General features: G+C 44.2%; 1 protein-coding gene and 1 long non-coding RNA gene across 3 annotated transcripts; one reads left to right on the forward strand and one right to left on the reverse strand.

The window, feature by feature from the left end:
• Positions 1–51,060: 51,060 nt before the first annotated feature.
• Positions 51,061–60,069, reverse strand: LOC109146170. The gene is made up of 3 exons (XR_005604119.1): positions 60,035–60,069; positions 57,999–58,114; positions 51,061–57,791 (listed from the first exon to the last, which is right to left on the reverse strand). It is a non-coding gene; the product is annotated as an uncharacterized LOC109146170 (long non-coding RNA).
• On the forward strand, positions 59,890–119,788 carry SPRED2 (sprouty related EVH1 domain containing 2). 2 transcript variants are annotated; one of them, XM_039568720.1, is made up of 6 exons: positions 59,890–60,042; positions 92,939–93,116; positions 94,438–94,606; positions 97,341–97,405; positions 115,744–115,893; positions 116,300–119,788. In XM_039568720.1, exons 1-6 carry the CDS (start codon positions 59,996–59,998, stop codon positions 116,948–116,950), a joined length of 1,260 nt encoding a protein of 419 aa, XP_039424654.1. In that variant the 5' UTR covers positions 59,890–59,995; the 3' UTR covers positions 116,951–119,788. The 2 variants fall into 2 exon arrangements, with proteins under 2 accessions (XP_039424654.1, XP_010409270.1); XM_010410968.4 differs by lacking the exon at positions 59,890–60,042 and adding an exon at positions 85,025–85,143.
• Positions 119,789–121,896: the final 2,108 nt, after the last annotated feature.

A 121,896-nucleotide genomic window follows, 5' to 3' on the forward strand; every position in this document is an offset into this window, starting at 1 on the left:
TTGGCCACTCGCGCTCTCTCGTGGCCACTGGGGAGAATAACCTGAGCCGTCAGCAGCATGTACAAGGCTTCAAATGTTTCTCAAGGAGAAGCAGCTCCAGCAAAGAAACGCAAACTACTAGCTTTAAACAGAGAGCATTAAACACTTGATCTTCCACTCAGCCCTTTGTCATCTCACGATCACGCTGGGGAAGATGTAGGAAATAGGCCTGATTTTCTTCTAACAAACCTCCTTGAACTGCTCACTGAACTATCTGCTTCAGTTTCTGACATGGTCAAGGTGTCCTTGAGACGCACTGCTAACGCACATGCAAAGAAAGAATGACTTTCAATGGGAGAGAGGTGTGATTCACACAGGGGAGATCCCAGTTGTGGTGAGCTTTTACATGGAATCTTAGAATACAGAATAGAATCTGCTTGAAGTCCAAGAGCAGCAAAAATGTTGCTCCTAGAAATTAAATTGCTATGGGCTATGCAAAAATGTTCTTTTTTCTTTTTTTCTTTTTTTTCTTTTTCTTTCTTCCTTTTTTGGGTTTTTTTTTTTTTTTTTTTAAGGTAAAGGCAATTATTATAATCCAACACAATCTTTTCAGCCAGGCTTTCTGATACAAAGTATCTTCTTCCTCTTCCACTACAGCTTCTGCTCTTACAAACTTCAGATTGCTCAGCAGCACTGTAAGTCCACTTCTAACATTTCCCAAGGAAGGGCTGTTGGCCCTTCGGATTATATTCCTCCAAAACTGGAGAAGAAGACATTTAAAATGCAAAGAAAAAACAGAATTTATAGATTAGAGTTTAAAACAAGCGGGAAAATAGATGCAAATTAAATGATTTACTGCATAGGAGTAATGGAAAAGACAGTGCCAAGGCTTTGGTTTTAAATGGAATACTTTCATTCCATGTAATTTTCTTAATCCAGAGATTGAAGTTACAAGGCACTACCTCAGTCTATTGTTTAATGACATTTATAACTCTATAATAGTATTTTGCAAAAATAACTGCTCAGGCTTAACATTTCTGACTATGGAATAGACAATACAGTGATGTCATGAATACAAAGTTAGTAAATTATAATCTGTCATTTGGCTTTAAATGTGTATTTCTTCAGACAATAGGTATGATGAACATAAGAACAAATGAACCATGAATCTCTTCAATTACTCTTATTTAGATTCATTTTCCTGTGAGTTTTCATTTAATTCCTATCACAATCTCTTTACCATAAATCAAAGGCAGGTTGGTCTTGTGGCAACATTTCTACTTAGTATAATGAAGAAACACCTACAGACATTAAAAATAGCATTTCCGTGATCCAAGGTTCTTTTATAGCAGCAGAGTCTTGTGTTTCAGGCTATATTCTGGAGTTTGCAATAACGTCCCTTCTTCTCTACCATTAGATTGTTACTATCAACCACAGAAACTACATTTAAAGCCTTTTACCTTTAATACTAAACTCAGGTGACCTGGAGTAATAAGGATATGATTCTCCTAGTGCTAGAACCTCAGCTGATCTACCTATCAGCACCCACCTCTTGCCCTGACAGGGCAATACATGAGTGGTATTATCAAAAGAGCCCATTCTGACTCTTGGAATCAAGCCTAAGGCCTATGAGATTCCAGATCCCGGTTTTCAGTTTAGGCAGATCCTCAGGGGACAACTCGAGCCTTTAACTGCATCAGTACTAATAAAGTTACTTAGTTTTTAGCTGTCCTACTCGAGTCCACAGTCCCCCTGAACCTGACAAGCAGCTGGTCTGAAGTTTCCCAGCCAGAATCCTTGTGCTCCATCTGGCTCGTGCTGTCCTTTGAGTAGCAAACTGCACATTTGCAGCAGGATTCCCATGCTGCTCATGACACCCTAGAAACCTACTTCTGGATGTCATGATCTCAGCTGAGTTCATGACCAATTGTGAGAGTAAGTAAATGCATCCAAAAGACTCCTGTCATGCCCTCTGTTGGGAACCACTGATTTAAAGTCCCACACAAAGCCCCAGGGTCACACGGTGCAAAAACTGTGCCACAGTTCCTTTATGTTGCTTCTCCCTCACCTGTTTGCCTCCTAGTACCATATCAGGTTTTAATCTTCTGTTTTCCTAACCTTTGTAACACACAGTTGATCAGCTTCAGCCCACTTCCCAAGGTGATCCTGTTCATCCATGGAGCCTCCTGAGCCTCTCTCCTGACACTCTCCTATTGTAAGCCAGCAGAATAGGCAGAAGGCAAGGAGATAATCAGGCAGCCAATTTGGTCTGAATACGAGTCTCGTTATCTCTTTATGCATTCTCTCCTCAAATTGTATGACCTGCATTTCAGGCACCCTTGGGCTTGGGATTTACATTTTTAATATCAGGGGCTTGTGACGCTGTCCTCTTGTTGGTTAATTGGTATCAGAGAGCAAGTGTTTTCCCTTCCACTGAAATAAATCTCCCCTAAAGCTGCAATTGCTCATTCTTTTGTTCCGTCCTCATTTGAAATGGGTTCTGCAAAGCCTCCATACCATGCTAAATAATCTTCAACTCTCACTTTTTAAAATCTGTTGGTTTATGCCTTAATGGCTTTGATGGGCTTTGCTATTCAGTCTTGCTACTTAAACCACTTTCCTCATATTCCTAAACTCTGTGTTTTCATTCATCCTTACCACAGTGGACTCTTTGAAGCTGAAAGGATTTATTTATTATCCAGAATACTTTTCCCCCTTGATTTTGGAAACATACCTTTTTAAAAGACAATGTGACATAGTTCAGGGTATTTTCTAGTTCTAGAATATTGAGTCTAAAACAAATGTATTTTGTGTTCCGATTTGCTGAAAAATCCATCCATACCTCTCAGGGAATAATTTTTCCACTGGATCTGTGTCAGCTCCAAACAATAGAAATGTTGCACTCACCATCAGTTTAATGTGATCTGAAATAACATTCTGTCTGAATTCAGTAGTTGGTGGCGTTAATAAAAGCTAATCAGTAGCAATGGTGAATTTCTGGAAGATTACTGCACATGAGCTGTAATTCTCTGTCTTCAGTATGCATTGCAACTTTAAATTAAACCAATTTGGACACACATAGGAAATGTCAGTCTGGGTAACACTGTGTAAACAGACTGAAGTATCACAGAGGAGGATCAGGAACAAATAAAATTGTCTGTGTGACTTTGTTCTTAAATCAATGTTGACACTTTTGCTGCTCCTACAATGATAGTGTAACTTTCAGCTCTTTCTTCGTGTGCTGTCCTTATTGTGCAACCATGGAAATATTGAAAAGAGTAATCATCATTTTGTCAGTCATTTATTTTAATATTGTTCTCCAAATATTTGAAAATATCTAAAAACAAGGGCAGAATTTCCAAAGCTCATCTATCAGTCGGAGGCAGTCTGCTCTCCTTCCAACCCACACACAGCTTCTTCGAAAACTGGAAAGACATCCATGTATTTGAAAAACCGCCAGTTGCTTCCAGGCCAGACAGCTGATGTGCCCAGATTCCTCCACTCTCTGGGGGGAAAAAAATTAATCGGGAGCCGAAGTTGTTTTGTTTTCTCTTATATTTTACACTGATTACAGAAAGAAATGGTGTCACTGAAACATTTCAGTCAAAAACAGTTTTTCTAATGACTGAAACCATGATTCAGCCCCAAAAGACATAGACATTGAGCCAGCCTGAAACCAGAGCTGTCACTTCATCTGGCTTCTATGGGAAAAGAACTGAATCCACACTGAGCCCAAATTTCTGGGCCAATATGTAATAGCATTTGCCTAATTAGAGTCCAGCTGGAGGCTCATTATATAGCAGGATATAGTAGGCTTTTACTTCTTCAAATCAGTCATGGATACAGGCTTGGCTGAAGAACTTTCTTTCCTGTGATCTAACCAGGACATGATGGTATTTAATAGGACTGTGACTTTTTATTACAAGCTGGCCCCTGCAGAACTTTGACTTTCCCTGCAGCCGTGGTCTCTCACCTGCAGTCCTGAAATGCTTCAAGCTTCAGGCTGAAATACCAGTTTTAAGGGTGTGGTTAAACAGAAAGGCAAGAATCAAGGTTTGTATCTGCATTGGGTGGCCTGGAGTTAACCCACTTAACTACATGAAGGTCATCTTCCTAGTTTTACATGTAGAATTATACCACCTACTTTAGTATCTCATAGCAGGAGGGGGCACTTCCAGGTTTAGCTGGTGCTTGCAAAGTGCTCTTGAGGTTGTAAAGAATTTTAAGTGCCATTTTGTAAAGTTGTGTGCAGAACGTGACAGCACAGGCCACTCTTTGCCTGGTCCAAGATGGATTTCTACAGCATCATATTTCCAAGTGATAAAGTTCCCTGCTCATACTGTGGCTTAGGTTTCACCACTGAAGAAATTGAAGGGATTCTGCTCGTGGGCAAATAGGAAATTTAAAATCCCATGAGAGAAACTCTTCCAGAAGTCCTTCCAGATTAGAAACAGGTTTATGCATTATTGGTTAGGCAGGGGAGAGTTGTCACTAGGACTTGTGTCCTTGCACGGTGAAATGTTCCACAAGGATGAGAAGTATACCCTTGCTCTGCAAAATGCACCAGGGACTAGATGGTTTTGATGGCCATGGATCTCTGTGCTTCCAGGAGAACAATAACTGGAATTCCAAAGTGCTGGCTCCATCCTCCAGTGATACCAACCAGTATCCATTAGGACTGAGGACTTAAGATTTGCTATTAAGTACAGCAAAAAGACAGCTTGCCTGCCACAGATTTTTCCCAATTTTTGTATGATGAGTGAGTCTCGGACATCAAAAACATTTTCAAGACCTTGAGCATCAGCTCAGCAGTGCTAATTACCCACGCACAGATACAGAGTCTGAGGCAGGACTTCAACTCCTCTGAATTAGATTCATTATCAACAACAGAAATTAGCTATGTTCCAAGTACAGCTCAGGGACTAAGTGCTTGTGTACACACATATTTACCACAGGTCAGACAACATGATTAAATGTATTATTCTCAAACCTGGTTGACACACTTTGTCTTAATTTCTTTAGATGTGGGATTTATTTCATAACCTAACAAAAGTAAAATCTACACACACCGTTAATGCTGGCTCTTTATAGAAGAGCAATGGGTACAACTGCTACTGTTTTCCTATACCCTCTTCTGATCACAGAAGGCCTACCTCAGTTACTGCCCACCCTTCTACCTCTCATAGAAGACAGTAAGAGTGTAGGTCACGCCACATTAAGTTCCATTTTAAACAAGTCAGGCTAAATAATCCAACAGCAAACCCTAGTAAAAAATGACCCAAGTTAGAGGGACGAGCCTTGTTAACAATTGCTTAACTGAACAGTGAAGACTAAATCTAAGTGGGCTTGCTTGGACTTACACCAGTTCAGGCCGTGACCACACATACACTTCAGGCAGGAGATGGGATGGAAAAGGAAAAGGAAAAGGAAAAGGAAAAGGAAAAGGAAAAGGAAAAGGAAAAGGAAAAGGAAAAGGAAAAGGAAAAGGGAGAGGGAGAGGGAGAGGGAGAAGGAGAGGGAGAGGGAGAGGGAGTTAGACCCCTGTCATTGTGCCCACAGGTATCAAACTGATGGGAAGCTGAGAGAGGAGACTCCTTCAGGCAGCACAACTGTGTACCTTGCAAAGGGACACCTGGCACAGCGCATTTCTTAACTGGGAGTCTCAGCAGCTCTACCTGGAATCTGCACAGGTCACACACCTCACTCCACAATTCCTGCAGCCATGGCCTTCCCGTGTTTAGAGGCCAGGTACAGGGAGCTGACTCTCAGCTATGACACTTCAGCTGCTGACTGTTCCTTGCACACCTCCTCTGCCCCAGCACCATAAGTCCAGCATTCAACTCAGGAAGTCTGAATCCAGAAAGAAAACAAGTCTATACCACCTAGGAGAGACAACATCTCTCTCCCTTTACTCACTGATTAGTACTTTTTAGCTGCTTCTATTCCCCCTTAAAACTTGCAATTCAAGAAGTGGAGAAAATAACTCTTCTAATTAGCAATAACAGGCATGTGAAAAGAAAAAACAACTTGTCTCACTAATTATGGGCATTGTGTTCGCAGTCCATTTGCTCTTGGTCACTTCTTTTCAGTTACTCCTTGTACTCTGCTTCATCTTGCTCAGTGAGTAGGACAGCAGCACAAGAATATAGTAGCTCTTTCTGCTCAGCTTCTTCATTTTTGCAAACCGGAGGGAGGCCTTTTCAGCTCTCTTTCAGAAGATAATTAGGTATAGTGAGGGTTAATATCAGAAGTTCAGTAACAGCAAGTCCTGTATAATATTATTCTTTACAGCCATAGCATATCCTAAAACAGGCGAGCCAGCAGTACTTTTCCTAGTACTACAGTCCACTCCACTTCCCAGGGAGTTTTCTCTGTCCCAAAATAAAAAGAAACCAATAACCTAAATCTAACAAGTCCCTTAAACAGATATTATTTCCCTGGTCATCCAAAGGAATGAGTGAAGACAAGATACCTCTGTGCTTAAGAAATTAAGTTAGAATAAGAGATGAGCTCAGCATCCCAAACTGGATAGGCAAAAAAAAAAAAAAAGGACAATTCCAAACTGCTTTCTGTTCGTGTTGTTTGCAGCCAGACAAACCTCATTAGAGCTGAATTTCTGCAGAGCATCATAGTGACATTCAATGGACCACTTGCAAAGTATGCATTTCCTTCAAGTGTCCAGAACAAACTATCTGAGTCTGGAGCTGGGGCCAGACGTTTGTTAAAAAGCCAAGCTCTGGGCAAAACAACCATCCAAGCTTCCACACTTGCTCCAATTTGCCAATTAAACATACAAAACAAATAATGGGAAAGGGGAAGAAGGAGGAGCAACACCCTGTTGCTTTGCCAGAAAATGTCAAAATAAGCCGGAGATAAGAGCCAGTAGAGCTACTTACACCGCATTATAACATGCAGAGCATTGCCTGCCTCCTGATCCCAATAGTAATTTGTCATTGTACTGAAGTCTCACTGTGTTTGTTTCCTTTAAGAGAGACAGAAGTCTCATATGCCATCTTTGAGGGAGTGTGGTCAGGCTGCCCAGCAAGACATTTCAAGGGAAGGCTGTTATCCCCACCTTGGAAAACCTACACTGTCTCTGTCTGTGTGAAAACCTAACCAACACACCATAGCATGGAACAGTCTGTCCCAGCAAAGGGCTCAACTACTAATCCTCTCTGGTACTCACTCAAAGCAGCAAATGCTCCTGCTCTGGAAGCACAGCGAGGAATAGCTCTCAGCCAGGTCTCACAAGGAGTAAACACTGCAAAGAATGCCTTGCAATGCCTCTCCAAGTTTCAGTATCCGCCTTCTTCCTGCACCCAGAGGCAGGTAGCCACACATAGACTAAAGACAGGCTTGCGTAACACCTTCTATATTACACTCCTCTTGAGCTCCAATTTTGTTAGTGCGCCAAGAACACAGCAGCTGGACACCACTTACAAAAGAGCAACCCTGAAATCCTCTCATTTTGTCCATCTTTCTGGCACTCTCTGGGTTGTTTCTGGCTGGGAACTGTCACCTGCACAGATTCACTGGACATAAACACAAAAGGAGGGAAACATCATTGGGTCTCTGAAACCTGATGAGATTTGTTCAAGTCCTGAATGAATTGACTGGTGTAGTTGCCAAGCCACTCTCCATAATATTTGAAAAGCCATGGCAGACAGGTGAAATCCCTGGTGATTGGCAAAGGGGAAGATTGTACCTATCTTTAAAAAGGGTAGACTGGAGGACCCTGAGAATTACCAACCTGTCAGCCTCACCTTTGTGCCTGGGAAGATCATGGAACAGATCCTCTGAGAAACTCTGCTAAGGCACATGAAGAACAGGGAGGTGATTCAGAACAGCCAGAACAGCTTCACCAAGGGCAAGTCTTGCCCAACCAACTCAGTGGCCTTCCATGATGAAGTGACTACATCAATGGACAAGGGAAGGATTACAGGTGTCATTTATGTGGACTTCTGTAAAGCCTTTGAATTGGTCTCCCACAGCATCCTTCTCTCTAAATTGGAGAGAGACGGATTTGATGAGTGGACTGGTGGATGCATAAGAAAGTGGTTGGATGTTTGCATCCAGAGGGTAGTGGTCAATGGCTCAGAGTTGTGACAGACATCAGTGATGAGTGGTGTCTCTCAGGGGTCCATATTGGGATCAGTGTGATTTAATATCTTCATTAATGACATAGACAAAGGGTTCAAGTGCACTCTCAGCAGATGACACCAAGCTGAGTGGTGCGGCCCAGAGGGACCTGGACAAGCTTGAGAACTGGGACCACTGGAATCTCATGAGATTCAGTAAGACCAAGTGCAAGGTGCTGTACCTTGGTCAGGGCAAGCCCCGGTGTCAATCCAGGCTGGGGGCTGGATGGATGGAAAGCAGCCTTGGGAAGAAGGACTTGGGGGTGCTGGTGGATAAGAGGCTTGACATGATCCAGCCGTGTGCATTGGCAGCTCAGAAAGCCAAATCTGCTGTGGGCTGAATCCAAGGCAGTGTGGGTGGCAGATGAGGAGGGATTCTGCTGCTCTGCTTCACTCTGGTGAGATCCCACCTGCAGTGCTGCATCCAGACCTGGGGTTCCCAGAACAGGAAGGACATCAACCTGTTGGAACCAGTCCAGAGCAGGCCACCAAGATGATTATAGCATGGAGAACCTTTGCTATGAGAGAACTGGAATTAGGACTGGGGTTGGGATTTGAGATTGTACAGCCTGGAAAACAAAAGGCTTTGGAGTGACTTAAGTGTGGCCTTCCAATACCTGAAGGGCGTCCACAAAAAAGATGGAGAGAGACTATTTAAAAGAGCATGTAGTGACAAGGCAAAATGGCATAAAACTGAGAGTAGGTTTAGATATTAGGAAGAAATTCTTTACTATGGGGGTGGTGAGGCACTGGAACAAGTTCCCCAAAGAAGTTGTGGATGATCCCTCCCTGGACATGTTCAAGGTCAGGCTGGATGGAGCTCTGAGCAACCTGGTCTGGTGGAAGGTGTCCCTGTCCATAGCAGTTGGGTTGGAATGAGATGATCTTTAGGGTCCCTCCCAAATCTTACCATTCCATGATTATGATTCTATAATTCTATGATTTTTTTCCACGGGGAAGATGCAACAAAGCAGTATGGACCTAGTACAGTAGAGCAGACCCCAGAGGCAGTGGCCAGGTGAGAAGTGAACCTGATACTTGCTAAGCCCAGGAAGTATAACTGTGTCAGGTGGTGGGTCACAGCTTAACAAGATGGGGGATGGACAGAAGGGAGGAGAGTCCCAGGGTGACTCCAGCAAGCCGTGTGTACCTAAGGCCAGCTCTCAGCTCTGCACTACACTGCAGTTCTGCAGTACAGACATACATATTCCCTGATCTCAGAGATGACAAGAAAAACCATCAGTGACTGTGATTCATCTGTAATTTCCCTTTCTAGCTCCAAATGTGAAACTGCTTGGGAGTCTTTCTGTGTATGAATTAAGAATTGTACATACTTTGCTTCATTCATATATTTCTTTAATTATCAGGTGCCCAGCTTGTTCTAAGAAAGCATCCAATTGTCCTTAAAATATAGTTCATACCCATCCTTTATCAGAAGAAAAGCTGCAACCCTTACAAAAGACAAATTATTCCAACCCACCATCCTGTCACTGAAAAAATGTCATTGATAACTTGCCAATCAGTTCATTTTGTACACTAAAAGGGAAATCAGATAATTGCTTTGGCAAGACTGTACACTGCTTATTGCACGTGGCTATTGCACAACCTTCAGCAAAAATGTATTTTAAAAAAAAGTTTTCAGAGACTCTTAAGCCTATCCTCTTGAGACCAGCACCCTCTTTTTCCTGCTCCAAAATCTCACAGCTTTACTTTATCCTTGACCGCAAAATCAGCATAAAAAGTGAAACTTGACGTGAATTGGGGGAGCAGTTTTTAAGTAAAGATGAAACAAATCTTAGAAGTATTTTAGTCATTTTTAAATATTTAAAGACTGCAACCACAAAATCTAAGTTTTGTGTTTCAGATACTTTTATGCACTGGTCTAACTAAAACCAGCTTCACATAAAATCACAGTTTTGCAAGTCAGCTCACTTCCATAAAGAGAACCATTCCCTTAAGCTACTGCTAAAAGGTCATTTGGTCTGCAGAGTCTTGCCCCCTTCTCTAGTACACTCCTCTTAGCAGAATGGGAATGACCCAGCATCCCATAAACCTCTAAGCCCTTGAAATACCAGAGGCACCCAAGTCAAAGAGTAAGAAAAACCATTAATTTGGCATTCATTCCCTTTTTAGATGCTTGGTGTAAGTCATTTCTGGACCTGGATCCTGCAAAGGTTCAAACACAGGTTTAAACTTTACACACTGCATGGGGTTCCATTTACTTCAACAATTGCAAACACTGGGAAGCTTAGGGAATTATAAACTGAAAACTGGGCTTCACTATCTCTTTAAAAAGGATCCCACCTATCTGGAAAGCCCATTTGTGGGGGGAGGGGGGCATGGGGAGAGGGGGTGGGTGTTGGGGTTGTTAACTTATTACAGTTACATTACACCACGCATTACACCATGATTAGTCCACTGAAAGAAAACAGCAGGAAGGAAAAAAAAAATAGCTCCTACTTCCTCTCCACTCCCAAGTTAGTTTATTATGTGTATTTGATGGCCCTTCATGAAGACGCAGTAAGAACCTGAACCTGCAATGACCCCTGTTTCCACACAGAACATATGGACTTCAGTGCAGGGGTTTGCCTGGACAGGGCTCATTGTCAACTGAGACTCAAACATCCCTGAGCAAGCAGAAAAACTAAAGCATATTTTAATATTCCTCTTAAAAAAAAAAAAAAGTCCAGCAGGGTTTTATTCTTCTGCTTCCATGAGACACTTCCTATCGTGTTGTTTTACAACTGAACACATCCCTATAGGAGTCGGATGCTCGGCAGAGACTGCACTATTTATACGTAAGGCACCATTCTGCAGCACCTTGAGCTGTGTTATTCAGTACCTTCAACTCTTTCTGAACTCTGATTGAGATGGGGGCACTCAGCCCCTCTCTGCATGGCACACAAAACTAGCCTACTTTGATCTTAAGTGCTGGAATTGTTTGTGATTAAATCTAATTTCATTAAATCCTCAAATTTACTCATTCCCCTAATATTTGCAACTTCACTGAAAACAATACATGTACAAATCACTAGCATGACACATCCTAGTGAAGATGAAGTTAATTTACAGGATCTAGCCTTTAAAATACAGGGATTTCACAACAAATCTGTTGCTATAGAAACAGAGTAAGCTTATGTGAACTTCAGGCATTCATATTCATAGAAACTCCTGAAGCAAGACTGACTGTTGGCCATAACATCCCTACTCTTGCCAAGTTTCAAATAGTGCATGAATTATGCCAAAAATAAATGGGTGTGACTAATACAAGCACACAGAACACCAAGGGAAAAAGAAACACCCAAGCTTTTGCCTCTAAGGCAACATTTGTTGATAGAAAAAATGGGCATTTGGAGAGTATGCCTTTTGCTTTGCTGTATCTTTTTTCTTTACTTGCACATCATAAAAGCCCTACATGCACATTTGCCTGCCATAAATTGTACGACTGCTAGTAATCGCACATCTTTGCAGTCTATAGAACAAATCTTTTTTTAAAGACTTGCTCCCTTTGTACTCCCCTGGTATTTAAGGAGCACGTGTGTGCTGGAGGAGGAAAGTCAATCTGTTTTAACTCATACCTTTCTCTGTCACATAGCTGCAAGCAATTCTTTTTGCAGCCTCTGAAAAAAGCATGTCCAGCCTTAGCCTGTGACAAGCTCTGTGACATTAAATTCATCTCTCTCACATCCTCTCCTGCCCATCTCATCTCTGCACCCCAACCCAGCCTGCCCACTCTCATTTAGCAAGGTCAGATTTTTCCAAGGGCCAGACTGCATTTAATGTGCTGTATCCAGATCCAGAGACTTCCTGCTAATTACTGTGGTCACACTTCCTAATCCAACAAGCATCAAACTGCACAGCAGTCTCTGAAGTGGAATAGGTCACCTGGTGATGTGCTGCAGGTCATTCAGTTGGCAGATTTTTCTTGATGAAAGACAGTTGTGTAAGGTAGCTGTCCCAACATGAACAGCTATGTAGACTAATTACATGTGATACACCCACTCTGACTCATGAGATAGCACAGAAGTAAGGGACAGAGGAAGGGGAAGAAGATGAAGAGAAAAAGGAAGAGGAACCACAGTAAGTTCTTAACTCACCCAAAGAAAAAATGAAACTTTCACACTTACCATTCTTCCCTAAGGCACAGAAAAGTTCTGCAAATTTGGATTCCAAGATCTTGTTCAAACCAAGATGCAACCTCTCTTTTTCTGTCCCAGCTCCTCTGCTGTACAGCAGCTCCATTTCCCATTGCAATTCAGTCCAAATCACACTTCCTTCTCAGAACTCAGTAACTTCTTTTGGGTCTGATGGACTCTAAAAAGGCTGAGCACATTGAAAACAAACAAGAAAGCAGTAGAGGCATCTCTCTGGCTTTCATTTCAGCCCATGCTCCCACAGATGACTTTACAGCCTTTCATTTTGCCCAAATCCTGATTTTTGCTTAATGATGGAATTAGCCCAAACATATGTTGAGAGAAGAATGTGTAGACATGGGAAGGCTCAGGAGACTAAGGCAGACCACCACGGACCAGGGGTTTTGCAGTAGGAAAACATAAATCCCTCTAAAAACTGATCTTGAAATTCAGAGTGGGGGATACAGAATAAGGGTTTCTTCTTTGCATGCATCATCTCAACAGTTAGTCCACCTTTTCAGATCAAGTGTTAGGCCCTGAACCCACGATCTTTCCCAGCATGTTTTTGACAGAATGGTGACCTCCAACATGCCTCCTGTTAGGCATGTCAACGTGTTTTCCCTCTTTTCAGGTGTGATGACATCCCCAAAACTTCAACTCAGCAACAGAATTTTAGCCAGGCCTCAGGATGATCCCCTCACCTTCCCTGTGAGTTTATTAGCATAGTTATTTTCATTTATCTTGACAGTTAGTTAAGTTCAATTTGTGTGAATAGTGTTCATTAGAGAATCTCAAGATAAACTATTTGATAAAAGTTAGCCAGGTCAACAACTGAAAGCAAGGACATGCCATCTCCTCAGAACAAAAGAGTTGGCCCAATGGAGTAGATTAAGTAAGACACAACTTGTTGCAACAAGGTTGCTTCAGGAATGATGACACTTGGCTGGGTTTCCGTGCATGTGACCTGTTCTTGGGGGAGGTTTTACTGATCTAGTTACTAAGTTGCAAATGAAACAACTTAAGTGTTGCTTACTAGTTATAGTATCTTCTGTTAGCATGGAAGGAATTCTCGAGAATGGAAAGCTGAGAAATACGGTACATCGGTATGAGTAAGGATGAGGAGAACACAACTTGCTGATCCATTTTGACAGTCCACTTGTGCATGATAAAGAAGGCTGCTTTCAGTTTCCAGGATTTAGGCCTGGAAGCTGGGAGACCTTGTATGAACACAACAGAAAAACAAGGGGGAGGGGAAGAAGGTGAGAAATCACAAAAGCTACTCATGGTCCATGGATTATTTAATAATACCTGTGTTACCTGAATGCTTGACCTTGCTTTGCCCTGGATTATTCATAATGCTGGCATCAAGTCACCACTTGCCAGGAAAATCGTACTGGGTTACTCACCATCACATGAGACGGGCCTGCCTCCAAACAGAGCAGATTCAACCAACACTAAAAATTGCACGTATCCATAACCCTTTGCCAGTTGACTGCCTATTTCCCAGCCATAAGGGTTTTGGTAGTTTGGCCTCCAGCCCTGTTGCTAACAGCACTCAACTGAACAAAACAACATCTCTTCTGAGCATGCTGGGGCACTAGCAGACACCACAAAGCCAAGTATGCCCCTGAGGACTTGCTCAGAGCTCCCAGAAAGGCTTACTTTGGCTAAAATATGCCTTGGGTCAAACTCTGCTGCCTTATATCAGGATACAACGGCCAGGAGAGGAACCAAGAAGTGGAATCACCCACTAGATTTTACACCACCAGAAGCCATTGACTTACACTAAATTTGTGTTAGAAGTCGCTCAAATCTAACTCAGTCCTCCCTGTCATCTCATTCTGAAATGCTGGCTATGGATTTTGTCTTCTTGTTTCATAACTACATTTCAGACTCATTTGATGGCTTCTTGAACTCTCCTGCAGCACTTTGACTCTGACTTGGTCACAGCATAGTACGGTATCCCATGAATACAATTTCCTCTTGGAGTTTTTAGTGAAGGACTTCTGGAGCACGCAAGCCTGCCCTCACTCAGGCTCTAAACCATCCATCCTTTCAGGACTATAATGCCAGCACCCTGGGGCAGTAGAGACAGTCCCTGGAAAGGACTAGCAAGAAGATCTGAAACTTGCTTTCAGTTCTACCCATTACACATTTTTGATGACCAACACCCTTTGGGAGAAACACTAACTACTGGAAAGCAGAAGCAAATTCCTACAGCTTCACTCTAACAGTAGCCAAGGCTGTGTTGGTGGGCCAAGTAGTGGCCATTCCCTTTAAATGTATTAATTCTGCTTTTTAGAGAAACATGAGTCTTGGCAGAACAGGTGGTAAGATTTCAGAACAGTTATGTTATAATTCTATAAGCTTAGCTTATAGAATTACAGCTGTTCCAGATGTGGGTCACTATGTTCAAAGTGGTATTCTTAATACCAGTTCCCAGAACTGCTCAGGACTTGGAGCTTAATTTTCTTCAAGTTGAAATTAGTTGACTCCAGTGGAAACCTTAGTTTTTGTCCCAGTCAAGCTCTCATTTCCATTTCTGTCCTCTAGAACAGCTAAATTTATCTCAACCTGTTTGAACCTATTGCACTTCTTACTCTTTTCTTCCAGAAAGATGTTGGTTGTTTATAGCCTGCAGTTTTTTGGAGGGAAAGAGGTTTCAGGCCAAAAAAAAGCATGTAAGTGAGATGGTGGCATTTATAGCCAGGAAGACATTGTTCTGTGAACAATGAAAGGGCAGCCTCTGCAAAAGAGCAGGATCCTGGGCACCCCTACCAAACTGCCCACCATCTACACAGCCATGTCAGAGACTGCCTATATAAGCCAGCCAGGAGCACCAGCAGGCCTAACTACCTCTAGAAGAGGGAGGTTTGCTCTTAAGTGCCTCAAGGCTGCCCTTTCCTAGACATACAGGCAATATCCAAAGGTCCTTTGATACTTTGCTCCCAGGCAAATGCCTAAATTCTTCTGGGAATTGAGAAGTCCTCTGCTAATTTACAGTGTCAGAAGTTTGAGTGACACAGGCCATGCTATGTCTTAAGGCTTCCTGTTTTCCAGCTCAGGGGATTAAAAAGGCCACGTACTAAAATTTAGTAAAGACCACACTGACTTCAAGATGAACTATTAAGGGGCCAATGGAACAGACTGCCACAAATACTCCTAGATGTGAAATGGAGCCACTGATAAGGTTTTGTTGATGAGTTCTATTACTCGCCATAAAGGACCTTAACTACATCTAGAAGACAGGAAAGAAACTGCATTCCTAAGCACCGTTTTTAAAAACTCCAATGCTTTAAGTAAGAGCACTAAATATATATTGAAGTGTCAAATTCAGAATGACTCTGCTCTTGGTAAATGAAGGCTTTGGTTTTCCTGGTAGCAAGATGGAGATCTGGTACATAGAGATGAGAAACATTTCCCTCATTAATCTCTATGGGTCTGCCTGGAGACCCAAACCTTAAGCACATGCTTATATACTTGATTGAACACAGAAAAAACTTAAGCACACGTTTGAGTATTTTGATGAGTGTTGCCATATGAATTTCAACATGGCTTTACAGATCTATAGTTTGACTGACAGACTCAACCCTTTCAAACATATATTATCTAATTAGTGCCTGAAGGGAAAGGCCTAGATATAGAACATTTGTCTTTTAGCACACAACTCACACAGCATTTCATGATGTCTTGACAATTATTAATTGCATTCAGTTTGAATATAAACACTGTCACATGATTCTTAATCGAGCATTGGCTGAAATACCATAAACAAAGGATTACAAGCATAGAGCAGGGAGGATGTGTCTCAGGGGATGCCATGGAGAATTTTGGTTGTGTCCAGTCTTGTTCTCACACAATAAGGAAAACAGAATTATAAACAAGCCAAAATTTGCAGATGGTAGAAAACAGACATGAGAACAGCCAGAAAAACAGGCAACCTGGAAATGTTTGAAATTTGGTGGATAGAGAGAAAGAAAGAAAGAGTTGTAATGGAAAGGAAGTAAGAAATTTCTATCTTCTTCTCAGCTGGAACAAAGAAAATATTTTCAACACTTTCTGTCCAAAGAGTTAAAAAAACCTCCAAGGATTATCCAAAGTATGCACAGGACTCTAGTAGAGACAGTATCCCAGTATCATACAGATCAATAAGACTGGGTTACTCTCTCCAGGAAGAAAGGCAGAAGTAGAAAGGTTCTGTAAAACTACCATGTCTTCTAAAAATCTCTAGCAGCAGGAATGGCATCAGCATAAACCCCCTTCCTGCCTCCCCTCCATCTGCCAAGATTCTTCCCTGAGGCTGCTCCAGCTTTGCCATCTCCAAGACTATGGACTACAGACTTCAGTCATCCCAGCTCCCGTTACAGGATGGGACTTGTTACAGAGGCAAGACAAACTTATTTTCCTGGCTTGGTCATGATATCTGGGAAATTCCTTCCTTGCTCAAGCAATCAGAGCCTGGGACCCCAGGATGTGACTGCCACCAACAGGCACTGGAAGAAGTGGATGATACAAAAGCACTCCAGGGTCTGAGACTCTCCTACAAGTGTGTATGACTTTGAAGGTGTTCACAAGAACATGGAAGGTCCTGTGGGATTGAAGGACAAGAGCCTAAACTTGCAATGAAAACTAAAAGGACCACAAACTTTGGCAACCTCTTTCTGAATAAAATACACTCTACCCTTCAGCTAAGACGAAGCCAAGTGCTGGAGCCTCCATTGTGTGTTTGTAGAGCTGCAAGAAGCTAGTCTAAACACATTTTTCACATTAGTTTGGCATTTGCTAAAAGCCACTACAGCTGCATTTATAGCAATACATTTTTTCAGATGACCAGAAGACTTATTTTCATCTGCCTATCAATTAATTCATTTATCATTTCGACCTTTCCTTTAAGTAAAAGTGTTCTCTCATAACTTTCATACCATTGTGAATTTTTACCATGAGGGGGAATCAAGTAAAATTCACCAGAGCTTTCAATCAGTGTGAGAGAGAAAGAGATGAAGAAAAGTGCAGCAACAGTGTATTTCAGAGCAAAATAATTTATTCTGCCTAACAATAAAGCTCCTATCTAGAAACAAGACTGATTATTCATAATGCTACCCACTGCTATTACCAGAACTCTCAACAGCCCCGACAAGCTTCTATCCATGTTTAACAAGTCAAAGTCAATTTGCCTTTCCACGTGTGTATTTCATAGCATTACTTCAGCATACAACCAGCCACCCAAGTAACAAATCGAGTACACATTTGTTTGTATGTATTTAGTATTACCCTAGCTCCTGACAGCTTTAAAAGAACACACAGATTAGAAATAACTGAGCTTTCTTTAGGAAAAGATCTGCCATGAAAAGTTCATTTTTCTCTAAGCAGCCTAATGGTAGAGGGTTACTATTTTAAAGTACAGATTGTGTAATTGTATATCTTTACAGTTACATATTGCAATAAACAGCATGATTTATAGCAAGAGTAACAAAGGACAGGGATATCTCCCCTAACAAACACCCTGCAATGGCAAACTCCAGATAACAGGAAAAATAAGGGATACACCAAAGAGCACACAGCAAGCAAACTGACCATACAGATTCAGCTCAGATCCATCAGGCCTCCTAACCCTTGCAACATCACCCACCCCAAGCCAGCTACTGGAATCATTGATAGCTCAAGTAAAGCAACAGTACATAGACATAGATCAGGTCCATACAGTCAGAATCAGAATTTTCAGCCCCAGTGACACAGGACCAGGCTGTCTCTGCCTGTACTCCCACTTCTAGGGGCACCAGCTCTTTCAGCTAACTGCTCAAGAGCTGTTTAACAGCAATGCCACCACTTCTGGCATCAAGCTACTCTTGAAAGATACGTAACTATTCTTGCTCCTGCATCTCAGCCAACACCCACCATATCTCTGCTCAGTTTGCCCCACGTCCGGACAGCCACTCACAGAAGTCTGACAACATCCTGCAAACAGTTTCATCTGCCCAAGAAGCACCCCAGCTTCAGCTGGAGTACCTGAGGGTATAAAATCCACCATGTCCTCCTCAGCCCCATGACTGCCCCCCAGCAAGCACATCCCCATCAGCTCCCACACAAGCAGGGGAATTAACAAGGGTTCACTCACCCTTCAGAGAACAGCTTCTGCTGCCTGGTAGCCTCAGGATCCTGCTGCACCTCAAACACAGGGCCCAGTCTCCAGAACCCTCACAGCTCTCCCATTCCACTCCAACTGAGTATCTTTTTATAGCCCAGCCTCCTCACACTGCATAAGACTCCTAGGCTGACTGAGAGCCTCTAATGCTCCTCTGCCTGGTAGAGGGTGGGAATGTGCCTCCCCACATGGCTTTACAAATACTGAACAACTTCACATAGTCTCTGCAAAGACAGAGAAATTGTCGTGTCCCCAGTCAGGGAAACCAAGGCAGCAGTTTCAGCATCACCCCTGCTGCCTGTCAGCACCAAACCTGTGCCTTTCTTACATGAGCACAGGCAGCCAGGAACAGCTGTGCAGGCCATAAGCAGATCAGCTCCTCACGCACTGAAAAGCTTGTCTGAAGTGCCCAGTGCCAATGAGCTCTGAAGCCGATTTCCACACAGTACTAGCAGGGCTCCCTTTTGGATGAATCACCTTCACAGCCAAAAAATGAAAGCCTCAGGAAAGCTTATTATCCATGAAATGCAGACTTGCCAAAAAATACAAAGCCCCCAGCATTGTGAATTTAGCTTACCTTGGAGCATCCCTGCTATTTTAATGGAAAGACACCTAAGCATGCAAACACTGAAGTACAGGTTAAGAAAAGCTAGCTGAAATCTCTGGCCCAATTTTCTTCCTGCTCACATTTCTGAAACAAGCCCATTTGGGTCTGGGATATTCCTCTGCTTTCATATAACCAAAATCAGGACAATCTAAACTATCCCTGGACATTCAGCTTTAAAATACATGTATCCCTCCTTCACACTGCACACTGCATGTACCTGCTACCACAAGAGAATAACAAAAATCAATGGTTTTGTGTGCTCACTTGTGTTCTTCTGAATAAATACACAAAATACTGAAGATTTTCCTCTAAGTTACTTTGGGAGAGCTCCTGCAGTCATTCTTTTTGTCTCGTGAGCATTTCCTCTAATAAACGCAACACCCAGAAATATTGAGTTTGTGTCACAGAGACACTTCCTTACAGCTGAGAATCATCAGGCTTTGAATCCAGCTAAAAAGAGATGAATTAGCAAATACGGATGACATGTTACTATTTCCTTTAAGAGAAGGCCTCACCAGCACACATGATGAATTCTGAGACCCATACATGATATAAATAAATAGCAATGATTTTTTTTTAATTATTATTTGGAGCATCAGGCAAGCTTTCTCCATTTGAGATTTGAACAAAAGGTATCACATTTTTTTCCATTTACAGCATATACCTTGGACAGCGCTGACAACAATTAAAATGAGGTAAAAAAGCTTCCCAAATACTTTGGCATTGTCTGGATGACCACTGAATTTTAATAACAATTTCAATTAATTAAGACAGGAAAACACCAGAATCATAACAACAGTGCTATTTTATTGGCAGGCTGTTGTGGGAAAGAGTATTCATCTGTTGGCCAGCAATAAAAATCAAAATAACTGCAAGTAGCCCTGGGGCTAGAATCTGCTCTTATTTACACCATCCAGGTAATTCCATTTATTGCAGTGGGACTTCTCCAGACAGATATTGTGGTTGTGCAGCTGTTTAACACCTCGTGCAAAATAGAGCCCTCCAAGGAAAATCTGGCTCTGTACATTTATGCTTTCTATCAGGCATATACTCATATGGGGCTGTAATGAAATGTTAAAAAATAAAGTAAAATAAAATTGGGAACTTCTGAATCAGGTTTTAACTCTTCCCTCCTGCACAAGGTTCCAACTGAATTACCAAGTTCATATTGTGCCTGGGAGGCACAAGAAAGTATAAGGGGTAAAGAGCTCATTTCTCCATTACTAATTCCAATTATTGTTAACTGGAGTGAAAAATAAGGTGGATCAGAGTGAAGATGTCAGAAGAAAAAAAAGATCAAAAAACTAGAACAGGCAATAATAGTACATTGACTAGCTATAGCAGCTGGATTACAGGTGTTAGTTTTTCCTCCCAAAGAACGGCTGGCATAGGAAACAATTTCTAAGGTGAAACAGAGGACACTAGTCACGAGAGCAAGAGAACTACAGTCTTTCAATGAACCCACCACTGCAGCAACACGGAAGTAAGACATCCTTCTGGAAGGAGGAAGGTAGACTTGGCATTCTCACGTGCCCTTATGTTTCCTCCTGCTCCCTTGTGTTTCTCAGGAGCTGTGGCAGAAGTGCCAGATCAAATGCATCACTGGAAGCGAGTGAGTGAGATGGCTGGGGGGTCCGTCCCCTGCAAAGGGCCTTGCTATCAGGCTACACATGAAGATGATGACTTTGGTTGAGGACAATGCACCAGGAAATACTGCCTTACAAGATTTCTCACATACCTGGAATAATGTACCTGCTTAAGTTTGAAAGCAGTAACTGTTTTGTACCTACACTACCCACTGAAGACCAGGCAGACAAGCTTGTCTTTTGTGGACATGAAGGTGCAGAAAAGTCTCAGGTAAACAGCTTAGCAGAGAGAAAACAGTGTGTTCTTTGCACAATAAAGATGACATTTTTCTTCACAAAACACTTCAGATTGGTGGCAGGGTATTGGTACAGAGAAGTTATCTGTACTTGGTGACTAATTCACCTTTGCAAGATACAGCTTCTACAGCTGATAACAGACTCAGACAGGAGTCCTGCCCCTGAAATCATTTCCCATTAATTTCAATCACTCTGAAAGGTTCAGCCACCAAAAGTTTCCAAGTCAGCTGGCATGCAAATGTCTAGGCCCTGCCAATATTTTGTGATCCACTTACTGTAAACACATAGCTAATGAATGTTCATTCCCTTGATGATTATTTTGGAAAGTGGAGACATGTCTAAGAGTATTTACAAGGTATGTGGTCCTCCAAAAAAATTGGTAAATAATCTGACACATCTTAAAACAGAGGCACCAATGCCTTCAGCCAAAGAAATAATGCTAATCATGTATAAAGACATGAGTTATCTCAGGAGCCTCAATATATTAATTTCATTACCTCTGAATATTGCAGTTGTTGAATATGCTGACCCCATAACTTGGAAAAGGACAGGAACAAGATTAATGCAGACGAAAATTGTTAGCTGTTGTGGAAACCTTTGCATAATTGTGATGGCAGTTTTGCGTCAGTCTGTGGATTACATACTTCCACCATCAGCAATGGCCATTGCTAACTCATAATGTCCACTTAGCAGGACCTGAGACTGCAGCTCTTCCAGCACACAGGATGCTCCAGCTCTGGGAGAAAAGCAGACCTGCAAGTCAAAATGAGATGTGCCAGGGCTCTTGTCCCCCTTTCCACAGAGGTAAGCTAGAATTTGGCAATGCACTAGCAATAGCCTACAAGAAAACTTGAATCCTTGATGCCCAGAGGGGCTGATCTTCTAAATATCTAGGCACAAGATAAAAATTGTTTTATAAATGCACTCCTGTGCAAACAGACATGCATACCCTTAAACAGAAAGTTGAAAAATATGTTTTAACAATATTGTGTTAAGAACCACCAAGAAAAATAAAATTGAGGGTTTTTTTCACTACAACTCTCTAAAGGCAGATGATGAGACCCTCTGAAGACACTGAGAATTTAGCAATATGAAGTAACTTGCAGATGTTGTGTCTGACATAGCACATCTCCTGTAAGGCTGTACTCACTGACTGCCATCTTAAAAAGCTTCGAGGCGTCCAGGAAGTTGAATGCAATCTTCCGGTCCTCGGTCCTTCCACAAGATCTTGTGTTTTCCAAGGAAGGGAACAGGAAACGTGCCTCTGTGTGTGATCATGTTGCCATCTAGTGACCACAGCCCAAAGACCGCTCAAGCCCTGACACTCTTCCACAAGCACAGACAATGCCGTGTGTGAAGCAACTGGGTCTTGTATAACTGAGACCTCGGGGGAAATCGGAGCTGTTGCCAAGATATACAGGATTATTCCTCCTAAAGTTGCAAGTCTCACTTAGGCAGAAACAGCAAGTTCCTTGAGTAGGGCGATAAGGAGCTAAAAGCTCATAGAGGTTGCAGCTCTTGCAGTATCATTTTCGTGCCACCCTTGAGCTCCAGAGCCAACAGGGGAGTTCCCTTTCCTGAATTCACATGGAGAGTTGGCAAGACCAGCCGCAACAATCAGTCGTGGCCAGCTGGTCTCTGCCATTCCTGTGAGATTCACTCAACTTGCCCTGTTAAGCACAAAGAAGAACAAAACATTCCAGCCTGGGTATTAAGAGTGCAAGGCCTCTTCTACTGCTCTTGCACCTGGATTCAATGGCAGATTTTCTGGGACAGGGGAAAATACAGTTATTTTCTACAGCCCAAAGGATGTAGGTACCCAGCATTCTTTTGCATTACCAAAATATGTAGGCAAATAAAATATCAGTATTACACATGCAGGCACTTCTGAAATCCAACTCTCACATGCTCTTTAGGCACTTTTTACCAATCCTGGCCCACAACACTCAGTTTCCATCAATTATGATGGAAAACTTCTTTTTTGGCAGTTTGAGAAGGCCAACTTTCTTTCATAAACATGTCCATTCATGTTAGTAAGTATACATATGTGTGTGTGCATTTGTGTGTTTATAAATATATGTACACACAGAGCACCTTCCCCAGGGCCCAGTCTTTTTATTCTTTTCCTTATATACACATTGCTACAAAATAAGCTGTAAAAAGCTGAAAAAATATGTTGAGATGCCCTTATATGTGACTTCCTGAAGTATCTTTTGAGAGTTTTTCACCCTGCCTAATCACTACACATTAGCACCCCAAAGTCTCTGGATCCTGAAAATTTCTTCTCCCCACAGTATCAGGGCTTGTGGCATTTATCCTTGTTTTTCCCCTCATTGAAAGAAGACCTTCTGTTTCCACCTTAACAGAGTCACACATCAATATGGATCAGTATCATCTGGATGGTTCTCACTATAAACACACACACACACAAAAATAGCTCAAGTGTCTTATTCCTATTACTATCAGTATTATCTCTTGCTTTTTCTTTAGGATCTGAAAAGCCACCAATTTGTTTTGTTAAAATATAAATAAATTTTAGGTCATGTATTTCCTGATCAAATACAGACAGTGAAAGACTAATTTCAGCATACTTTTCTCCTTAAACTGTTATAGAAGTTTCAGTGTGGTTTCCTGAGAGATATGATACATACAAGAATTGCTAGCAGATATTATTTACTGGCTCAAATTTATTAGAGATCAAAGAATGGGGAAAATAAGCCTCATCTTTCTTGTTCTTCTTGGCAGTGGAACTTTCGTACCACTGAGAAAACCAAAAGGCAAGAGGAAAAGAAAAAACATGAGGATATACAATTGCACTGGGGAGAAAAACATGATCACACTGAAATACCTAAGGGATCTAAGGACAGCTTCCAAAAGCTATCATAATAATTAAATGAATAAACCAAGTCAGATGCTGATTACCAAGCACAGTGGCCCCTATCGCCAACAGGCATAAAAGAATCTTGATGTAGCAATGCCATTGTGAAACAGCTGAAGATCTTCCTGCACTGTGGCAGTGCTCTAGGATTTTGGATGGGATAGTTTCTACAGGAAATGGAGGACAGAATGCAGCCCCATACATCCCTCTCTGGGAATTAAAGGAATCACATTTCTTAAAATGAACTCAGTGATGAAGCTAAGCTCTGCCACTCCTGTTAAGTCTGCTCAGGATTTCCTGTTAAGCACTAAGAAAAAAAAAAAAACATAAAGAAGAATGAAGAATAGCCATGTGCAGGATTCCTATTTTTGCGCTATTAGGCTATATATGATTCATGTAGCCAGTTAATTTTCCCCAGAATAACTTACTAGCTGAGACTAGAGACTGAAATTTTGTTCTATTCTTTCCTATGGGAACTTATATTCCTCAGGCAATCCCTTAAAATCAGGTTTTCTTTTAGTCTCTAGCAAAGTGTTTCCTTTCCAGAGAGAGACCACCCAGAAGAAAACAGGAAGTCCCATAGTTTCATATTCTTCAAGGAGCAGAATGTTGAGTTCCAGCCCCATATTTACCCAGTCACCAAGGAGTTAATGTGTTGAGCAGCTACTTCATGTTCTGCAGATATGTATGCACTGATTAGCAGTGGTTGGAATAAAAGACTACAGCCCAAGGAAGGCAGAGCATTCTCAGAAACAGCAGTCTGGCAAGAAGCTGTCAAGGGAATAGATCCAGAACCCCCAAGAAGAATGAGACGGACTGACTGGGAACAATTAAGGAAAATAATTTCGTTCTCTATAAAGGAGAGAACAGAGCATCCTTCTGAATTTTTGGAGTCCCTGGAAATTCCCATTAACATGGGATGCAGAAGGGAGTAAAAGACCAACAGACTGGACCACTCATAACCTATCGGATGATACCAGTAAAACCTCTCACGAGGGGAGTGGAAAGTCTTCCTTGGCATTACCTTCCTATCAAACATGCTAATGATGGCAACACTGCTTTTAGAGCAGTTTTCATCCCAGTGCAAACCATGCAGCTGCTGGCTGCTTGTTCTGGGGGTCAGTCACACATTACTACCTGGCTACACAACATTTTGCAGAGCAAAGCAGAATGCTCCACTTTCTCCATGCAAACCCTTATCTGACCAGAAGCTGCACAATGCTGCTAGAGAAAGCCATTCAAAAGGCAAAAGAGTCCATCCCCAAGCCCATTAGTTCTTTGATTACTGACAGTGTTAATGATTAGCAGTGTTAATGATTATTGAGAGATTTAGGATTGAATTGGCTGATTGACTGACAATACCAGCTCCTTTTATGCAGACATTGGAACAACCAAACCCCAGACCAACCTAATAATTTTATTACCAAATCTTACCTAATTCCAGCTAGGGAAGCAGACAATAGTAGTCATTTTGGAGAAAGATACAGAATTCTAGAAATAAACAATACTCTGTCCCCCATCCTTGTATTTGGACCCCACCTTCATTCCATCAGGTTTTGTATCTTATTCAAAAAAACATGTTATGCATAATGTATTATGAAACTGGTTATCCTAAACAAGCAGAAAAAGAGGTTTTCTTCTCTCTGTCTCTTGCAAAGTTTTGGTCCCAATGTAACCTAGCAGCAATGAGTTTCATAGACTAATTCCACAGTATGTGGAGGTCCCGGGGGCAGGTGCAATCCTTTCTACAAATCAGCCAGTTTGAATTTTTTTTGTTACAGTGAGCATCACCTCTGTGGTTCCCTCTGCTTCTTTCTTCCTTCTGTGTGACCTCAGAGGGCATGGGCATGTTCCTGGCTGGACCTTTTAGTCACAGGGTGACAATCATGACACAAAAATAGCCCCCTTGCAAATCTATGTATTAAAACTAATAAATGATCCAGAAGGAAAAGTCCCCTTAAAGATCAGAGACCCAACTGGACCCACATTTCCAGCTGGAATGATGGGAGGTTTACAGACCCAGCTGATCAGCACTCTCTCTCACAAAACAGGGGTGAATGGGGGCCTGAGTCATGGAAGTCAGAGGCAGAGATATGTGAAAGGAGAGTGCAATGTGCATGGACTCAAAGGTAGGAGTCCCACTGCTGATGCAAAAGATGTGCCAGCAGGATGTATTCCACAGATGATGGATCAAGGAGAAAATTCCTTTCACCATTCCTACACTATTCCTTCTTTGGGGAACTTTATCGCATGCCTTCTCCTTGATCCTCGTAAGGCAAAGTAATCCATTTTATAGCAGTGACTCCCTTCTGGTCCATGGGGCCTGCACAAGATGAACGCCTTACATGACCCCAGCACTTTTGTCAAGTCCCTGTGGGCCCCTGTGGCTCTCTGAGGATGAGACAGGAGCAAAGCTTGTGACTTGCATCTTGTCAGTCACAGGTATTCTCAAATTCCCCTGGGAGTAGCATGCCTGGGGAGAGCACAAAGATAGTCCGGTTTTCCCAGACTAACACTCTCAGCCCCAGAGTGGAAAAGGCAAGCAAATCCATGGCCTGACTGTCAGAGGTGTCACAGAATCACATAATGGTTGAGGTGGCAAGGGACCTACAGAGGTGAACTTGTCCAACCCCTCTGTTCAAGTAGGGTCACCTAGAGCAGGCTGCCCACAACCATTAGCCTTGCTGTCATTGTTTTTGGTGGGAAGCACCTTGCAGGACAGTTCTCTTGCCTTAGGCATTCATTTTATTATGTAACAATATATAGACACGAAAAGCAACTGAAAATATTTCACAGGAAGCAGTGCTGTGTGGAATGGTGATGGACTCTGATACAAAAGACTGTTTGCAAAGCAACTATTTCTACATACACAAAAAAAAAAAAACCAGAAATGTTTAAAATATTTCTGTTCAGGATTAATTCATAGCCAATAAAACTCTGCCTGCAATCATATATCAGAATAAGCCATCTTCCTATTTATTCATCTTAGTAAACTGGAAATATACAAAATAGCAAGCCACTCCCTCCCTTGAAAGAAAATAGGTGTTACTATCTCAGCATTGGAACAGAAAGAAAAGCAATCATCTTTGCAAATTAATTATTTAATTGAAATTCTTAAAGAACCAGTAGGAAACAGTTGTCTTAAAATAAGGCTTCGTAGGCCATGGAACAATTTAGTAAAGAGAAATCCTATTATTCTCTTTGAAAGGCCTTGAAGTGCTTTGTAAGGGAGTGCTATTAACATTACAGATGGGAAAGCCAAGGCCTTATAAGGTGGTAGGATTTATCCAAGGTCATTTTACAACCAAACAGTAGAAAGAGGAATATAAACTAAATTTCTTAATTCCCAGACCACTGCCAGTTTCCCTTAGCCTTAAGTCTATCACATGCATGACTGGAACAGCAGCTGATAAATAATCTGTTTACTCATGGGCCCTCACATTGAGGTTTTGTGAGAATCCATGTGGAAACCTGGTGGGATGCAACAACACTTAATGACGCTCAACCACAAATCACTCTCCCTTATGCAACTACAGGCAGCAAGATGCAACAGGGGCCCACTTCTGAAAAGTGAGGGCGATTTCATCCTAGACTCGAGTGAGATGACTCGCAGGACTCAGTATTGCTGCTCCCTAGTGCTCAGTATTGCAGATGGTCCTGTTTAACATCTTTGTCGATGATTTGGGTTGAGTGCATCCTCAGTAAGTTTGCAGAGGACACATGTTGGGCAGGAGTGCTGATCTGCTAGAGGGCAGGAAGGCTCTGCAGAGGCTGGATCAATGGGCTGAGAACGGCTGGATAAGCTTCAACAAGGCCAAGTGCCCTGCCCTGCATTTGGGTCACAACAACCCCACCCAGCGAGACAGGCTGGGGGAAGAGCGGCTTGAGAGCTCCTCAGGAGAAAGGGACTTGGGGGTGCTGGTTGACAGGTGGCTGAATATGAGCCAGAAGTGTACTCAGGTGGCCAAAAAGGCCAATAGCATCCTGGCCTGTATCAGGAAGAGTGTGACCAGCAGGACCAGGGCAGTGATTGCCCTGCTGTACTTTGCACTGGTGAGGCCACACTTAGAGCTCTGTGTCCAGTTCTAGGCCCCTCAATTCAGGAAGGACATTGAGGTGCTGGAAGGAAATCAGAAAAGGGCAAAGGACCTGGTAAAGGTTCTGAAAAAAACCCTAAGTCCTAAGAGGAGCAGCTGAGGGAACAGGGTTTGTTTAGAAAACGAGGTTCAGGGGTGACCTTATTCCTCTATACAGCTCCCTGAAGGGAGGCTGTAGTGAGGTGATGGTTCATCTCTTTTGCCATGTCTCAAGTGAGAGGGTGAGAGGAAAAGGCCTTAAATTAAGCAAGGGGAGAGTCAGATTAGATATTAGAAAAAAAAAAAACCCACTGAAAGAGTGATTTGGCATTGGAATAAGTTGCCTGGGGAGGTGGTGGACTCACCCTCTCTGGAAATGTTCAAGAGGCATCTAGATATGGCACTTGGGGATACAGTTTAGAGGTGATTATGGTGGTGCTACATTGACTGTTAGACTTGACGATCTTGAAGGTCTCTTCCAACCTTGTGACTCTGTGATTTCCACCAGCGGCTCAGAGTTACCTGTGGGGAGCCACGGCAGAAAACCCCGAGGCAGAGGCGGGAGCCGCAATGGCGGCCGCACCCTCAGCCCGACCCGGGGCTGCCCCGACGGCCGCGCCACGCGCCACAAGATGTCGCCCTCCCCTCAGGCAGGGCCGGGCCGGGCCCGCCGGAGACCCCCAGGGGGCCGGGGCCGGGGCCGGGGCCGGGGCTGCCAGCGCGCCCGCGGCGAGAGCCAAGAGAACCGGGAGCAGAGAGTCGAGAGCGGCGAGAGCCGAGAGCGGCGGGGCGCAGCTCTCCGAGGCCGCCCGGGAGCTGCTGGGTCCCGCCTGCCGGCGGCTGGCGCGGGAAGGCGCCGCAGGGCCGCGGCCGCCATGTCGCGGAGCAGCTCGAGGGCCGCGGCCGGCCGTGGCCGAGGGGGAGGCGGCGGCCGCTTCTCCGCCCCGCAGATCCACGACCTCATGGAATCATAGAGTCGTTTAGGTTGGAAAAGACCTCTAAGGTCATCAAGTCGAACCATTAATACTGTCAAGTCCACCACTAAACCATGTCCCCAAGTGTCACATCTACAGTACTCACAGGGATGGTGACTGCCACTTCCTTGGACAGTCTGTACAAGTGATGGACAACCTTTTTGGTGAAGAAATTTTTCCTAATATCCAATCTAAACCTCCCCTGGTGCAACTTCAGGCCCTTTCCTCTCATCCTGTTACTTGTTACCTGGGAGAAGAGACCAACCCCCACCTTGCTGGAGCCTCCTATCAGGTTGTCAATAAAGATACTAACTAAACAGGAATGGCCCCAGAACTAACCCGTGAAGAACACCTCACCACCTCCACAGCTGGTTCATTCTGGTCTATTCCTGTGACACCAATGTCCTTAAGCCCAACTTATTTTGCACTGTATCTTCTGTACAGTGAAAAACTCCCAAATCCAGCAGTCTAAGAGGATTCCTGGTATTTCCTGTTGCTAGGAGAGTGCAGCAGCATCTTGTGGTGACTAGGTGAATACCCTATCTCTACTGAATACCCCATATGGGCCAAGCAAGCAACCCTCCAAAAGTGACTAAATCACAGAAATCACAAAATATTTTGAGTTGGAAAGGACCCAGAAGGATCACCAAGTCCAACTCTTAAGTGAATGGTCCACATAGACATAAAACCCATGACCTTGGCATTGTTGGCACCATGCTCTAACCAACTGAGAATGCAAAGATTTACTCCTAAAACGGGTCTCTTGCAACGCTCAGCAGACCCTGCTCCTTTTCACTTGACCCTTGGATGACAGTTGCAAGTTAGGAGTAAAAGACCTGGCTGGGAAGGCAACAGCTGCTCTGCTGGGAGATGTGTCCACCTCCCACTTACTTGTCAGCTCCCATCTGCTAGAGGGTTATCAGCTTCCCGACTTTATAGGTGGGATCACCTTATGTAAGTGCTGCCTACTCCACTTCAGGCACAGACAGCCTGGCCCAAGCAGTCTGAATTAGTGGGCTGAGCTCATTCAGTGGATGTTCCTTGAAGCCCTTTAATGGACAACTCCATTAAATTAATAGCAATGTTATCTTTCTGTAGATCCAACAGGGTGGAGAAAAGAATGAGTGTCCTTCTAGGCTGTCACTCTCCAGTGGCTTCCCAAACTGAATGACCCTTTTCAAATGTACCACTACCCTTTCTCTAAAGATGTTTTTGTGATCCTGGAGGACATCTCCTGTCCCAGCCACACATGACATCTAGATCCAGCCCAGCCCACATACACTGGTGTTCAGGTTCTGAGACTGAGAGCTACGCAAATGTGACCATAAGTGTGCAGGAGATGGGAAGAAAGAGATCACCCACAGCAGCCTCTGAGCAATCCTGAAATGATGGTATGTATGTAAATGACATAGGAGGGTTCAGAGCAGGAATCTGCTCTCACAAAAATATTTGCCCTCTGTGACATGAGGAGTCCTGCTGATGTCAATGAAACAGGAGTGGCAAGCCCTGGTCCTCAGTAAGGAGTCAGATTTCCCTATTTTTTTATACTCACAGGATTATTATGAACATCTGGTAAACAAATTCTTTCCTAATGGTTGACAAGATTTTGACCATTTCCTTTTAGACAGCTGGCTTAGAGTAGGAAGACACAGACTCTAGGGTTTAGATTCACTCTTTTTTTCATAAGTAGCTTCTTCCACACAAGATCCAAGCAAAGATTCTGCTTACACATGATTGTATTCACCACCAAAACATAACTGCGGAGGGGGAAAGTTTTCCCTAAGGATCTATTTAAATCCATGAATCCCCCTTCCTTTACAAGACAGACGCAATGATACTAGCTTTGTATGTTCCAATGTTTGTTTGATACCTCTGGAAAATAAGATTTAACAATCCCAAAATCTGTGCAGGAAGTTAAAGAGTAGAGTTACATAGTGATTCAATGCACAACAACGAGATAATTAAACCTGGCACACAGGAGGATTCTTTCTAATTGACTTCCTGGATCAGATTTTGCTGGCAAACATTGGAAGTGGAGATTAAAAGAGTTTAACAGCTTCCATCTTCAAAAGGTGATTTTTAAGAGGAAAATATCATACTTCATTAAGAATTTCATTGGAGCTGCCATGAATTGTGTTCTAAACAAAACATACTTCAATACTATCTTTGCTTACATTGGTTCTGTAGGTCCAAGTGCATTCTAGGGGAGCTTATGTTTTGTTACCATGGTGAAAATTATTTTAACTGTATGTGATCACCATTGCCCCCTCTGTTTGCTCATAATCTCTTCTACTCCTCCACTTTCCCCTTCCAAATATATAAGAATCAAGATTTTTTCCTTCTTCCTTTCACTCACACAGGTAACAGAAAAATGTTCTCTCAAGCAGTCATGACAGCTGTTTATTTACTTGTTTGGATAAAAACCAGCTCTCTTTGTATTCCAGTATTGAAGACAAATCAAAGAAATGTAATAACTAGATGCTAAACTCTCTTTTTTTTTTTTAGCCCGCTGAGATGAGGCTTATGTGATCCTTCTGTCTGTTTTCCTGTCCTTTCCCACCCTCCTCCTCCATTCAAATGCTTTTAAACCTGTTGGCCAATTCCAGCTAAATTTGGCAGAGAAGTAGAAAAATAATATCTTTGCAGTCTCACCAAGCCTAATGAGAATCAGAAGTGAGCTGAGAAGAGATGACTGCCTTGGTTTAGGAAAGACACTGTAACTCCAGAGTCACCCATTTGGCTGATAGGGTGACCCAGCAGCAAGCACACACTAGCCAGCCTCCACACTGGTTACTGGAGCTTTCCCATTACCAGTGTCTGCTGCCTGGCCAGCTGGCACTGTCGCATAGGAAAGCAGGTGGGACTCATATGATGGAGGAACAGAAGGTGCTGTGGGACTGTGCAAGTCACTGCATGAAGCTGTATTTAAAGGGTTGTGTGTACAGAGGCATGGGATAAAGATGCATAGGAAGCAGCTTTCACTGCATCATCTGCTCCCAGAACAACTACTCACAGTGACTGATACTACCCACTTGGTAATAGCCACCTTCAAATAGCACAGCAATCCAAACAGGCACGATTCTTTCCCCATGATACATTTTGCTGTTCTACATAAGCAATTTGGGTAGGATACATACAAGAAGGTTTCCTGTACAAAATGATAAACAGAATATTCCTTATCATTCATAGCCACTGCCTACAAACAACCTATATTATGCCCTTTGCATCCTGGGTGGGAGCCAGGACTGCTAGAGTGATGAATCAATAGCATCCATAAGGAAAATGAAATGGAGGAAGCTCTTATTCAGTAGATTTTGCTTTTGTTAATTGTTGCTATATTTCATTCCAGCCCCACATCCTTTCAAATGGCTGGGACTGTGACTCAGCTTCAGCGACTTACATCCCCAGAAGAGAGAGGAGTCACCCTCCTGGGGCTGATTTTACTATTGCTTCATAGCTCCATTGCTTGGCAGGCTTGTCCATCACACAGATCCCTTTGCAGATCTCACATATCCCACATCCCACATCCCTGTCTTGTCTGAGGCAGCTGACTACAATGAGCAAGGACAGGGACAGCCACAGCATCAGGAGCCAGTAAGATAATCCTGCTAGCAAGACAGCTGCATAGGGAAATGCTGGCTTTGCTCACTTGGTATCATTGTCCTACCCTCAGCAGATACATCGTCTAAATGACAGAGCTTGAACTTGGCCTAGAGACAGAGGAGCAAGACCAACTCTCCAACCCTGCCAGCACCTGGTAGACAGGCAATCCAAATTAACAAGGGCAATTATGTCTTTGGCTGTGGCACTTCAATCCAGTAGATTTGGTTTGTCAGTCCATGAGTCAGCTCTGAAGTAAGCTTGTGCCTTCAAGGTATGGTATAGATGCTTCCGAGTTGACACCTCATAAGTCTCTCTGCATGTATAGAAAGCTTAACATTGCTGCTCCTAGGTAGCAATTACACTAGACAGCAGGTTGGGAGGAGGGGTTCACATAACTGGCAACCAGAAAGAAGGAGTCAAAATAAAGCTAATGAGATTTCTTTTTACAATAACTGCTGTGTCCTCTTTAAAATAGATCAAGGCCCCTTAGTTGAAAACTGAGGGAAAAGCATAATGAAAGCAAACCGAAAAAGCAATTAATAGCAGCAGGAAAATAAACTAGAAACATACGTAAAACAAAGACAGAGGCAAAACCAACAGGCCTTTCCAAGTCTCACCCTTTAAGCCCCAGGTCCTGGAACCAGGAGATTGCATATGGTGCCCAGTGTCATTAAAGAAAGTTATTTTCTTCTTCTTGCCATCCTCTCCAAAGAAGACTTCAAAAACCTGACATAGATGTGCTTTAAAGAAAATCCAGACAATGCACCCAGATTTGGCCAGCAAGTACGGGGTCTTTAAAACCAGATCAATCTCATAATTCTTTGAGATTTGCCCCACAGTTTTTAAACAGCAAGGAAGTGTTCAAAATGCTGATAATACTTCATGGATTGGATTAATTAATAATAGTTTGGGCCCTGGCAACACTATACAATTATGCTGGTTTCTAGACATAATGAGACCATTTTAATTTTTTTTTTAAGTGCTTATAAAAGGTGTTTATGTGCAAACTTGTAACTTTCAGGTCAAGTTGAAGTCCAGTACCAGAAGGTAAACCACAAGGACTCAGATGTGGACAGACACACTGAAACCTGTAAGCTCCGTATTGTAAGCCCAATGTTTCCCAGTGCTTCTGGAGACTGTACATTTATGTTGCTAAAAGCCCCAGCTCACACCACAATGACAATGGGACACTATAATGAGATTGGTGGGACACAATAATGATATTGGCAGCTGCCTGCAAGTCTTCTACTCCTAATGTTTTAGAATAGGTCAGACACCACAACCCATATTTAGAGCATGCTTTTCAGAGACCTTGGCCACCCACAATTCCTACAGCGCTGGGCACAGACACCAAGCCAGCAGCTGTAAAGTTCTTATTTCAAATGTTGTGTTTCCAGTCAACACACAAAGCTTAGGTAGGGAACATATTGTTAGGAATGCCTTCTGGGTTTGTCTTTTTTTCTTTTTTCAGCCTGTTTCCCACATAGTTTTACTGAGGAACAAGAAAATCAAATGACTTGCATGGAGGTCACAGACTGAGTCATCAGCTCAGCCCAGTGACGGTCAAATAATGCTTATTTGTAAGACTATAATTTTATAGTGCTCTACTGCATAGCTTTAAAAATGAATGTATGGGAAAAATACACCCACGTATGACAAATGTACTTATACTTTCTCTGCTTTGGGTGGACATTCTGTTAGTCACAGGGAAGCATCTGTGTAAAGCTTTTTTTGTTGCTGCTTTTTGCTTTTCTAGACATTTCATCAAATGGTCCCTGAGTCAGAAGAAGTGGGTTTTGCTATTAAAGTCTGTGTGGAGGCTGCATTCCAAAGCTGTTGGAGGATTCAAAGATAAATATTCCTACTTTGGGGAAAAATTAAAAAAAAAAAAAACCCTAACATCTTTGATTTAAACACAACAACAACAACAATCCAAAGTGAATGTAATGTTTATAAAGACAGCAGAAAACCAATGATCCTTCCTGATAGTCTCTGGAACCAAAACCCAAGAGGAGTTTCATTAAAGCACAAGTTCCTTTAAAATTGCTTTCAATTGTATAGCATATGCGCCTACTGCGCTAAAAAAATGGTATTGATTCATATTGAAACTAATTCCAACAGCAACAAAATATTAGCCAGCAACCTCACACAGCCACTGTGCAATGAACAAAGCTCCTTGGAGCAGGAGCCATCTCTGTTCAGTGGTTTGTATTTTGTGTGGTGAGGGTGGAATGCAAGCCTGTAATAATCTGTCTCAAGAAAATATTTGGGGGTGAGCATATATGCTATGGCTCCTTTGGCTGGCAATTTTGGAACCCTCATGTATCCATCCTTGCAGATACACATCGAGAAAGTGAGGGAGAGCTGAGCAGTGGAAGACAGTGGAATCACCCCATCCTGTTGAAAGTGTTTCCCATATACATATGCTGCACAGCACACTGGAGGTGTAACACAAGGAGGTCAGACTTCAACTTAAATCTAGGTATGTTGCTCACAGTAGCACCCCCCCTTAGTTCAGGGCAGCTGCTGAGCAGTACCTTCAGACCCACAGTTCTCCCTGCTCTGGTCTCCCATGAGCAGCAGAAATGACAAGGAAAGTCTGTGCTCTCTGTACATAGTATCTGTTATCATCCCTTCCATGTGGCACCTAAGTCTAGATGAGCTTGGAAAGATTTTTCCCTCCCACCTGAGCACATAGAAGGTGTTTTCTCTTTTGCCCGGGGTGTGCTGATGTGCAGGATGGAGGGACTGATTTGTTCAAGGACAGAGAAGCCCACAGCAAAGCTAGGCACAGAGGCTGAGTGCAGATTTGTCTTCTTACCCCATCCAAATTTGCCCATGTCCAGCAGTATCCCAATATCTGTTTTACAGTAAATTAATGTTCTGGATGATGGGAGGGAGTTTAAGGAATTCATCCAGCCTCCCCCACTCCTGTAGCTTTAACTCTTTCTTGCCTGGCTCAGCAGTGACTGACTGCAGAGCTTTGCCTCACCAGCTGCTCAGGGTGGAGCCGGACACAAGGGGAGGAGGTCTTTAAAAGTGGAGCTTTGCATAAGAAAAGATGTTGAGTGAGACTGCACAGGAAAAGGGGACAATTTTGTTTGAGCTGGCCTGTCCCAGCCTCATATTGCCACTGTGATCACGGTCTAGGGAAAAACAGTCCTAAAGCCACAGCGATCACAAAATCACAGAATCACAGAATATCCTGAGCTGGAAGGGACCCACAAGAATCAAATTTCAGCTCTTTGGCTTGCACAGGACAGTCCCAAGAATGACACCACATGCCTGAGAGAATCATCCAAATGCTTCTTGAACACAGACAGGGTCAGTGCTGTGACCACTTCCCCAGGGAGCCTGTTCCAATGCTCAACCCTTTGGGTGAAGAACCTTTTTCTCTAATATCCAACTTAAACTTTGCCCAACTCAGCTTCATGCTGTTCCCTGGGATTCTGTCATTGGCACTGTCCATCTGCTGCCCCTTACAAGGAACTTGTAGATTTCAATGAGCTCTCCCCTCAGTCTCTTCTCCAGGCTGAACAGACCAAGTGACCTCAGCCACTCCTTATATGGCTTCCCCTCCAGACCCTTCACCATTTTGGTAGCCCTCCTTTGGACACTCTTTCTTATATTGTGGTGCCCAAAACTGTCCCCAGGATTCAAGGTGAGGTTGCCCCAGGGCAGAGCAGAGCGGGACAATCCCCTCCCTTGCCCCCCAGGACAGGGGTGGCCCTCCTGACTTCCAGGGCACTGCTGACCCATATCCAACTTGCCATGGACCAGGACCCCCAGGTCCCTTTCCATGGCACTGCTCCCCAGCCTCTCATTCCCCAGTCTGTACATCCAGGGCTGCACCATCCCAGGTGCAGAATCTGGCATTTGCCCTTTATAAATTTCATATGGTTAGTGATTGCCCAGTTCTCTCTGCAGGGTCTCCTTGCCTTGGAGGGAGTCAACAGCGCATTCCAATTTTGTGTCATCTACAGACTTGCTCAGTATCCCTCCCAGTCCTGCATCCAAGTCATTTATGGAGATGTTGAAGAGCACAGGGGCGAGAATGGAGCCCTGCAGAGCCCTGCTAGTGACAGGTCCCCAGTCTGATGTCACCCTGCTCACTGTAACCCTTTTTGCCCCACCCATGAGCTCACCCATCAGAGGACGTGTTTGTCCAGCTGGGGGATGGACATTTTGTCCAGAAGGATCTTGTGAGAGACAGTTTCAAAAGCTTTACTGAAATCCAAAAGGGTGACATCAACTGGCTTCCCTTGATCAGCTGGGTGGGCTACCCTGTCATAAAATGAAATCAGGTTTGATAAGCAGGACGTTCCTGTCATGAAGCTCTGCTGGCTGTGACCAAGGAGTGAATTGTCCTTCAGGTGTTCTTCAGTTTCCCCCTCAATAATCTTCTCCATAGTTTGCCAGGCAGTGAAGTGAGACTGACAGGCCTGCAGGTTCCAGGGTCATCTTTCTTGCACTTTTTGAAAATTGGGACAATATTAGCCAGCTTCCAGTCAAGCAGGACCTCTCTAGCCTGGTGCATCTCATCTCCAATAGCCAGACCACCAAGGCAATTATAGCTCACATCCAAGAAAAACTAAGAAGATGAATGAATGAATAAAAATGTTGAAATATTAGATCATCATCAGAACAATGAAAACCCCAAACAGATACAAACAATGTTATTGCCTTTTTTCTTTTTTTTTTTCAACTTCAAGCTGAAAACCTGTTTGGGCCAGAATTCTTTGGAATCGTGCTACTCAATGTGCCTATAGTTAGGAGATAAAAAAAAGAGGCGTTAAAGCTGTTAGGAGATGTGATCATCACAATGAGGGACTGGTTGCAGCCTGCAGGAACCTGAAAAGAAACTGGTGAGTGCAGGAGTTAGAAGGCATTGCTATGACAACAAAGCAAACCACCTCTGAAGAGAATAGAAAATATGTACAGCCATGCCAAGATCATAAGCAAAGAAAAGTATATTCTAAGAGGAGGCAAATGAAACATTGGCTTGGAAAACAAAATTATGCCTTTAGCATGATTTCTTCTTTATGCATGGCACCTCTTCAGGAAAAGCATGCTTTTAGCAGAGGGAAAGAAACTTTCACTAAACCACCTTTTTGCCCAGTCCTTATGCTTTGAGGAGGTAGCAGAAAGATCTGTGCTCTGTTTGCACTCTCAGATTTTGGTTATCTGTGGTTAAGTTATCCATAAGACGGTCTCTATGCTTTTTTCCAACCAATACTTACTGTACTTTTGAATAAATTTAACTTTCTTACCTTTTCCCTCCTAATAAAATTAATCACATTTACCAGAAGACGCCTTTTTATTCACTTTCAAAGCTCAGAATACTCCATGGAGGGTTAAACCCAGAAATTCCTCTAGCATTCTGGCAGAGAAGGTTTCCATGTTCTTCTACAGCTGCACATAAGTCATTAGCAAGATCGGTCCAAGGAGTTTTCTGGACCATACCTAACAGAAAGCTCCCTGGTGACACTGATGCTTGATGACAGTCAACTCTTGAAATCAGAGCCAGCATGGATGTTGACAAAATGGTCCACACGTTGTGTGCTCAGCCAGGAGGGAGAAAATCCTCCGTTCCCCAAAGTGAAGGAGCAAATGAGCAAGCCAGAGGAATACACTATAGCAAGAGCCTGCTGAAGAGGTGATGAGCAGCATCCAGGGTTTGTGGCAGAGAGCAGAGCTGGGCAGCTTTGTGCGCAGGATTGTTCTGCAGAAGGGATGTCCTATACTGGGGAATTGAACAGATACTGCTTGAAACAGAGCAGTATCAGGCCCTACCTAGACAGTCTTATGGTGACTTTTGAGACTTATCTTCTAATTTAGCTCTGGAGTGATAGGACAGAGAGTGTCTTATACACCGGCTCAAGTGAGCTGCCCTCTGTCTCTACAAGAGCCTCATGATGCAGCCCCCTGCCCCCCTCCTGAGCAGTTCTGCATTACTTTCTGGCATAAATACTTTCCTGCTTCAGCCTCAGAGCCTTCATTCCCTAGCCAGAGCCTGAAACACAGAGCTCTACTGTTAAAAACATGTGCTGTACCCCGTAATACATCTAGAACATCAGCAAACCAATGCATGAAAAACATTGTCCTGGGCTAGGAGGTATCTTGCACTAACAACAGCAACAACAACATAAGTGAAACTGTCCTTGCCTGTACTACTGCTGTGGAGGGCCGTGGGTTGAATTCCCTAATAGAGACCCAGCCTGTGCCACCAAAGGGAATTTCAGCCTACGGCAACGCCACCAACGTACCCAGACATGCTAAACTGTCAGAAACACTCATCTGTCAGCACAGCTCTGTCTACACCAGCACCTTGCCAGCAGTGGGGGAGTTCATTTCTTTCCACACCCTAGAATTACACTGGCAAACTCTGTAGGTTACACTAAGCCAGAGAGTGCAGGCCACGTGTGTGTGCACTTTATTGGCCTTCATTTGATCCTGTGCATTAAAGGCAGCTGGGCTTCCTCTCTTTCCAACTAAATAATAATTACACCCATTGTTCCCAGTGGGCAAAGAGACCCTGTTCACACATATCCAGAAAGACAAGACATATAATTAACACCTTGCTGGGATAGAGAGCTTTTGTTCAGATTAGTCATTATGTGTCTTGCAGCCCGAAAACAGTGCTTCTTACATTCATTTCAACTCACTTCCTCTGTGCCTCAGAGCTTAACTCCTTGCCTCTTCCCAGGTCACTGTACATGCATGTGTCCAGCAGCACTACTTAGTAATCTGAAGCCAACAGCTTCATCCCAACATCCAGAGCAGGGGGTCCTGAGCTGCCATGTGCATCCTATGTTCTGCACATTGGCGGGTGCCATGGCTGTTGCTGCTGCTACCAAACCCATTTGCAAAAAAATGGCAAAGGTTTCTGCCAAAGACATAAGGCAGGGGACAAGTCTCCTGCCTTGAGACTTGGGCTACAGGAAGAAAGTGAGGTTGCATGCAGTGGATGGGCTTAAATAACAGTTCATTGTTCTCCTCTTCCTCCTTCCTCTTGATTTGTTTTTCCTTATCCCATTTCCATTCTCACTGAACATCCCATTTTCACTCTGCATTCTGTCCCATCCCTTGTGCTGGACTCCACTCTCTTCTGATCAGTGTGGTCCAAAAATCTTCTTTTTGTGAGTGTGTGGATTTAGTTTTTTCTTTTTCACTTCAGGTTTCATTTTTATCAAGCCCTTGGTTCAATGCTTTCAACTGAAGGATCCCAAACAGGCTAAAAGAATGGCACAAAAGGGGAGCAGAATAGTCACAGTTTAGGGCAGAAGGGGGGTGCACAGAGAAAGAGGGGTTGCACTCCCCTCTTCTAGCAGCAATGTGCCATTAGATCAGCTCAAGCTCTCTTCAGTAACTTTGACATTTGTTTTGCCAACACAGCGATTTGGGTGGCAGTGCTATGAGCATGTAGGGAAGGCTGAACTACAACATTTTGTCAGTAATAATGGTGCATAGGTACAATTACTGCAGCAAAGAATCACTTTGTTTTGGGGCCAAAATTGCATAGCTAAAAGCCAGAGCAGGGTCTGTCTTTATGACATGAGCTTCCCAGGAAGAGAGCAGGAGCTGAAGAGCAGAAGCTGCATTGAGGAACCAGAGCAAGTTTGTCACAATCAATACAAGTTTGGGCCACTGACTGTCAAAGGAGCAGCTGTGGCTACTGCCTTCCAGCAATAGGTCCTGGCAAGCAGCAGGGCTACCAACACCCAACCCACAGGCATTTGCATGTAGCCAGCATGTCATCATTTCACTTCAAGCTCGGTCCAGCTGGTACTACTTGATTTGGCAAGGTCTTTGCAAGCCCACGGTGAGGTTTTGCCCAATGACAGCTTTAACCATAAATACCCAAAGCACCATACCAGTACAACCTGAGTGAGAAGGAGCACTTACATCAGCTTAAAGACACCTAAATACCAAGTTCCTTTGAGGATGCCAGTGTCTGCTGCCTGTCATCAACACGAAGCTAGAGGTCAGCTCTGCATAAGAGCACTAACAAATCAGTTGGATTAACTTAAAACCCCTTTGTCAGCTCCATAAACTAACATGGTGCACAGCTGGGTTGGTAGCATATAATATTTTCACTGCCTCAACACAGATAAAGCAGCACTGCTTCTTTGAGGAGTAAATGTCTAAAAGAGACCATTTCACATCTGTACTAACTTAATAAAAAGAAAAATAGCTTTGTTTTGTAAAAGGAAAGTGCAGCCACACTCATGCAAGCCTGGCAAACTAAAAACTCCTGTAGCACACTGTTCTGTCTTCTTTTGCAGCCTCTAAATCCAATGGTGTCTAATTGCCTTGGGGTTTCAGCCCTTCCAATTAACTAAAGAGTTTTATCTGCCACTGGTGCAACTGAAAGGTGATTCTGTGATCACAAGAAGCATTGATTGCTCTTTTGCCCCCCTTGCCCTAATTTAAATAACATCCAGTCCCACCCTACCAAAGAGCCAGGTGTCAGGAGCTTTACGGAGGTCTGTACTTAGCACAAGGAGATTGCAGCAGACAGGTAAGCAATCGGGCAAAATAAGCCCCAAGTTCTTCTGATACAACAGCCATGCAAAGGTACTGTTTGCTTTATTTGACAGCTGCAGTATCTAGATGATGTAAGATGTTTAAATGGATTTGACATGTAACATTTTGTTAATGATCCCTGGTTTCAGGCGTCAGGTGCTATGGAGTAACATGAAGGCCCTTTGTGTACATACCCCACCAAAACTGGTAGGACCTAGACAAGCATCTAAAACCACCATGACATCAATATCCCTAAAACACGTAGTGGTGTTATTGAACTATGATTTGAAATGTTATTGTTAGAACTAACAGCTTAAAGCCTGATGTAGCAAAAACCCCAAACCATAACAAACCAAAACAAACAAACAAACAAAAAAAAAACCCAGCTTCAGTTCTCCTTGTTTTCCAGTGCTATGCTCAACAATATTTCAGCAGCTGCCTCTGGAGAGGCTAAAATATCTCTGCAGGAGTCAGGCACTGCCAGGAGAAGGACACAGAGTACTGAAGATGCACACTTCTTCATTTCATGAAGAGAGCCAGGGCAGCAGCCAAAAGAGTGTTATTTTGGATCCTTCTGTAGCAGCAAGTAAAGAAAGTTCAGCAATGCCCAATGGGACAAGCAGAGGCAGAAAATATTTGTCCCAACTGCTCTGGACACTCCTTTCCTACTTTCTGAGGAAAGCATGGGAGGTCCCTAATCGGCTTTTGCTGCTAGTGGCTGGAGATAACAGTAGCTGTACTGCCTGAGGCATTTTTCTCCAAGATCTCATCTGCTCCTTTGAGTGAGGGCAGCAGATGCACTTCTCTAGGTCCTCTGTCCATTCCCTGGATGAAAAGTTACCTACCTTCCCAGTTATCTCAAAAGGACAGCTCTGGGAAGCATGGATTAACCCTGGAAAAGGCCCCGCTGTGAGGAGACAGGGAAAGTATGATTAAAGACAAAAGCAGCAGCAAAGCTGGACTACAAAATCTGATTGAAATCTCAGGTTTTACTCACAGTTTACTGAAACTTTCCCCCACTTCCGAATTTTCTCATGACAGAATGAATTGCTCTATCAACAAGTGTAAAAGGAAATGATTAATTTACCCCTCCCATCCAAACTGATTAGCAAGACTTCCATATCTTCAGGACCTGCGTAATGAATGAGCTTCCTGTGATTATAACCAGGCACACCGAGAGGACTTTGGTGTTGGCGTTAACGCCACTGGATCAAAAGCTGAGGACCACACAGCATATCTGTGCTCATCAGAGACAGCAGCAACTTCTTAGCATGGCGAATGGTAACCCCTGTAGTCTTTGACCTTGTAGACATTAGTAATCTGGACTAAAAAACAATTTAAAGAATCCCTGTTTCACACCACAAGATGCACTAGATTAATGGGAAAATGCTGGAGTCCTGGATTCTCTCATGCAGACCAGAGCAAGGGGAGCAATGCCAGCTAGGTCTTTCTTTACAAAATGTGAGGCACAGCTTACTGGGAGAAACACAAGAGGAATCAGAAGCTTCTATCTCTCAGAAAGACAAAATGCTGCCAGCAATTAATGGATGGTATCTTGCTTTCTTACACAACAAGCCTCACTCCCAGTGAGACGGGAATTCAGCGTGAGCTGGAAGCTGCAATTTCTGACAGCTCCTTCTCTTGTGGTGGCATGGTTCCCAGTTGCTGATCTTACCATGTGCCAGGCAAAAATCTGTCCTCCTGCTATCTTTGGCCTCCATGCTATCAAATGCTGACCTTGATTCAGAGCTGCTCTGGTCTGAGTTAAGTGGCATCACAGCCAGACAGTAGGGCTTCTGTGCATTAATGTATTCCCTGTTGCTAACAGGGATGGGAAAACCAGGCTGGAGATCCAAGCAGGGACGTGATGGTCACCCTCCTCTGTTTTGTCCTTCAAATCAGATGTTGAGCCAAAGCCTCTTCTCCAGCTGCTTTAAAGGTAGAAAATACAAGCTGTCACTGTCACTCTCAAAAGAATAAAAAACGAAGCTCAGCCTTAGCACACAGGCCAGCATCCCCCCTTCCCCCTGGAGGAAAATGGTTTCTGTGTTAAACTTTCACAACTAAACCCGAAACCCAGAGATGTTTGTTTTAGGTTTTGTTACAAAGCTAGAACACAGGCCAAGTTTGGGAAAAAGAAAAAAAAGAAAAAAAATCCGGGCAAAGTTTCAAGCATATCAAGACCGATTTATGGTTTTGAGTGGAAACCCTACTCAATTCACTACTTTCACAGAGGTTTGATCTGAAACCAGGCACAGTCTGGCAGTCTCAAGCTGACTTTTGCTTCAGGTTACACTGAAAATCAAACCCAGCACATCTTCCCAAGTATCCAAGCCTGTAGGGTCCTTGTAAGAAGGAATCACCAGTGCTCTAGAGATCCCATAATTGCACAGCAGTACCAACAGACTGGTGTCACTCCAGTCTCACATGAGCAATGGATCTGCCATCAAAACAATACTGGAATATACAGTGAGAGTTTTTAGTATAGCAAGTGTTATACAATTCAAATTCTAGTCTGTAATTTTTCATTTGTTGGAGTTTTCCCCCCTCCATTTCCTTTAATTGTTTGTTTTGCTTTTAATCTCTGCTGCTTCGGTATAGTTGGCTTTTTATCAGATTGCAGACCAAAATTCTGGTGGTCTTGTGTCAAAGGTGGTAAGTTGTTTCAGTAATTGAGAACACTGTTTTGGCACTGATAGTAATTCACCAATTTTACTGAGCGATAAAGTGCATACCTTACTATGTGCACATACTACATTATCTCCGAGCTTTCTCTCCCTCTGCCTAACACTGATACTTGTGGATATGTCAAGCCTGCTTTCAAAATATTAAAGGAAAAGGTCCATTTGGAAAAAGTGATGGCAACTGTGCCGTTTCTAGATGGACAGCGCAGGAGTCAGCATTTCACAGAGGCAGAAGGAAGGCTAAAGTAAATAATGAACAACCAAAGCCATTATTTAATGATCCTGTGCCTGGCTTCTACCATTATTTCACATCATTAAATGTAACTTCTTGCTTCTCCGTTTCAGCCCTCCATTTTCCAAGTCCCACTTAACACCTTGTAGATCCAGACAGTGAGGGTTCAGGCATCCCTGAGTCTGAGGATACACTCCAGACATGGGAACATTCACAGCTGACAGCTCTAAGTCAGCACATCAGTGTTAGGGCCGTGCAGTCCGTGCCTTATACAGATGTATGTGTGTGCTTGAATACACACTGGGAGTAGACTTTCATGGGATTAGCCACTGGGAACACTAAATGCATGCTTAAGATTTTGTGGGACTGGCAGGCCTATCTATTAACAAAAGAAACAGATACATAAATATTACTTTGCACATATCCAGTCCCCCATCCTAATTCTTTGTATTTTAATCAGATTAGACTTTGCAGAAACATATTATTTCATGACAAAAACACCATAAGGAACAATCCTTTGTACAAGGTATCAAAGAACCATCTTGAGACATGGCTCCAGTTGAGTTGGCATGGAAGAGGTAAAGCATCCCAGCCACGAATCCTCCCCAAGCCGGCAGGAAGCCACAAGGAAGTTTGCTTGCTGAAGCCAGGCTCCTGGAAATGTGCTGCTCTCTGTAGTGGTTTTGACAACAAAAAAACAACAAAAAATATGACAGCAAGTATGATGGGCTTAGCATATGAGTCGTTCTCCATGCAGCCTGCTTGCTTTGCTTCAATAGATGCAGGCAAAATGTTTTGTAGCCCCCTTTTTCACAGGTCCCTGCTGAGCTGGGCTTTGCCTCCCAGGCAGCCCTTTCCCAGCGGGAGGATCTGGGTGGGGCTGCACATCCTCCTCCAGCTGCAGCTGTGCTGGTTGAGTTGCTCCTAGTGCCAGGCCCCATAGGTCCCTTGATCTGCTCTCTTTAAAATCTGCTCTTTAAGCCACTTATCGTGTCCATTTTCACCTTTCTGTGACAAGGAACTGCAGAGAGGCTGGGAGCAGCAAACATCCGCCTAGACCATCACAGCCACACCTCCCAGTGGCCAGGGGAGCCGGATGCTTTGGCATCCTTCTCTGGGACACCTTGAGCCATGACAGCCACCTCTGGGCAGTCTTCTGAGCTGGGGGACCAGCCAGTGGATTTTGTCTACAATTCTTCACCTCTACATGGACTTTGTAGGGGGTTAAACTGAATTAGTGAATAGCCCAGCACTGCCAAGAAATCTGAGTAACCCCAGCCCTTGCCAGCCAGAGGGCAGTTTGTGTTGCTAGTCCTTTATGTATCCTTCCCAAATTTACCAGTCTGTGTGATCTTTTCAAGTGCAAATCACCTGAGGTGACTAAGGTTAGGAATGAGTTTCTAGATTTTAATAACAACGACTAGCTTGTGCATGGAGCTGCCAAGGAGCAGACCAAATTCCTCCTTAATATAATCCCAATGAAAGGAAGGTTATTCCAGCAGGGGTAATTCTTACTTCTTCATGCTAGGCACATGCCATTTCTTAAAACAAGTTTTCTATTTACATTTTAAGTATCCTCCTCAGAAGACAAGTGAGTCAGGCAGCTGTGCTGTCGACTAAGACTGACTGAAAAAATGAAAAGAGAAAAGTAGTCCAGCTGAAGCACAGCTGGACAACTTTTCTTGTTCTTATTATTTGATGCCCTTCAGGATATAAAGAAAGTCTGTGCTCCATTGTTCCAGTGACAGAATAAGGCCTGCTGAGACCCCACCACTTCATTACAAAGCATCTCATGATGGAGCAAACACAGAAGGCCACAGCTGGTCAGCTCTGGGAAAATCAGAAAAAGGGGTTTCTAACTTAAAATGGCTTGAATTCAGAATGTCTGTCCCCTGCTAGTCAAAGCACACAGCATTATTTCTTGGTTGGGAAGGAAATGCCTGTCACCTAAGCTGCCAGTTACCCTATGTCTGGTTTTAAAGGGCTACTGCCTCCACAGTGGATGTTATGGGTGGAAAGAGAAGCTCTAGGACTTGACTGTCCACTGAACATCACAGTGCAGCGCAGTACCCCTGGACCAGCTTCCACCTGTCCCTGCCTCACAGTGCCAACCAGTCAGGCAAACACTTGAGGTGCCAACCACATTCTGCTTCAGTCAGTTGCTTGGGTTGTTTCCCTCATGCCTATCAGCATCACCTCTCTTATCTGGAGTGAGCACAAGGCATTTTGTCCTCCATAGATCCTGAGCCTGCCTGGAGAGTGAGCAAGCCCACATCTAGAGCAGAGGGGTAGCAGCTCTGAGAGCACCTCCAGATCCATAGCCCTAACAGGGCAAACCTATCAAAGGAGAGAGCCCTGCAGATCCCCCCCAGGGGATGGGGTGCACAAGAACAAAACTAGCCCTCAACATCCCTCGCATGACCCAACACATCTGCCTCTCTAGGGCCTGCCAGCAAATTGAGAAAGCTCGGGATGCAAGGCTTTGTGGTGGTGATCTGGTTGATGGAAAATCAGCCCTCCAGCAGCACAGACACTTAAAACTGAGCTCCGTAAAGCTGCACACATCCATCCCCTGTTGCCTCAACTCTTTCCTCACTGCTGCTTCTTCAGTAGCTTTGCTGGGAAAGAAGAGAGCGCTCGTCATGCTTTTGCCTTCAGCCATACACTGGCCTCTGCCCCAGGTGATGCTGTGAGCCCTGTCCTGTTCCCTGAAATCTCCCATTCCTCAGGTTACACACCTCCCTTTTGTTGTTTCTGCAGAAGCAATTCCTTCAGCAGGAATTGAGTAAGGCCAAAAAAAAACCCCTAAAATATCTAGGAAAAAAAAGACAAACCCAAACCATGCAATTTTGGAGTTTCCAAAATGAATGAAATGTGGCAAACATTTTCATTTGTACCCAAAATTTATGGAGGAAATACATACATATCTACATTTCTTGAAAGAAATTGTTTGTTTTGAAAATGCCACAGCATTTTATTTCACTGCCTCTTAAGCCCAACCCTCTGATTTGCTATTTTAAGTGGCGTTTTCCACTCAAAAGAGACCTGAAATAAAAGAAAGTGTTAGAAACAAGAGGGGTTACTAACCTCAAAACAAAATGTTGCATTCAAAATGCCATTCGGGTTGACCCAAAATAACACATGGGGTTTTTTTCTTGTTTCTCCCAAGCAAAAACAAGTAAAAAAAAAAAAAAATTGCCATTTCTTTTGCTTTGACCCAATCTAGTTCTTTTTCTGTTTTCCAGCTCAGCCCCTGAACTGAGGCAGTTATTATTTCCCCAGGTCTTTCAGAGGTTATATTCTCTGCTTTGTGCCTTCCTGAACCACAGTACATGGACAGACATGGAGCGAGCAACAAACCTTTGCTCCTTCAGGCCAAGCTGAGCCCTCAAGTGCCTCATTTTTACTCCATCCTTAACTTCTACATAAGAGTGTGTGAAGCAGGCAGGGTAAGGGCAATCTGTTCATATTTAATCTTTCTACCTCTGTCACATTTACAGTGTGGCTTTGGCGAGTTGATTTGCTCCCATGGCTCAGTTTACCTAACTCCAGAGCAGAAATGAGCTTTATCAGCACAGCAAGCTGCAGTGCCTACTCACGGGTGAACTCTCCTGAAAACATCACGTTAACCACTGCACTGGTGTGCAGCGAAGTGTCTTTCCCTCTACTTCACCATCTACAGAACACCAAAAGGATTTAATGGACTAAACCTGCCTAGCCATGTGTCTCTTTTGTGATGTTACTGTGCTTGCAAGGGCAACCAAGCTTTGAGAAAAACAGCTTCTTCCCTCCCCGCCTTTCCCCTTTTTTTTTTTTTTTTTTTTTTGCATCTTCCTCCGTGGGTTTCCGGCAGTTCCTTACAGCCCCACAACAGACAGCTGTGCTCACTGTACCTGTGTGTGTGTGTCTGACTTTTCCCCCCAGGAGATTTGTCTGCAAGATAAGCACCAGCTTGCGGAAATCCTGTGTCACCGACCTCAGGGCAGCTTTTCGTAGTGGGGATCCCAGTGACATTTTGTCCTTCTGGAAGTCCCGCTGACAGACACATCCATGTGTTTTGCACCCCTTGAAAATCTGAAGTAAAGGTTTGAGTGCTTTAGACCATCTCCACAAACACGGGAGGCTTCACCACTGCTCTGTGGTTTTGCTGTGGCCAAGCTTTACTTTCATTTTCACATGGTGGAGGGGAATGTGGTGTCTGGGTTTTGGCCAGGGAATCCTGGATTGAGGTTCTGCATGATGTACCCTAAAGTCACTGCACACACAAGAATGATCCCTCTGGGTGGGATTGACAGGGAACTTATCCCTTGAGATCTGGGAGAGCAGGGGTACAAATGCACCAGTTACAAAGCTCTTAGTTGGGTGATGACTCTGAAGAGAGAAAGGAGCAGTGAAGGGAGGATGAGTTGGGAAGGGTGGTGAGGTGGGTGAGGCACAATTCTCCTGCATGGGAGACTCCTGTCTTCTTGACATGGAAGAAGATCAGATCACTGCAGATGAAGAAGGGATTGCTGGGAGAAAAACCTTATCCAGAAAAAAAAATTGGAACTAAACAATATCACAAAGATGCATGTTAGGATTCCAGAATGGACCTGGGCATTGGACTTCTGGTTGTCCTGAGTCAGAAAGAAGTGGGGTGCAGAGTCCCTGTGGTTTTAGAGGAGTTCATGGGCACCTAAGAGCAGGCCTTTCCAAAGGAGCCACCTTAGTGCCTGGAATTGCAGCCTTCTCCTTAACTTTACAGCAAAACTTCCCAAGACTGACTCCTAAATATTGATAACAAAGAAACACAAATACGCACAAGAAGACAAAGCCAGGCTCTCCTTTTCCTGAAGCTGGCACTGCATATGAGACAAAGCTTTTCCAATTCCACTCCAACTGAACGGGTAAACATATGCATTTCTTTTCCTAGTTTAGAAAAGCAAAAAGTATTTCCTTGGCTTTTGTTTCAAAAATCACTATGCTGTGACATTTTTCAGCAAAATGTTTCAATTAGGGTTTTATTGTTCTTTCTTTAATTTTTTTTTCCCAAGTAAGATGGTAGTATCTTGTTCCACAGACTCAGAAAGAGAGTAAATTAGAATTTCTAGGAAACTGGGAAGTCTCAAGTGGAAATACCTAAGTACAAAGCAAAGATTTAAGATTGGGGACATGGAAGTAAAAACAACATTTCCTTTGGGAGAAGCAGCTCTTGTATTCATGGCTTCCAGTTTAAACAGAAATGTCTTCCCTCAGCAATTTTGCATTGCTGGCAACCTGAGAGTTGTAGCACAACTAAAAGAGGGAAATCCCTAGGACTCGATGACAACATTAAGGAATTCCAGAGACCCTCCTACAGGAAACAAAAGTCAAAAAATGAAAACGAAAGAGGCCAACAACACCTTCCAGTTCAAAACTCTCTTTGTTTTACAGACAAAAATGTCAAGGGAGACAGTGTCTTCTGCTGGCAAATATTCCCATATTTCCTCTTCCTTATGAGTTTGCCTAAGACATTTGTGTTGAGCCCAGTAACCCCACAGGAGGCTGAGTAACAACATTTACTGAAATGTCTAGACACAGGAGAGTCTTGCGCCTCCAAAATTATCCCAGGATACTCTCCAACCACAGCACTGCAGGCGAGGGATTGCCAATATCCGATACTTGAAAGAGATCGCAAAAAAAAAAATCTTTCCCTTGAACAGTTACAAGTGAAACTGACATTGAATAGAGGCAAGAAGGGAAGTCTCACTCAGGCTGACGTTTGGGGGTTCCCTCTGTATACCTGCAGGCTAATGAAGCTGATGGCTCTCTGAAGCTACTGTTTGGTTCCTGGGAGCCATGGATGTGGAGAACGAATTTGGCATTAAACCCATATGAACCCCAAAAGGAGGTCTCTGGTTCTGCAGGAGTGCACAGTCTGTGGCAAGGTTTCCATAGCTGCAGGGAGAAAAGCTAAAGACCAGCTGCTGGTCTCACCATGAAACATCCAAAATAAAGGTGCAGTAGTCTTAATCCTGGTCTATACCACCATACCAGAGAGGAAAAAATTTTCTCCAATAGCCTTAATTAGGAGAAAGACACCTAGAGCTAATCAATTAATTCTTTACATAAGGCATGAGCAGCCCTTCTCAGCCTGCAAACCACTAAGCAAAGTTTTCATGCCATGGGGAGCCACCAGGTCCTGATACCTGAGCCTGAATAACATGTGGAGGAGGAGCTGGGAGGGAGAAAGTGAGAGCTGCCCCATCCTTGAGTTCTGCGTCTCCCAGGGTCACACTGGGTGTTGGACCACAGGGGTTCCTGCACAGGCTCACATCCACCAGGCAGTCGACCACCCCCGATCCAGCACTGGGCTTAATTTTCACAGTCACATACATCGTCAAACATCTCTAATTCAGTGGGAATTAGAGGCTTTTAGATCCAACTTCCATGATTCAGGAGCTTAAAATTTTGTGGGACGTGGGTGCGCTTCCCTCACGTGGGACATCTGAAAGGCCAAGGCTTGCTCATCTTCAAAATTACATGTAGTGTTTGGATATCTTTCATGTCGCAGTGCAATTTCCAGGATGAATGCATGTGCTGCACCCCTTTATGGTAAGTGTGTTTTAATTTAGGCCTCTGTGATGTAAGACCCTGAAAAGTGCATTAAAATTGAAAAGGCAGCTGGTCCTCAACACTAAAGGCACAAATATGATACCACAAAACATCTTCTGAAGGGTGTGACTTCTTCAAACACACCTTCATTAGAAAGGTTAAAATTCAGAAGAGAGACGGCACATGTCTTACAGTCATTATTAAAAAAAACAAAACCAAAAAAAGTCAGTGGGAGCATTATAACTAAGAATCTAAGTTTAGTTCTTTATCCAAGTTTCATGTTGGCACAAGTGCAAAGGAAAGGCTCTTGTTTAGGCAGCAAGTATTTGTAGGTGAAAACACTACTTTGAAGGGTGAAAAACGTGTTTCATCTGCAGAGTTATTTTTGAACTTGGAAATCAGGGCATAAAGGATTTTCCTAGGATGGAAATGCACACTGGAACACTTTTACTCAGGCCACACAAGGCAAACGACTACAACCATGTTCAGTTTGATGGGGCACCTTCACAGCAGCATTTCATTTTAACCCATGATGATATAAACTATAAGAAGAGAATTAGCAGTGTGCTATTTAGGCTTGAAGCATTTAACTTCGCTCCAAAATTCTTCTAAGTTAGAGTAATTCTGGTGTGTCTCACAAATATATTAGAATTTATTTCTGTCCTTTCCAATAGTAAGTTACAGAGGAATGGAGGGTCTCAGGTGATTTATGCACCACTTACAGCCAAGCAACGAGACACACATAAACAAGCACAGAGAATTAAACTCGAGTGGATGTTGTTTTCCTATCTTAAATGATTCCCAAATGCTCCTGAGTTTAAGTCTTCTTCCTGACACCCAGGTATCTCCTTGGGCTGTAGTTCCGTCTGCTGTAATGGAAGACCAACACTCTCCTCCACCCCTACAAATGACTGTGAAGGATACAAATGAAAATTAGTATATTAGATCAGACAGGATTACACAGATAATCTAACTAAATCAAAAGTCACAATATATAATTTATTGTATTTTTAAATTGTTTTTTCAAGATCTCATGTTTCTCAGTGATTATCTCCAACCCAATACTTGAAAAATCAGTATAAGAAAATACTGTATAATGAAATGCCATTGTTAAAAGGTCAAAGCCCCATTTGGGGTAGTTGTGTGAAGCAAAGTTACTGCAGAGCTTCCACAGCTTCCTGCAATAGGAGACGTTATGATCAAAGAAAGCTCTGGCTGTGATTTTGGTGACAGCTAAATGGTAGTGGCACAAAGCCCTTACCACTGCTAGCATTCTTTAGAAAGCACAGGGCAACAGGCTCTGGTGACCTTTCTCAAAAGGTGCCTTGCTCATCCTGTAACTAGGGTAGGTCCATTTGCAGAGGGGATAGAATTGACCTTGCCACAGGAAGGTGGAAATCACCTCTGCTTTCCACCCTCTCAGGATTTAAAGAAGACAGCTATCCCTGTTTCTTTCAAGAAAACAAAGACTTGTCCCGCTTTTTTTGCAAGCCAGAGAGAAGCCAAAATTCAGACTGCCATCTCACAGGATTTTGATCAAGTCATGTGGGAGAGCTTTCACGTTTGTGACTTTCTTAGACTGAAAAAACGTCAAAGAGAAGACCCAAATTTCTTTAGAGCTGAGCAGGAACCAATTTATAGGAAGTGTTTCAATGTCAGAGCTATTCAGAGCATTTTGTGCAGTAACAAATTAAATACCAGTAGTGTGGCAATGTCTTTGGCACAAGGAAAAGCAGTTATGTGCAAGGTATTGCATCCAGACCACGTGGTTATAGAGCAGTTCTTTCACCCCTCAGTGAGTTTTGGACTACAACTCCTGCTGTATGGAAGGAACAGATCAGGCGGGAGAAAAGAAGCAGAACACAAAAATTAAAGGAAGAGCCCAGACTCTGATAGGTTTGATAAAGACAAAAACGATGGCATTAAAAAACTACTATCATTCACCAAAATGTCATCTTCATAAGCTCTCTACTCCCCTATTAGATTTTTTTTAAATGGTTACAAAATGCAGAGATTCATGTCCACACTGAACACGTGACCCTGAAGACATGCATGGTTCCAGCATACATGTGTGTTCTCCAGTGCATGAAATCAGGAGGCAGGAATTTACCATAAGTCACTGAAGGTCCATAATGGCTATTTAAAATAAAATATCTCTTCTGGATCATCTGATCCTGCTGCCACTGCCTTCAGTGGGGCTGAATCAGGCAGTTATCATCAGTGCCATGTAACTCCTCCCTTTCAAACCATCCCTCCAGCCATACTTTGCAAAGCTGCAGCCAAATAATTATCATGTGTAAAAGTACGTGCAGGAGGGGATGAAATTCTCTTCCTAAACATAGCTTACAGCACATCCATTTAAGTGTAAATGCTGGGGTTTCTAGACTTGAAGAGAAAAACAGAATCAAAGGCAAATGTTTACCTGCCATGGATCTGGAGGTTTCCTTCACAGTCTCTGCAACTTAAGCCAAGTACTCCTGGTTAGGGAAGTGAAGCTTATTTTTCAGAATGTCATCCATTTGCTATTTTCTAAATAATTCTTCTTGGTCACACTAAACCTTAAATTAACCCCGACTCCCACCCGCTTGCAATTTTAGCACGATGGCATTAACTGCAGAAGGAACAAAAAAAGCCCTTCAGCTGCCACTTTAGCATGCCCCATATCTTGGATTGTTTTTACTTTCAGCTTTTAAGGTCAGAACACGCATCCAGCAATAACCAGCCCTTTTTTTCCCCCTAAGAGACTGGAGAGTCTACTGTCTAAAACAAGAGAGTTCTGTGAGCATGATCAAGCTTGTGCTTTTGGTCTTGTAGGTGTGAAGCTCTCATAACCTGGGCTTGCTTTTCTGGGCTTTGTTAAGCCTGGCAGGAAACACTGCTGGGGATGCAGCTGGCAGTGAGCACCTGGAAGGCCTTGCACCCAGTACCTGCAAATGACAGCTTCTGTTACCACAGCTTCTGTTAACGACCACACACAGAGCAGACCTGTGAGTCTTCATTCCCTTCTAGATGGATCTGGAATCCATACTGGAGTATATGTACAGTCCCCAAAGGTTTTTGTGTGGAGTGACTAATTACTTTTCTCCTTAGAACTGGGCAGGGAAGCATAATGTGTCTGTGATTACCAGAACATAAAAGGAGCATAGGATTATTTTCCATGGGAATCCTTGGGAACATCTTGGAGGGTGGCTGTCTAAGGAGGTGTTCTCTGCAGGACCATTAAACTCTCCTCCCAGTTTCTTCATCATGTGCTGCGACTTATCCCAAAGCTATTCAGTGGTGCATGGGGTTAATCATGAACCTTCTTTAGCTCTAACTCTCCACCTCTGAGTCCTTCCAGGACACTCATAAGCCATGTGCTATATTTGCCTAGCTGGAGTTGTTATGAGGATGTTGACACAAGGGAAAATATCTGCCTGGGGAAGAGGGTGGACTGGCACCCTTTGAAATTAAATATGGCCAAGCATCTGCAAAGGACTGAGTGGGTCAGTGTCACTAAGCAGTGCTGAAGCAAAGGGCTGGGTAAATGAGGATACAGGCAGGGTACATACAACTCATTTCCCCTGTGTACCATACACCATTAAACATCCGACCCAGCCATGTCAGCATTTCCATATTTCAAAAGCTTAATTTAACTCCAGAAGCCTTTCCTGATTGATACCTGTGGGGGGGTTTCTCCCACAGCCAGGTCTGGACTGGGTAAACCTGCAATTATAACCACTCAGACACTGAATAGGACCCTGTAGTCACAGCAAGACACCAGGTGAGAAAAGGAGGTCAAGCCACAAAAACTGGTTTTGCCAAAGTAGTCAGTCAACTGTTCATGTCACCTGCTGAGGCTGATCAAAGAGCTCTGCAATAAAGGGGACGTGGGTGTTCAGAGGGGATGGTCTCACAATAGCTGTGAGAGAAAGGGAGGAACACCCAAGTGAAGTTTGGCTATCAGAAGGCAGCTTTCTGAAATACACTTAAAGGTTTAAACCTAATTCAAATAACCCCCAAGGAGGGGAGGAAAAGGTATGCACAGCTCCAGTGTTTTTCCGAGATCCATCCACTTTTGTGCTCCCTGAAGTAAAACCAGATTATTTGGCATCTGTTCGTTCAGTTCCCATGAGGCCCTGGAAACAGCTGTATCAAAAATGCAGAAACCTCTCAAGGGTGGAAAGGCATCTCAAGAGAAGAGCAGCCCTTCCCTCATGCCAAAAGTAGCCTGGATTTAGGACTAATCCTGAGGTTGCAGTCACACTTGCAAAGTTCCTGCACACTTATTTTTCAATTTGGTGGGCCAGGGCATGCTGAGCCAGGAACGCACAGGAGCAAAGCACTGCTGCAGAATTGGCAGCATGCTGTAAGTGAAGGTTTTGTAGCAGTTTTTCCTGCCAAGCATTCAGCACAAAAAGGTATGCAAAAAGTTCAAGAAGCAGTTGTGGACCCATCTCTTGTTGAGTCCATGCCAGGGACTTGACTCTAGTGGGACTCCCAAAACCATCATCCTCACCACTACGTATGAAGGAATCGCCCCCATCAACGCTGCTGTCTCGATAAACCTGCTAATGCCACCCTCTCACCAGGGTGGAATTTGGGAGTGGGAAGGCTGAAGTGTTGAATGCAAGATTAGAGCATTTTCCTGCTATCTGCATCACAAAGACAATGTGTCATGTGCTTGGGAGACTACAATTTAGGTTTGTTATCATCCCTTTATATCAAAAGGAAGTTATGCACACAAAGGAAACACCAAACCACCATGTCAGGGGGGCTATAAATCACTTACTGCTGAATATTAAGAGGGCAACAGTGCCCAGTAGGAAAGCAAACAAGGTTTTTGAAAGGAAAGCAAGGGCTTTGAAAATAATGCTTTTCCTCGTCATCTCCCCATTTCAATAAACTTTGATTTTATTTTGGGAGAGGATGAAGGAGAGCATGAGGTTTGATGAACACAGCTACAAATGACACCAGATTTGTCCCACAGGAATGACTCATGCCTGACTGCATGCACTGGTCAGTGCCTTCCCAGCCATCAGCACAGTCATTGCTGTTGCCCAAGATGATCCCATGGTGTCCAGGAAAGCCATACAGGCAACAGCACCGACATCGCCTAAACGTTGCCACTTTCTGTCCTAGTAAAATACAGGTTTACAAAAACCAAAAAATGGAGAAGTGGGATAGTCAGACCATCTGGCAGCAAGGGTCCTTTCTGCTTGCCTGCTCTGGTCTTACCAGCCTCCAAAAGGACATCCTGGGAAGACTGCAAGGAGCTCTCCACATCCTCTTGCCCTGCAGATGCCCAAAAGGATCCCAACAATTCTCCAAACCACATGTGGAAATCCCACTCCTGCTGAAAAAAAACTTAGTGTTTCCAAACTTTGTGACCTCCCAGAAAGTGTCAGCCCTGAAAGACTTTACTCTGACTGCAAATGTTGCAAATTGTTTCTGTAGCTCTTAAATTCTGAGCAATTATGATGGGGCAAAACACGGATGTAATCACTGCTTTTAAAATATGATTGCTGCTTGAAAGAATTATTGGGGAGGGGGGGTAATTGTCTGGAGGATGGCATGATTCAGGACTGCTGACTTCCACTCCTCACTCATTCAAAGTCACCAAGTGAGTCAGTGGAAAAATCATTGAATTGAGCACAGTCAACAGGGTACCAACATTCATATTTAGGTTCCTAAATCAACAGTGTGGAAGATTTCAGCTCCAAGGCTGAAAGGTTTTACAAGTGAGAGTAAGCGAAGGTAGGAGGCTACATTGCAAGCCTGCAGTAAACGCCATCCTAAACTTTGACACTTCAAATTCCAGTGGTTCTCACCCTAAGTAAGTGCTAGCTAAAGGGGTAACAGCACTCAGGGAAGTTTATTCCAATCCAAGCAGACTCAAGGTTCTCTGCAACAGCTGAAGTATCACTCTGCAAAATAAATGTTTCTTTTGAATATAAAACACAGGACAGTCATAGCAGGCAAATCGTTAGTATGCAGGAGCTGCTGCCTTGAAGCTCTGCCACCAAAGGCTAATTAATTCTAGGTAACGATTGCATCACAGGGAAGCGCTATTCTGTGTCTGAGCAGAAGCTCTGTATACAAACAACACAACACACAAACAGAAATCACACCTCTGAGAGAGAGCCTTTTCATTCAGAAAAGTCAGTCAGCTCAAACACGCTACTTACAAGAACCGGCACAGTAACCTGAATATTAGAAAACTAAAATTCAATACTTCGGTGAAAGTAATAGTGAGAGGGTTGTGCAGTGAGTGAGAGAAATCATTAAGAGAATAAATCACTTAGCAGCTTGCAAACTGGCAGGACAGTGAAAGCAGAGATCAAATAAGAGATCTTGCAAATCCACAGGAAATGACTCAAGAAGCTAGATCAAGTAAAACTTCAGCTTCCAAGCCTCAGATACATTTGCTTCTTGCCATCGGGATAAATATGTGCACACACAACATAAACACATAAAAATACATCCAGATCACACAGACAAGCTCTCAAGTATTAATCAGACAGTGATTAATATCCAGTCCTCCTCAGAGGTATAACCATTATAATGGCCTTTTAATTACATGATTGTGCCCTGGGTTTTTCACATGGCTATAACTCTCCCCATATTCTGCTTCTGTAGTAACCAACTGCTAAATACCACACTCCCCACTTCAGGCACATCAATGTTCCTGCTAATCACAGAAATTTTTGGCATGAAAGATTTTGAGCATGTTAGAAGTCTGTGCAATCTCAGCATCCTTTGGGAAAAAAAAAAGACATAGGATGGGTGGAAATGTCAAATCATTACATCTGGTCTTTTATTGTACAGCAGCTGAAGACGTTCCTACCATTTCCTTGCCCCCGACCCCTTACTCCTGCCCTGACACTTCCTTTTGCTGCCAGCTCAGCTTTTCCAAGATGTTTATCATGCCATTCTGCAAGCTGGATCCTTGAATAACTTTCCAAAAGAAAGAGGTATTGGGGGGTATTATTAGCTGGGACCATTTAGCAGATCCAGCAGCGTCACTCCTCAGTGGGGGATGCATTAACACAGCCGAGGGGGTGACAAACTGTGATTTGCAAAGGAATGGGTGGGAAGGGGGTGGGGGGACAGGCAGCATTGCCACCCAAAAGAGCACCCACAGTCTGCCAAGGGGAGGGCAGCAGGCTTGCACTCTCACACATTATCTGGTGTTATGGCCGAACCTCTAGCAGTGACTGGAGCATTACTATAATATTGTGCCACAAAGCTGCAGATTCTGGTACCACCTCCAAAGGCCATGCTGCTTCTCCCCGGGGAGAAGACCTCAAAGCTTTCATCAGCTCTTGCCTCTATCTCATTACTAGCAGTCCACAGATTTCTCTCCGGGATTCCATTTCTGTTCCTGAAAAGAAAATTTACAGCACTTAGAAACTGAAACCCAGCGGAGCAGAAACACAATTTCCACACCAAAATCTGAAAGCCCCTTTAAGACTAAATACCACAGACTAGACTTGAAAGATAAATCAGTATGTGACTCCCTTAGGAACTGCAGCCATATTGAAACTGAATATCCCTATGCAGTGAGAGCAGAGATGGCACATCTCCCTACCTTCAGTGGGAAAGGGATGCTGCAGTGGAGCGGCCTGCAAAAGCTGGAGGGCAAGGTGATGTGCTTAGGTGGTACAGACACATTTCTTCTCCCAGGATTGCCTGATCACAGAGGACCTGATGGAGTAAGCAAACCCAAAACTCACAGCTGGTTCCTCAGCTTCATGAGCCAAACTTTCTTTTCCATAGTTGGCTCCTGTTACCCCTCCTCTGTGGACCAAGCAAGTCCTGAGGGCAGATCTCATGCTGTATCTACGAACACAAGTTGGGAGAGTGTTTACAGTTATGACACTGTTCATTGCAGCAAAAAACATTTGAACTGACCTACGAGAAAAGTTGTATGATGTTACAAGCATGCTAGGTAGCATGCACCCCACAGCAATTCTGAATGTGACTCTAAGGGGCGATTTGAGCTCTTGTAGAGGGCAAGGTGGGGTGGGAAGAACACAAGGGTGGTGAGAAAACAGCACCTGAACCTCGGGATGCACTGCTGTGGGGGCAACATTGGCTCCCCAGGCTTCTTTACTGACCATCTGCCAGACCACTCACTGGGCACACAGCACCACAGTACGGAAACGCTTCCTGGGGGTCTTATCAGCCACGATGAGGAGCTGCGCAGAGCCAGGCTGCCCTGGGCTGGGCCAAACCCAACCAAGCGGAGCCAGGCTGGGCTGAACCCAGCCACCCTGGGAGATGTCAGGTTGAGGTGAGACAAGATGTCCAGAGAAGGTCAACAAAGTTTATGACGGGTCTGGAGCACAAATCTCATGAGGAGCGGCTGAGGGAGTGGGGGTTGTTTAGCCTGAGAAAAGGAGGCTCAGGGGTAAGCTTATCACTCTACAACTACCTGAAAGAAGGGTGTGGCCAGGTTGGGGTTGGCCTCTTCACCAAGTCAACCAGTGACAGGACAAGGGGATACACTCTTAAGCTGTGCCAGGAGAGGTTTAGGTCAGACATTAGGTGGAATTTCTTCATAGAATTGGTTATTAGACATTGGAATAGGCTGCCCAGGGAGGTGGTGGAGTCACTGTCCCTGGAGGTGTTTAAGGGAAGACCGGACGTGGCACTCAGTGCCGGGGTCTGACTGACACCGTGCTGTTCGGTCATAGGTTGGACTCGATGATCTCAGAGGTCTTTTCCAACGTAATCGATGTGACTTTGAGCGCGGCCCGGCACGGCTGAGCCAGGTCTTGCTAGGTCCGGCTGCGCAGGGCTGAGCCGGACCGGGTGAGGCTGAACCCGGCGAGCCGAGCCGAGCCGGGCCGGGCCGGGTCGTATGGCACAAGCCGCAGCTGGGCGGGCCCCGCCGCTCCAGGCCGGCCGAGAGCAGCGCTGGGTGGCGGGCGGGGCGCGGGGGCTGCGGCGCGGGGGGCGGCGCCGGCGGGCGGAGGCGAACGCGGCGGGACCGCACCCCGGGCGCTGCGCTGCGCTGCGCCGCGGGGGCTCGGGGGGCCGGGCCGGGGCGGCGCCACAGCCGGCCGCGTCTCCTCCTTCCCGCCGCCGTCGCTGCGGCTCCCTCCCTCCTCCCGCCCGGGTCCGGCGCTGCCCTGCCCGCTCCCGGCGGCCGCGGCAGCGCCGCCGCTTCCTGCCGGGGCTGCCCGCTCCCTCCCTCCCTGCTCCGCCGCCCCCCGCGGCGCCCCGCCATGGCGTGATCGCGGCCATGGGGCTGGCCCGGCGCCGCCGCCTGCCCCCGGGCGCTGCGCCGCTCCCCCGGGCCCGGACCCCGCGCCGCCGCCGCCGCCGCCGCGCCCCGCCGCGCCCCCGCGGCGCGCTGACCGCCGCCTCTCCTCCTCCTCCTCCTCCTCCTCCACCCCTGGCCGCCGCCGCCCGGCGACGAGTGCGGCCGTAGTCCCCCCTTCTCCCCCCCCGCCGCCGCCCGCGCTCCCGCGCCGTCGGGCCCGGCGCGGCCGCCAGCCCCGGCCCGCCGCGGCGCGGCCTCCCTCGCCATGTGAAGCTCGGGAAGATGCGGAGGCGCAGCCCGGCCGCCCGCGGCGAGGGATGAGCCTAGACGGGGAGAAGATGACCGAGGAAGCCTACCCTGACGAGTGAGCGGGGCCGGGGGCGGCGGGCGGGCGGGGGGGACGGTAGAGGGGGCAGCCTTTGTTGCCCCGGCGGGAACCGGTGCGGGTCGCTCACCCCCCACACCCCGTGCATGGACGGACAGACGCACCGGCCGCGGGCGGACAGAGGGACGCGGACACGCGCGTTCGTGTGCGCGCCGCCCGCCCGCGCATCCGCCATTTCGCGCTCCCCCCGGGCCGCGCTCATTTGCATACGGCCCTTTCATTCATAAAAACCCCCGGGAGGGCGGCGCGGCCCCGCCGGGGTGCGGAGCCCCGGGGCACCGCGGAGAGGGGGCGCAGCCCCGCGCCGCCGCCGCTCCCCGCCCCGGCCGAGGGGCTCGGGGCGCCCGGCGGGGGCGGTCGGAGGCGGAAGCGGCTGCGAGGGGGGAGGTGAGCGGTGTGCGCCCCCACCCCGCAGCCCCGGGCCTGGGGGGGGTCGGGACGCGGAGCTGGGGGGGTACACACGACGTCGCGGATCCCCGCCCCGGCCGCCGCCGTTTTGTGAATAGGAGGGCGGCCGCCGCCGTCGTCACATGACGCCGCATTCATAAACCCGGTCACCGGCGGCCTCCCCATTCACCGTCACCCCCCGCCGCCCACCCCGTTCCGCAGCCCTCCCGCCACCTCCCCACTAAGAAACCCCCGAGAGGCCGCACCGTGGCTTTCAAAATGCCTGGCGGTGCCCTTTTCCCTTTTTTAATGCTTTCTTCCCCAAAATAAAACCTAAAGCTATTGCAGCGGAATGGCAGGAAGGGCTCTTTCACGCCGTGCTGGCCCAAGGGCTGTTCCTGGCTATCTCCTTCGGGGTTTTGACAGTCAAGAGGAATGACTCACTGGCGTGCAGGACTGGGTTGGTGCCAAGCGCCATAGGATGTACCGTGCTTTAAAACGACTCCTTGCAGGGCTTATAAAGCAGCCTAAGAACTGTGCAACTTTTTGGCTCGGTTTTGAGGTCCGAAAAAATCGTAATTGGTGGTATGTGCCACGCTTACACCTTCATCATGGTAAACTTATTTTAGGGCGATTTACTGGAGAAATATGAGTGGTGAAGGAAATGGCTTCTGCCCCCAACGTGCATGTTGAGAGGAATTGTTATTTTGGCAGCTCTTAATGAAGAGACTATAAATACGTGTTTATATGTAGCTTCTGAAATTGTGGTTATTTTGAAGATGGTAAGGTTCTTGCAACAAGAAAAAAATACCCAAAACAAACAAGCAAAAAAAGACAAACCAAAAAAGAAGTGGTTGAGATTCTCACATGCATATTACCATGACCTAACAGGCTGGAAAAACGTGGCCAGCTCATTTCCAATAAAAACCTTCTGGTTCTTCATTTGGTTTGGTTTTTTTTTTTGACTTTGTAAATTGCATGAGAGGAAGAGAAGTGGGTCCTTGTCTCTGCATTTGAGAACACGAGGCCAACTGTAACCCAGTTCAGTGGACAAAAATCTGGTGCTCACCAGCCTTTATCTTGAGGCAAGATACTGCTCTAAATGTGTTTTCCTGCAGGGCTCAGTGCAGAGGTGAGTGTTGGTGTAAAACACCGAACACTTGGCTCTGATGGTTAGCTGGGAGGGTTTTTTTTCCCTTAATTGTAGGCTGCAGTTTGTTTTGGAGTGAATTCTTCTTCCACGTGCTGCTGCACTGCCATGCTGACAGAGGCTTCAGCTGATGATTTTCATCTGTGTGGGAGCTATTGGGTCACGCCACATCTCCTGGGGTCACCTGTCAACCCAGCAACACTATGCTTTGGTCCCTCGGAGGTGGGGAGGCTGGTGACCGCAGGGAGCTGGTACCCAACCCATTCCCAGGCCACTGAGAGCTGTTTTGTTGGGGTCTGGATGTGTTGACTTTCAGGGTCAGTGATGCCTTGTAGTCCTTACATCAGTGCACGTCCCAAGTGGCTCTTCTGGAGGCCGTGGTTGGGCTTGTCAGAGTTTAGTGCAGGCCTTGGCTTTGTAGGGCACGGCGAGGCGTTTTAGGTAAGCCATGGTTTCCTCTGTAAGCTCCTCGCTTCCAGCCTTGCATTGATTGATAGCGTTGCTGAAGCCGGTGACTCATGGGTTGTTTTTTCATTTCAGTGGTGGGTGAAGTGATTTGATTTTTTTTTTTTTCTCCAATATATATGGTGCTAAAAGCAATAAGGACAGGCTCTCCTGATAAGTTTTCTCAAGCTGTCAGAACAATGGTAGTATAGCGTGCTATTTGCCCTAGATATCTGGCTTTAATTTGCATAGCTATTCTTGTTTCACTGAGTGCACTGTGAGCAAATGTTAACAGCCAGATTACAAAAAAAAGGACCACTGTCAGGATGCCTTTTAAAATAACCCTCTTCAAGTAAATAACAAGGAGTTCCTCCCTCCCCTTTTTCTTTTTTGCCTTTTTTTTAAAGTAGCTTCTTGAGAACAGCTCAATTAGACTTTGAGCTTTGAGATAGTTTATAAAACCGAGGAGGGAAACAAATAGGGCTTAGGATGCTGGAAACTCATCGGTCCCTTCAGAACTGCAGCATTTGAGATCGATACTTAGAGGTCAATTTGTCATTGCCAAGCCAGCGCCTCTTTCTGCATCTCAGCCTTTATTTCTGCTTCCCTCCTTCCCCCTCACCCAGCCCGTGCTGCCTCGCACGTTGCAGGGTGGGGGGAGAATGGGGATGCCAGGTAATAAATCAGAGGCTCGAAGCCGCCGTGCTGGGCGTAAGCGGTGAGGGGATTTCGGGCAGCGCTGCTTGCACCCAGAAGATGGGCGGCTGTGGGGGACCCTCTCCGAAACCATCCCGGATGGGCTGCCCGTGGCTTTTCCGCGGGTGAGGAGGAGAGTGGAGCTGAACCCTTAAAGTGATTTGGATATGCCCGGAGGCTGCCGCCTGCTCGTTCCGATGCATGGTTCCAAGAAAGTCACAGGAAGTAATTAAATGGAAAAGGTCAGAGAACGAGGAAGTGCTGGTCCGCAGCCTTGTGCTGCTTGGGATGGAGCCGCGATGCCCGGGCTGAGCTGTGTCCCGGGAGTGTCCCCGCCGCTCCAGTGCACGCTTGGTTTATTCCAGTGAGCTGGGAGCGCTCCTGCCAAGTGTTTGCGAGTGGGACCGGTCCCCCGGAGGTTTTTAACGAGCTGGGTTAAGTGGGATATGTGTAGGGTTGCTGTGGTGGTGTCCGGGACAGCAAAATGCAGTGTGAGATCACACCGATGCATTTTTCCAGTCTAGGGAAAGAAAATTAGACTTAGCTTGCTCTTGCTGATTCTTTTGCTGGTCCCAAAATCTCACTTCCCTCCACCGCTGAGCAGACACCAGCGATGTTTGCTCTGAATACTGAGTCTACCAATATTGCAGTTTGCCCTTTGTGCTGAAAAAAATGTTTCCCCCCCTTCATTTTCACTACATTTTTGCCCCATTCTGATGATTTTTCTGTAGATATCAAAGGCAGCTCATTCAGCTAAATTATTTTGCTACAAGTTTCAGCCAGGGAGGAAGGCATGGGACACAATGTGTGTTATGACATTATCGCTCACAAATAGGACAGGAAATGAAGGATTGCCAAAATATAACTGTTTATTTCTTGGCCTGAAAACATGCCTGTTTAAAATATGACATGTAAGTAGCTGCTTTGTTCGGTCTCTGGGAGAAGTTGTTGTTTATAAGGGAATAATAGATCTGTCAGATGAAGAAGAGGGCGAAAGAAAGACGGGATTTACCCTTTCTACTCTTTCTACTTCTGTTTTGGAAATGCCTTGATAGAAGTTGTAGGTGGAAGATGTATGGAGAGGGTGTTTGGTCAGACAACTGGAAGGGAAACCTGTGGGAAGAGGGTTGCCACAAGTGGAAGGGAGCTAGATTTTTAATTTCTCAGCACATTAGGCCAGGCTATGGCCCCATGGATAACCCAGATTCTGCACTGAAAAGGGGAAACCAAACCAACCTGCCTTTGGGCCAGAAAGTGAGGTTTTTTGGTGCAGCTCCCCTCCTTGAAGAGTGTGGTGGGGCAGTGGTGGTGGGACAGTGTTTGAGTGCGGCACAGATGCTGCACCAGCAATGGAATCATCTTTGACCTGGTTTTGCAGCCTGTTTTCTATCTCACTGAGGCACACCCTGGAGCGTGGGTTAAAAGGTAGGTTTTATCTACCTGTTTAATTAAATCCTGAGGCTGCAAACAAAAGTACGTTGTGTGGCAAGGCTCACTCTTAACATGGGCTTGGTTTGCTGTTAGCTGGATTTAAACCACAAAATTGTTTCCTGTTGGCCACCAAATTGCAGAGAGATGATGGTAGTTGTCCTCCTTCTTCTGGACCAGGCTGGAAAATAGGAGCTCAGGAGTGAGACACAACTTAACTATTGGTTTCAATCCCTCCTTTTTCTTTCTTACATGCTCTGGCATGCTTGAGGAACCGATAAATTCAATTTCCTTCCTTCCAGCAGAATGGATATAGGAACTGCTCACTACAGCAAATTCATTGAAAAATGTGGCTTTTTTGTTTTTCCTTTTTTTTCCCCCCTTTTAACAGCACGAGGTGATCTTTCTTTCAAGAGCTGTGCAGGGGTGGAGAGGGCACAAAGATCAGTGAAACTAAAAGTACAGTTCTGTAGACTGTGTTCTTGATATATGCCCTTTTTGCTAAGTGGAGCATTTGATTTTTGGAGGACTTAGGCTTCTAAAGCAGTGTAGAATTTCAAAAAGAAGTAAAATAGAAAAGGTCAGTTGACTAAAAAAAGGCACAAATAGACTGTGGAGTTGATTGACAGGAGATAGGAACTGCAGCAGGTCCCCATTTCTGTAGACTACCAAATGCAAGCAAGAAGCTGTTGTCACATAAATCCCAGCACTGGAAAGAGAGGTCTGCTCCAAGCCTGGCAGCAAGCAGAGCACGGCAGCATCTCCCAGCATCTTGCTTGCACTGGCCATTTCTTTCCACTTTGGCCATGGGTAAACTCAGCTGATGGTTTCCAATGATTTCTTTTTTTTCTTTTTTTTTTTTTTTTGTTTGTTTGTTTCTTTTTTTTTCTTTGTTTCTTTTCTTAACCTATTGGTTTTCTGCCAAGATCTTCTGAGTTTTCCTTCCTTCCCGTTTCTCTACCCACGTCCACCCCCTTTCCTTGTCAAATTTCCTTTAATCATTTATTTTTCTGGTGCTTGCTCAGTACTGTAAACCTGACTCTCTCAAGCTGCAGAGAAATGCAGCTGGGCTGTGCTGGCCGCCTTCTCTCTGCGTCTGACCCTCACCTTGGGTTCTGCATCAGCTCTTGGGGGTAAAGGCTGGGTGTGCCCATGTGGTTTCTCAGGATTTGGTTCCTTGCAAGGCAAGGAGAACCATCTGCTGGCCCCCCACTGCTGGATGAATGGAGGGCACAGGGCTGCAGGATGGAGCTGGGGTGAGGGGCAAGCCCTGCTGATGCAGTAAGAGTAGCAAAGCAATGCCCTAATACTGCACTTCTGCCCAGCAGCACAGCAGTTTGGGGAGGTTTATCACCATCAGTCTTGGTACCCGCAAATGCTCCCAAGCTCATTTTTCTGCTCCCCCTTGATGTCAGACAAATGTTGCGTGGGCAGGTGGACATCGCCTCAAAGTCCAGGAGGCTGTCTTCACTCCATCTCCTTTTCTGTCTGCATTTCCTTTCCCCCACACTCTTGAGGGTATTCTTTTGCCTCTTGCCTGTTTTATATCTATTCCTTCATGTGTCACACTTGTCTGGAAGCAGGAATTCCACTGTCACCACAACTCATGTTCCCCTCACATCAGGGGAAGGTGATCACCATGAACCCAATGTAGCAAAACACTGTCTACCCCATGCAGTAGATGTAGATGCTTCACCTTAAAGTAAGGTGTTTTATCAAAAGCACTATTACAAAGTCTGCTTTCAAGGCTGTTGGAGACCTTTCTGCCAACAGCCAGCAGGTTCTACCTGTTGCAGTAGGTCTACAGTGAGATTTAACCCAAATTACTGTTTTTGTCTCCAGCCTGCTTGTTCTTACAGTCTTTGAATAACTTTATTCTTTGACTTTCTTTGCTTGCAGCTTGCACTTCAAGGACTATGTTTTGGGGGTTTGTTTGTGTTCCCCCCCCCCTCCCCCCCCTTCTTTGTTCTCAACTCCTATGTATATAATCAGAGGAGAGATCTTGAGTCTATCAGCTGAGTATTGCTGATGGCTATTCCAGCTAGGAAGGAAACTTCTTACTGGCAGGCGTGGGGAGGAGGGTTTACGGGACTTTCTAACAACAGAAGTTGATTTCCCCATCTGTGGTGTGTTCAAAAGTGGGATTGCAGAGTTGCCCGAAGTGCTTGGACTTGGACAGCAGTGCCTGGCAAGGAGAAAAGCGTTTCATGACCTGAAGACTGCGGTGGTGATGGAGCTCGTTCCTTGCTAGGTAGAGCTTTTTGTCTGAGGTACTACAGAAATGAGGCAAAATGCAAGCCAGAAATAACATCTTCAGTGAACTACCCAAAGAATAAATGGGCTTTTGAAAGTAACATCAGGGCTCGTTACCTGTGTACATCTCTCCTTAGGAGCAAAAGTGTTTGTCTCCTGTTGAGAGTAACCATTTCCCCCTGTTTTTAAGTAAAAAGGTTGAGTTGGTCACTGTTCCACCTCTGCTGCTGCTCTTTGCCAGGCTGGCAGTGATGGTGCTGGGAGATGTGTTGTAAAACCTGATAGCGTCTTTTGATCCTGCGTATGGGAAACACATCTCCCAGCTTGTAAGGACCTGTGCTGCTGTGCAAGGACAGGAGCATGTTCTGCACATGCACTCAAGTCCAGAGGAGGTCTGGAAACACTTAGGTTGTTGGTTTTTTTAACTGCATTATACATACATCCTGTTTGGATAGTCCCCTTACTTCTTTTCTTTCTAGCTAAAAGTGGCAGCTTCCCTCCTGTACGTTAAAATGTAGAGCATTGCTTGCCTGTTTGAGTAGTTGAGAGCAAGATTAGTTTCCACTGCAGTATTTGAAATACACTGAAGGCATTTGTACAGCAGTCAGTTTCAACAAAGCTTCTTCCCTAAACACTGGAGCCTTTTGCAGCACTGCAGTTTGCCTACCAGCTCCTTCCTGGTCCTCCCCTCACCTAGAGAAAAACAAGATTTCTTAAATGATGTAGTTTTGTAGGAATTAAGTCCATGTTTAGGATTAGTTGATGCCACTAGCAGCAATTAGTATCTGAGCTAAAGCACACCTGTGTAATTTACTTTTTTTGTTCGAGTCTCTAGACTGTTCATGCTTTTTATTTATTTATTAATTCCCATACTGGTGGTGGAAAGCATTTTTCTGGGGGACAGACATGAGGTGAAAGAAGGGTCTCCCACAACCTTGTGTATATCTGGTTTCCTCCCTTTTAAATATTGGCAGCACTTGCTTTTCTGCAGCTGTAATGACTCCCCTAACCCATAGCACCTTGAGCAGGTCCCTGTTTTGAGGGGGATGCTGCCCAAAAAGATACCCATCATGTTCAGCCCCCTGGCTAAAAGCAGGGAGCTCAGCTTACCTCTGCTCACTGCATTTCTTTGCTGACATGTCCAAACACTCCCACCTGGGCTTCCAAGTGCTTGGAAGGCATGCTGGCTGTTTACCTGGTTTTATGAGTGGAAAGGTATGCCCTGGAGCTGAGAGAAGGTTACTAACTAATGATTCAAGTTGCAGCATAGAGGGAAGCGTGTGCCTTGCCTCAAGTTGGGACAGAACGAGGCGAGGGGCGGGTGAATAGCTGGGATCATGCCTTGGTAGCGATCGGCGTTCTGGGCGGCTCATCACCGCATCCATCTTTGTAAAACCTTGAGTGCTGTGAAGGGGAAAAGTGTCCAGGTTTTAATACTGGAGAGCTGCTTCTTTTGTTTTCCATTGATCCAAGGGATGCCATAAAAGAGCTGCTGGAAGGCATCAGCAGACCTGGCGAGTACAGTCGGCTGCTGCTGCGGGCATCTGGCTCTGGGCTTGCAGTTATTTACAAACTGTCTCGTTCTTAAAAATTATGTAGAGATCTGAATGTATTACCTGGGTTAATTTAAAGCATGCTTGGAGGTTTTTAGATGTGTAGCTTAGTTTTTGTTCAATTACTCACTTTTGTTTCATTTATTTGTGCGATAGCTGTGATGCTTGGATCTTTGCACCTCTCCATCATTCATCCATACTGTGTAGGTGAGGGTTTGAGGTCAGAAGTCCAGTGGTTCAGTGGGATGATGAATGCCTAATTTTGCCTGATGTCCCATGCAGTGGCTCTTGATGAAGTTGACAAGCTGAGAAATTCACCCTCCTCTGCTGCCAGGTTGGCTGTGGAAGAGCTGCAAGGGAGAGCACATTGCTGAAAGTGGGAGCCAAACCTAGACCTGCCTTCTCCAGTTTTCTCCACAATTTCAACAACACCGCCACCTTACATGATCATATTTCTAAAACCCAAGGTGCCTGATTCCTTAGTGCTGATTTCTTTTTAAAATCTTTATTTTCATATTTTACATTGTATTAAAAGCCCTGCTTGCCTTGGTGGCAATGGAGGGCCGGCGTACAGGAGGCCCTGTTAGACCTCAGAGTAAATCTCTGTATTTCAAGAGCTTGTTATGCTCCATGTATTTAAAGTGTGTGTGTTTATAAATTACAGAAAAGCCACTGATACTTCAGTGGTGTGCTTTTTTATTTTAAATACTGGTGAAATTACAGCAAAAACTTTATCACTAGAGGTTTATAATGCTGCCAGCATAATTCATCTGTGACTGAAATTTGGCATGGGAGGTGTTAAGCTGGTTGCAACCCATCATTGCTTTACATGTTATTACTGTATGTATGCAGTTTGGTGGCTGTAAACATGAAAAGGGTTAGGAAATGGTATAGAGTTTTATAAAACAGTAATTCTGATACTTGAATTGCTTGAATGACCTTGTGTTTTTAAAAAGGCACCTGGTGTTTAGCTGGACTAGGAGGAAAACAGAGTGCAGAGCTTGTGTTCTGTGTTTAAAAGCAAGAATAAAAGGCTGCAGTACAATTAAGCCATTAGAGCTGCTTAAGAGAAAAATTTCCTTCTTTCTTTTCTGTGCAAGTATTTGGCATTTTGGTATACTAATACTTCATGAGTGTATTGAATGGCTGGAAAATTACTAAGCAGTGCTGGAGATGAGCTTCCGCTTGTTATCTGAAGGAAGTGAAATGTAGAGTTAACCAGATTGGTTAAAAACAATAAATAAAATGGAAAAATTTAAGGGGTATTGATAGGAGAGAGGGGCAGGCTGGTGTGGAGAGGGAACTGGAGGTGCACAGAGAGCGTGATCTCACAAATGCAGTCAGGAAGTTCTAGAAATACCCTTTATAAACACTGCATCCTACAGGAAGAACCTAAAAGCCCAAATAAACCATTTCCCCTGTGCCTATGTATACATAAACTCCACTGGTTTGGAAGATCTTATCAGGTCAGTGATGTGCCTTTTTACAGTAGTTCCTAAGACAAGTTACATGATAAATATCAACTTTTTTTTTTAGCTGTTTATCAGGTTTGTTTGTGCTTTTATCAATTATTAAAGTCTGTGTCTCCGTCCCCCTTACCCAGAAGTCCTAAACCTTTCCAGGTCAGTCTGCCTGGATAAGTGACCATTTTTGGTTAATATCCTTACAGACTCAGAGTTGTGCGGATGGGCAGAGTCAGGAGGAAGGTGAGGGATTTTATCTGTTCAACTTGATGTGTACATGGGGGAGGATGATCTTCCCCCACCTCAAAGTTATGATTATAGGAATGTGGTACGTGTAGAAATCGTTAGCAGACAGCAGATACAGGGGAGACAGAAATAGGCTTATTTTGATGCTTTGGATTGAACTGCAAAAGAGTTTGTTGATCGTGGGATTGCCATGGCCATCTCGCATGATGCTGGGCTGGATGATGTTAAAATATGTGTGCTTGCCTTACTCTGATGTTTTTACCCAACTTCTCTCCTGTGCTTGCCCATTAAAAATCTTCTTGCTTCTCTCCCAGGCTTATTACTGGGTCCTAGGAATAATTGTGTGCCCAGAGGCCAGGATCAGGATCTAGCCAGGGTCTCCCAGTGTTTGGGTGTGGAGATAATAGTTGGTGTGCCGGTGACCTCAGCTGTGCTGATCCTCCCCCAGTGAGTAGCTGAGTAGCCCTTTAAAATCACAGCCTATGAATGAAAAGAATTACAGCTTAACAGAGTCTGCCACCAACCATTCATTTGGTTTGGTTCTGCATGCGTGCCTTTAAAAAAGAGTCCTGAAATAAATTTCCAGTGCCTGCAGAAAAGCCCCCTCTTCATTCCAAATCCCCATAAGCAGCAAGAGCAACTGTTCCCTAGAGTTAGCAGCCACATGGACTATTTTAGAAATGGTCCTGAAGATCCATAAATTAAAACACAAAAAGCCCCCATCTGAGGCATTTTTAGCCTGGTTTGACTATGGAGCACTGAAATTCTGCAGTGCTTAGTGCTTCTACATCCGTGTACTCTATATTTTCTAGTTAGGAGAGCTCTGGGTGAACTGCAGACTGGGTTAATTTGTTGATAAAATTTGCTGTTCTGCCCAAAAGTTATTAAATAATACATCTAGCAGCTTTGTTGCTGGTTGGGATGTTTGGTGGTTTGTTTTTTTTTTCCTCCTTCCCTTTTCTATATCCCTAAGGAAGTGTGAGCTACCTTTATCAGAGTATTGCTGGAATAGCTTCCCCAACCTTTCATAAGGTCAAATAAAAAAACAAACAGCCCTTCATAAGTGAAGGAAGGGATGAGGAAAGAAGGGTGTTTGTGTACACTTTCCCATTCATGTTTTAAAGAGAAAAATATATAAACTTCTGGAGTCAGTGCCGCGTATCTCGTGCGATTATAGGAGTTGAGAGTTGGAAGCTTAATTTGCATTCTCAGTGCTGACTTAAACAAAACCAAAGGGGAATAGCAGTGAGCAGGAGAGCACTTTGCTGCTTTGGGTTTGCCTCTCTTGGCCAAATGCACTCCATGTTCTGCAGTGATTGAAGCAATAAAATCACAGGGTGCTTTTGCTAATCCCTTCTCTTTGGATTGTGAGTGCAGCTAAGGTTTCTGTGTTGATTTGGTGTAAGGTGATACAGAGGAGAAAATATGTCTTTTGTTCCAGCACTTGAATGTTGAGATTTTAAAAGGCATACCTTTTGTGCAAATTTCATATAAAGAAAAAAAAAGTAATTAAATATTATTAGACTGTTTTCCTCTTTTGCTTGCTCTCTGCTGCAGGAATGGGAGGAATATTTTCTAAGGAGACAGGTTTTGTGGTTCTGCATGAGTTTAGTACCCTCCTGAACATTGTCAACTGCAAGTAGTGCTTGCCTGTACATATTTTAAGAAGGAAAAAGTTGCTCGGATTTCTGTGCTTGGGGTACGAATGGTAGAGGTGGGACTGAAAATGAGCATTCCTGGTTGGACATTCTTCAGATGATCTTCACTTTGGGTCACAAGCAGTGAACCCTGGCTATACCTGCTCATAGTGTGGGTGTTTAAAACAGCCAGGTGCTGCCTTTGTCCAGTATTAAAGAAACCCCTGCCCTTACAGGGGTAAGCAAGGGTTGGAAAACCCAACTGCTTTGCAAGAGGCATCTGGCTCTGTCATCTCTGACCAGTTGTCTATGGAACAGTTAGAGGCAATACATAGCATAAGCTTTTTGTTTTGATTAATGCTGTAAAGAACTCACTAATGGGCCCCAGAGATCTTGCTGAAAGCTGCTGCTGGTGGTTGCAGAGAAGATGCCCGTGTTTGGAAGAGGTTGTCTCTTGAAATGGTCAGCATTAACTCTCCTTCAGTTGAGAACTGAGCATCAAAGACAGATCTTTCACATCCTCTCTTATCTTAATATGAAAGTGACTCTCCAAATCTTAGCATGCGTTAAAAAATACTTGGTAAATAGCAACTGATGTTACTTCTGGGTGTGGTTAGCACTGGATTTATTTTACAGTGGATGTTGAAGTAAACATCCCTGTGTGTAATGAGGGCAGTGGGGAGAAGAGGCAAGAATGGAATGGCAGAGAATTTTATCTTAATTGGTGATGGGTCAGCAGAAGAAGTACTATTTTTTTGGTACTGATTAATTTCATATCATGGTTTTATTAACTGCCATGATGTGAATTTGGGCCAGCTGGGTCACCCTTTGCTACAGAGGGCACAAGGAGGTGGTGACTATTTTTCTTAGACCAGTAGAAGGGAATCTTCTTTGTGTCTGCAGATGGTGTCTTCCAGTGTTAGATGGTGAGAATCTTTGTTAGCTTATTGTTGAGGGGTGCATTCCTTACCAGATACAAAGCACCTGGCTGTTTTCTTACCTGTTAAGCCGTATCATGTCTTATGTTCTGCATTCTGCACTCTTTTAAGCTCTTGTTTCCTTAGGTGGACGGAATAAATGTTGAACCCCTTTCCTCGACTTCTGCCAGGAAGAAACTTGTGCTGCTCCCTAAACTTCTGAGTAAAGCCGGCTTCTCAGGACAGAAAAGGGAAACTCCTTTGAGAGCACTCTCCAGCGTCGAAATGCCCCGCATAAAAGCACGTTTGTACATTTTGTTACACGAAGGAATTCCTGGCCTTACCCAACCCTAAGTAAATAGCCAGGGAGAGGCAACTGAAGCATGACGGGTGGCGGTGGTTGGAGAGCAGGGACGTGCGGTGTGGAAGTCTGCGGTGCAAAGCAAACAATGCAGGGACCCGTGCTGTGTTCTACAGAAATGGTGGTGGTGTTAGGAGAAAACTGTCCAGTGCCAAAACCTCTCCTCAAGATCACATGCAGCAAGTACAGAAAATGCTGAAAAGTTTGTTGAATTTTTTTTTTTTTTTTTTTTTTAATCCATAGGTAAATTTTCCTGTTTCAAGACACTTGAAAATTACAAGTATTCACTGATGAAAGAAGTAACCCCTTTGGGGTGTTTTGCTGATTTGATGTTTAGCTTGAAATTCTGGACAGCAAAAAACTTGGAAAGTTTATCTTTTTTTCGAAGTTGCATTATTTAAGGTCCAGGGAAGTCCTACCTGTAAATTGCCAGAGCTGTCCTTAGAGCTCCCTAGGTTAGTGAGATGGCAGAAAACCAAGGAGGGTTTTCCTTGGATGGCTTCAATGGGATTGCCCTTGGCTGAGCACCTGTTTCAGGCATCTCTTGCTGTATAATTCATAAAGGGGATTTAGAAACTCCTTTGACACCAGAGGGAAGGCTTTGAAACCCAGGAAGAAACATATGACTGGAGAGAGGGCGAAGTGTGGCTTGTTGGAAGGTGCTGTGTTCCAGGGAACATGAATGAGTTTCTTCAGTTAATTGGATAAAGACAAGTTGAAAGGTTTGTTCTTGTTTACAGCTTGTATATGTTCTTGCTATTTTATATTTAACTTATTCTGAAAACTAAACCTTAAATAAGGAAATAGCTAAAAGGCTAAAATCCAGTCTCTGTATATTCATTTTATTTTGGAACATTTTAAATATAGGAACTTCTTCTGCAGCACTGTAGCTTTGTCATGCATGAGCTAATTAAGATGTTAAATATACTAACCTCTTCTGTGCTTAAAAAAGATCCTTGCTTCTGTATGTGATGACTTCCCCTCTGCAGGATAAGCCTTAGTTTTGTCAAGAGTGCCTTGTTGGCAGCTCCAAGGCTTGTGCAGGCTGTGTCCCCACGTTGCATAGCACAGCACTCTTGGCTTGTGTTGTCCATGGCTGTACCTCTAGTTTTGTGAACACTTCTTGACATTCAGCGCTGCTCTGCCTTATGGGTCATGCATATACTAGTCAGCTCATGTCATGAAACAGAGTGGATTTTTGTTTTATTTTTGTTTCTTTAGCTAGGCAGCGTGCTGACTCTGTTCTTCCTTTTGGCTAAAATTAAACCTTCTCCCCACCCCACGCTGCTCTCCCACCCTTGGACTTCCATTACAAAAGGCATGAGAGACATGCAGAGCAGACCATAGGTTGGCATGAAGTTTCAATTGACTATTAAGTTTTTTAGCTAGGGATGTGATCTAATTAAGCTTGAAGAGCGTGCTTGCCCCAGGTGAATAGAAAGCCTGCCCAAACAAGCGTTGTGGCACTGAGCAAAAATTACTCCCTATCAAAGGAGAAGCTTAATTTTATCCCTACAAATCTAAACAGGATGTAGCACCTTCAGCAGCCCATGGATGCAGGTTAAAGTTAATAAAGCCAGCTATTTGGAGATGGTGTGAGCACCTCTGGGCTCATCAGAGCCATCTGGGCCTATTCCACAGCAGCGTTTCAGGAAAGCAAGCGAGGTGCCTCTTGGAGCTTGCAGTGCCACATGCTTGGCAGAGGGTTGTGAGGAAGCCCCAGGTGCTATCCAGGAGTGGGATTTTTGAAATAGTGCCTGTGCCATCCTCCATACTGGCAACAGCTGGTATTATAGGCATGACAGGTGTCTGGGGTCCCTGGCACCAGAGCTCAGCCTTCCCCATCACTACCTTGGCAGGACTTGGTTCCCCATCACTTGGTTGGCAGGACAGTCCAGAGTCTGTAAGTGCCATGAAGATTTTTGAAGCTGCTTGAATTTTATTGTTGTTGTTGCTGTGATTTTGTTTGATGTCATTGGTGTGCCAGGTACTGGTGGACCTCAAACACTGGTTGATTTAATGGATAAAGCAGAAATGCCTCATGCAGCCAGGAGTGTGCAAAGCGAAGAAGCCATGAGATGCCCCAGAACAAACAACGTTTTCAGCATCATCTGGCTTACAACTGTCCTGGACACTGTGTCCTATCACCAGAGCTGCCAGAGCTCAGAAGCTGGATGAGGCACCCCTCATTTTATTGTGCTTTGCTGTTACTTCTTACTATTTTTATATGCTTTGAAGAAAAGGACTTGAAAAGAGCCAGTCCATGACTTCTGAAAGTGTCTCTTGGGTATTGGCAGGCAGTGGAGGAAAACACTGTTGTATTTTGCTAGTTGGCTCTCTCCTGATGATCTGCCTCAATGGCAGGAGCCAGAGTTCGGTACTTCTGTGGAAACATTGCACAGGGGTTTTTGGTGGCTCATTCCTTCATCTGGAGCAAAGAATGGGTGAAGTCAGAATATCTGGGTGTCATTTCAGAGTTGAAATGACTTTCCTGGGTGACACATCAGGGTGCAAAACACAGGAAGCCTTGGCAAGCGCTGTATATGGGCGCAGCTCCTTACCACCACCTCAAGTACTTAATTAGCCAGAGAGCATGAACCTTGACAGTGCTCCCGATAGTGATTTCCTAGAAGCTGGTGTTTGTGGGCTCCGTCTGTTGTTGTTGTTGTTTATTATTATTATTAAAATTTCTGCTTGTAACTGATGTGAGTTGTTTAATTACCAATACCAGTACTTGACAGGAGGAGCTACGATGTGGTGTAGAACATTTGGTCCCATAAAACCCTGGCACACGAGCACACGTGTGGCAAACAAACCCAAAAGGTAGCAAAGGTAACAACTGGTCTATTGAGTTTGCTGCAGCTCAGCAGGATTTGAATGTGGAAAGGGAATGTGAATTGGCAAAAGGCAGGTGCCCACTGATCACCATACTGTTACAGGCAGTCACTGTCCTGCTTGATACAAAACCAGAAGGCGTGTGGCTTGGTGTAGTGCGTGTCAGACAAATAGCAACTGCTTAATATTTGATCCAATATATAGATATGTATATATTTGTATGCAATAACCATACAAATAACATCTGCATCATTGTCACAGTTGTGGTAGAGGTCAAATCCAAGTGGAAAGCAGGGCTGATGGTATTGATGGTATTTTTAATGTAGATAATTTCCTGCCTGATAGTTAACTAACATCCACTAACTAACACGGAAATTTAATTGTATTTCTTAAACAGTGAATGCCCTAGTTCAAAGGGATGACTTTCAGTGGACAAAAATAATTCAGCTATAAATGGTACCGAAGAGCGAAGTGATGAGGACATATTAGGAGCATAAATATTTAAACCTTTTTTTCAGGTTAAGTTAAACTTATTTTCTGCATTGATGGCTTTCAGTGCTCTGGGAATTCTGCAGACGGATTTGAATTCTGCTCTTAGGTTGGCATTGAGTACACGTGCATAGCTTTGGTTCCAATGGGAATTATCTAAATTTCTTGCAGGCTTGTGCAAGAAGAAGGTGGAGAAGTTGCTTGAAAAAGATCCTAAGTGAAGACAAATTGATGTGGGGTCCCTGTCTCTTACTCTCCCCACCTCCTTTAATAGCAGAAGACCTCTGGACAGTGCTGTGCCTCAGCCTGACTCACTTAAGGAAGATCAGTTATGTATGATAAAACAGGAGTCTGAGGGCTCCTTGTGGTGCTGCCATGAGCAAGCACAAGATGTTTCTGAGAGAAGTAAAGTTGGTGCCTCCAGACAAAGTGATGGGGTCTGTTCAGCTTTGGTGACTTGTGATGGTCTGAAAATAGTTGCACCACCAGGTTGGTGCAGAAGTGGTGGTTGGCCTCAAGCACATCCCAGCTGCATCCTTGTCATTCACAGCAGTGTTGGTTTTATTTTCATTTGAACAAAAACTTAAGGCAGGAAAGTCGAGAACAGCTTTTCTGTTTGTGGCAAAGCCCTTCATTTCCAACAAGTGCTACCTTAATATTGTTACAGTAAATGCACCAAAACACATATCTGGAGGGAACGCCTAGCCCTGTGGCTGTGGGGGAAATGCAACAGCAAAATAACTTGATTTATTGGTGTCAGCTACAGAGTATTGTCCATGCATCAATTCATAATGGCTTTAGATGAGGTGAGAGCCGAGCAATGGTGTTGGTTAGGGAAACAGTAGATCAGTAATGTGCAGGATGGCCTCCCCATCTGACAGCTCTGGGGACCTGGGTGAGGAAACTCACTGCAGCTGCTTTTGTATAGAGAATAGTGTGACTTGCAGATGGACGTTTTTGCTGGTATCTTAAGCTTCAGAAAAACAAATATTCCCTCAAAATAACATTAAAAAAATAAACTTCCACTTCTTCCTGTTTTTATAGTTTGCTTGTTTCCTCAGTGTCATGGTTTTGTCTCCAGTACTGTAGATCATTAATCTTCAGAGGATCAGGACCTTCATAGAAGTATTTCCTGTACATGTTTATCTGTCTTTTTAACAAATTAGTATCTGCTTGTTCTCCTGTGAATTTTCCTGCAAATAATAGGAAATGCTCTCCTCAGTAATAAGGCTTTTTGTTAGAAAGATATCTAGATAAATCACTGCCAGGGGTTAAAAGTACCTTTTTTATGATTTTATTGATGGCATCCTTTAGGACATCTGCAAGTAGCACCAAATTCCAGAGGTCACTGTGTTAGTTTTGGCGAAGCATTGTTTCAGCTAAACTTCATTTACTTGGTTGTGAGTGCGTCTGGAAGACTCCTGTCCAAGCGTTAGCGGGAATTCCAGAAGAGGCATGCTGCTACATCCTAGGCTTTCTCTTGAGACAGCCACAGATTTCCACCTAATCGTTTAGCAAGGTGAGCGTTGGCCATTAGTCAACAGGGAAGTGCCTGTTTTCCACATCCACATGTTGCATTGCCTTGTTATAATGGGATGGAAACAATCTTCTCAGCTGCTACGCTACTAACTTTTGTTACTTTTAGCTAATCCCAACACAGTTTGTAAATACATGCATTAAACGTGTAAATATATTCCTCCTAAAACATGCGTGTGTGTGTGTGTGTGTGTTGGATGGGGACTTAACTCCCATGTCCTCCCTGGACTCATTGCAGCCCAAGCACATCTGGACAGGGTGAAGACAGGAGAAATGTGATTTCTACCCTCTCAAAATTGATGGTATGCATCATCCATGCATTTCCAAGGGAGAGCATTGGATTTGGATGAGTAGCCAACTTTCCCCCTCAGCTTTCTGTTTTGAATGGAGCTGTCGTCATCTGACTCCATCTCTGAATCCGCTGGAGCTGGGCCTGTAACTCAGAGCTCATTCTGGCACTGCCTCGCGTTTCCACAGCGGAATGCACTGACTTGTGTTGATATCCACAGCATCCTCCTGGCATTGGCCTGGTGGCTCCCAGGGCTGTCCCCATGGTGGAGGAAGCACAGGTTGGGCACCAGCCTCCTCATGGTGCTAAAATTAATAAAAAAGCATCCCTGGATTTTGCAGGTCCTTGCTTCACCTTTCAGATTAATGGTGGAAATAGCCCTTTATCAGACTCGGAGAGGCCCAAGGGAGTTTTCTTTGGTTTGGGTTTGGGGTTTTTTCAGACGTTTTGTTGACTTGTGATTTCCCATCATGGTGCAAACTGTTTAGCAGAGTTTGTACTCACCTTGCTTTTGGGCAGTGAGTGCATACATCTCTCCCTTAGAAGGCCATTGCTGTTTTCTCTGAATATTAATTTCTAGTGGAAAAGGAGGCCTTGCAGGGCAGTCTTGACACATCACTCTTCCACTGCCATCTTGTCTGGGAGCCAAAACATCACAGTGGAGTGCTGGGCATGGAGCTGCCCTCCCTTTGCACAACTACAGCAGAAACCCATCTTCAGACCAAGGCTCTTCCTTGCTATAATTTCTCTTGCTCCAAGGTATTAATGGACATAGTGGCAGAGACAGATAAATCCTAAAGTCAGACTTATAGCTGGATGAAACTGCCTTAAGGAAAAAAAAGCAAGTTTGTAGGTGGAGCATCAAAGGGTAAGCATGCACGTCCTGTCAACCTTCTGTCCTTGTAGTTAAAATCCTGGTTAAATCTGAGTTTAAGGGGAGGAAAAAAAAAGAAGCCATTTTGGATTGAGATAAACATTCGCGGTTTCATTATCATGCGCTGAACATGCGTAGAGTGGTTGTTACACAGCTTGAGACAGAGAAAAACCAGTGTGAAGTTAGGGAAAAAAAATCAGGGTATATCTTCTTCCTCCTTTGTAGATACTTCAATAATTTATTGGAAGTCGATAGTATATATTGGGCTTTACCCAAAGATAAAAGGTGGATGCTTTTTTCCCACAAATCTTTTGCAAGAAGATGATGTTGCTTCTCTTCAGTGTTCATTTTTGATGTTTTTAAGCAGTGCTGTGGCCATTTAAATTAATAAACTGGCATAAGCTGTTAGCAGGTTTTTTTGGTCTGATGCTCTGGTATTCCCTAATGAATCCAGAAGATTTGAGGTGGCAGCTCCCAGCTAATAGTGAGCGTACCAAAAACCCTGATGGGTACAGGATGAGAAGCTGCTTCACCATCTTTGCTGCTAAAAGGAAAGACCATGGGAGTCTTTGATCTCTTCATATATATCCGGGGGCTCCAGCTGTCCCTATGCTGAACCTTTTTGGAAGGAATGGGTGTGAGAGCATGAACATGCAGTGTGTTGAACAACTCATCCTTACCTGCAGAATGAGAAAAGAGGATGACCCCAAGATGTTTCCCCTGATTGATTTCTCTGCTGTGTGCAAGCAAAATCCCTCTTGCCAGGGACACATTCAGGGGGCACTTGGCACCACCCTATCTTTCAGCATTTAAAAGATTCTGCCTATTAAAGCAGAGCACAGGAAATGCAAGCCATTAAACGCATGTGACAGTGTTGTGACCAGGCGAAGGACAGTGGTAGGGAGAGAGGCACAGGCACGCAACTGCCGGCATCTTGAGGAAACGCTTGTTTGTTTGTCCTTTTTCCAAAGCCCTTCGGCTGTGCACGGGAAGCGACGGCAGAGATGTAAACAGGAAAGCTGGCTGCAGGGAGAACAAAGTAGGGGTTAGGAGATGCACACAGTTGGCCAGAGGAAACTGAAAGGTACTGGTGAGAAATCTCTGCCTGCTATAGGACTTTAATAATAAAATCAGTAAACTAAGAAAGAGAATCATAGAATCATAGAGTGGTTTGGTTTGGAACGGACCTTAAAACTCATCTTGCTCCAAAGCCCCTGCCATGGGCAGGGACATTTCCCAGTAGACCAGGTTGCTCAAAGCCCCATCCAACCTGACCTTGAACACTTCAGGAATGGGGCATCCACTGCTTCTCTGGGCAACCTGTGACAGTGCCTCACCATCTTCTGAATAAAGAAATTTTTTTTAATATTTAACCTGCCTTCTTTCATCTTAAGGCCATTCCTCCTTGTCCTGCCACTGCATGCCCTTATGAAAATAGTTTAATGCTGGATGTCCTGATCCAGGGCAGGCATGGTGACACTTGCAGTACCCTTTACAGGAGGGGAAGCCTGCTCTGTGTTGTTTCTGTGCTCCGAAGGAGGCAGATTGTGAGGATCACTGTCATAAATGAGCAATAAAATAATTCCCACATTACTAAAAATGTAAGTGGAGTCATAAGCATTAACCATCTTCCTTTAAGTCTATAAAATAGCAGCTTGTTCCCAAGAGTACTGAAAAGAAGAGCTGGACAAGGTACATTTTAAGGGCAAGATAATGTTTTACTAACACTGACAGGAGAAGCAGAGTGATCCTGAAAACTTAAGTGGGTTAGTTCAAGTCAGTCCCCAGCAAAACAGGGAGCTGGCTGACAGGAAGCACAGTCAACATCAGATTGAGAGGATGAAATTGGAGCTGCTCAGCACGGTTTTATGGGAGTTTTCAGTGATTTTAGGAATGTAGGTGGATAAAGATTATTGTATCCTTGTGTCTGCCTCTTGGTCTGCAGGTGGTTTTACCGTGGAGTATTGAGTCGTGGCGTGGGGGCTTTCCAGAAGATAGTGCCGGCCCTGAGAGAGCAGTAAAGATGATTTGAAATCTAGAGGGAAGAAATTGGAGAAGACACAAGATGATATATCTGGTTTAGGATGTGCATAATTAGTCTGAGAGTACTCACATGGTAAAAAAATTTTATCCTAAAGAAAGGGAAAGCAAAGATGCAGTGGATAAAAGATTCACACTTAAGTACCTCTACTTTGAGCTAAGTATTAAAGTGCAAAAAAAAAAAGAGAGGAGCAAGGCCTTGGTTTTTCAGTAGCTTGTTTTTTAAACCAGTTTCCTATCAAGAAAATGAAAGTTTGCAGCGTGCTGTGTGATGATTGAGGCCATGTCACACAAGTAAGGCAAAGTACAGGGTTAGCTTTCCTGGAGTATATTACAGCTGTTTGTCCAGGTATCAATTAGGAGCCATGGAGGAAGGGTTTAATTAGAAGAAAAGCACATGAGGCTTTTCCGGCGTGGAGGAGCTCGGTGCATGTCATTTGTGTAACCTCTTTTCTGGTCGTGGATGTTTATTTGGAGTCAAGTAAGACGCTCTTGGCGTTTTCCTTTGATCTGTCTGCAGGGAAATGAAATCCATATGGCCTCCACCCAGATCCTGGCTGGGAATACCCATCTATGCTGGGGTTATTTTTTTGTTGTCATACATATGTACAAAGGTCCATTCATCTATGAGAATGACATTCAAAATAGGGAAAACATGGTCATGATATGTAGGGAGGAGCATTTTGGTGCTCCCAGAATGTTCAGCAGCCTAAACCGTATTGTAAAATGTCTGAAGTCCTTCCTAGGGATCTACTTTTGTGCTCTTTTTCCTATTTTTTTGCCATACTTCCTGCTCTTCCCTACAACACAGCTTAATAAACCCGGTATTCAAGAAAGCTTTGTAGACAACAGGGACAGCATGAGTGAAACGGGTGTCTCTCAAGTGCTGGGCATAAAACTACACTGACCATGTTTATGAAGTCTTTTGTTTGGGTTTGTTGTTTGTTATGGGGGGATTTTGATTTGTTGGGGTTTTTTTTGTTTGTTCTATTTTGGGTTTTGTTATTTTTTTAAATTTAAACAAAAATGGAGAAAAGTGACCTTCTTTACCTCTTACAAGGCACAGCAAGCAGTGCTCAGGCAGTAGTGCTGTGGTTAATCTTGAATGCTACACCTAAGGTGGGTAGCCTGGTGTTCCCGGAGGATGAGGCATAACAAGTTTCAGTATTCCCAAAGTGGACCTGGGCCTACAGATACTTAAACACCTCACACTGCACTGGAAATGAGTGCAGAGACATCTTTGTGCCCAGTTCACCACTGCCAGGGCTTGGTCCCGGGCACTCTGTTAATGTTTTGCTGCAGAAGTTCAGCCCATTGACATGACTGCTATTAACAAGGTGACCGAATTTCATTCTTCTCACCACAAGTACTCCAGCAGCTGCAGTAAAAATGGGCTCCCCTTGCTCCAGCCACTGTCTCAGCTCTTTGAACCATGCTTGCAGTTGGCTGGCGGGCAGCAAAAGGCAGATCCACCACCTTGCTGGCTCCCCAGGTGCAATGTTTACTTAAGATTTCTAACAGCAGAGCCCTGTAGCGGCATGAATCTTGCTGGGAAGTGGGGAAAATATTCATGTGTTGGCACAGCCACTCTTCGATCCACACTAGGAACTGCAAGAAAGCTTTAGAGGATATTTCACTGTAGCACTGAGCTAGTAGGGTTGGGTGTGCAATCTACTGGACAGGGCAGTATTTAAGGGGAAAAATAACAATTATTTTAATATTAATGTTTTTTTAAGTGCAGCATCATTGCCTGTCTTGGAGCTGAGGTTTGTTAGCTTAGCCTTAAGGTTAAAGAATGTGTGCAAAGGTGAGAACCCAACCAGTGAGTGATTCAGTTGATGCTGATCCAGTGGCTTGATATCTGCTTCCCTTTGGAGAAAACTGTTGGGAGCAGGGCTTGAAGCCAGCTGAACGAATTGGTGGTTCTTCTTGACAGATGCAACAGCTTCTGGGTGTAGACGAAAGGCAAGGGCATTATTTCCATCCCTATGGATTGAGCATGCTGTAACATTTTAACAGAGAGCTTTTTTTACGTCTTGCATTTTCACACGCGGTGTTTGTCCCCACCTGCCCCTGACCCTGTGCTGACCAGCAGCTTTGCACAGGTTACCCAGGTGGTGGCTCAGCCCAGTCCCATGAGCTGAGAGCTGCCCCACAGCAGCTGCGAGACTGTGGTACCTGTACAGTGTGATGGCTTTCCTATGTAATTGGTCGTGCTGGAACTGTTTGTTAATGTTGCTCATTGGTAAGAACCTTCTGACAGTCCCAAGTCTCTCTGTGTGCTGAGCCTTGAGTTTTTAGGAGGACCAGTGGCAGGATGGTCTGCGGACCAGTAGGAAGGCAAGAAAACAGACAAGCTTTGGGGAGATGTAACTGCTCAAGATGTTGTTTCAAAAACATTATTACAACACAGCTTATTCAAGGATAGTTTTGTCTTACACAGGGAGGCTAATTTCATCTTCCCCCATCCCTTGGGAGAAAAGCTTTAGAAACTGGACTTGGAGCAAAAAGTGCCAGACAGCTTTCTTGAATTTTTCTGGCTGACGTTGCTTTGGACTTGTGTGCTGAGTTCTTGCTGGAGACAGATGAGGATTGAGCTGATGGGTGCTGCATTAAGCATTTGAAGGTAAAAGCAGTGTTGCTGCAGAGCTTGAAGAGGAAAGTGAGGTGGCAGATTCTGGCACATCTGGATAGGATGAGATGTGGACTGGGGATGTGCAATTAAAATCTAAAAAAAACCCCCACCTATTGTTTTAATTACTTGCATAGCATGATACTCTGACTGCTGAGTTAACCCACTGTTTGCAAATGCACTTCTACCAACACAGACTGCCCTTTGGCCATCAAATTAAAGATCTTTTTATGCTGTATATTGAAATTCAGTAAATGCAGCTGTCCATTGATACCACTGTAACAAATTTGACATGCTGCTTGTTGCCTTTGAGCATCAGGGTCATCAAGGGCTTTGGGCTGTGGCTTGATTCCACTGTCATGACAAAATCCAGCCAAGCTGCAAATAGGTGCCTGCAGCTGCACCTGCACAAGTGCTCACTGGGTGCTGGAGAGAAGCAGTGAACAAATGTTGGTGACTTGGAATGTCATGGAATCAAAATAGTTTGGATGGGAAGGAACCTCTAAAGGCCATCTAGTCCAACCCCCTCTGATGTCCCAGCATCCTCCATGCAGCCTGGTGCCTGCTCACTGAAGCTGGGTTCAAGCCTCGTTGGTCCTTAGCTCAACATTTCCATGGTCCAAGCATGAGGTTTTCAGGAGCACATGTGATTTTAGGTTGCCAGTGTCTGTAAAGTAGGGATGTGGCTGTCCTCTAAAGGATGCTTGCAGGCAGCATCACCTTGGTCACCATTCTCCACCTTGAGGAAAAAGGGATTTTTGTCCCAAATCAGGATTGAAACCGTTTGGGTTTGAGGCAGACAGAAGCAGCTGAGCCTGGAAACACTTAGTTAGCTTTCTTCTGCCCTCATGCCTAATCATCAGCATAGATTAGTTCAGAAACTGGACAGGTATTTTTAGAAGCTGCTTTCAGAGCCCCAGTGTCACAATTTTTATTCTTCTTGTTGGTGCTGAGGCATTTCTTGAGCAACATTTCTGCTTTAATGAGAATACGTTGGGGATCATCATAGAACTTTTGGGGACATGCATGGCACCCTGGCTGAGTGAGGGGTTCCAGCAGTTGTGAAGGTTTCTGAGCAGCAAGGGAGCATTTGAGACCAAGTGTCCAAAACGAAGCTTGTGTGCAGGGATGTCAGTGTTGGCACTTCAGTTGTGTGGGCTGCCAGCAAAGGTGGGGTGTATGAGGATCTATAGCTGATACCAGCTCGTTGCCCACTGGAAGTATTTAAAACCCCATTAAAAGTTGTGATGGAGGCAGACACATTGGGAGGCTGAGTGCTTCCTCCAAACCTTTTGAGTGGTTTGGACCCTTGGTCCCAGTGCTGTGTTGGCAGCTTTTGGGAATAAAGTGCTGACAGGCTACCAGAGGAAATGACACCTGCGTTCAACTTTGGACCTGTTTGCAGCCCTGGGTGCGTGGGTGACATGCCTGCTGGGCTGGGGCAGCCTGTCAGCAGCACGTTTGCCCCATCAGCTGCTGCTAAACACCCCCATCATGAGTTTATGGCAGCTGTATCATAATTATTTTATTTTTTTCCCAGCCTATAACCGGGGTGGGGAAACAAGGATCTTTGGTCGATGTGCTCTTCCGAGCCAGGAGGATATTGCGAATGAGTAATGGTCCGGCTGGGGCTGTAATGTGCAGAATACCTCTGGGATGACTCACCCCGCACAATGCAGCACATCCCTCAAGGAGACTGAATCACGAATGGGGGGAAGCCGCTTGCCTGCCCGGCAGCAGCCAGCTGGGACACGGGGTAACCAGTGCAGGCAGGGAGGCTGGCGGTGGCAATGGTGGTAAAATGGAGCAGTAAAGGTTTAACATGTAGAGGAAATGGCATCCCCCAGCAGGTAAGTGTGCTCTGGATGCATATGATTCCATATTTTTTACTCCTGGGGTTTTTTTTCTTCCGCCTTCCCCCATCTGCCCCCACAGCCCTTCTGAATGTTGTCTAAATCAGCATATGATTTATCAGTGAATATGTATGAATTCTTCTGTGAAACACAGCCTTTCATTTATGGTTACATATCAGGTTTTTTTCAGAACTAATGGTTCAACATTCACCCTTTCTTTAAATACCAACAGGAAAAATAGATGCTGCCTGGGAAGCTGCTTCCCTTATTGTCCCTCTCCATGGACATTTGATGGAGTAGGGGATTTAAAGAGAGGTTGAAGGCAAAAACAATGTGCATGCTGGTTTTGATATAGCCAAGAATGTCTTCTTTTTTATGTTTATTTCTCTGGCAAAAGATGAAAACCCTTTAGATTTAGAGGCTTACTCCCTCACCTCTCCTCTGATACAGACCCAGCTGGAATTGAGTCACAGAATTATTTTATTTCTTTAATATTTGCAAAATATTATCTACTCTTCATAGTTATAACATACGTGTCATTGAGGATGTTTACAGAGGGGTAAATATTGTTGTAGTCTCCACTGATCAAAATGGAGGAGAGTGGGGGAAAATTCAACTTCCTTTGGGTGAGCGATTTTCTTTCTTTTCTTTGTAAACTTTGAGTTTACAGGAATACTCTGTATATGTTTGTGTGCAGACATAATCATTTTTCTGGAATGCAGTTTCTGTGGTTGTGTGTTGGGGTGTTATTTTGCTAAATATTGCTATTTATTAGCTAATAGGATAGCAGTAATGGAGTGCTTATGGTCAGTTTATGCTAGGAAAAAAATTAGGGCAGAACTTGGTTGTGGCTTTTTTTTGAGGTGGGGGGAATCAATTCAGGATGCAGATCTTATGAATCTACCTGTTTGGCTGGCTAAACTTCAGTGTGATTTTTGCTTATCTTACACGTGATATAAAACAAATACCATCTGTCATGCAACAACAATTTATTAGTCATTACTGTAAATGATAGTGCTAATTAGCTTCCTTGTAATCTTAATATTTTGTACTCTTGCACGAAAATAGGAGGACTTGAGGCTGCAACTCTTGCCTGTACTGCATGAGGTGCAGGGCAAATTATTCAAATTTATTATGCTGCCCCTTTTAACTTTTCAAGACGTGCCACCATGTGCAGCTATAACCATTTGTTGCAACAAATTTGAAGGAAAGTCTTTTTTGAGAGCTTCCCTTGAATGGTTGCTCATTAAAAGTTTTGTCATTAGTGTGCATGTCCCAGTGATGTCATGGCTACCTTTTAGCAGAAAAAAAATCAAAATACTGTTTTGGGTCTTTTTGTAACAAAATTGGCTGTGGCTTTTGGTAGCTCTAGCACAGTTTCAACAATGTTACATAAATGCTTCAATACAGACACAAGTCATAAGTTAATCTGCCCCAATGCCATTAGCCTTTAATTTTAATTCAATATTGTTTGTGTAATAAGCTAATTTCTGGGGAGAGACTTTAAAAAATTCTGTGCGCTTGAGCTGCATCAGTGAATCTTTGCTTGCCTATCAGCTGGCTTGTAAGCCAGCTTTTTTCCCTAAAAAGCTGCTTCCAATTCACTTGAGGTTTTCTCCACATGTACAGCACTTTGTGGGGATCACTGGGCAAGTCTGGCACAGGAAAAGATGTTATGCTGGTCAGAAAAAAATTGATTTAATCCATGCAGGACTACATAATACATATATTTTTGAATATATATATGTATATATGTATTTCAGGAATGAATTCTCATGTGCTTCCTGGAAGGACCTGAACTAATTACGGGATTATGAAATCCCATTTGAGCTAGTTAGGATAGAGCTGTTTCTCGTAAACTCAATAAAATCAGCCTCAAATGTTGAACAAACGTTTTGGTGAAAGGATTCCTTTGTTCCTCACTGCCTCGGCATTTAAGGGAGATGTGGAGGCGGGCGGCTGGGTTGTTGCAGGTGTCTTGGTTTTTTGAGAAGTCCTTTTTCTTCTGGAAAAAAAAAAAAACAAACCAACCAAAACTGCTATTAGTTTTTCCTATGGAGGATTTTTGGATGCACTGCAGTGCTGGAAGCAAACCCAGTCTTGCTGAGCACTGGCTGTGGAGACCTGACCCCTCTTCATTTTGCCCTTGGGGCTGCTCTAGACTCAACCAGCATCTCTGGAGCAAGAAATGTGGAGACTGAATTGTTTGTACTTACTCTGACTGTGTGGAAACTAAAATTTCCCAGATGCTCTTTTATTCTGCTGGTATTGGATTTGAAAGGCAGAAAAATACAGGTTGCAAATTGGTTATACAAGAGTTGGGTTACAGGTAGAGTGGTTCTTTGTTCCTGACATGATGCAGAGGTGAGGGCAAGGAAGACTTTTGGGAGGTTTTCCATGGTTTTCTTCAGATTCCATTCTAACATTTGATCTGGCCAGAGAGACGCAGATGTCTTTTTTTCTTGGTGATATTTAATGAAAAAGTTTCAAACCTGCTGGAAATCTAAATGGTATGGAAATATCAACTTAATTTGCTGTAGCTGCATGCACTCAGAAAGTTTCTTTCAAAGAAATTGATAAGTTAGGATTTGAAGAAGAAAATGCTGGTTATCATCTGCAGATAATCACCCTTGCTAGAAGGTTCACGAACCAACCAACAGATAAAGGAAGTGGGACTCCAAAAATGGCAGCTTTTCATGTCTTCCACCAAAATGTCCCTGCTTTCTGGCTGTGGGATGAACTGCAGAGAGGATCCTTACAATATAACCTGCAGCAATCACCTGGGCAGGATGGGATGGCTTTAACTCCAGCTGTCAGAGCTGCTGGGGCAGGGAAAATACCTGGCGCTGTGAAATACATCCAGGTCAGCCAGAGACAGGTTATGCCCCAGTAGTTGTAAAGTTACATTTGTTTGGATCTAGATAGTTTAAATTGTGTTTATGTGCCTGGTTCAGCTGAACAGCTTGACTTTTGCTGCTGTTCCATTAGCAGCCTCCTGCTGTCCTTTTGGCTCTTCCCTGAAACCTGGGATCTGGGAATGTAGATGCGTGCATTAAAAGACAGAAATCCATAATGTTGAAACCCATTATATGCAATTACCTTTTTTTCTGAGACCTGAATCTCTCCTGGCCTTGTAAGCTGTTGAGTTGGGAAGGGAGGAAAATACCAAAGTGCCTTATGGCAGCAATAGCGTGGAAGTTTATAAGCTTATATTTTGATCAAGTAGCTTGGCTAGAGGGAAAAACATTACTGAGTTATGGAAGGTGTCTGTGAAGTGTTTTAGATGCTAGATGTGACTCAAAAAAAAGTAGTAAATTTGGTGGGTTGGACTACTTTTTTTTTTCCCCTTGGGATTTTTAGACATCTTGGATGGTATTTGCAGTTGCTGCTTTGGAAGCAAAGTGGAAAAGAAGAGCAGCTGGTGGAAGGGAGTTGTCTACTTTGACCCTCCTTTTACGAAGACAGTGGTGAAAATAAAGCCTTAACTAAGGAGTGAATTGCTTGGTGTTTAGTCCTGGATGAAGGATTGCAGGCATAAGCCCCCATTGGCCATCCAAGGGGCTCATGTTTGTCCCCCGCTGGTGTTGCTGGAGGTGATGTGGCTCATGTCCGAGAGCACAGGATGATGGCAGCCACTGTGTGCATGCTGGGGGCAGCACTTCTATCAGCTTTAAATGTCACCTGTCTCTTAGGCACACAGACGCTCTGCGAGTTGGACTTACAGCTACTGCAACCAGGGTTCAGTGATGACAGAGGTAATACTCAGTTCCCTTCTTGTTTACGAAAATTCTATGTCCTCCGGAAGAGCACTTATACATGCACACACTCTTTTCTACTTTTGTAGATATATATGCATACCCACGAGCTATAATTTTTAAAGAGTTCTCTTTTTCCTTCCAATGAAAACAACACGTGCTTTTCGGTGCTACCTTTACTCCCCAAGTTCTTTCTGGTTTTTTTTTTTACTCAGGGCGGGGCAGGCAGACAACCTGGAGCAGCCCTGGAACATACTGGCTGCCTGCCATTGCAGCTGGGTAATCCCTTCAGATACTTTCTTCCCAAGCTTTTAAGGCTGTTGAAGATAAATCTGTAGGGTTAAGATAGCATTTAAGACCATAATTAAGAATAGTTTGCATGAAATAAATCCAACAATTAGAGCAGTCTTAAAAGTTTCAAGGATCCAATAAAACAAGGGGAACTAAGGCTACTGTGGGGTTTTCTCTAACTGTTTCATTTTTAGCTATCAGTATCTCATTAGTTGTAATGGACCAAATATTTTCACATACCTCATTAACCATTTCTTGTGAAAGAGTCAAATTGCACAGCTGCCATGCCAAAAATGCAGGTGGATGGCTTGAATATGGTTATTCTGCTACTCCAGTGCACCAACGTTTCATCAGTGGCACGCACATGGGATTTGCAGATCGCTCCTTTGCTCTTCAGGATTTGGAACACTTGGAACCAGCCAGAGCCTTGATGCAGTCGTGTAAAATTAAATAGCAAAGAAAATAAACAGCTTTTACACTAAGGAAGCGAGATCCTTATATGGAACTGAAATATTTGAGTACCTCCCAAGTATTTATCAACACTGGCATGAGAGAAAGAAGCATTGCCTATTCTAGGCTTGTGGATGGAAACAGCAGGCAGGATGTAGACATAGAAGACTGGAGGAAGCTGTGTGTAGGCTTGAAAATTCAACATGCAGCTTCTGAGTCCTAATCCAGTGATTAAACCAAGATGTCAAGCCCTAAGAACCCTTAACAACCTCCTTTCCTTCTACCTTTCCTTTCTTTTTTCCGAGTCCCGTGGCACAGGTTGCGCTTTGGGAAACATGCCTGTGGCTGGAGCAGAGCAGGAGTGGGGACGGGGCTCTGCAGGGAGCCCAGCGTCACTGGTGACTTTTGATCGTGCAGGAAAGCGTGCCAAGGGATTACGTTAATGGAGCCAGAGCTCTGCCTGCCCTGCCAAAGGTGAACCCTTCTGCTGGACAAGGCTCTTGTCTAATAGGGGAACAGAGGTCGTCTTGCCATGGCAGGGGAGTGGAAACTAGATTTTCTGGCTTAATAAACTTAAGGAGGTTGCTCTTCGGGATGGGAAGAGCACAGTTTAAATGGTGTTCTCTCAGCGTGCAGTGGCAGAGTTTGTAAGGGCCACAGGTCATGGATAGATGTGGATATGAAGAGGAAAACCGTGTGGCTGTGTGCCCCACCAGGTTGTCGTTATAATGGGCAGGGATGGTCAGGGCTCCTAAGTTTAATGGATAGGTATCCAGTAATACTCAAGTGTAATTGTGAGCCTAGAGAATTAACTGAGAGGTGATAGAAATGTGTAAATAACTGGCAGGAGTCACAAAGTACTGAGTAGCTGCTACTTGCTTAATTTTCCTTTAAGTGGACAGTTTCTGCAGCAAAGTAACTGAAAACAGCATTACTTTTGGGGCAGCCAAAGGCTCCAACTGCTGCCATAAAAGTGAATGGTAAATCCAGCAGGAAGCTATAATGCCAGTGGCAATTTTCAAGTGTGGAAGGAGAAGCAGCAGTTTCTGCGGATGACTTTTGTGGGAGGATGGGAGGGAAGGTCGTATTGAGTGGCTCCGACTTCAGAAGAGAGCTAAAAATAAGTCCAGAAAGTATCCTTGGGGAATAAGTAGAAAGATACAGAAATGTATAGTTGGCTTTCTTTTTACTTCATCTGCTAATTGCTAATCCTTATAGACCATATGGGAGAGGTACAGAGAAGAAAACAAAAACTGTCTTGGATGGAAGCAGCTCAATTTTTGCACAGTAGGAAATTAGCTGAAGTATTTTGCTTATTTCTGAGTATCAGGAAGTCAGGAGATTAACGTTGCTACTGTAAAATCTAGAAACAGGTTTTCATTAAAATATAAAAAGGTAACGATCTATTTATGGACACATTTGCCCTGTTTACTGTACCAGGAAGCTGCTTTAAGGACTCAAGCAAAAATATTCTTAAAAACATAGTTTCCCAGTTCTGTGAATACTTTGTGTGTTTCAGCTGTGGCTGTGTATCAGAGTGTGTTGGAAAGCTTTTTATCAGCCAGTGCAAAGTACTCAGGCAGCAGGGGATGAACTTCTAGCATCTGTGCACTGCTGTCATTATGTAGGTCCAGCGAGAAAGTTGGCACATCCATAAAATAAAGGCTGTGAAGAGAAAATTGCAGCATGTGTTTTGTGAGATCTGTGTAGCTGCAGAAGAGATAAGCTGGTCCCAGAAGATGCTCACTGCTTCCCTTGGTTTGTCCTCAGACTGCCTTCAGGTAGGATCCATGAGACTGCTTGCTTAGATGCTAAATCTGGTCATGTTAGAGAGAGGGAAGCTTGGAACTGAAGAGCTAGCACCTGAATTGCTGCAAAAATAATGTCTGAAAATGAAGCAGTTCTACCTGGTGCAGAATGAAGAAAGCTACTACTGCTTGTCATGCTGTACAGGATGCTGGGAAAATACCTGGATACAGAGCTTTTCTCAGGAAGGAATTTCTTTCCATAAAGGATGATACCTGTCGTTTTGAAAGGCTGCCTCTTGGAGCCCTCTGTGTGTTGATCCTGCTTCTCCTGGGGAGGTCACCTGGTAGCCTGGAGACGGACAGTCCTTGGGCACTTTTCTTTGCACATCCTTTTTTCTCACCCCTGTTGATGTTCCCAGGTTTGAGGGCCCTGCAGCAGCTTTGTGGGCACCTTTGGGTGCCTCAGCAGCTCTGCAGCTGACAGTGCCATGGTTGTGCATGGCTGCCATCCAAGCACGTCGTGGTGACCTCCCTGCCAGGGCATCACAGCTGGCAACGCTGTCCTCAGCATCTCTGTGTTAATCAGTGTCCAGCACGTGATGGGCAGCACTGATGCAGCGTCAGCATGAGGACAGAAAAGCTAATTTGGGTATTTCCCAACAGTTCTGTGCTGGGGACAACCCATTTTAGCTTGCAGTCTGTTGCATATTCCATGCAAGGTGTGTGGCTTTTGCTTGTGTTCCGTAGGGGCTTTTCTGCTTCCAAATGACCCTGGTGATGTCCCCAGCAGATAATGGAGTGACTGCTTTGTGGAAAGGGTACAGGAGGAGGCCTGGAGTCTCCCACTGTGGGGGCTCTTCTGAGCCCTTGTGGTGAGCATCTGAATTATCCCCAGATTTTAGGTGCTTCCAGAATAGTTTCTTGTGAGGTTATGACGCTCTGCCTTTCTCAGCCCCTTGAAATGCTGGTGAAATTATTTCAGGGACATGGTATGGTCCTGATGACCTGAGCTGAGCTGATTCCCATCTCTTTTCATCTGAGGTACCAGCTGGAGCCACATTTGTGGGGTTTTCCCCATAAAACTGTCCCAGATGTGGAGGAATTTGAGCATCATCTTCCAAAGCCCACTTCACAAATTTGATCACAGAAACCTTGAAACGCTTTGTTCATGGGTTATTTGAGCTCCATGTGTTCTTCCAGCACTTTGAAAACCTAATGTCCCAAAGTGGGAGTTGGGCCTGGGGTGGTGCCTGGTTCACCCCGCTCTCTTGGTCCCTGTGTGTAGCTTCATGAGGCAAAGAGTGTCAGGGACCATGGGTTGTTTGATCTGTGTGTTGACATCTGGAAACCCAGCAGGTTGGTGGGTCTCTTTCCTACGGTAGCTTGAGTGTTCCAGGCCATCCATGACAGAGGTGGACTTCCATCCTGGGCAGAAACTCTTCGCTGGGGTCAGCACAGCACCATCTAAATACCACCCTCAAGAAAAACCACTGCGATGTGACTGTGATGCTCACAAAAGGTTCTGTTTTTGTTTTGTTGCCATTGCAGTGACAGCTATATTGTGCGAGTCAAAGCTGTGGTTATGACCCGAGATGACTCCAGTGGGGGATGGTTGCCGCAAGAAGGAGGCGGTCTCAGTAGAGTTGGCGTCTGCAAGGTCACGTACCCGGAGGGCAATGGAAGAAGTGGATTTCTAATCCATGGTGAAAGGCAGAAAGACAAACTGGTAATAGACCCTAATTCAACTTTTGTCTGTTCTTATAATGAGAATTATCCCAAATCTGTTGCTATTGTATTCTTGTGCAAGTTTTTAAAAAAAAAAAAAAACAAAAAACAGCCATATGCAAGTAATACCAGATTGGACAAAACAAACCCATCCTCATCTAGAATTGCCATCTTTTGCTACCTAGGCTGGCATAATGCCACCTGGAAGGAGCAGGTAAATTTTTGACATCCCACGTGCAAAGATCCCCTTTGAATGAAAGAGGGCCTGTGGCTTTTTCCTTTTTTTTCTTAGACCTAGCGCGGGGGTAAGTGAGAAGTGAATTGAAGTGTAAAGAGCCCATGAAGCCAGTCACATTGCACTGAGTAATGCAGTGCAAGCCTTTTAAAAGGGCCATGAATTATTTATGCTGTGTGCTGTTCAAGGTTTGAACAAGCTGAGTGAGAATATGAAGACAAGTTGTCTCTTATGAATTGACACACTTGGTTTCTCCTGGTAGCTGTTTATCTAAAAAGGAGCTCTCTTCTATCCCTGCACAAATCAAGTTAATAAAGCCTTTTCCTGATTTCCAGGGGCCACTTGAAATGTTATAGTTTGCTATCTTGTTTTTATATATTTGATTCTTCTGAAATGCACTCCTGTGAAGATATGGGTTAGCTTAAAAACAGCACTCCCTCCACAGGCTCAAAAAATACCTTATTTGAGTCAGAAATGATCTTGCTTTCAAAAAGACTGGTGTTTTAAAGCTGTTTCAATTATGGTTTGTCTTTTGCAATGCTGTTTTGCTTAGCATGATTCTTTTGACATTATTTGGGAGCCATGCTTATGGTTTTGAGAGGTGGAGTAAGACATGACAAGCTATTCCTGTTGTCCCTGAGCATCACTCTAGAGATGGTTTTTGGCACACTTGAGATGAGTGTCTGGCTGGGGTGAACAATTTAAAAACAGTGAGGGGAGTGTTGCAGCACCTCCTAAATCTGCTGCTGGTGGATAAAACTTCTGTTGAGCAAAATTATTGAGGGAAGAGGTTGTCCTTCCTCCTGAACCCCCCGCTAGCTTAACCTGTGCCACACTGGGTCCAAAACATGCTCCTGGGGTAGGGAACGAGCGCCTACTCAAAGCACAAGCAAAAGATGAATGTGCAATGGTTTTGAGAACAATTACTGTGTCTGGTGTTTATTAGTCATCATTTGGTAGGGAAGGATGTTCCCCTATGCGAGGCATGACTTGGCTTGCTTTTGGGTCCAGCCTGAGACGGTGCTGGCTGTGTCCTTGGGGTGGGAAAAGTGACTTTGCTCCTCTTTTGGGGCTCACGCCCTCCCAGGTGGTGCTGGAGTGCTTTGTGAAGAAGGACCTGGTGTACACGAAGGCAAACCCCACCTTCCACCACTGGAAAGTTGACAACAGAAAGTTTGGGCTCACTTTTCAAAGCCCCGCTGACGCTCGAGCCTTCGACAGAGGAGTGAGGAAAGCCATCGAGGACCTCATCGAAGGTAGCGTGGGGGTGGACACTTCCACCCTTGGAAGAGTGGGCAGGGGGTTTGAGTCAGGGATGTGTTTAAAATCAGTTCTTGGGCTTGGAGTCTCTTGTGCATGTGTCCAAGTGTAGCTGGGGAGCCCTTATCCCACAGTGAGCAAACCCCAGCTTTTAAGAATTGAGTTTCCTCATCCCTTAGAGGAGATAAGGTGTTTCACTCAAGTATTTTTCAATCCTCTGTCCAGACTTCTCCCCATTTTTTATCAAGTTTGTTGTTACTGCTTTTTTTGATAGGCTTGGGTTTCACACTAGTGATGGCAATTCAAACAGCCCAGGCTCTTTATTTGCAGTCAAATCTCATCTTACTGAGTCTTTGTTAAATCATAGGATTTAATTCCTGCCTGGAGTTGAATAAAACTTCGGTTTGTTTTTGGTTTTATTTTGTAGTAATTAGTTTTGTCTGCATCCTCTTAAGCTGAATGGTAGTTCTTGAAGACTTTGTTGTGTTTTGGGGTGTTGTTTTTTTAATTCTGTAAAAAATGCGTTTGAATTGTCTGCTTTGAAGTTGTCATAAATTTTTCCTTTTCACATTTCATTGCAAACAGGCAATCACAATACAGCTATAATTCAGTTGTATGTTATTTTAATGAAATTTGATTCTTCATACATTTTTTTCTTGATTTTTTTTTTTTTTTTAGCCATACTATTTTATGTAGGGGCTTAGTAATCCAAAGCCTTTTGCCTTCTCTTCCAGTGTGACCAGGGTATTTTTATACACAGATGGTACATTTTCTGAAGATACTAACTCAGATGTATGTATAGATGTATATTCTTTTTGAGTACATCAGCTCCATAAGACAACCTAATGTTCTGGATGGTCTGTCCTTGCTTTAACATGAACACGGTAGATGCTGGGAGAGAATTAATCCCCCAGGGCTCCTTGCTGGTAAATACCTCGTCAGTTAGAGGAAGGATCTTCTCAATTCATTTGCTTTTTTCTGTGCCATTAACATTGAGAAGTTACAAGCAGACTTTCTTCTTCTGGTTAAAACTGTGAAGCATTCTGAGTCATAAAAGTGATGTTTTATGTAAGTGGCATGGGATTGTGCAGAGTTTCAAGGAGATAATAACTCAGCTGTATTGAGTAGTATTTTGGAGATGCCAATACTTGGCAACTCTTGTTCTGCTCTTCTTGATCCATTTTACAGTGGAGGTATTTAAAATCAAGTTCTGCTGTATCTCAGATACTTCAAAATCAGCAAATCTATATTTATCCCATTAACAGTCCAGGCTGATCCTCATGAATGTGTTCCTCCTTAAATTCCAAATGAGGCTTTCTGAATGAAAAACAATAACTGGCTCATGCACGCACAGCGTCGGGCAGCGGATTTCATTTATCATTCATTTTTTGTTCACATACTTGATCAAATTCATCAGGTAATATTAAGCACAACTAAGTGTGCTTTCAGAACTTCACTTAATCACTGCTTTATTGTGAATATTCAACCAGTAGTTCATTCCTTGTAGCATCAGAAGTGTGGGACACAGGTACAAGAACCCTATGCAGCTCCGTAGAGCTTCAGCTTTTTTAATTTTAAAGCTAATGTAGCAAATGGCACAAATGTTTCCACATTACTCAGTGTTTTAAGTGGGCTTTCACACTTAGCTCTGCACATCTTCGTGGTGATGCAACTGAGAGCAGCCAAGGGTGGTGCCAATAGCATTATATAAAACACGTTATTTTAACAAATTTCCAGAATGAAGGCAGTACAAATTGTTCTGCCCTGTTGGTCAGGGATGTGATGTGGCCATAATTCAGTCTAGCAGTGGGCTTCCATCAAAAAAATAGACCTTTGACTTGAGGGTTCTCCCCCCCAGCACATCCTCTTGCTGCATCCTTCCTCCTTGGCAGCCTTAGGCAGCCAGGAAGGGGGTCTGGGATCTTGATTGGGTACAGGGAGAGGAGTCACTCCTTTTTAGGTACAGCATAAACTTGGTGTCAAGTCCAGCGATGGCGAGTGCCCCCTTCCCTGAGGCCTTTCTGTGGCACGGGTGCTCACCAGGCTCTGGAGCGGCTCCACAGGAACACCTGCGGGGTGAGGAAAGCTTTTTGATATGCTTTCCTACTTTTCCAGAAGATTGTCGAATGTACCTAATGAAAATTGCACCCCAATATTTTTCTCTTGTCTGTGGTTTTACACATATCAGCTCCTTTCTAATACTTAGTTTACGTGGGGCAAGGTGATTCTCTGAGAAGTAGGTGATAACAGAGATATAACAGCTTCCAAAATTAGAAGGAAAAAACCCAATCTCACTCTTCATTGTCAATGTGAGGTTCATTTTTTTTTTAATTAAAGGTTATTTCCCCCCCCCCAGATTTACGGAGTAAGTGAAGAAAAACTCATACATGGTTTCTTGACAGCTGAGAATCAGCCTGGAGCAATGATTAGTACATAGCTTTACCATTCTTCAGAAATTAGTCTTCTGTAATTGGAAATTGTAACTGCTATTTTTACCATTGTTAATTAGCATTGGCAGCCACACCGTTGCATTTCAAGAAATACTTTCAGATTTTACCTCTCCAACCCAGCTACCAGCAGATGGGTTGTTCTTCCTTAATTTGAGCCACTTTCATGTATCTACAATACACAAACCTGTGAGAATCCAAATGTTTAACAGCCTCAAAAAAAAAAAAAAAGTCTCATGGCAATGTCGTGTGTTTAAAATGCTGTTGGTTTGGTTTTTTCTAGGATCTACGACTTCCTCGTCCACCCTTCACAACGAGGCCGAGGTCGGCGATGATGATGTCTTCACTGTAAGTACCTGTCACCCAAGGTCCTTCTCTTTTATGTTCGGGTTTACATGGTCAGGTTAGAAGGGTTTTTTTTTTTTTTATGCCTCAGGGTTGGCGTTCAGCCACCATCATGTTTGGCCACTGGGTGTGTTTTATTTGATGGAAGTATATCCTCTACAGAATGTGAGGCCTCCTGTTGGCCTCCCGTCACCACGTGAAAGGCATGTCAGAGCAGGTGATGTCAGGGGCTAGAAGTGAAGAAATAATCACCCTTGAATTTCTTTTGGCTTAGACTGAGTGGTGCACACCCCTGCTAATACTTCTCTCTGTCCTTAAGAAGCTTCCTGCAAACTCAGGTACTTAGCAAGGTGACTGCTACTCAGGTACATACTCAAGGAAATAAGGTTTTAAACACAGTTTAAATCAAAGTCACAGTTTTAAACAAAAGCCAACTCAAAAGATGTTTCACCTGTACATGGAAACATAGAAAGTTCAGACAGGTGTTCTTCGGGTGAAGGAAGGCACAGAAGTGTGGCGTTTGTCTAAGCAGCAGTGACTTAAACAGGAATGAGCTGTTGGAGGTTTTTCGTGCTGTTGTGTAAAATGCATTTTGGAGCTTTAGTGGAACTAAAGCTGCTAACCTTGCACACTTCAAAAGGAAAGTTAAAAAGCAAAATAAACTTGTCAGGTGAAAATGTGACTGATTAGGGCTATTCCATGGGCTGGAAACAAGTTGCTCACATTTTATACATTTTTTTAATAAATTTTTTTGCTAACCTTAATTCAACCCCCCGTGTGCACTTATATAAATGCTTTAGTTACCTTACAAGTGCCCTCCTTGTCCCCTGGGGCCCAGAGGGCAGGAAAGGGGAAGGTGGGATATCCTCCGTGCAGCACCAGCAAACTCAAAATTGTCTTTGGGATACTTCCCTGGATTTTTAGGGTGAAGGAGGAAAAAATCAGTACAAGCATCATGCTGCTTGAAAAGAAGTCCCAGGAAGCATCCAAAGCCAAAAGGTGTTTTTGAGGGTGATGTTTGGCCAGCATGGGACCATGTCAGGTTCCCTGCTGAGTTTTGACCGGATCTTCCCAACGGCTGGCGAGTTGTCCGCATCTGTCCTTTTGTCACGCTCAGGGAGACAAACAACAGCAGGCAGGGTTAAAAGGTGACTTCCTGCACTCTGCAGCAAAACTATCATTAGCAGCTGCTTCCCAGCTACCTGCCAAAAGTGATTTATAGGCACTGGGATGGGATGGGGCGGGGGGGGGGGGGGGGGGGGGCGAGGGAGGCACCAGTGGAGCCAGAGCCTTTTACCGATACGTGCTGCTTTGTTCCCAAATTTTCTGGAGGAGCTGTGCTCTGCTGGGGGTGGACAGTCACTCTTGATGTGTGTGTGGCTCTTCTGTGCTCATCGGAAAGGGGATGACTGTCAAAATCTTCCTTGGATGGGTGTGTACCAGCTCTAACTGGGTTACACATTGGAATACTCAATGCTTAAACAGTGATGAGTGGCCTGTGGAACCAGGAAAGTGTATTTTTGCTAAAATTCTACTGGCTGATGTTTAGGGACCTGGGAGTGCTTCTGAATTTCTCCACAAGCTCAATCTTGTGTTGGTTTTTAAAGTCGAAGAATGCTTTTTTGCAAGGAGAAAGAACTTGTTGCCTTTAAGTAGGTGTTGTTTTACATTGGAAAATTTGGATGAATGGTGCTCCAGTTGTATCAAAATCACTCAAACTCCTGTGTTCAAAATGAAGAGCCAGAACTGCAGGAGATTTTTCCCACCTACTTGACCCTGGGGAGGTGACAGGTGACTCCCTGCCATGCAGACATTTATGGGTAGGATGCCTGACAGAGAAGGAAGAACAAACTGCTCAATAGCGTTAGCAAGGAGGGAAACCTCAGCGGCATCGGCATCTCGTTGGGACCTGGGAGAACAAGCTGTGTCCTGCCTGGCAGCACTCCCTGCAGGGTTTCTTGATCTCCAGAGTGCAAGAAGGACCTCACTGGTGGTGGGACCTCGCATGGTGCTGTTTGTCAAGATCGCACACCAGGCAGATGTGTTGTCATACTCCAAAAATAAGGCTTTGGGGACATCTTCTTCCCCAATATTTCTTTGGTTTTCTGGGATGAAGTCTTTCCTTTTCCTGCAGTCCTTAAGCTCTTCAAAGCTCTCAACTTCCTATTTATCTGGTAGGTTATGGTAGAGTATGAAGACTGCATACGCCAGAAATAACTTACTGAAGCATGGAACAGTTTAAAACTGGAAGAAATTGATAGGGCTGTGAAATGTTTTATTTTTACCGTTCTGTTCCATTCTTTCTTTGCACATATTTTTGACTTGTGTATCATAGTCCATTTGGTCATCCTTCCACGCTAAACTTCTGTAGAACTTTCTCTAAACTCTTACCGAGCCACAGCAGTGGATTTTTTGGGTTTGGTTGGGGTTTTTTCTCTGTTTTAAAGAGAAAGTACATTTGTTCTTTTTATTTCCTAAGGTAGTTATTAAAATCTTCACAGTCCTCCCCCTCTCCCACACATGCATGAATAAACTTAACTGCGTGCGGCAGAATTTTCAAAAGCATCTGCATGATTGAGTCATTTAATCAGTCATTTACCCGTCTCTGAAAATCTCAGCCATTGCTGCTGCACTGCTGCCTCAAATATTTGGCCCGAGGTCCTGCTCTTCTTGAAGATGTTTCAATCTGTTCAAGCACAGCAGTCCAAAACTTCACATTTCTGAGGCTGCTTTGTGGCCGGCCACCCCGACGTCATCGTGCGCAGATGTTTGCACCAACGTGATGCTCCCAGCTTTAGAGCAGCCCCCCTCATTGCACACAAGCCCTGACCCCGATACGGCTGTTGGCCATTGATTGACACGGGGCTTTTATAAAGCCCCTGATCCTGTTAGCTCCAGTATGGCTCCATGGGATGTGCGTAGTTTTGTGTGTGCAACTGGTGCATCATCCGTTTCGTTTATTCCTCAGCCAGCGTGCAGCCCTTCCAGGCATCCAGCAGGTTACTTCCATGGGAAAGAAGAGAAGGTTTGCCCCAGAGGTAGAGCTCTCCTGCAGGCTATGACCTTGCATGGCTTAGTGGAGGACCATTTTCTTGTATCAGAAGGTGGACTTTTTTGGGGTTTTGAATTATCTGCAGCTGTGGCTGTGAGAACATTCGCTTGGTGTCAGTAGTTGTCTCCTCCCATGACTGTAACTTGCAGAGCCAAGATGGTAACTTGGGCAGCAGGATCCTGCCCTATCCCTATGGCATATGCTCGCCATCCATCTTTCTGAAGCATGGGTTATATGTTTAAAAACAGGGCTTTGCCAGCTAACACTTTTCCTGTGGCTTAGACCTACAGCATACAACCTGTTCTGAAATTCATACCTGACAAGGCAGGAAACAACAGTATATAGAACTAAATGTCACAGACTCGAGTTGAAAAACGCTTATTTCTAGAATGAAATCTCCATTTAGGAGTTTTAACAATATGTAGTTGTGTTTCTTGAGTTTCAGATCCTCTGAAGAGCCCATAAATGTTTTCCATATGTTAGCAAATAAATTTCTTCTGTCTTGTACATTATAAATCGTCCTCTCAGGAGATGCAATCTGAGTAAGACTGGCCATCCGTTCTGTCTCCATTGGGGAAACACTGTCGTTGCAATGGGCTGAGATTGTTCTGTTTGTCTTAATCCATCCAGCCTGCGTCTTCAGCCTTCTTTAATTAACATTCATTTCAGAAGTAGGGTTTGATACAGACTGAATGCATTCTGGAGTTCCTCAGCCACAGAATTTGCCATATAATTGAGTTTTTGTGTAAAATTTTTTTCCCTAATCTACACTTCTACTTTCAATTACAGATAATAATCCCACATGACCACGAAGTGAAAAATGTGAATTGATTCCAAGGAAAAAAGGTCAATGTCTTCCAGAGTCTGCAGAGTACCTGAAATGGTCTCTTTTAGCATCCCATCTGAAAAAGCAGAGGTGTTTGTTCTAAAACCTTATGACCAGTTCAGCTGAAACACCACTCATGTGTTTTTCAGATAAATCTGCAGCCTTGTGCCTGCTTTAGTGCTAAAGAAAAGACACCCACTGGCAGGAGGAGCAGCAGCTCCCATGTTTGTGACTCTAAAAATGACTGCAGTCTCCTTTTGTTTTAAGAGGAATGTAAGGGAGAAAACAGCAAAACTCAGCCTCATTAAGTTTGATATGCATGTTAAAATCACAGCTGTTTTATATAATCAATAATATTTTTTTTAAATCCTAGTTTTTGTTCAATGTGAGACCTTCAGAGTTTGGCAGGTTGAGCAGGCAGGATCTAGCACATGGCTGAGCAAAAGTGGCTTTTCAAAGTGCACACACTCCGTCCGTTGCTTCTCTTGTTGACTCCTGGCTAAAAGCTTACTTATCTTGGTTCCCTGACTGCAAGATGGGGGAAATATTCTCATGAACGTGGATTCCTGTGCTTGGGGATGTTTGAGTTAGGAAGTTTGTTATGTGGCTTGGACACTGCTGACAGTCATTTCAGAGACAGACACAATTTTACCTCTTCTCCACCAGAAGGGTGCATATTGGGGCAGATGTTTGCATTACAGTCCCTCTTGCATCTCTTCTGCTTTCCTAATTAAAAAAACAGATTTATCCCTGCTGCCTTTCCTTGAAACCTTTTGTCTACTTTCATCTCCCATCTGGGCCTCAAGCATGTTACAGCCTCACTATTAAAATTTATAAGATTTATGTTAGTTAGATAAACAGTAAATGTAATTTTTCTTGCTGGCTTGGTCATTTCACATTCAGCTGGTTCTTTTGAAGAATAACTGTGGCTTTTTTTCTTTAAAGTAGACAGTAGAAACCCTGTCCAAATACTTTGGAATATATTTGTGAGTTCTGTGGGATGCTGGAGCATCTCTCATCCCAGCCCTCTATGGAAAATGATGTTGCTGAGAGTAGAACAACAAGTTGCAAGATGTGTTTCAGTCAGAAGTTGTGCTCAGGGATTGAGGAGCCACAAGAGCTTGCAATTTCCTTTTTCTTAATGCTGTCCTCGAGTAACAGAAGGGGAAAATGCCTTTTGGAGGCTCAGAGCTCTCTGTGGGAATGATGGGGTTGTCACCTTGAGCAAATCTACCTTCTTTGCTCTGTGAGGCTGAGCAGAGCAACGTGGGGATTGTTACAGTGACAGGACATGATGGCCTTACTTCTGTTCTTCTTCCTGCCCAGGAGCCAGCTGTGCTCTGTGTGAACAGCCAAAGGGTTCATTGCTGCTAGCCACATCCTCTGATGTCTGGATTTTGGGCTTGCATTGTAAACCACAGCTATTCTAATTCAGATTTTAAAGGGGAAAAAAAAAAAAGTACTTGCCAAGAAGAGAGAAATTCACACACAGAAAAACCAGCAGGCTCAAATCCTTCCCTCAAAAACAAACAAACACAAAATAGCCATTGCTGGCTTTGACCAATGAACTGGACTGAGATTTAGTCATGTTCTTTTATACAGCTGGGTCACTCACATTGTGCACAGGGCTCTGGGCACCCCTGCCCAGCACCTGAGCAACCAGTGCAGCCCCACCTCAGCAGCTCGGCAGTGCTTGTCGTGTCTGAACACAGCTTTGGCTCTTCACACCTCTTCTCACGAGAAAAGCTGCCTAGAGCTGTTCCAACAGGCTGGCTACCAGGGTAGTCCCAGAGCCTGAAGTTACTGGTTTATCTGTGTTTTAATTGGGTTTTTTTCTTCATCCCATTAATCCCAGGCTGTATCAGGAGGTTTTCAGTGGAATTCTTCCTGCTGGTCTGCCGAGGGTCAGAAAGCAGGAGAGATGCCACTAAAACACTGAAAAGGTCCTGGCTTTTTTTAGCAGTTTTAAGGCTAGCTGCGCTTTATCTGTTTGGGTTTTTTTCCTGCCTTCAGGTTAACTTTGCCCACACAAATTCACATCACTCAATGAGAATGGATACCAATGCTGAAAGAGATTTTTCAGTAGGGAAGGTCAAATGGCAAGTTTTTTATCTGGCTGTCAGGTTTATTTTCTAGTGTTGTATTTCTCCCTTTCTTTCAGGATCTCCTGCTTCTTTCAAGTGGTGCTGGAAATTAACCCATTTATTTTCTTGCTCTTTCTGCAAATACAAGCAAGCTGTACTAACTGATAATTTAATATTATTGTCACTGGAACAGTGTGATATCATCTGGAAAGGCAGCTGCTCTTTTCCTTAAGTCCTTCAAAAATGTAGGGGCAATTATCATGTACTTCAGCCTATAGATTGCCCTTGCTTACTCTTACTCATAACTTGTCATTTGGACAGAAGGAAATACAAAAATTACTGTGGTGCGGAGGTACACAGAACATAAACTCTATTTATTCTTGTGTATATAACAGATTCATGAGATGTAAGTGAAGAGCTCAGGGGAGCTGATAGGAGAAAGACTCATGGGGTAAATTTGAAGCTTTATGTCCTTCCTTTGAAAGAAAGGAGAGGGGCTAGGGGTCTCGCACAATTTATGTATTGCTTTATTGTATTTATTATGGGGTTTGTTTTTGTGTCACTCTGATAGGTAAAGCATGCTTTTCTTGCTGCAGATCAGGAGTAGGCATTTTAACACAATTCCCAAATGGACCAAATTTCAGTTGCTTTGGTGTTGTTTCACTCTAAGTGAATTACAAATAAGAAGAACAAATTATTAAACGGAAAGTATCTGTATTGCTATCAGATATTCTAAGGCTCACTGCTGTGTAGTTTTTATGTAGCTAATTATAGCAACAACTGGGATGTGTTGAGCTACTTTGCTGAGGGTAAGCAATTTCTCTTGTCACAATTCTTCCTCTCAAGACCATTTTTTGTAGTGTATTTTTTGGCTCTGTACCATTCCCACATACAAACACAGTTGATTGTGCAGTGGGATTGGGATATATCCTACAGGAAACGGAAATTTGATCTTTTGCTGTGGTGGAAGTTTCCTTATAGCTGCATCTTGCCAGAACTTGTGTTGTAATTTGTGCACCAGTTAAGTACTCAGTTTTGTTCAGTTTGCCCCAGCAGTTCAAAAGAGATTTCCTTCTCTCCTAATTCTCTCCTTTCCTTCTCTCCTAATTCTCTCCTCTCCTTCTCAACACAAATTTTGCCCTTTCCCTGTGCTTGGATGATGATATGTTGTAGTATTTCAGTGTGCCAGCTCTTTACATTTTATACTCTATTTAATTTTTGTTTTGTGTAACCAGACTTGCATTAATTTAAGTAATCTTCAGATTACTGAAGGCCTTGTTTTCTTGTAGTATGAGCCTTTAAGATGAAAAGGGTCACCAGCAAACCTGCCTGTGGGATTCCTTGTACAAAGGTGACTTGACTGGTGCCTCTCTAGCTGTAGTTTCTAAATGGTGAATTTGTGATCAGAGTGTGTTGTAACAACATTTCATGCTTGCAGTCAACAAGCTGCATGTTTGTCTTCTGAAAAAATAACTTGGCTGTGTAAGTAATGTACTTAAACTGTGTGATGAGTTAAAGTGTGAAGCCATTTATGAGCGTGTTCCCTTTTAGTTCATCGGGAGCTGAGTGCTGTAGTGCACTTGTGTGTTTAAGGCACAAATGTGTCAGAAACAAAATACAACCAAGAGTAAACTGCCCTTTCTTAACATACAGTAAAACAGAGGGGGAAAGGATTTTTTTTTTTTACTTTATTTTACTTTTGCTTTTGTTCAGCCATGGTTTCCAGGGCATTTCTTTGGTATTATGTAAGGGGGACCTGATTTGAGTCAAGATGCCTGTGAAAAGCAAGTTATTTTCCAGCCAGCTCAGTTCCCCCACCTTGCTTTTGCAGCACAATCATGCCAAGAGCATGATTGATGTGGGGGAGCAGGATTTGGGGTTGCAGGAGTTATTTTAGCACCTATGTGAAACCACAGATGACGGATGCAACTTGACTGATGTGTCTTTAGCCTCAGTGGAGCAGACAGGGGCTCCTCCATCCCCCTTTCCCTACCACAGCTGACCCTGTGCTGAGCCAACCCAGGGAAGTGAACCAAAAACTAGCCCTATAAAAGAAAGCGAATACTTTTCCGGTGGTTTAGCTTCTGGAGCCAGCTCACTGTAGGGCTGGAAAAGCAGAAGTGCTGGCTCAAGGGAAACTGTAGCTGATGGGCTAAGCGGGAGGCAGAAAACCTCTACCACCCCACCAGTACTCATCGTGCCACCTGAAATTCATTGCATACCCCGGCCCTGGATACATCACCTTCTGCAAGACCTCTGCTGTGCTGGTGGTACAAGTAAGGTGGTTCTTGCACTTGTGTCTGGTTTAGGATTTATGGTATTTTCCTCCTTAATTTCCTGCGTTGCTCCTTCATGTTTCTACTCTGAAGTTCGTCCTTCAGTTGAGACAAGAAGGAGATGCCAGGATAGCTGAGGCAGTGTTGATGGGGGTGTGTTATGGCCAAATGAATGCTTTTACCTTGAAAATACATGGTTGATAAGACTGTAGCTTTCCATTAGATTCCCTCTTTAATCTGGGCTATGCAGTCAGCCTTTGAAGTGTATAGGCCTTTCTTTCAGCTTCAGGGTGCTTGAAAATTTCACAAAGGCAGAAAATGGCCTTTTCCATTACTTGCATATTCAACCTGAGGAAGTGGCTTTCAGCACAGCTATATTTGTAAGCTGCAGTCTCACTGGCTGCTGTGTTGGAACAAAATGCCTTGTCCCAGGGCACTCGCAGGAGGAGGCACCAGAGACAGCTAGATTTGGGGTGTCTTGGTTGGCCCCAGGCACTGCCTTTGAAGGTGACAGGCAGAGCAGATCCAGCACGGGGTGTAAACACTGTTGGAAGAAGGCAGCCTTGGCCAGGGGGAGAGCGATGATTGACAACTTCCTGTACTGCTGCAGAAAGGATTAGGGAATGGCTGCTTGGCACATAACCCGGCAGTGCCGTGGGACTGCAGGGATGCAGGTCTGGAGCGAGCAGGCAAAGCTGGACTGTGGCCTCTCTGAGAGAGGGAAAAGCATTTGGCTCCTGGTGCTGAGCTGGAGCATCTGTCTGAGCAGTGATGGGAAGGGAGTTGAGTTGGAACTGTGGGGCAAATGACTGTGTTGCTCTTCCCTTCGTGAAGGAACCTGTAATTCCCACCTGCTGTGTAAACACTGGCAAGTCTGATTTGAATCTGTTGTCTTGTGTAACAGACAGAAAAGAAAAACCCAAAACAAACAGAGAGTTGAGGCTGCCTGGAGTGTGCCCTTGAATTTTGGATCCTCTCAAATGGTCAGGGTTGGGATTTGTTAGTTTGTTTGTTTGGGCTTTCTTTTTTTTTGAGAGTTTGGGAAAAAAAAGGAGGAGTTTGGTAAAGCTTAGCAATGAAACATGCTTTTATATGAGGTTTTAAGTTTTCCTTTAAGTTGACAGACTCCCCCTCCCACCCCTAGGAAGAAAAAACCAAGCAAAAAAGAAAAGCTGTAAAGAACCCCCACAACCTTCTTCTGACTGACAAAATATTGCAAGATGGTGTCCCCTCTGCCCCCAGGATGTGTTTGGTAGTAGCTGAGGATAAACAGCAGAACACAAGTTGGGGAGCTCAGAGTGGACCTCTGCCCAGTACAGAAATGCATTATAAAGAATTGCATCTAAATAGGCCTGTTTCCTTCCCTCACCTGTCTAATGTGTTTTGTTAAGGGTCTGCTTGCCCTGTATCTCATAAATACTTCATGAAAATTAAATCAGAAGTGATTGTAGGAAGCAGTTCATATGTCTCTGGCTCTTTCTGCAAAATGAGAAGGAAAGACAGAAGTAAATAAGTACCATTACATTTTTAAGCAGAGCCTGACATATTTGCAGTGCATATGAAGAGGGTATTTTAAAAGTTTTCATCAGCTGTTGGATTCTATTTTGGTGATAAATTCCAGCTAAAATATCATTGATGCTCATAACTGTGGGAATAAAGGACCCCTAACTGACTTCTTAAAATATCGTATCAGTCTGCTGTGGGAAGTTTGCATTTAACTTAGTTTTTCTTCCTCTGTTTGTGACCTGGTGTATTATACAGGAGGACCACTGCTGAATTTAGAGGCTGCAGTGCACATAGCAGAGACATTAATGATGGATTAGGTGCATCAATTCTTTTAGCTTGGCTAATTTAATTTTCATTAGCACTTCCCCCCTCCTTGAAAGTTTCTGTATAGAAGAGCTGAGATTCAGTGGTGAGTTTTGTGGAGCCATCTGTTCCCAGCTGCGCTCAGCTGTCCAGTATGTAACACCCCCTTGTGAACTTTCCTCCTTTATTTCCTAGCATCCTTATCCATCTTGCAAAAGGAATGCTTTTTGGCAGCATTGGATGTGCTAAGTTCCCTGTCAGCACCTGAAAATTAGGAGCACCCCTTCCAGCCTCCCGTACCTCTGCTCTCCGTACCTCCTGTGCCACCACATGGATGGTCAGCTGAGGTCAGGGAGCTGACGCACAAATGATTTTGGGCTGCATTCCTGTGGTCCTGCACCCACGCATGCCCACAGAGCAGGTGATGGGACTGGTGGGGGGGAGAAGCAGTGACCATCGCCTCCCCTCAGCAGCTCAGACCATGGTGGCCATTCTCTTGGCCTTAGCAGAGGACAGCTGTGGTAATGTGGATAATATTGTTAGAGAAAGGAGCTTTGCTAATCTTTGCCGAGCTGTACAAGCACAAATGTTGGATGCTGGAGCATCCCAACAATGCTGTAGTCTGCACCGGGATGTCATTTTCAAGCCTCTGCAAACAGAAAATGCCACCCTCTCTCCCCTAGATGTTTTTTAAGCAATTGGTTAGCTTAAACAGTTGCCAGGTTTAAGTAAAAAGATCCTGTTGAAGCAGTGTAGCTTGTCTCAGCATGGAGAAATCCAATCAGGCCACAGCACGGAGGAGTTGCAGGAATGAAGAAGGAAGCGTGGGAGTCCTGGTAAGGAGAGGCGCTCCACATGGATGAGGACACAAGCGCCTTGTGGGTAGACAGAGCCACTCTGCTCTCACCACTGTACTGTGGGATTGCTGTGCTGCCTGGGGAAGCAGCCCTAGAAGCTGGGCTTGTGGTTTGGGTTTTTTCCCCCCTTAAAACATTCTGGTTTTCCCTTGTAAGTACCTGATGCAAAGACTTTCCTTTCCATCAAAGTGGTGCTCTAGCCCAGTGGTGCAGCGAGAGGGAGGGGTATCCTGGGAAGGAAGTGTTGTATATACCTGCTCAGAGCCTCTGGTCCAGGTCTGAGTCTGAGCAAAATGGGGTACTGACTTGCTTCAGTCCTCCTCTGACTTTCGCAGACAAAGTTTCTCTTTGTATCTCTTCAAATGCCTGCTTTTGCAGACGTGTCTGATGGCTTGTATGAGGCAAGTAGTGAAACAGGAAAATCTCCCTGAGGTTTCCCCCTTACCACATCTGAGTGTTTGTCACGTCATTTAATCGTGTCTGAGTCTCATATATTCTTTTCACTTCTTGAAGTGAGCTGTTAAGCCACATCTGTGGTCCATGCAGAACTGCCCAATGATGCCAGAGTCGGGTTTAGCAGGAGTTTAATGGAGATGATCTTGGTGCACTGAATTCTTGTAAATGTTCCTTAAGTTTTGCTGACTTCAGCCAGCACAGCCACCAGCATCTTTCTGGCACTAAAAGCTGTAACCACAAAAACTTAACATAAAAAAAGGTAGCAGTGAAAAATTGCTAGCCTTCTGCACTTTATATTGGCATTTGTTTAAGGGATGACTAGAAAACAGTCCAAACATCTGAGAAATTCTAGTCCTGTTCTGGTGTTGGACAAGCCTGAATTCATGCTTATTTTAATGCTTGTGTACAGCCAATTAGTCTTTGAACTGAACTGGAATATGATCTAACATGAAGCTTTTCCTTCAAGACTTTCAACAGAGTAGAACTATGTTCAGCTCCAGCCATCCCCAGTGGATGAGAGTGGCAAATGTTTCCAAAATGTGTGGAAGCAATTTTCTGCAATATGATTTCTGTCTTGTCTTCAGTGATAGGAAACAAACAGAAATTTGACAAAAGCATTTCATCCATGGCTTTGTCTTGCCATGACAAATTAAAAGCTTGTGCTTAGGAGACAGGAGTCTCAAATCTTAAAAGATTTTTTACACTGAATCTTTTTCTTAATACTTGGATAATCTAAGCTCCCTTTGAAATGGGCTGTCTTGAATACACAAGGCACACTTAGAGATGGATGGAAAATGTCAGCTGTTCCCTTTTCTAAATGTCCTGAATAGAGAGAAAAAGGTGTTTTGAGACAAAATTTAGGATTTGTGCTGTTCACTATCCGTGAAACTCAGAAGTGCTGTATCTCTTTAGGCTTTAAAAAAAAAAAAGCTGGAGGAGAACAGAAGGACTTGTCCTGGTCTGGCAAGATTAAGCTGAGGGAGTTCTGGGAGACTATATTTTATCTTAATTTCTTTGGAAAGGTGGATGTTTCTTTGCCATGCATCCGAAATAACTCTCAGACTTCCTCTTTGTGAAGTTCCTAAACAGCAGCTCCGTAGATAAGCCCCAGGCCAGCGCAGAGCTCGGTATCACTCGCTTGCTGTGCTGTTTCGCTGGCTTTATCGTTCTTCCTTTCCGTACTGATAGCACAGCTGTGCCTCCCCGTGTTCCAGTGAAAGGAAAGGGTCAAGTGAAGAAGAGCTGCCTTGTGCCGGGGCTCCGAAGGGATTGCACCTGGGCAGAGCACACCAAGGGCTCCGGCTGCCAGTGGGGAGCCCACTGCAGAGGTCTCGGCCCGGAGGTGGTCGGGCTGTGGCACAGGAGGATGCAGCTCTCTGGCTGTCACTTTTCCAGGCTCATCCTCAAGCCATGAGTTGGTGTGGAGCTGGTTTTCTTGTCCTGGGAATGATGGGGATGCCTTCTCTAAAGATGAGGTGATGCTGGGCTCTTCTTCAACATGTCCAGGCTTCTCCAGGTGAACCCAGGAGTTGCTGCAATGAGCTTTGGCTATTGCAGAGGGATGCCTTCTGTAAAGATGAGACTGTGAGCCCTACCAAGTTTTGCTTTTCTGTGCTGCGTGTGAAGAGGCCCTCTTGGATCTGGATGTTGTGGTGTGTGGGCTTGCATGGCAGTGGGAGATGGGCAAAGTGGAGGGGGGCAATAGAGAGCAGGTTGCCTTGTGCTTTATAAAGGCCAGGCTGGCATGAGTTTTTGATTCCTTCAGGACCATTACTTGCAAAGCTAATTGTTCAACAACATGGTACATCAGTTCCCCCCCCCTTCATGCAGCCATTAAAATTCTAGAGAGGAAAAAAATCATCTTGTCTTGCTTGACCCACAATTATTTTTGACAGTAAATCCTTTAGCTGGCAGAGAGCACTTCTGGAAGTTTTAAGTGACAGAACTCTATAATTGCCCTCTGGCAACCAATTTCTGACAAGCTGCCACAGATTGTATTGCTTCATAATTCTGAGAGGAATCTTTCTTTTTTTTTGTAGTCAGCCTTGCATGTTGCATCACACAGAGTGAACATATTCTGTGAAGCCGTTAGAGGCTAGGTGATCAGTCCAGTTCAGAAGCAGGAGAATGCTTCTTTTTCTCATATTTTTTTCATACATGCTCATCTATGCCTATTGCTTAGGTATCTGATTAGCCTTCTTGTGTAACAAATCCATTTCAATGAGAAATAAACTGCAGTAAATGATTAACATAATCTTCTTTACTAATGACTGGGGTTTTTTAATTTAATGAGTCACTTCTGAAAGTCTGAGGGGGAAACAAGGACATGTTTTTCTTTTTTTTTAAATTACCACAGTGACACCATTTGCCAGTAGAAGCCCAGTGTTGTTTCTTAAAGCAGCCATACCACACATGCAGTACATGTGCTTGCTCAGATATGTCCAGCTTGCTTGCAACAGGAAATGTGTTGCACAGGTTTTATAAAATTACTCTTATGGTTGTGATTAATGATTTTGTTATCCAAGCAGTGAAACCACAAGAGTTTGTGACCGCTATAGCAGTCAGAAGGTTCTGGTACAAGCAGCACAAATGTCTCGTAATTGAGCGTTTCAGGGCATGTTGAAACAGAGTTTCTTATCGGACTCCCTGTTCCAGCAACTTTAGTTTTGGGTTCTTTTCTCTTTTGTGACTACCGGGCATGTTTTCAATAGTTTCCTCTCAAACCCAAATGCTGGAGCTGGATTGGTTTCAACAGGTTTTAGAAGAAGATGGTGTTTCTCTGAAAGACCAGTGGCTCAGTGGTTTGGGACCTGCTTTTCCATCAGTGAAATAGCCTGGCTCTGGCTCTGGAGACCATGTCCTTTCTAGATGTATTCCTGTAGGTGAGTGTGTTGTATTTGGATGACTTGCAGCAAACCTCTCATGTCTCCACCCTTCGCCCCCCTCCCCAAAATTTTCTGTGCTATGCTGATGATAGAAAATCCCAGCCAAGTCCCAGCGTTGTTGTGGGGGACAGAAATTGTTCCCTGCTTCCCTCACTGACGAAGTCTTGCCATCACTTGTTCTTAATGGCACTTGGCTGAAGATGAGTGTGCCTTTTCTTTGAGAACATTCCTGATTGTCACTGGTCACCAAGTTCAGGTTCAGTCCCAGTGGAGTGGCACTGAGAGAAGAGTACACCTTCAGAGGCCTGAGGCATCATCATGCCTCTAATCTTTGGTCGATTACTTCCTTCTGAGGGCTTCCCTCTGGCTTCTTGAACTGCGTTTTAGCTGTGGGCACCATCAGAAGTACCTCCTTCTGCGTGAACCTTATTGAGCCTGTTCCAGTGAATGCCTCATGATCTTCCTTTCTGAAGGATGCTAGAAGAATAATCCCTTCCTGCTCACGTTTCTGTGGGGCTCACAATTCAGTAGAGTTCTCATCTTCTTGTTCCCTTCCATGATCTCTTTCCCAGGCTGGAGAGACCTAGGATATTTAGTTAGCTGTTGTTGAGAAGCCATCCCATGTCCTCTATGGTCCTGGCCATGGCTCTGTGAGCTTGCCATGGTGGAAGTACCCTTATTGGACCAGTGTGGAGGACGGCCAGCACCACAGAGAGCTTGGAGAAGCACAGCAGATACACGGAGTGCCTTGGCGATTGTCTTTGTGGCTGCTGGTTTTTTTTAACCTGTTGCTGGGCCACCAAGTGGACACTGTCACAGAGCTGCCTATTTTAATCCCAAGACCTCTTTCCTGAACAGCAGTAACTGGCTCAGAGGGCATCATTCCATGTGTCAGACCAAGGTGTTTATGTCACACTGCACTTTAGAGTTAATTATGTTCAGGGGTTTTTTAATATCTAGCATGTTAAAAGTCTTTCAGCATCATGAGATTCTTAAATAAGTTTTCAGGGTCAGCTTTCATTTTGACTCTCATGAATAACTTTAGTTCCATCAGAAAACTGTGTCATCATCTTGTTCATCTCTCTCCTCATATCATTGATGAGTGTGCCCACCAGCACAGGTGAGGAGCCTGTGGGGTTCACTGGTGACCTTCTGCTTGGAAGGCCGGTATTTTCTACCTCTTTTTTTTTTCTTCAATCCTCAGACCACACATTCATGTATGTTGAGAGCACTCTTCTCCTATGTCAGTTTGAAACTTCAGTCAGGGAACCTTGGTGGAAAGTACCAGTGCTTATCCCAGCTGATGGTCAGCAAGGTAGCTCTGCAGATACTGCCTTTGTGAACCAGCTACTGCCTTTAATGTCACCAACCAGGAGTCAGCATAAACTTCTTTGTGGACGGGTGAGCAGAGACCCAATCTTGGATAGCTTGATTTCCCCTTTCTGGGTGCTAGTTGTGTTGGCAAACTGCCCCTCTAATCTGGGGACATTGAATGTGGAAATGCAGCAATTTTTAATAAGGTGAAAGCGGAGAGCAGTGTCACAGCCTCCGGTATGCTGCAAACAGGTTCTGTCGCCGTGTCAACACATGTGGAGGAGAGGCTTGGTTGCCCTGACGGGTCTAAAGGAGAAGAAGGTGTGGAGGAAAGCAAAGGTAGATACAAATCGGGCAAGATAAAAATCACTACAAGCTCTTTTCTGTTGCCTATTGCAGAAATGCTGCCTTCCCGGAGAGGCAGCAAATAGCACAGTGCTTGGAGGGCTGGTTATAGCTCCCAGCTGCCCTGCTGAGATTATCGAGGAGTTATATCCAGTTTGGGTGGGATTTTTATTTTCATCTGGGACAGGGAGGCAGTTGCAGGACAGTATGTGCAATGACCTCCCGCTGGGTAATTTCCCCAGGCTGTGTTGTTTGGACCATGAGCACCCATAATGTTTTCGAAGTGTATCCACAAAAGGCTTGTCCCAGCAGGGCTCAGCTGTGGATACAGTGAAGGGTCCTGCCTGCTGCCATGGTACCATTTTAAGGCCCTGCCTCTTTTTTGCTTCATGCCAGTCAAAGTTTAACTTTGAGACCAGGCCGGGGCTGCCTGGGCCATGGGGTGTGTTGTGTGGCTTTCTGAGGAGCTTAAATCACAGCTCAGCATCCTGGTCTGTACCGCATATAGAAAAAAGGTACTTGTGTGAGTGCCATCGTGGCTGTTGTAACTAAATCCTGACTCTTCTCAGAGTTTTCAAAAGGGTTGTAAGCTTAATGTTACTACAAAATGTTTGTAGGAGCTGCTCATTTTCTTTTGAAATGTCTCCAAAATGTGCTAGATACTGTAGGACCTGAAGTTAAGTGCACAAGAATTAGTTTGGAAAGGTTTAAACTCCAGCTTTGAAATGCTTTTGTCTAATAAAAGTTACAAAGACTGAGCTGATGAAACCTCTTTTTTAAAAGAGCCTGAATATTGGTGCAGTTACACTTCAGAGGTGTTGTTAACTATGTTTAGAGTTGATCTGCTTCTATGTACTTGTTTAAAAAAAAAAAACCTAAAACAAACACATGCATTAAAAGTCTGTTCTTAATGGGAGTCAGCCATTCAAAACTCATCCTGCTTGTTGTACCTCTCAGATAACCCAGCCTGGCTTTACATCACACTGCAAACAACTGTGTATTTGCTTTCAACAAAATAAGTTGGGAGCTCGGTGCTTTTAAAGTGCTATAAGAGTTAAAGAGAACCAACATCTATTTTTGTGTTGCAATGCTTCAAGGTGTTCTCACCTTTGGACAGAGTCTTTCAGAGTGCTGTTTTCAGAATAAACAAATATTCACAGTGAGGGTTCTTTTATTCTTGGAGCAAGAAATGTGTCTAGTACGATTTATTGGAAAATAGTATTTAGAGAGTGCATTCTTGACAAGGAGAGAAGCTTTTCAGGTAAAACCAGTCTTCTGCTACTGCTGATACAGTTCTTCTCTGCTCTTGAGGTTGTGTCTCAACTGACTGCAGTGGCAATCGGGAACCTTTTCCATGGACTTGTAGCTGCTGCACATCTTGTTTGTTGAGATGGGGATGGGGTGGAGATGTTTTTTTTTTCAAGCACCAGTGTTTCAGGCATGTACAGTGCTACAGCTGTTTTGTTTGTTGTGCATGGAGGCTCTCCTTTTCCTGCTCTTGGTTTGCTGGTGCATTTAACAACTGTCCATTGATATTCATGGTAATATGAAAAAGCCCAAAACCTACAAATAGAATTAATGGGCAAAATCCTGAATATTGTATGGCAACTGTTTTAACCAAGGAAGGGCTATGGAGAGATGATGGCTGACATTATTACCCCACTGTGTGTTTCTGCAGGAAGATAAATATGATTGTTAAGAAGCAGCAGGTATTGGCAACAGCATGTTCTTGTGTGATATTTCAACCTTTTGTGATCATTGTTGCATAATGATGTGGTTAATTAACCTAAAGAAAGTGCTCACAGGGAAGCCAGGAATGTATAAAAACACAAGTAACATTTATTGCACATTAATTGCGAGTGGCTAAAAAGTGACAAAACAAGAAAAAAAAAATCCTGAAGTTTTTAAAGGAAAGCTGATTATTCAAGTAGCTTGTGATGAACTGGAATTCAGTGAGTGTTTGGAGAATGTGTAAAGGTTAACAAAATTGCCAGTATTTTTGTAGCCTGGGTAACTGGTGGGGTACAGTGTGGACACACAGATGCTCTGTCTGAGCCTGCAGGACCTGCAGGATTGTGTCATTTCCCAGGGTTTAACTTTGCTCTTCAGAGGTAGCTCCTGGTGTAAACTCATCATCCCACCATGCCCAGGATAACAAATAACATGCCAAGCAAATACGAGTGGTGTTGGTGAATATGTCACGGGCAGGCTATGGCATATTATTTTTCCATGTGTGTGGCGACAGCTTTTATGGCCTGGCAACAGATCTGCCTCTTTCAAGTATTTTATGTGAAACTTCATGAAGCCTCCAGCGGTCAGGTGTTGCCAATATTGCAGGTGTGCGCAAAGTCAGTGAGTAGCAAAACATCTCTTAATGCCCTGTGCGGTAACAGCTGAATGTATGACGATTTTTTTCCGCCCTTTCCGCTTAAAACAGAATGCTACAGATAGCTCCTCCAACTCCTCTCAGAAGAGGGAACAGCCTGTGCGAACTCTGGCTTCTCCTGCATCCTGCGAACATCGAAGAATTTGCACTCGTGGCCACCTTCACGACCATTACAGCTCTGACCACTACCATCTAGAACAAGTAAGGTTTCTTCCCAGTGTTGCGACCTCTGTCTGCCAGAGCTAAGGCTGGTGGTTGGTTTTCTTCCACATGCCTGAGAGATAACTCCCTCCTTCTGCTCTCCCTGTTTCTTTCTCAGTTAGTTTTAAATGGCTTCCTGTTATTAAAAAAAAGGGGAGGAGAGGAGGGATAACACTAAGGTTTAGCATGTTGTGTTGTACCACGAACACACAGGCCAGTGTAGGACTGTGACCGTTGTGCTCCCTCCTGAGCCAAAGGCTGAAACTGTGATGGATCACGGTGAGGGGCATATAAAGAAGGAAAGACACAGTTGTTAAATATTGGCTCTTCATGAAGCAAGGAGACAGTGATTACCAGTAGCAAAGTGAGCTTATTTCTTTTTTCTCCCTCCTTCCTACTTCCACAGTCAGTACCACGATCCTACCGGCACGTCAACTTTCCAGACGATGATGAGGAGATAGTGCGCATCAATCCTCGGGAAAAGATTTGGATGACTGGATATGAGGATTATCGCCATGCCCCAGCACGAGGAAAGAACTTTGATCCTGATGACATGGACTCCTACGTACGTTTTGCCAAAAGCGAGGCCTCGAAACACGAATACACTTATCCTTACGTAGACAACTCAGACTTTGACCTGGGTGAAGATACCAAGGGTGCTGTGATAAAGACTCAACCTGTCAAATTCAAGCCCAGGCGGAAGGAAGATGGTGAGAGGTCGCGGTGCGTGTACTGCAGGGACATGTTCAACCACGAGGAGAACAAGCGGGGTCAATGCCAGGATGCTCCAGACCGCGTCAAGACTTGCATCCATCGAGTGAGCTGTATGTGGTGCGCAGACACTATGCTCTATCACTGTATGTCCGACCCAGAAGGAGACTATACAGATCCTTGCTCGTGCGACACCAGTGATGAAATGTTTTGCCTCCGGTGGATGGCCCTTATCGCCTTGTCTTTCATTGCTCCATGTATGTGCTGTTACTTGCCGCTTCGGGCTTGTTACCACTGTGGGGTCATGTGCAGGTGCTGTGGTGGAAAACACAAAGCTGCTGGATGACTACAGATGCATTCAAAGTGTTAGGTTTTTCCTGTAGTTCAAGGAACACGTTGGTTTTGGAGCACTGAGGTCACTCACTTTAATGCAGCCACTGTGCCCGACAGCATCCGGAAACCACCAGTTTGGATCACTTTACATTGGGTCATCTGGGGCTCACACTGCATTGATTTGCTCATCAACTGTTCTAACTAACTAACCTACAGCATAGACTTTTGTATTATTAATCTGTAATCAAAACAGACTGTCTTGTACATGTTTATATATTTTTTTTCATTTAAAATGAGTTTGAGAGAAGAACTGCTTTAAATGGTGGTGGATTGTAGAACATCTCCAGGTTGTGTCTGTCTTGCCTCCGCTTGTGTGGTACCATCAGTGTGTTAGCAAGCTTTGGCATTTCTAGAAATGGGGCGGTGTAGTGAATGAAATCTCACTTGGAAGGTATTTTAACTTACCGTCAAGCTATTGTGCGTGTATAGAAGGTGTGCTAGTAACAAACTTGTACCACAACAACAGTATTTCTGTCACTGGTTTTCTTTGGGTTTTTTGTTCTGTTTTCCAAAGCTAAAATAGCCATCTAAGCTGCAGTTTCTCTTCTAGGGTCCATCGTCATTTCCTTCAGCAAACATCTTAAATTATTTCTCTGTTCGTAAACCTCTGTGAACAGAAAGTAAGGCTCAGTTACCATAGTCACATAACCATTGAGAATCTGGTAGTCCTCCTTACCTGTAATCATTTCAGACCACTACTTGAAAGGGAAACTTAAAATTTAGGCTTTTCTCTTTTCCCTAAATAACATTGGAAAAATAAAACTGTGTTTTCAGAGCTCTGCCCAAAAAGAAAGGGAACGTCTTCATTAGCCAGCAACATAGTGATCTGTGAATAAAACACTAAGGTTCCAGATGAGGAAGATTGTTGATATGCAAAGAATTACTAACAATGCAATGTCAAAAGCACTATTATGGCAATTCTGGGGAAATGCTGCATTAAGTGATGGATTGTATGGAAAATCGTGTGTGTTTGTTTTCTGTATACATGAGCACGAGAACATTCGCGTCCACTGTAGTAACAACATTTAGCAATCTAAGCAGGTATTTAAAAATCCAAAGCCAGGATGTTAACTACCACTTCCAGTCTGTGACCTGCGGTCCCAATCCTCCAGATACTTCCACGTGTCCCAGCGTGTTGCGCACGCAGCCGGCGTTGCTGTGAGCCTGTGTGTGGGATGGAGCATGTGAGTCTTTGCAGGAGCCAGACCGAGGCATCTGCCTGGCTTTCCCCCTCCCCAGTTCACCACCCAGGTTTATCAAGTGGATGCATAAGGTGCATACAGCAGGATAATACTACTTTAATTTTTTTTTAATTATTTTTTTTTTAATGTCATGTTGTCTTGTGTACAAGGCTTGTAATTAGCTTGGAAAAAGAGTATTTTTCTAATATATTACAAGGAATAGCCAAATAATTTTTATTAAAAAATAAAAAAAATGATTTAGCGCAGTGAGCTCTAACTAGCATAGTACAATCCGAATACTTTGAGGCAGCTAGGGATTGGCTTGTCAAAGCTGGCACTGCTGTTCCTGCCATAATTTCTTTCTGCAGTAAATTGCCAGTGGACGCATGTCCTTTCCCTCCCTCTATTGCACATTGACATCAGTCTTAAAAGAGAGGAATTTTTTTTTTAAGAATTAATTTGCCAAATAAATGTAAAAGGAACACTTGCCATTCTTTCTTGGTGGAATGTCCCAACGGTTCCTCTGAGAGTTAATCACAGCTTTTTAGTCAACCATTAATTAAGTATGCAATGTGCTTATTATACACTATAGAGTTGGGTAGGTTTAATTCATAGCAGTTACTGGGGATTTTTTTGGTTGGAGAAAAAAAAAAAGAATGATAGTGGAAAAGGGATGGAGTGTTACACTCTGGGTGATGTGTCTGGGTTTGCTGAATGAAATACAAATATTTTGTGCCTAATAGCAGTTGACAAATCTCTCAATGGTGTCTAGTAAACATCAAGCCAGCCTCGTAAAAAAATAATTAATGAAACAACCTTTTCCTTTTATTTCTGTTCTCAAAAGTTGTTTCATGTAAACAAACATCTGTAAGATCTTCTCTCTATAAAGCACAACACTACAAAAAGATCTTGCAGTTTTTTGTCCGGTCTTGAAGTGCCCCTATTTATTTAAGTAAAATAGACATACTCCAAGCCTTTCTGTATGTCTGAAAATAAAAGTTATAAAAAAAAAGTCCCTCTTTTTTATTTTTTTTTCTTTCCCTCCTCCTTCCTCCCTCTTCTCTTGGGTTTTTGTAATACTTGTAGATTTTGCTGCGTACGTTATTTGGTTCATGATGGCAGTGGTGTAAGGGCACAAGGATAGAAATGGGTGGTTTTTTGTAAATATTTCTCCTTAATTTCCACACTGCTGCTGAACAGTGTGTAGCATTCTCCCAGTCAGCTTTGCAATACTGACATCAATCATTTGAGAGAAATTATTCAGATTTTATTTTTGTATCTGTGGTAACAAAAACATTAACCAATTTTTTTTTCCTGTTGTGGAAAGGTTTTGGTTTTTTGTTTGTTTTTTTTTTTCCAAGCTATTGCTCACGTTAACAAATTAAAGTGCCTGAAGCCTCATCATTATGTATCTATATACTAAAAGTTAAAACCCTGTTGTATTGATTTTTATAAGCCTTTTTACCTCTGTGTAAAAAAAATATATATACAAGTGTATGATGTACATTTTAGTTCTTAACTTCTTTTTTTATTGTTTCTAATATGTATGATCAGTGTAGCTATTGCTTTAAAATGTACCATGTAAATATAAATACATCATATCAAAACGATGCCATTTATTGTCAAAATGATGCTGTTTATTCTTGTTGAGGTGGCTGGGAAGTGAGGGGGAAACAGAATGGGGGCATTTCCAGAGCTTGGGGTTTCTAAGGAAAAAATTGCTTTATTTTACGATTTTGGGTGGCAAAGCCTGCTAAGCGTTGGGCACAGGCCATTCTCATGCGGACACAGCAAGGGAGGCCAAGGACAGGTGGGTTTTTTCAGGTGATTTTTAGGTGTTTTTCAGATGTTTGGCACATTTGGCAGGAGGATGCAGCCTGGTGGCACCAGGCCCTGGCAGCCATGGCAGCGGCCAAGGCTCCCTCCTGCTCTCCCTGCTCGTCTCCCCTGAGGCCTCACCCCACACACAGCTTTGGGCTGAGTTAGAGATGCAGCAGGGCTATTGTTATTTTACCTTGTTTCATCTCAGCAGGGCTCCAAGGAGAAGGGGGGAACAGGGAAAGGCTGCAGATGTGGCTGCCGAGCAAGGGCTGTCCTAGTTGCTGAGGGCCCACGGAGCAGGTTTGCAGCCGCTGGGAAGGAGAGATGTCTGAGGTGCCTGGCACTGCCATCCCTGCTCAGAGAGGTTTAGCACGGAAAGAGAAGGACCCAGTTGAAACGGATACCAGGCAGCTGCCAATCGACTGGGAAAACCAGGGGGAAACCAGTGAGTATACCTGAATTTTTGTAATTATTTCCAACAGCTTGGTCAGGCCAACACTGACCACATCTGTAGAGCCCAGGTTTATTTTTCTATAGGTAAGTGCTAACTGAGCTGTTGCTCCTTTTTTATGTGCTGCTGCTTGTTTTGCTGTTGAACAACAAAGCTGCCTCAAGCAGTATGTAAGGGAGGAGGCAAAGAGCACACTTCTTATTCCTTTATATTTGTGTTTACATAATCCTAGAAACATTATATGCTCATATAAACAAATATTTCTGTGTACATTTATTATACAACTAATGGTATGTATATGTTACATGATTTTAAAAAGACTTGCCGCCCTCATGAGAAGTGCTCACTGTGGGTATGGTGCTGTGTTCAGGACTTGGTGCACACAAAATCACTCCGTTTGTGTTGGTGTTTGGCTCCATCCACAGCAAAGCTGCAAAGTGTTGCTCACAGTCCATCACACTCTCTTGACTAATGGAGAAGAACTCCAACCCTATTCCCTGGCCATTTGGATTTAGCTTGTCCCACAAAATGCCTGGCTAAACCATGTTTCTTGCAGCCTGCAATGTCCTCTTCCTTTCATCCATGAATCAAAGGTGTTGCTTATGCCTGGAGGTTTCTAAACTGAACCAGAAAATATTACATTTGGGCACTGGATCTGTGGAAAATGCAAGTGTCATCAAGATAGGAGGCACCATGAACATCAACCAACTTTCTGCAACGTAATTTACTCCTGCTGTCTGTCTGGGACAGGTACCATCCTCTTGGTAGGATGCAATCACAGATACTGTAAGCTTGCAACCATATGTTGAATATTTTATGGTTTAATAAATCTAGTTCACTAGTAAATTTATTAAAAAATACATTTTAGAATAATGTCCTTACCCAGACTGAGTTTTAGGGCCTGTCAAATGCAGCTTGGCATTTTCTAGCAGGGACTTGACACCGAATGTGCTGCTACCATTGCCTGGGTCAGAGTGGCTCTCTAGGCATCTCTTTACCCTGCTTAAGCAGCAGCTGTGCTGACCCCGTTCACACCCAGGCTTCTCCTGTGGAGAGGCATCCTTGGGTTCAGACAAACACAGTTCCACCTGTGTGAATTGTTCTCCTTGTAGCTTGTGAAACTGAGGAGTCAGAGGGTAAGGAGAGGATTTTCTTGACTGCTCCCTCAGGAAGCCTACAAATGCTTCTAAGAAGCCTCTCCTCATAGAAGCAGCATCAGGTCAGGAATGGCAGAGTGAGTGGAGGGCAACTGCAAGGGAAAACCAGTCTGGATCCCTCCAGCTCTGTTCTTCTGTACGGGGACCAAGGTAACAAGCGTTTCTCAGGAATGCAGCTGCCTAGCGTTGCCTTCAGGGGCAGGGTGCATGAGAGGAATTCACCTGGCCTCCTTTAATCACTCGTTAGGAAGTTTTTCTCACTCTGCTTGGAGAGCTTGTAATTCAAATA

Source organism: Corvus cornix, chromosome 3 (assembly GCF_000738735.6).
Source record: "Corvus cornix cornix isolate S_Up_H32 chromosome 3, ASM73873v5, whole genome shotgun sequence".
In the NCBI taxonomy this organism is placed as follows: Eukaryota; Metazoa; Chordata; class Aves; order Passeriformes; family Corvidae; genus Corvus; species Corvus cornix.

What these genes read in the sequence shown, in the direction of transcription:
- SPRED2 (XM_039568720.1), top strand. Translation starts at nt 59,996, where the DNA reads ATGAGCCTAGACGGGGAGAAGATGACCGAGGAAGCCTACCCTGACGA. An exon ending in GAGGAAGCCTACCCTGACGA is followed by an intron (nt 60,043 to 92,938) that starts GTGAGCGGGGCC and finishes TTGCCATTGCAG; the next exon opens with TGACAGCTATATTGTGCGAG. An exon ending in AAAGGCAGAAAGACAAACTG is followed by an intron (nt 93,117 to 94,437) that starts GTAATAGACCCT and finishes ACGCCCTCCCAG; the next exon opens with GTGGTGCTGGAGTGCTTTGT.